We start from the raw sequence: 144,179 nt of genomic DNA, 5'->3' as shown, positions 1-144,179 counted from the left end.
TGGCAAAAGTGTAAAGTTGGGGAAATATTTGAGACCTGGGGAGGATGAGTGCTGATGTAAATTTTTTATAGCTCAGTTACTTTTTTGTTTTTAGCATTGCTGAATGAATGGTAGTGTTTTCTTCAGTGTTCCTGCACTTCCGTGGTCTAACCAGTGTGTGTGTGTGTGTTTGCCATAGGCCACCATTTATCTATGTTTTCCATGCCATGTGGCCAGGAGACATTTTGTGTAGTTAGTGTTCATAGGCTTGCATGTGTTCTTTACTTTCCATGCCTCCTTGCTTGCTGTTTGACCATGTGGCCGGTGGCCATTTTGTATAGCCAGCCAAAGTGATTTTGCCGTAGGCCTACATATGTTCTTTGTTATGGCCTGCCTTCTTGTTTGCTTTTGTTGTTTGGTCGTATGGCCATGTGGCAGTGGCCATTTTGTGTCCAGACAATGTGATTTTGCAATAAGTCTGCATGTGTTGTTTGTTTTGGTCATGTCTTCTTGCTTGCTGATGTTGGTTGACCGTGTGGGGGCTGCCATTTTGTGTAGCCAGCCAGTGTGCTTTTGCCATAGGTCTGCATGTGTTCTTTGCTGTGGCCATGCCTCCTTGCTTGCTGCTGTAGTTTGACCATGTGGACCGTGGCACATTTTGTGTAGCCAGCTAGTCTGCTTTTGCCATAGATCTGTATGTGTTCTTTGTTGTGGTCATGCCTCCTTGCATGATGTTGTTGTTTAACCATGTGGCTAGTAGCCATTTTGTGAAGCCAGCCAGTGTGTTTATGTCATATGCCTGCATGTGTTCTTTGTTGTGGTCATGCCTCCTTACTTGATGCTGTTGGTTGACTATCTGGCCGGCGGGCATTTTGTGAAGCCATTTTCCAGTTTTCAAAGCCAATTTCTATGAAGATTAAAAGATGAGGCCTATGCCTTTTTGTTTGTGTTACTTTTTTTTTACTTTTCCCTAATATCAGTTTAGTTATATGCTTGAGGATCATTGTAGTATAGGTATACTATTATTATTCACAGTGTTATATATGATATGCATTTCTTGGATTTTTCATCTGCAACTCATTGCCTCCCAATTGGGTTCTCAAATCCTCATAGTCCCCTAGTACACTAGTAATTCAAAAAACATATTTTGTTATTTATTATTTTTGCAATGTTAAAAAATGAATGACATTTCTTTCGACATTTTTTGTTGTTTTTTTAACTTCAAATTTTTTTTTCATTTGCCCACCATCCATCCATCCATCCATCCCCTTCCCCCATAGGCACACAGCCACACAACAGCATTCATTTTTTAAGTGTTACTCCATTTTCCCCTCGGCCCCCTGCCTGCCATAGGTGCACACACACCAGCATTTATTGTTTAAGGAATATTCCATTTCCTCCTGGACTCCTTTGCCTGCCATAGATGCACACCAGCATACATTTTTTAAGGACTATTCCATTTTCCCCTGTACTCGCTGACTGCCCCAGGTGCCTCCTTTGGATGCACATAAAGCAAATAGTTACATCTGTATGTTGCTATCCTGATTGGAAATGAAATATTGTCTTATGGTGATGTGGTTTGTCTTTAGAATGGATACACGGTAATGTTGTTAATCATTTAGGATAATTAAAACTTTAAAAAACACACTAAATTATATTGTGTTGATCGCTACTTATTCAAACTACAACAATGCTACATTTCACTAGGTGTTTTTCTTGCTTCTTTCCTTTTTAGATGCACAAGAGACATCACCCAGAGTACAGCCTATATAAAATCATGTGGCCACACAATCTCTTCCACTTGTGCAGCTAAGTGCCACTGCCAACTGAGAGCTTCAAAAGCAGCTTCCACCACCGGCGTGCCAATCACAACCTTTTCTCGGCAACTTGTGCCTGCCGCAGCGTCCTCCAGGTAGCAAGCTGGTACCAGCACTTCCACATGAATGGGACCACCTCAACCTAAGCTCAAGACCATGTCTATCAGCGAGGCAGCCACTGGAATCATGGTGACACAGATGAGCAGTGACATTAAATTGGATTTGTCTCTTTCGAAAAGTAGTACCCAATCATTGCTGTCAACTGAGAAAAGTGCAATGATTGAGGTGGTCTGCACACCGTAATTCACACATTGTAATCCATTTGATATAGTCCATATAACTTGACAAATTGTGTGCAAAACTGGGTTGTGTGAAGCCCTGGATGCACTTTACCTAGTACAAACATGTGGGGAGCGTGTTATACACGCTCCACTCCCAGATGCACTGAGTTTGAATGGATACCAGATCCAACCTATTTTTAACCATTTTTCCTTCTTCTAAGTTTATCCAATACTATTCATTAATGTTTGCCACAATTTCTTCATCTCATTTCTCCGATCCTCATGTATATCGTACTGCATTTTAGAAACTTCTCATTTTTTCGTGCGCCCATCTGGACTTCTTCGGAAAATAAGATCCAAATACACTGAGTAGTTCAGAGCAGCATTCATTTATTTAAAACCCAATGTATTTCGGGCTTAAGTCCAGCTCTTCGTCAGGGGTAACTGTAAATGGACAATTACACATAATGCATTATTTTTAGATAGTACCGAAATCTATTGAAAACTCATTTTATGCATATAACGTTTTGTGCTCAAACAATCTATTATTTAGTGCTAAACAACAATTAATTACATTTGTGAAATACGATATAATGGTCCAGACCCATGTATTACATTTTGGCAAACATTAATGAATAGTATTGGATAAACTTAGAAGAAGGAAAAATGGTTAAAAATAGGTTGGATCTGGAATCCATTCAAACGCAGTGCATCTGGGAGTGGAGCGTGTATAACGCTCTCTCCACGTGTTTGAACTGAGAAAATTGGGCAACAGTCGCAGCCAGCAACAGTAGATGTTTCTGAAGTAGGAGTAAAACAGGAAGTTGAACTTCCCGTTAAGGAAGAACCTCTTCTTTTAGAACCATTGGCTTCCAGATCTTCAGCAAGAAAAAGGCAGGGTACTCCACCATCTTCTCCAAGCTTCCCTTTTGGAGATCTGAACATGGATTGGGCCATGTCTGAGTCTGAAACATGCCAGGAGAGGCACGGGAAAAAGGACATTTCCTGAAAGTCTTACAATTATGGGGGATGAGGATGACGAGCCAGTCATAGTCATGGAAGCTGGCCCAGAGGAGATCAACATTACCCCTTCTATTCAACCTGCTCTGAGGGATATGGCACTGATAACACCACCACCAGCTCCCAAATGTGTAAGGCCCCTGCTGAGACCTGCATCCACCATTACCTCAGTAGGTCTGTCTATCGTGCTATGAAACTTCGGTCACATCATTTGCCTACTGTGCTTTATCTCCTGTGCCTCCAACTCATCCCTCCCACAAAACTGCTTTGGCTGCTTGGACAATAACAGTACTATAGTTAAGGCCATGGCAGATGGTAAATATTTCAGGGTCCTGCATTTAGCCCATTGCATCAACATCGTTGCGCTGGACCGTCTCTAAAAAAAAGACCTAATCAGCAACTTACTGACCCCCCTGCAGAAGAATCTGCACTAAATTCAGCCATCTTTTGAAGCCTGGAAGCAGTTGATGATGATTCAGTGTGCTAATAGAGTACCAGCCAAAACCCTCACAGGAGTTGACAACACTTTGGCACTCGGCCTATTATATGTTGCCATGTCTGCTTGAACAGTACAAACCGATCAATGAGTATGTTATGCAAAGAGGGGATGCAACTGTGAAAAACATGATCATTGAGATGGACAAATAGGGTCTAGTCAAATGCCTGAAAGAGATGCTACTTCCTTTTGAGGTTTTCACCCAGAAAGTCACAAAGGAGGATAGTACGATTGGCCAAGCTATGCCGTTGTTGCATCTGCTACAGCACTAGTTAGAATATGTGTCTGAAAGGTTCACACTCACAGATGTGAATGACAACAAAGCTTCATATGAGTTGGTTGTGGCCTTAATACTTCACTTGGCTGATAATAAAAGGCTGCAAAGAGACATTCTGTCATCAAAAGAGTACATCTGTGCCACAGTACTTGATCCACGGTACAAAACAATATTGGCCACTTTCATTCCTTTTTCAGTAGGGGATGTTTCACAATACAAGTCTTGGATTATTGAGCGAGTTAGAGACCTGAAATAGGAACGCTGGACATTGGAATTCAACTCCCGGGCAGAGTTTCTGGGATGCCGCCTTCAACTTCCAGAGAGGTCATTCCTGTTGTCTCACAGCAGCCAACACTAGCAACAAGAACACCAGCGGTAACACAAACAACAGGATTAGAAGAATTGGCTTGGTTTCAATTTTTAGCTCCTAAGTCCAGTGCAGAGGTGAAGGCAAAAGAGGTTGAGAAAATGGCAACACCACCAGTCAGAGAATGTTCCAGGACTATCTGGATGACCCAAAATATGTTTATGTGGATCAAAACCCATTGGTGTACTAGTATGGAAAGAGGTGCCAATGGCCTGTTCAGTATCTGGCTTGTCCGCTAACCAGTGTGTCTGCTGAGCATGCTGAGTGCAGCTGACATGTTTGTCTCAGTGAGAAGGACTAGTTACTCACCTCAAAATGTGAAGAGATTGACCATGATCAAAATGAGTCACCACTTCATACCACAACATTTCACCACTCCTGAAATACCACAGGAGAATGAGGGTGATTGGTCAGACTCAAGTATGATAGCTGACCAATTACTGGGTGAACCACCTGAGTTTGAGGTCGAACTCCACTTCTTTGACTGAAAGTAGGCCACCTTTGACCTTTTCAATTCTAATTTATCGTAGAACTGCTTTTCCCAATTATTTTGTGTGGATATAGCTAGGGGAACATTATATATTTAGTTTGTTTGTGTCTGACTGACTTATGCAGCCCACCATTTTAGGGACATGTATGGCTGGATTGGAGTTGGACCACTTTGCAGTGTAGAAACCTCCCATTCTATTCAAGGACATTAAAGACAATGCTTGTCTCTGTCCCAGGCCTATCCTTTTATCACCAGGTAGCAGGACTGCCCCAGATCATTTGATTTAGAGGACTACCTGATCTTTGTTGCTTGCATCAACGAGGAGATACAATTGTGCACCCCTGTGCTTGAATTGGAACAGGTAACTATTGCACCAATGAGTGATGCATTACTGAGAGATTGCGAGTGATGATTCATGTGATGGCAGAATGTGAGAGAGCATGTTATACTAATTTGCAAACCTGATTTTTATGATTTGCAATGTTTGAGGCCAGATGGTGTTACAGGGATTCTGTTTAGAAACAGAACTATGCCTGGGATCATAGAACATCAGTATGTAGGGACTTAGTCACCATACCACTTCAGTACCTATGGGCCCAAATCCAGACTAACTCATCGTGCTTTACCTGCCCTCCTAAACGTCCTAAGCGACAGGTAAGTTAGAATTCCAGAACACAACACTATGAATACTCCCAGGGGTCGTGGTAACAGGTCATCCCCTTTTGTTCTCTCATTCATTCATGTCCGACCAGAGAGAAAAGCAGGCCTCAATGTTGTTTAACCTGTTATGAAATGTTCAGACTAAATACCAGTAGAAGAGCTGAATAACAAAACATGTGCAGCCTATTTCGAAAATAAAAGTGTGGCAGAAAAGCAATCATGTTGCTTCGTAATGTGTGCAAAGTAAAAGCGGCCTACAAAGTGTGCAGTTAGGTGAACATAGGGGAGAAAGTACAGTGGGCCCTACAGAGAACTCACGACAATGGATGATCATTTTCCCTGAAGGTGATGCCCTTTCACACTTACTAGAACTACTAGCCGGGTCCTCTCCTTTTTTCTGGTTCTCAGGCTGCAGTCTTTGAAGACCAGACCAGTCCGTTTAGTTAACAAACATATATCTATACAAAGTTCATTCCTGTGCACAAGTGTTGGGGTGATTTGACAGTTTTATCCTAAATTACAATAAAAACCACTATGGTCCTTTTGTTAGAATTCTTTTTTTTATTCCGGAAAATACCACAAAGTCCAGCCAACACGTGTATTGTCGTTGGTACAATGACCCTCGGCTTCTTCAGGGCTGTAAGGCTATCCAACTGGTAATTCTATGCTTAGTTCCCGGTTATACTTCCAACCTGGCTAGGTCTTTCCAAATAAGTGTTGTTTGTCCAAGAGTGTAGAATTCATCAATCTTAAAAAGGTTATAATTCTTTTGATATGCAAATGAAGCAGTGTGTATGGTAAAATTAAGAAGCGATGTGTGTCTTGAAAGTCTATAGCGAGTGTGCTATCCCTGTCAAAAGAACAGGCGGGGTATGCCACGAGATCCGAAGCGAGTACGATGATCCTGTATCCACTACCGGGGAAGCGTTCTGAACCGGAATAATTTCTTTCTTCTTTTTCATCAACATCAGTGCACTACATGTCAATCTCTCTAATTTGGGTCAGGAGAGAGTTGAACTAATTTGTTGCTCATAGTCAGTATGATGGAAAGACTCAGGGTGGTACTCCCGTATCCTCAATAGCCTGAAGAAGGAAGTTATTGACTTTGGGAAAACTAACATGATGTTGACTTTAAGAGGCCCACTCAGCTCTGTGGACTGCAGAGAGGTGCGTTGATCTGGTAAATTCTGCTGAGTGTGTGTGCTGGCTCAAATGTGAAACTCCTCTGTCATGTGGGTATGGTTGGGTGGGGGATCCGCTGTTCTAACTGGAGAAAAACATGTGATGCATGCACTCGTCTAAATGTTATGACAGTTATGAGATTGATCAGCCCGGTACATGCACCTAGTGCTTGTCCATGATTGGTTGTAAAATTGCTCTCACTTCTCAGTTAATTGATTTCTCATGAGTCATAAATTGAAAGATTGCAGCACCCTATTCTCTTGCTCAGCCTCTTAGTCTAGGTACACTCCTCATGAAGCTTACCTTCGGTCCTTCTCTTTGACTCTACAACATCTTTTCTGTTTTATAATCTGCAGGCTTTAGTCTCCTCCTGCATTAAAGACAAAAGTTCCATAACACTCCTGCTTACCTTACCATACCATTTCGGCCAGGCACCCAAGAGTGACGGACATTCCTAGAAGAATGCAGATGCACTGCCCAATTTGGTAATACAGTATAATTTTTCTTTTAACAATCATAATTTTTAGAACTTTGTGGGTTCACTTCACTCCTCCATAATTCGTATCTGCTAGTTTTAAAACCTAGATGACAGAACATTTCGACATATAATAACTTGGGTCTCTGGGGCTTGAGGACTGTTTAACTAAAAAGTGTCATACTCATTCCTTCCTTTTCTTCCACAACAGATTGAAGATGATGTGCTGCTTATGGCCCTGATGAATATTGTTGTTGTGTAGTGTTTGTCTTTGGCACACCTTTCCCAATTCGTCTTTTCCATCTATTCATCAAACCCCTAACCCTCTTCCACCAGGTTGTGTGATTTATTGAGGTGTGACTTAATTTATACCATAATTGGATCACACATTTGGTGGAGCAGATGTGGTGAAAGTGACACCAACTCACTGCGGGGTCTTCTATTACCTGAGGAGTAGCCAACAACAGCCCCACCTGCCCATCCATGCATAAAAGTGGTCCCTGTTTTATATATAAAAGAACATTGTTTGTCAACATACTCCTTCATGGAGCAGCGCCTCTGGTGGAGTTGGTCGCTTGGTACCCTAGTCGGAGAGCACAGGGAGCTTGGCTACCTGTACCATGGAAGAGAGAGAGAGAGAGCGCAGTGGGCATCTGTGTTTGGAATCTGTTCTTCCCCGCATAATCGCCAACCTGGGGCTCGAGGGATCCGATGATGGGAGCAAGACCTGTGCTACCACAGCAGCGATGCTAGTGAAATGAACTCCCCTTGAGAGAGCCTGATGAAGAGAGGGAGCACTATGGCATAACAGCCCTGCACCCGGCAGGCAGAGGTGAGCCAGGTAGTACTCAGAGTGCACATGGCCTGTTTCTGTGGTAGAGCCTAATTTCCGAATTGGCAGGGGACCAATTCACCTGGCAGGTGAGCCTGAAGCAGTGAGGCTCTGGATGGCAGTGCCTTGACTACTGCACACTGGGGAGGGGGAGATAATTGAAGGAGAAGATTATTTAGAGATAGACTGCCTGCAATATTGGTGGCATTCGTTAACCGGGCCCCCTCATAGCTATTTACACTAACCGGCAGGATTGTGGCCTAAGTCCTGGGTGTGATGATCTGACCCTCACCTGATAGAGGTGCTTAACCTCTTCGAGTTTGGTCCCCATCTGAATCCCTGGAAACTTTGGAGGGGTGAGCATACAGGTGGACAGATGCTCTGATCACTGGAGATAGGCACCCCAGACATTGTCGGAACCTGTGGGGGGAATGTTTTTGGCTGGTCCTGACAGTTCTGTTTGTGAACCCCCACACTGGTGGACCACTGACAGGTGTAGAAAGTCCCCACTTGGGAGGCAAAGTTTGCTTGAAGATACTATGCACAGTAGACCCTATCATGGGAAAGGAAAGATGACAGAGAGCAGCCAAACAGACCAAGATGGACCGGTACACTGCCCAGGATTGAGTATGCTGGCAACCCCCCATTTCAGGGCTGTACAAACACCCAACAGGAGCCTCAGGGTCTCAGAGGGTCCCCGACACTCACCACAGTAGAGGCCTGGAGTCCAGCAGTACAGCCAAAAATTGCTAACTCCCAGTATGTTGGTCTATTAAGGGTGAATCTCTGCAAGTTGGTGGGGAGCACATTGGCTACGGAACAGGATGTCTCCAAACTTCAGGAGGTAGTTGCCTCCCTGTGAGCTAAACTGAGCACGTTGACGGCCAAACCAGATGCACTGGATGCTAGACCTGACGCTGAAGCCCACTATTGGGGCGCCCTTCCACACCATGATAACAAATGTGCTCAATTATAGAGACAGGGAAGCCATCCTGCATGTTGCCTTACAAACTTACATTCGAGTGGTGGCCAAGCAGAAGTGAGAGCTATGCGACTACACTATATGCTTCTTCTTTATTACCCTGGAAATGGTGTGAGACTGGTTGGAGACCTGAGGTGATGGTCGGATTCTAACGCCGGGCAGTCCCCCTCAGCTCAAAACACTGGACAGGGAGCTCATAACACTCCTGTGCTTTATAGTGAGGTCGACAATGTGGTGGCAATGCCACTAGATCTTACTCTCGTGTAGTGGTTCGCTGAAACGCTACCTTTGACTTGGAGCAACAGCAGTCAAAGAGGGAGGTGGCAAAGGCCCTGATGGAAGCAGTTACAGCCTCCAACTCTGATGACAGTATCGGACATGCAGTGGAAGAGAGTCCTGAGCTGGGGAATCCTGATTTGGTGGCTGGTTCCCTTGACATTGCTAACTTTGAGTGCTACTCCCTCTATATGGGTCTGCTCTTTGTGGCTCTCGGCCGTTGGCTTTCCCAGCAAAGTGCACAGCTGGGGGAATCCTACTTAGGTCTCATGAGGTGGACTGAGGACAACTGTTAAGTGATTCTGTGGGAAAGTCTGTGGATATGGGTTAGGGGTCAGCATTGTGGACAGCATGGGATAGGCTACTCCCTTCTCCCTTTCTGTTTAGCTAGCAGGGATTTTGATTGACTGGTAGTGAGTGCTAGTATGTGATTGTAGGCATTGTGTGTGGGAGAGTGTGAGTGAGTGTTGGGTGTTGGATGTGTGTACATGGGTTCAGATTGTTTTCCCCCAATAATGCAGATTTTGTGGTTTGACTGTAGATTACTTGGGGCAGAGGGGATAGATTTTTAGGGAAATTATTGGGTTGGTTTTCACTGGGTTGTATTTTTGGGAAGATACCTATTGTTTTTCAGTGTTTACCCAGTGTGAGGGTTCAGATGTTTGGGATTAGTTATGCTTTGTTTTCCAGCTGCAGTGGTGGGATGTATTGTGGGGCTATGCAGTGGAAGGGGGAAGATGTGGGAGATCATAAGTGCTTATGGATACCCAATTCAAGGTGGTGACGTGGATTGTGTGTGGGCTCAATTAGCATGTTAAGAGATATAGGCTCCACACCTACTGTTCTGCTACAGGAGGCACATCTGCTGAAGAGCGAGGTTCAGATGGTCATAGAAAATAGAAGGGGTAGTTATACTCAGCTACCTACTCTTCCTACACCCAGGTGGTTTTAATATGGGATGCTTCACAGGTACCTTTCAGTGTTCAGGGTGATAAAGCGAATGTCAAAGGTAGATACCTCTTGCTATATGGCACACTGGATGGACGTGAGGTGTACTTCTTGAGTGTGTATGCCCCTAATGCAGATTATGGAGTCCTCTAGCTTGCTATGGAGAGTGAGACCATCCCTTGTGTCAACTCAGGACCCCCGTGCTGTGGGCGGGGGACTTCAACTGTGTGATTGACAGTAATTGGGATTGTCATCCCTGACACAGGGTACCAAAGTTAATATGGTGGCCGTACTGCAAGGTGTGATGAAGCTTTTGGGTTGTCTGGAGGTTTAGCGCACAACCCATCCAGAGTCTTAGGAGTGCACCTGTTATGGCTTCGCACATGCTGTATACAGTTGCCTAGATAGGTTCTTGTTACCAAGGGGAGCTCCTCAAGGAAGCAGGTGCTGTCTACATTTTGGGTAGATTTCTCTCTGACAATGCGCCATTGCTTATGGAATGGGGAGTATGTGGGCATAGGCCCTGGGTGCCACTTTGGCACTTCCACCCTAGGATGCTCGATGACTCACAGACACATGAGGAACTTGGAACTTGAAGCAATGTCTGTGTGATATTTTGAAACCAATTAGACCACAACGTCGCTTAGAGGGGCGGAATGGAATGCCCTTAAGGGCCTGGAGTGCCTGTTTCATATTCGAGGCACCTGATGTCGTTCTGATGCTCAACTGGCTGCAGTTGGCAACCCTTCAGTGTGATGCCTCCACTATGGAGAGGTGGTGGGGGACACTATTGTCAGCCAAGATGATAATGGGGAGACTTGGGAGAGGCTGGATTGCCTGGTTTGGCGAGATTGCTGCCAGCTACTTCAAAGGAAGGGTGATGAGTCAGGAGACCTTCTGGCACGGCTGCTTAAGAGAGAACACACCCCTCCCCAGTGATCCCTTCACTGAGATGACTAAATGGCTCTGTTGCAGACTCACAGCCTACCATCAACCAGCTTCTGCGTGATCACCTTGCTACAGCTTATAGTGGACCCAGGGTGGAATGTCAGCAGACACTGGTAGCTTTTTGGATCGTCTTGAGCTCCCTCAACTCATGGCTGAACAGGTGGAGGGCCTAGCTCCTGGTGGAGGATTTAGAAGAGGTGGTCCAGGATATGACTGGATGCTAGGCACCGGGACCATACAGGCTCCCTCTGGAATACTACCAGACATACTCTACACTGCCCTTCTTGTTGGAGATGCTTTAGGAGGCACGGAACTGAAGGATACTGCCTCAAACTATCAGGGAGGCCAATATATTCATGCTCCCCAAGCCTTCTCCTAGAGACCCCTTTCAATGTTAGGCGTTAATACTAAAATAGTCACAAATGCCTTCATGACTAGATTGAGTGGTGTGGTGTCTGACTTAGTGCACAGTGTTCAATGTGGTTTCATGCCTGGTAGGAGAAGGATCCACATGATTCTGTGGAGACTGTCCCAAGTAATATACTCCATTGCTGGTGTGGGGTTGGAGGAAGTGCTAATCGTCTTGGACATCAAGAAGGCATTTGACACTCTCAATTGGGAGTATCTCTGGGATGTTCTCCAGAGGATGGGACTGGGACCAACTTTTATGTCCCGGGTATGACTGTTCTTCGCTGGGCTGGTTGGCCATGTGAGATATGGATGGGTGATATTGGAGAACATCCCTATTGGGATATGAATGAGGCAAGGTTGCCCCTTCTAGCCGCTTTGTTTCTCAATGGCGATGGAGCCCTTGGCGATTTGACTTTGCAGATACATGGCTAGGTGGGGCATTGAAGTAGGTGGGGTGATTCATGCCGTTTCGCCTTATGCAAACGATGCACTCATATCTCACACACTCAGAGAAATTGGTTGTGTCTCAGCTGCAAATCATTAAGGAATTCGGAAAGGTATCTGGCCTGTAGGTCAATAAACAAGAGACAGTGCTGTTCCCTCTGGCAGGGCAGGTGCTCTCGACATGGGCCGACCAGCCGAAGACTGGACTCTTGTGGGAAAGAGACAATTTACGCTACTTCAGGTAGCAAACACCTCAGAAGCAGCTACTTTCTTAACATTGGCACAGTCATAGAGGGCCTAGAGGAATCAATTAAATTCTGGGGTTGTCTTCCCCTGTTAGTTATGGGCAGAGTTGCACTGTGTAGAATGGTTTTATTGCCTAGGTGTTTATATATACTGCAGAATGTCATGTACACAGTCCCAAAGTCAATATTTGTTAAATTAAATAGCCTTCTGTTGTCTCTGGAGTGGGCTGGAAAGAGGAGTATGGATAAATTGGGCATTCTAATTAGATACCATTCTGGGGGTGTTGGTGTTACCTTATATCCAATTGTATTATTTTGTATTATTTAGTGGGCCTTCATCAATCTGCTGCTCAGTGGTGCGAAGACAACTGAATGCGGAACAGAGCCTTTTGGGAGCATTGGGAAGGTGCTGATATTCTATGGTGCCCCATGCAAGGGTCTGGTATTCTGGCTACACACTCCTTTATTGTCCGACGAGTGGCAGTAGCCTGGGAACATACAGTGGTACATGTGTTATATTGGGTGCCCTATGCTAGACTGTTGCTCTCAACTGGTTGCAGCCCTTTTGCGTGGTCTGAGCCATGATGGATATGTCACAGTGTTCCGAGGGAGGCTGCCACAGGTTTGGAGACCTCTATCTGAAAAGCACTTTTGTCACACTGGGGGAGATACAGAACCTGTTTGACCATCGATGCAGACAGTTTTTGCAGTACTTTAAGGTGTCTCGCATATGTCATGAGATTTGTACCAGTTTCCCTGTGGAGTCCATGGAGTCCCAGACGCTTCATCTGATTTTAGATTCTGGGTCGACTTGGGGGTTATATCTTGAATATACAAGACTCTTAAGGGAGATTGCCAAATAGACATGTCTGGGTTCTGCGACAGATTGATGCTCCACCTATGTCGCTTTCTGACGTCACCTGGAAAAGAGTACTTGCTCAGATGAGGGAGGTTGCGATAAACACTTGGTTCAAACTGACCCATGATTTTGCATCATGATTACATTGCCCTGCAGTGGTTGCACAGTATTAACAGGGTAGGTCAGATGCTGTGTGTTCACTAAGGGGGTAACTGTTCCTAAAGAAAAAAGAGAAAGCAACCTGTTGTGGTTGTCAAAAGGTGTCAGAGTGGTCTCTCTCAATAGAGGTGGGTTTTTATGACAGTGAGGGAATTGCTCCTTTTGCATATAGTGCCCTCACACACCCTTGAGAGTGTCATGCTTCATCATCTGGTATTGCTACTGATGGGGGGGCGCTGCTGCCCTCCACCTGCCCCGAGAGAAGGCTCTTTATCTGAGATTTGTTAAGGAGATGCCACAGTTGTGCATCTGGGTTTGTGGGCCTCTGAGAGTGAGTGCATTAAAATTGCCTTAATGGTACCCATAATCTAGTTTTATTCGAGGATCCGAAAGGTAAGGTTAAAAAACAAAAGTATGGGGAGTACCTCCTTGAAGAAAATACTGCTGCTTTCAAAATCCGTGTGAATGGGTCAATAGTGAGATTATGTCAACACGTTTCGCGCTTAAAGGTGGTCCCTAATGGATCCAGGAGCGCTTCGTCAGAACCGTGAAGTGAAAATAAAAAGAAAGATAGAATAGGAATCAGCAAAAAGAAACCCTGTATTCCTACTGTACCTAGAATTAGGTGTTGATGCCTCTGAGCACTATTAGGAACATCAGGTTTGAGTTCCTTTACCCAACCTAGTGATAAAAACAGGGATCAAAAAGAGAAAGAGACATGCAAACATACAGAACAGCATGTGAATCACATGTTAATGCTGGCAGTCACTGGGACTCGAATGCGCTCACAGACAGGCATTCAAATCCTCAGACATACTTGTGAGTATGCTTAGTGAAATATGTCCTGTCGACATACTGCCAGATAGTCATAAGTGTCAAATTTAGCGTACGGATGAGACCTGTGCTGTGATGCACACATAGGTCTGGTGTTGCCTAAGAATGGATGTCTATAGCCAGAGGCGGAGGGTGTATAGCCTGCACATATCTAGTTTGTAAACCTCATGGTTTACAGTGTGGTTGTAAGGCTGAATCATTGAAATCATTAAAATCCAGGCAACACTGCCATACTGCTCAGAGCAGTACGTGAAAGTTGTTGGTCAGATGCGGTGGGCATATTGCATGCAACTACCTCGTCCGTGAACCCAGCGGAAAACAAAGTGATGGCACAGTTAACTCTGTGAAAGCAACACGTCACTGCCTTCGTTCTCCAGGCAGTCGCACCGTTTTAACAAATGAGTGACATGACTGTCATAGATTTTGCGAAAATACGACATTATATTGGAGGACGTGGTGCCACAAACATACAACACTTGTGAACAAGCTTAACCGCATACCCTTTAATTCAAAATGGTTGACCTCATCGGCGCTCACTGCGGTTATGCGGGTGAGTCTCTATGGATGCATAAAAACACAAGATAAAGCAAAATCATAAGCACGTAGTACTCCCATTGCCGGTTATTGCCAAAAGAGTCTTTACCTCGGGTCTTTTGCAGAAACAGCAGGAAGACACTTACATTTACTCACCCCTGTAGACGCTCATTACCTGCCCCATCGTCAGTGACTCTCCAGTATTATCGGATGGTCCAGTTAGCCTAGTTATAGTGGTGAGACTGCGACTGGGCGGAACTGACGTTTCCAAGGAGCGTGGTGGGAAGGGGGTGTCATGCGTATAGACTTCATGAGTGTTACTATAGTCTATTGGAGAGGTGGCGGCCATATTGAAGTGGTGGCGGGCCGCTGAAAGAAGCATGTTCATGTCTCATATGACTAATAATTAGTGTATGGAACAAGATATCGAAGAAGAAAATAAGTCTTTTCTATTGATTGAAATAAGCCTGAATCTTCATCGTCAACGATAAAATTAAAAGTATTGGTTTGTGTTTATTTTATATAGCAACCGGCTGCCAAGTTGGAGTGTGGCTGTTATGGTCTAACCAACCTCCTCTTTGCTGGTGTACATTGCGTGTCACATACATATGTTGTAGGGAGAATCATGCGCTGTGAACAGTGTAGTTGATGGTGAGATCTACGATATGGATTTGGTGATTTAATGTTGATTCGAGTATATTGTGTTGCCACAGATCCTGGGTAATGTAGATGGGCTGTGTCATATATGACTGGTCCTTCAATGTTCCCAAACTACTAGTTCTGTTATAGGTCCCTTACCATCTGGACACTTAACGTCTGTCAGGGTCATCGTTGTGTGCACAGTGTATGCGGCAATACCCGCAGAGTATGGATAGGCAACGGAACATCTATCCAGGGTAAATGTCGGATGGCCATCCACTAGATACAGCCCACCACACCGGCGGTGCAGAGTTGGCTGCTAGACCTACAGGACTGGGTGTGGCAGAGGAGAGAAGACTGCAGAAAGTACACATTGATGAGTCTACTGAACAAGATTTAGAACTTTGGGCTAACATGTTGGATAGCTTAACACAGGCGAAGATGCCGACAGACGATATCCTGGTGGCCTCCCCAAATCTAGGTCCAGAGACCCTTCCCGGGAGGTTTTAAGGTTCAGCAGACAGAGTGAGGCTGGGATGATTGCATGTTACTGGCAGTCCATGTGTGCAGGGAGTGTCACAGGTCAGAGGTCGGGGTTGTTGCAATGGTTTGTGGCCCCTCTCTCCTTCTTCTCCCGTTCCCTTCAGTGTGGTTCCTCCTCCCATTCATTCTGCCATTCTTCTGTGCCCTATCCCCCCACCCACAATGGTTTCGGGGATGGGTATTTGTGGGTTTCTTTTGTTCGAAGATTGTTATAGCGCCCACCCACTGCCTGCTTTTCTTTAATACACCATTACTGTTTAATTGGGATGCAATATTGTATCCTGTGATGGGGTAGTGAATATTGTAACTACCTTGGTTTCGCACTGGAAATTGATTATTCCTGGACTTCACAAACTCTAACTATACTGTTTTGCTATGCCTTGATTATTGCATTGATCACAGTAACAAAATCTTTATAAAAATAAATAAATATATTATAACCCACAAACTCTGTGTTTCTTTCAATCTTGGTGCCTGTGATAGATAATCCTTTGGCTAATCCTACCATTGGAGTTTACCAAGGTGGGAGTGGGACCTAGCTTGTTATGCCTAACCTGTTAGGGCGCTAGCCTGCTACTACTACCACCACACCATTAACCGCTTCGCTGCTAGGCCTTTATACCCCCTGTGCTAAGCCTTTTTTTGGCTATTTGGGGTAGTGCCCGCTTAGGCCCCTGTAACTTTTTGATTGGGTATATATCAATTATTGTATACATTGAAAAATCGGTATGAAAGACACCTATGTATTTCTGAAATGGGAACAAAGTATAGAGTTTAGAACCAGCAGATATTTGCACATTTTCGAAATTGGGAATACTCATACTAGCATAAGAATTATCGGTGATTTTTCAAAAGGACTTCTTTTTTACACAATGTTTTTCATTTGGAAGGCAGAAATGCATCGAAAGTCAATAGGTAATAACAGTTGCTTTACAAATCTGAATTACCCTAAGTCTCCCAAGAAAATGGTACCTCACTTGTGTGGGTCGGCCTAATGCCCACGACAGGAAACGGCGCAAAACGCAACATGATCACACCTCAATTTCGCAGTGAAACATGACACTTTTTTGGGCAAAGTGCCTAGCTGTAGCTTTTGAACCCTAGGTCTGCTGACACCTAGCGAAACCTAGCAAGCCTATACATTTTTTAAAACTAGACATGCAGGGAAATCCAGCATGGGGTGACTTGACTGCCTCTCACCAGGATCTGTGACCCAGAATCCCTTGCAAACCAAAAACCTTGGTAAAAAAACAAATTTTCCCCACATTTCTGTGGTGGAAAGTTCTGGAATCTGCGTGGATCCACAAATTTCCATCTACCCCCGTTCCCAAAAGTCTTTCAAGAAAAATAGTACCTCACTTGTGTGGGTCGGCCTAGTGCCCGCGACAGAAAACAGCGCAAAACACAACGTGGTCACACCTCAATTTCGCAGTGAAAATGACCCTTTTTTGAACCATAGCTCTGCCGGCACCTAGGGAAAGCTAGTAAACCTATACATTTTTTAAAAGTAGATACCCAGGGTAATCCAGGATGGGGTGATGTGACTGCCTCCCACCACGTTCTGTGACCCAGAATCCCTTGCAAACCTAAAAAATTGGCAAATAAACACATTTTCTCCACATTTCTGTGGTGGAAAGTTTTAAAATCTGCGCGCATCCACAAATTTCCACCTACCCTGCGTCCCCCAAAGTCTGAGAAAAGTGGTACCTCACTTGTGTGGGTCGGTCTAGTGCTCACGACAGGAAACGGCGCAAAACGCAACGTGATCACACCTCAATTTCGCAGTGAAAAATTACCCTTTTTTGGCAAAGTGCCTAGCGGTAGTTTTTGAACCCTAGCTCTACTGACACCTAGGGAAACCTTGTTGCAACAATAGGGTTAACCCAAAGGAAGTCACTGGGGCCTGGGTATAAAGTTTTTGTGTAAGAGGGGTCCCTGAACGGGGGAACAGATAAAAGGAATTGTCAAAGGATTCAAAGAAATCTGAACATTTTGGAGTACAATGTTGTTTATTCACAGAGTACTCAACCATCTCTTTGGTGTACATTGCATGTAAAATATCCATTGATACAAACGTATGCCCAAAAAGAAGGAAGGGTGGGGTAGGGAGGAAGGGAGTGAAGTGAAAGGAAATGGTGTAGGATAGGGAGCTTGGTGCAAGTCAAAAGTACATTATTTACAAAACAAAATGATTTGATGGCTTCCCACAGGAGCCAGACATGGGTACCACAACTGGTTATATAGTGTTGTATCCAGGCTTCAAAGGTAAGCTGTATAGTTCTTGCTAGGGGTAGAAGCTGGTATGGGGGATGTTGTCTACATTTCGACCCTAATTGGTGTGGTGTAAGTTGATCCCTTACAGGCGGGTCTTCATCAGGACTAGAAGGGAGGATTGGGCAGTGTTCCTAGAGGTGGCATAAAAAAAGGGGGGAGATTAACAAGGGGTCTGGATAAGATCCCAGGAAGAACAGGGGATAAATTACACAGAGGATCATAAAAGGCGACCAAGTTATACATGACCACAGCCAAATTGGTAGTGATCTGCACATAAGGTTTAGTATGCGCATAAAATAAGTGCAGAAACATACTTATATAACAAAATTGATAATGTCATTGGACCGGCACGTTCGACTTAAAACCACGGAATAACATAAACATACTGCAAACAGATTTAGTTACGGAGTTCCTAACAGCGATAAATTTGTAGGGAAAACTGTTTGTAATCTAAATTCAAACAACTAATAAATCAGGACCTCGGGTGACACTGAAGGCTCATGAAGATTCACGAGGATTACTACCGTCAAGACCAACAGGGACGCTTCACCAACCGCGGACGCAGTGGATTTAGAGGAAGACAAAATTTTACAACTTTTTCTGACTCATCCTACAGCTCTGAGGGTGATATTGAACAAGCTGGTCCAAGCAAAGCTTACAATTACCAAGATTTCAACTATACCCCACAGCAACCCCTTTTTTTAGGACAAGGAACATGGAGACCACCACAGGGTCGTGGAAACAACTGGTCCAATGGCCCCCCCAGGGGACAGCAAGGCATGAACATGGATTGGGATGGAGGGAGAGGCCGAGCCCAGAAACAAATCTGTTTCACACCGGGGGAACACGGGGAGAGATCCACACGCCGCAAGAACTACAGGTGGTAAGAACAATACCCACCCCTGTGGTCAATATCTCCGGATACAGTCTCAAAGGGGAAAAAGTCAGGGTACTTAGCAGAGGTTTGTCATATGTACCCACAGCTATGCCTAACCAATTCACAACCATAACAGAACTCCACAAGTTTTTTCGTAAGATCAGACTCCGGTATTTCTTCAGAAATTCTACATCTCAGATCCGCCAATCACTAACAGGCCTCAGAGTCCCCTCTATTTTTGTCCCGCCGGCACACGCAATGATTCAAAACATCTTAGCCTACGAAAGCGTAGTGTTGCGCGATGTCAAAAAGATCTTAGCTGAGAAAAAATACACCATATTCAACATCAGTAGGACTGAAAAATTGGCACTACTAGCCTTGAAAGACAATAAAGAGTTTATCATTAAGCTGGCCTACAAAAGCGGCGCTATCGTGGTCCAAGACACCTCGAAATACAAAGAAGAGAATATGAAACAGTTGAATGATGGAGTCAGCTACAGAAAATTACCTGGGGATCCCTCTAAGGACCTGGCCGCTGAAATACAACGAGTGCCCCAAGATCGCCTTGACCAAGGTTTTCCGATCCGAACAAGAATACTAATACCTCAATCAAAAGAGTCCACGTTTACCGACTATTTATACCTTGCCAAAAATTCCCAAGGACATGACCAATCCTCCAGGACGCCCTGTAGTTTCCGGGTGTGGTTCAATACTTGAACCCCTCTGTCGCTATATAGATTTCTTCTTAAAACCAAACGCCGAGAGCACAGAAACCTACCTTCGGGATACAACCCACACTATTAACATCATAGATGGACATCCCTTCAACCCCGAGGAACAACTATACTTTCATTCTAAATAACGTAAATCTGTTCCGGTCCAACATTGAGCTATGGATGCGTTATATTGATGATATTCTTTTAATTTGGCCCGGTAGCGAACCACAACTGACAGCGTTCCATACATGGCTTAACATGAGATCTCGTGAAATCCAATTCACAGTCGAATCAAATACTAAAAAGATCAACTTTCTCGATCTATCGATTGTCTCAGAGGGTGCCGCTCTACACACCTCTTTGTACAGGAAACCAGCGAACGAAACTCACTAGTACAATACTCGAGCCATCACCCCAGAGAATTGAGGGACAATTTGCCATTTGGGCAGTTTTCACGCATCCGGCGTAACTGCTCCCATAAGGAAGACTATATGAAGGAGTCTGAGAACCTAACGCCTCATTCAGCGTGGCTAACCAAAAAGGCTAGTGAAAAGAGCAAGAAAACGGGCGTGGTTCATCCCCAAGTGAATCCCTTCTACAACCCAAGGAACGTATGAACCATGAGGAGCAGCATTTGATTTGTGTAACCAATGTTTCAACTAAGAGTAATGACATAAAAAAAAACATAAACAAACACTGGAATTTGATTTCTGACGATTTGGGCAGTAACATGCCACCCATGCATTCCTTCAAAAAGGCCAAGAACATCCGTGACCACGTGGTTCGATCATTCTTGGATCCACCAACAGCAACTACAATACTTTCACTTTGGAACCTTCCTCCTGTCCTCGGCCATCATAAATGTGGCAACTGCAAAGCCTGCGCAAACAGCATCCAAACCAAAGAGTTCCAGTTCAGACACCACAAAGTCCCACTCAAATCTCATACAAACTGCAACACATCTGATGTCATATACTGCATTATCTGTCCATGTGATTTTTTCTATGTTGATCAAACCCAACAGAAGATAAAAATGAGGATTCTACAGCACTATAGTCGCATTAGATGTGAAGTAGTGGGTGCACATATCGTGGAACATTTCATGGAAGTTGGACACCCCCCGGAGTGTTTTAAATGGATTGTCCTTGAACATGTGTAACTTGGCCCGAGGGGCAGCAACATTGGCCCACTACTCAAAATTCGAGAACTTTTTGACTCGGTCCGCAGTGGGTTAAATGAGTCAGACAGCAGCTACGCACAACTTGCAATACTATAATTCCATGTCTTTTCTTACTATGGCAATGCCAGGCACTTACATGTCTATACCTTTATGTTTGAAAGGTACACAAGCCAGAGTTTGGCCTTGTTTCTCCTCTTTTCTTTTGCCTCATTTCCACTCTGAATCATTACTAGAGCGCCTTTTACCACCTTGTGTGGCAGGTAAGCCCGCCCTAACAATGTATGATTATGTGTATAAACATGTGCTTGACACTTCAGCGCTGCAACCACCCTGTGTATTACAAAAGACAGTGGACCCTAGTATTTGAGAAATCAGGGTAAAAATGAACATATGCTAAATAGCCAATATGTACTTTGTCCAGCCGGACAGGAGTTTATTTTGGGGGGTTGCAAACAATAACAATGAATCAGAAGTAATGTCAAGGGGGCACAGCCTGTGACCCACAGGGAACAAGACAAAACAACAATTTTCATGCAAGTGCGAACAAGGCGGTCTGTGTACTAGTGTTCAGTGTACAGACTTGATTGCTTTAAGGTACCATTGTACAGAGCATTGAGAGCATTATAGGAACATATGGTACTAGTGTGTCAACGTTTCGATGCCAGAACTCAGATATATGGCATCATCTTCAGGAAAAATGTATAAACCATGTTTGTCTTGAAAAATATGTTCAGTTGCCTTTCATACTACAATCATTCACCAAAAAAATAGGAGCATTCTGACAAAAATGGAAGGAAAGGGGAAAAAAGGAGAGAGACAATGTGATTACATTTGCTAGGCATGTGGTGAGAGTTACCACTGTTGGTGACAAAAAGACAATTATTGTGGTCATATCGATTAGATCATCATTTAGACATCATAATAGCTGTAATATTCTAGACACAGTGAATAAAAGGAGCATGCCATGCCAAATGGTGCACACATAAGTGACATGGTAATTCTAGGTTAGATAGGGAAAAGCTTATTACAGCGCAGTGAATAACTGGTGTGGCTGCCGTGGTCGTGCCTAACTCAGAAATTAAAGGTTTCTTCGTGACGATAAAATTCTACCGCAGTAAACGTCTGCTATGATAATTTCAGTTTACTCAGTACCTATGCCTGGCAAAACATTTTTGAAAATTCGTAACCGTGTTTGATGGCACACTGGGCAACCGTAAACTCAGTGACTTACGATAACATACATAAGAAATCGGCGCAGTGTCTACTAAATGAAGGATGGCATAAATTAAAGAGACGGCCCAGTATCTAGACCATTGCATTTGTTACTCATTCTAAAGGGAGTGACATAGTTAAAAAGGCGACGCAGTGTGTGAAGATGGTTGCATTAGTTAATGGGGTGAGACGTGGCGGGTATAGCATGGAGAGCGGCGGAATTGCCTGTGACAAAATGAGGTGCAGACTAGTCAGAAGAGAACTAATGTTCAGTGACTTTCCAATTGACTGTGACATACAATTTAGCGTATGTTCATATTTACCCTGATTTCTCAAATACTAGGGTCCACTGTCTTTTGTAATAGTCTAATGCCCAAGGTCCCTAGTGTATTATCTTCGGGTTCCCTTGTTTCTCAAAATAGTATGTAGCGCAATCGCACGATTGCAAGGGATTGTGAATCCTCACGCCTTTCTCAAGTGGGTCCTCCTGCCTCCCCCTCTCACCTCTCCTTTCACATTTCTCCTAATCTCTCAATCACTGCTAGGCACGTCTGACCACCCACCACTTTACTCCATTGATTACATTAAAAAGATTCTAGAAGGTACATCACTTCTATCAGACTCCACAGAAACTCCGAATGAACCCAGTACCTCCCTAGGCGAGGAACTGGAAAAAAACAAGAAAAAAGAAACAAGATTGACACTAATGATTAAACTCCTGACAGATTATCTTAAAGCTAACACAATTCAAGTGGGACTGCAAGTTCGTAACATCCTTGGGGTCTAAACCGATAACCCCAAATATCTTACTGGCTTCAGCTACATCAGTACCACATGTTCCTGGAACTAGATGGTGCTTGGGATTGATATAGTGACTGAAGAACTACAAAAAGTAATTATAGAAATTCGCGAGCTTGAAAAACAAATCAAAGATAAAAACACTAACACCGAGGCCAAAACACTCCTTGACCAAATACAATAAAACATAGAAGATTTTCACAAGTTTGAACAAAATAAAAAAACAATCAAAGTCAAAAAGGATATCAAAAGTTTCTCCCAAGAGAGAACATATCCATACTTAAACAAGGACTACTACACTAATCGTTCCTATAGTGGCCCGCAGAATCAAAGACCCTGGGGTAGATTCAATCGACGTCAAAACCTTGTGGGCTTCTCTAATAGCTCAGTGGACTCATCGGAACACTCTGATCAAAGTGAAAGCCCAGGCCCCTCTAATAGGATTTTTTTAGGCAGGGGCAGAGGCCAACCGGACCCCTAGGAGGTGGGAGGGGGAAACAACCGCAAAGATGGCCCAACCCTCCGGGGAACGTTTCACTCGCAGAGAACACTTTCGGTGGTAACTCCTAGTGTTGACCCTGCCAACCTCTGTGATAACACACGGCAAGAAAATGCACTACTACCCATTTTTAACCTCACCCAACACGAACTTTCAAGTGGGGAATTGTCATTACTCAATAAAGGGCTCTCCTTTGTCCCTACCATCCGCCCAAACTATCTGGATGCACAAACTGAATTGCTGAGATTCTTCAGAAAGGTGCAGCTACATAGCTATTTCCTTCTGAATCCCTCACCCATTAAGCACTCTAACACCCCTTTCAAACCTCCTTCCATGTCTCTTCCACAGGGGGAATGATCCCACCTGAAATTCCAACCTTCGAGAAACTTGTTCTAAATGATCTCACAGCCATGGAGAATCAGAAAATATTTATACCCTACAACATCTCCATTACTGAAAAGAATGCCTTAACATCACTTAAAAACAACTCATCCCTTGTCATAAAACCGGCCGACAAAGGTGGTGGAATTGTGATTCAAGGAATAGATAATTACCGAAATGAAATCCTCCGACAGCTCAGTAACACTGACCATTATTGTAAACTTCCTTGCAATCCCACAAGAGAAATACAAAAATTGATCTTAGACGCCATCAATGATGCGCTCGAATCGGGGTACCTATCCAAAAAAGAACATGAATTCCTCAATACTAAGGCACCCAGAATACCAGTGATCTATTGCTTACAAAAGATCCACAAAAATTCTGAAACTCCCCAAGGTCGTCTGATTTTCTCGGGGTGCGGCTCCATACTAGAGCCCCTTGGACATTACATTGATTTCTTTATCAAAGAATTTGTTCCTGAAACCCGGTGCTTCATAAAAGACAGCATGTTCATGATAAACATGATAGAAGAACATCCCTTTGATCCCACATCCAGCACTATGTGCACGCTGGATATGGAATCACTTTCCACTAATATTCCACAACTAGAGTCATTACGTGTAATTGAGAGCGTCCTGAACACACAACCACGCCAACACAACGTCCCCACTTTGTTCATCCTTCAACTCCTGGAAATCTGCCTGACCAAAAATGTCTTCTTATTTGAGAACCAATTTTTTGGCCAGGTACGTGGGACATCCATTGGAGCTATTTTTGCTCCGAACTTAGCTATCCTTTACATGGATAAAATTGAAACCTGCATTATCCTCAATACCTCCAATCCTTTCCACAGTGGTATAGCCCTGTGGAAACGATATATTGATGACATCTACATGTTATGGACAGACTCTGCCGACTCCCTTACTCACTTACTGCACTGGCTCAATAACAATAGCAGGGAGCTCAAATATACCCTATCTATGAGTAAAGAGTCCATCCCCTTTCTTGATCTTGAAATTAAACACATTGATGGTCGTCTGACTACCAGTCTCCACAGAAAGCCTACAGAACGTAACACCCTGCTCAACTACAGCAGTCACCACCCTCGTGCCTTCAGAGGCTCCCTCCCATTCTCGCAGTTTCTCCGAAACTGCAATTTCAAGGAAGATTACTTTGCTGAAGCCAAGACACTCAGCAAATAATTCCACAACCGAGGCTACCCTCGAAAATTAGTACGCCGTTCACTTAGACGACGTGGTACTGCCCCCGTGAGGTTCTTTTGGAGCCCAAACATAAGAAACATCAAGACAGACTCATATGTGTAACAACCGTTTTCCCTTGTATCTAACGCCATAAGGAAGAGTATACTAAAACATTGGCCAGTACTCAATACAGGTGATCTAAACATAGAATGTCCCATGTTTGCTTTTAAAAGAGCAAAAACCATCAAAGATCACCTAGTAAGGGCAGCACTGCCTCAACCCGCAGCTAAAGTTACACTCAATGACGCGTGGGGCCTCCCCGCTCTTACTGGCCATGTGAAGTGTGGTGATTGTATAGCATGTGACTCAACAATTGAAGGGAAAACATTTTCATTCGGGACAATTAAGTTTGAGAGAAAACACCTCACCAATTGTAATTCATCGAATGTTGTGTATGCCATCTTTTGCCCATGCATGAAAATCTATGTAGGCCAAACCACCCAAAAAGTCAAGCTTCGCATCGGACAGCACAGAAGTAGGATAAGACGCAACACTGCAAACGCTCCTCTAGTTGAGTATTCAAGGACTTGGGACACAATGGGAAAGAATTCACATGGACAATTATCACTGTGTTCAAACCCCCACCACGAGGAGTGGATGTGTCTCAACTACTGAACAAAGAGGAATTGAATTGGATTTTGCAGACCAACAGTATCCGCAAGGAACTGAACAGCCTTGAAGACTGGACATCCCTCCTATAACTGAACACTTCTCCAATTCTCTGATCCATGCCACGTTTTATTTTTAGTGCTTGTTATCTCTATCTTTTCCAAAATGTTTTTCCTATTATGAAACATCACTATAATATATGTATATATGTACATAGGCAACTAGATGTTCAATGCACATCACTGTCTGTCACCACTCTCTTCCGACACTACACTTGTGTTAATTTCTGCACTCCCCAATTCAACTTGCCCCTCTGTTGTTTGCGCTAATACTACACCGTTCTGTACACTATCAGTACCTGCACTCCACTCCAAGATGGCCACAATAATCGGGGGGAAGTACCTCTTCCGACACCACTTCTGTGGTTACCCTCGCACTCCCTTTTCAAATTGCTCCACTGTGGCTTGCGTTAATATCAATTGTTTGTATTATACTCGGCAAGTAAGTACCTACTTGCTCTCCACCACACTGCCCCTTCTATACTCTATCAGTACCAGTGCTCCACTCCAAGATGGCTGCCACAACCAGGGTGGAAGTACCTCTTCCATTTCTCCCATCGCCGCTCCCACGTAACAGGTTCAAATCCTTTTTAGCCTGTTGGCCCCATTAGTATGGCAGCGATTCCGGCATTACACGCCAGACCAAGCGATCGTGCTTCCGGCTGTTTTCTAGTAAGTAGATCACCGACCCCACCTCCCTCGCCTCCCTCACCACCCCCATGATCAAGAACTATATTCCAGCTTGATCTCCCCTTCCTTTCTTTCCCTAGCGGGCCGCGATTTCGACGGCATCGTTACTTGAAGCGGTAATGATGCAGACCTGATATCACAGGGTAAACAGATCTTTTGTTTTCTAGCTATATGCCACCTTTTCTGCAACCACCTTGATCTAACAATCCCTCCCTATCCCCCTAGGTCTGCTTCCCGACAAATATATGAACACCAGACTGGATCCCAGGTCCCCTAAACACCGCGCTTCTGTAGATATCGCGCCTTCTGTAGACACTGCGCCGGTTCCTCTTGTATGTCACAGTCAATTGGAAAGTCACAGAACATTAGTTCTCTTCTGACCAGTCTGCACCTCATTTTGTCACAGGCAATTCCGCAGCTCTCCATGCTATACCCGCCACGTCTCACCCTATTAACTAATGCAACCATCTTCACACACTGCGTCGCTTTTTTAACTATGTCACTCCCTTTAGAATGAGTAACAAGTGCAACTCTCCAGATACTGCGCCGTCTCTTTAATTTACAATTTCAAAAAGGGGGGTGGTGATGGACAGAGTATCTGAGTTAATCAGAACACTCCTACCCAGACAACAGATCAGGGCTTGATCCATCACCGTTTTTTAGCTCACTGCACCATCCCAGTTCAGAACCTGGCTGCATGCAAATTAGTCTGTCCCTGGCCCAGTGCATCATGGGAACAGGGCAGACCACACTACCAAGCCGATTCTTTACTGGAAAGGAAACAAGCTTCCGGGGACCGGTTTCTGGCATTACAGCCGTCTTCGGCCCGGCTTGCTTGAATCCTGATGGTGCAGTGAGCAAGGGACTCACATCTGAGCATACCCTTCCACACTTATGGTGGCCAAAATAATTTCAAAAAGGGGGGTGGTCTCTTTAATTTACGTCATCCCTCATTTAGTAGACACTGCGCCGATTTCTTATGTATGTTATCGTAAGTCACTGAGTTCACGGTTGCCCAGTGTGCCATCAAACACGGTTACGAATGTTCAAAAATGTGATGCCAGGCGTAGTTACTGAGTAAACTGAAATTATTATAGCAGCCGTTTACTGCGCTGGAATTTTATCTTCACAAAGAAACCTTTAATTTCTGAGTTAGGCACGACCACGGCAGCCACACCAGTTATTCACTGCGCCGAAATAAGCTTTTCCCTATCTAACCTAGAATGACCATGTTACTTATGTGTGCACCATTTGGCATGGCATGCTCCTTTTATTCACTGTGTCTAGAATATTACAGCTATTATGATGTCTAAATGATAATCTAATCGATATGACCACAATAATTGCCTTTTTGTCACCAACAGTGGTAACTCTCACCACATGCCTAGCAAATGTAATCACATTGTTCTCTCCTTTTTTCCCCTTTCCTTCCATTTTTGTCAAAATGCTCTTAATCTTTTTGTTGAATGATTTTAGTATGAAACGCAACTGTACATATTTTTCAAGACAAACATGGTTTATAAATTTGCCCTGAAGATGATGCCATGTATCTGAGTTCTGGCATCGAAACGTCGACACACTAGTACCATATGTTCCTATAATGCTCTCAATGCTCTGTACAATGGTACCTTAAAGCAATCAAGTCTGTACACTGAATACTAGTACACAGACCGCCTTGTTCGCTCTTGCCTGAAAATTGTTGTTTTGTCTTGTTCCCTGTGGGTCACAGGCTGTGCCACCTTGACATTACTTCTGTTTCATTGTTATTGTTTGCAACCCCCCAAAATAAACTCCTGTCCGGCTGGACAAAGTACATATTGGCTATTTAGCGTATGTTCATGTTTACCCTGATTTCTCAAAAACTAGGGTCCACTGTCTTTTGTAATAGTCTAACGCCCAAGGTCCCTAGTGTATTACCTTCGGGTTCCCTTGTTTCTCAAAATAGCAACCACCCTGTGTGGCAGGTTCGCGTGATATTGAGTCAATTTAGTGAAATTATATGTATATAATATTTGTTTTTTCTAAGTCTGTAACTTGCCATTTTGAGCAATATCTCGGTGCCTGTACCACAATGCATGGCAGGTCCGCACCTCAAGCAATACCGGACCCTTGTTGAGTTCCTTCGGATCTTTGACCACCCACATGGGCGTTTCTACTGATCCACCTATCCTAGTAAGCATGAACTAGCCCTGTTGAATTATACGCCTTTTTTCCCAATAAATACATGAGTTTCTCGTCCCTTTTCGCTCGGTGGCTGATAATCCATTTTTGGATAACCAACTTGTACTGCCATTTTTGTGACCCGGCTCCTGAGTCTTTCCATTATTTCATCCATGACGTCATACGTTCCCTCGCAGCACGTATTTAACTCTTTGACAATTTCACTTTTCGGTGCCACTCATCGAGGCAACTTCAGGAGCCGTCAGACCGTTTCTCTGATACAATCAGCAATCTTGCCAGGTAACCTTGTGGCCCCTTACACTGTGACAATCCCCTTTTGCTGTAAGATAGGTTCTTCCTTTGGATGTGACCCCTTGTTTATTTTTCAGTCCCCGGCGGCAACATTATTTGACAAACCCGAGGTCACGCTACGGTGTATCGTCCAACCCGGCACTCCCGGGTGACATCTGCTCTTTCGCCAGGTAACCACGCTACCCGCAATCCCCTGAACTAGCCCATTAAAGTTAGTGGTTTTAACTTACACAGATCCCATATTTACATTTCAGCTACCAGCGGCATAACCAGCCCGTGGCCCACTTTTGAGGTGTTTTTCCGGGGCCTCATTTATTAGGAGGTACACTTACCATTTTTCAATTAATTAATTTTTAATTAGGTGTTTATGCAAAGGGTCATGTAGACAACGATTTTTAATTCTGTCCGCTGTCACCGATAACAAGGACCTTTATTATTACCCGCAGACGACAGCGCCCTTCCATGAGCCTACATTATTACCCAAGATCCTGAAATGTTGGTTGTTTGAAGTTCAATTACAAGCAGTGAGTTTTTGTCCTACAAATTTTGCTCTGCTAGGAACACCGTAATTAAATCTGTTTGCAATATTATTTTATTCCATGGTTTCAAATTTAATGACATTATCACTTTTGTTATATCAGTATGTTCCTGCACTTATTCGATGCGCCCGTCCATGAGCCTTCAGTGTCACCCGAGGTCCTGATTTATTAGTTGTTTGAATTTCTATTACAAGCAGTTTTCCCTACAAATTTATCTCTGTTAGGAACTCCGTAACGTAATCTGTTTGCAGTCTGGTTATGTTATTCTGTGGTTTTAAGTCGAACGTGCTGGTCAAATGACATTATCAATTTTGTTATATAAATATGTTTCTGCACTTATTTTATGCGTGTATTAAACCTTATGTGCAGCTCACTAACACTTTGGCTGCGGTCATGAATAATTTGATCTCCTTTTATGATCCTCTGTGTAATTTATCCCCTGTTCTTCCTGGGATCTTATCCAGACCCCTCTGTTGTGGTACTCATGTCTGGCTCCCGTGGGAAGCCATCAAATTATTTTGTTTTGTAAATAATGTACTTTTGACTTGCACCAAGCTCCCTCTCCTACACCATTTTCTTTCACTTCACTCACTTCCACCCTACCCCACCCTTCCTTCTTTTTGGGCATAAGTTTGTATCAATGGATATTTTACATGCAATGTACACCAAATAGATGGTTGAGTACTCTGTGAATAAACAACATTGTACTCCAAAATATTCAGGTTTCTTTGAATCCTTTGACAATTCCTTTTATCTGTTCTCCCGTTCTGGACCCCTCTTACTACAAAAACCTAGGGAAACCTAGCAAACATGCTTAGTACGTACTCCATCTTGTAGGCCCAGCAGTGCTAGCAGAGGGGACGGCTCTATCTGTTCCCCTAATATGTCAGACAGCCCTGCAAACACTTGTTTCCAATAGCTCAGGACTCTCGGGCAACACCACGCTAAGTGTATGAAATCCGCTCCCTCACTCCCACAGCGTTCGCACTTATTGTCCACTCTTAGGCGAAACCTATGCAGTTTAACTGGCGTATAGTATAGTCTATGAAGGAACTTATAGTGTATCAGTCTTAATCTGCTGTTACTGGTGACAGACTCCGTCTGTATGCAGCAGGCCTCCCATTGTTCATCAGTTAGATTTGTTTCTAGATCTTTATCTCATTCTGTCCTGGCCCACAGGGTCTGGGGAGGGGGGTTGTGCCTGACCTGCCTATACAGGTGAGAAATAAGTTAACATGTCTGGGTGTCTCAGATTGTAGCATTATGTGTAGCGGCGGGAAAGCGTCTGGCTCCTTAGGAAATGCAGGGGTGATGGCTTTCATAATCTGCCTGAGACAGGAAAGTTTCCATAAATGTAGGTGTGTCCTCCCCAAAGAATTGTTCCTTGTTAAGAAATATTCCCTTCTTCTACAGATCTCCCCAGGTGCCTATAGCTCATTTATAAAACATCCCGCGACACAGCCCTTCACTCGTGATTTGTAAGATAGGGTTTCGAGTCAATTTCATCCGCAGGGAATACATCATTGGCGCGTCTAATTTCCTGACCATCCATCTCCACGCTGCGACCGTGCAATCTACTGTTGACGGATCCCTCTCACTGCCCTTTACCCCTGTGAAGATATAATTCTCCGGGGGCACCGGGGCCATATATCCATCCTCCACTGCCAGGTGGGTCATAAAGGGGGGTGGATGGAACCAATACACAGTGAAGTGTGCTTGCGCACAATGGTAGTATTGCTCAAAATTGGGGACCTCGTAGCCACCTTGGTGGTACGGCAGCATTTGGGTGGCCAAGTTGAGCCGTGCCTCCCCCCCCCCCCATATAAGTCTAACTAACTGCACTCTGAGCATATTAAAAAAAACTCCCGAGGTGATAGGGTATGTTGATGAATAAATACAATAACTATGGCAGGATTGTCATCTTGATTAGGGATATCCTGCCCGCCATGGACAGAGGCAACTTTATCCACTTAGAGACTGTGTCTGTGATTTTATCAATGGCTACACCATAGTTGGTCCGCATCAATTCGTCTCTATCCTGGGTTATGTGAATCCCCAGATATTTGAAGGTCTCTGTCTCCCACATCAGGGAGTAATCGAGCTGGTGTCTGGCTGTCTCTCCCGTTAGGGGGAACACCGCCGACTTACTTAAATTAATTTACACTCCAGAATAGCCCCGTATTTGGTAGTTTCCCTCAGTATGGGATTTAGGTTATCTTGGGGCTTCTGTACATATAGGGTAATGTTGTCTGCATACAGCGAATTTAATACCTGCCGAGCTGGGAATATTAATGCCCGATGATTATGGTGCTGCCTCAGTTTCCCTGCCAGGGTTTCTATAGCTAGCGCCAGGATGGGGTGACTTGACTGCCTCCCTCCAGGTTCTGTTACACAGAATCCCTTGTAAACCTAAAAAATTGGCAAAAAAACCTGCATTTTCCCCACATTTCTGTGGTGGAAAGTTCTGGAATATGCGTGGATCCACAAATTTCCACCCACCCAGCGTTCCCCAAAGTCTTTCTAGAAAAATGGTACCTCTCTTGTGTTGGTCGGCCTAGTGCCTGCGACAGAAAACGTAGCAAAACGCAACGTGGACACAACTCGATTTCGCAGTGAAAAACGACCCTTTTTAGATCTAGCCTCAGACAATGCGCTTGGGCATTGCTGGCGAGATTTTAGTAAGGGGAAAAGAAAGTCTATCAAAGAGCTTTAAAAATGCGGTTTATGGCCAGTGCATGTGAGGCATGCAAACGCGAAGCTGGCATCTGGACTGCTTTCGCCAGCGCGCGCTCGTCCTCACTTCCTGCTCCCCCTCTTACTTTCGTTATCCCTCACACCCCATATGCTCGTTCCCTCTCAGCCTTCCTTTGATGCCAGAGGGCTTTGGAATGCGGATTATGGCCAGTGCATGTGCTTCACCATTTGCTCCCCCGCATCAAACTTCAAAGGAATGCTCTCCCCGCTATGTTGTTCTTTTAGCCCTACACTCGCCATGCATTAGCTAAAGCTCACCAGCGGGCCTTTTGCCCCTCACTAAAAGCTCCTCTCCTCACGTCTCTTTCTCGCTCTCGCACCCACGCTCTTTCTGTTACTCATTGCTCTCTTTATCTCCATTCCTCCCCTGTAGTTCTCTCTCATTCTCGTGCTCTCCCTCACTCTCCCTGTAACATCCCTCTCGCTAACCTACTTTCCCTTTCAATGCTGAATATTGAAAAATATAAGCAGTGGCCAGGTGTTTTTAACTCAATTTTTTTCACTTTCTACTTGTGCACCACTCGTGTGTTGTTTTTTTTCTCCTCCTACCCCTTCTCTCTATGTCTCTTTCTTGCTCTCGCACCCACGCTCTTTCCGTTACTCCTTGCTCCCCCTCCAACTCTACCCTCCAACTCCACCCTCCAAACTCCACTCTCCAAACTCCACCCTCCAAACTCCACCCTCCAAACTCCACCCTCCAAACTCCACCCTCCAACTCCACCCTCCAACTCCACCCTCCAACTCCACCCTCCAACTCCACCCTCCAACTCCACCCTCCAACTCCACCCTCCAACTCCACCCTCCAACTCCACCCTCCAACTCCACCCTCCAACTCCACCCTCCAACTCCACCCTCCAACTCCACCCTCCAACTCCACCCTCCAACTCCAACTCCACCCTCCAACTCCAACTCCACCCTTCCAATTCCACCCTCCATCACTCAGGGACACCACCACATCACTCAGGGACACCACCACATCACTCAGGGACACCACCACATCACTCAGGGGCACCACCACATCACTCAGGGGCACCACCACATCACTCAGGGGCACCACCACATCACTCAGGGGCACCACCACATCACTAAGGGGCACCACTCGGGGGCACTACCACATCACTCAGGGACACCAACAAATCACTCAGGGACACCAACAAATCACTCAGGGACACCAACAAATCACTCAGGGGCACCACCACATCACTAAGGGGCACCACTCAGGGACACTGCCACATCACTCAGGGACACCACTACATCACTCGGGGACACCACCACATCACTACCCCTCTCTCTATGTCTCTTTCTTGCTCTCGCACCCACGCTCTTTCTGTTACTCCTTGCTCTCCCTCCATCTCTACCCTCCAACTCCAACTCCACCCTCCAACCCCACCCTCCAACTCCAACTCCACCCTCCAACTCCAACCCCCACCCTCCAACCCCCACCCTCCAACTCCACCCTCCAACTCCACCCTCCAACTCCACCCTCCAACTCCACCCTCCAACTCCACCCTCCAACTCCACCCTCCAACTCCACCCTCCAACTCCACCCTCCAACTCCAACCCCCACCCTCCAACCCCCACCCTCCAACCCCCACCCTCCAACCCCCACCCTCCAACCCCCACCCTCCAACCCCCACCCTCCAACCCCCACCCTCCAACTCCACCCTCCAACTCCACCCTCCAACTCCACCCTCCAACTCCACCCTCCAACTCCACCCTCCAACTCCACCCTCCAACTCCACCCTCCAACTCCACCCTCCAACTCCACCCTCCAACTCCACCCTCCAACTCCACCCTCCAACTCCACCCTCCAACTCCACCCTCCAACTCCACCCTCCAACTCCACCCTCCAACTCCACCCTCCAACTCCACCCTCCAACTCCACCCTCCAACTCCACCCTCCAACTCCACCCTCCAACTCCACCCTCCAACTCCACCCTCCAACTCCAACTCCACCCTCCAACTCCACCCTCCATCACTCAGGGACACCACCACATCACTCAGGGACACCAACAAACCACTCGGGGACACCACCACATCACTCGGGGACACCACCACATCACTCGGGGACACCACCACATCACTACCCCTCTCTCTATGTCTCTTTCTTGCTCTCGCACCCACGCTCTTTCTGTTACTCCTTGCTCTCCCTCCATCTCTACCCTCCAACTCCAACCCCACCCTCCAACCCCACCCTCCAACCCCACCCTCCAACCCCACCCTCCAACCCCACCCTCCAACCCCACCCTCCAACCCCACCCTCCAACCCCACCCTCCAACTCTACCCTCCAACTCTACCCTCCAACTCCACCCTCCAACTCCACCCTCCAACTCCACCCTCTAACTCCAACCCCCACCCTCCAACCCCCACCCTCCAACCCCCACCCTCCAACTCCACCCTCCAACTCCACCCTCCAACTCCACCCTCCAACTCCACCCTCCAACTCCACCCTCCAACTCCACCCTCTAACTCCACCCTCTAACTCCACCCTCTAACTCCACCCTCTAACTCCACCCTCTAACTCCACCCTCTAACTCCACCCTCTAACTCCACCCTCTAACTCCACCCTCTAACTCCACCCTCCAACTCCACCCTCCAACTCCAACTCCACCCTCCAACTCCACCCTCCATCACTCAGGGACACCACCACATCACTCAGGGACACCAACAAACCACTCGGGGACACCACCACATCACTCGGGGACACCACCACATCACTCGGGGACACCACCACATCACTACCCCTCTCTCTATGTCTCTTTCTTGCTCTCGCACCCACGCTCTTTCTGTTACTCCTTGCTCTCCCTCCATCTCTACCCTCCAACTCCAACTCCAACCCCACCCTCCAACCCCACCCTCCAACCCCACCCTCCAACCCCACCCTCCAACCCCACCCTCCAACTCTACCCTCCAACTCTACCCTCCAACTCTACCCTCCAACTCTACCCTCCAACTCTACCCTCCAACCCCACCCTCCAACCCCACCCTCCAACTCTACCCTCCAAATCCAACTCCACCCTCCAACCCCACCCTGCAACTCTACCCTTCATCTCCACCCTCCAACTCCAACTCCACCCTCCACCCTCCAACTCCACCCTCCAACTCCAACTCCACCCTCCAACTCCACCCTCCAACTCCACCCTCCAACTCCACCCTCCAACTCCACCCTCCAACTCCACCCTCCAACTCCACCCTCCAACTCCACCCTCCAACTCCACCCTCCAACTCCACCCTCCAACTCCACCCTCCAACTCCACCCTCCAACTCCAACTCCACCCTCCAAATCCAACTCCACCCTCCAACTCCAACTCCACCCTCCAAATCCAACTCCACCCTCCAAATCCAACTCCACCCTCCAACTCCACCCTCCAACTCCACCCTCCAACTCCACCCTCCAACTCCACCCTCCAACTCCACCCTCCAACTCCACCCTCCAACTCCACCTCCACCCTCCAAATCCAACTCCACCCTCCAACCCCACCCTGCAACTCTACCCTCCAACTCCACCCTCCACCCTCCAACTCCACCCTCCAACTCCAACTCCAACTCCACCCTCCAACTCCACCCTCCAACTCCACCCTCCAACTCCAACTCCACCCTCCAACTCCACCCTCCAACTCCACCCTCCAACTCCACCCTCCAACTCCACCCTCCAACTCCAACTCCACCCTCCAACTCCAACTCCACCCTCCAACTCCAACTCCACCCTCCAACTCCAACTCCACACTCCAACTCCAACTCCACCCTCCAACTCCAACTCCACCCTCCAACTCCAACTCCACCCTCCAACTCCACCCTCCAACCCCACCCTGCAACTCTACCCTCCAACTCCACCCTCCAACTCCAACTCCACCCTCCAACTCCACCCTCCAACTCCACCCTCCAACTCCACCCTCCAACTCCACCCTCCAACTCCACCCTCCAACTCCACCCTCCAACTCCACCCTCCAACTCCACCCTCCAACTCCACCCTCCAACTCCACCCTCCAACTCCACCCTCCAACTCCACCCTCCAACTCCACCCTCCAACTCCACCCTCCAACTCCACCCTCCAACTCCACCCTCCAACTCCACCCTCCAACTCCACCCTCCAACTCCACCCTCCAACTCCACCCTCCAACTCCACCCTCCAACTCCACCCTCCAACTCCACCCTCCAACTCCACCCTCCAACTCCAAATCCAACTCCACCCTCCAACTCCACCCTCCAACTCTACCCTCCAACTCCACCCTCCAACTCCACCCTCCAACTCCACCCTCCAACTCCACCCTCCAACTCCACCCTCCAACTCCACCCTCCAACTCCACCCTCCAACTCCACCCTCCAACTCCACCCTCCAACTCCACCCTCCAACTCCACCCTCCAACTCCACCCTCCAACTCCACCCTCCAACTCCACCCTCCAACTCCACCCTCCAACTCCACCCTCCAACTCCACCCTCCAACTCCACCCTCCAACTCCACCCTCCAACTCCACCCTCCAACTCCACCTCCACCCTCCAAATCCAACTCCACCCTCCAACTCCACCCTCCAACTCCACCCTCCAAATCCAACTCCACCCTCCAACCCCACCCTGCATCTCCACCCTGCATCTCCACCCTGCATCTCCACCCTCCATCTCCACCCTCCAACTCCACCCTCCAACTCCACCCTCCAACTCCACCCTCCAACTCCACCCTCCAACTCCACCCTCCAACTCCACCCTCCAACTCCACCCTCCAACTCCACCCTCCAACTCCACCCTCCAACTCCACCCTCCAACTCTACCCTCCAACTCTACCCTCCAACTCTACCCTCCAACTCCACCCTCCAACTCCAACTCCAACCCCACCCTCCAACTCCAACTCCACCCTTCCAATTCCACCCTCCAACTCCACCCTCCATCACTCAGGGACACCACCACATCACTCAGGGGCACCACCACATCACTCAGGGGCACCACCACATCACTAAGGGGCACCACTCGGGGGCACTACCACATCACTCAGGGACACAACCACATCACTCAGGGACACAACCACATCACTCAGGGACACCAACAAATCACTCAGGGGCACCAACAAATCACTCGGGGGCACCAACAAATCACTCAGGGGCACCAACAAATCACTCAGGGGCACCAACAAATCACTCAGGGGCACCAACAAATCACTCAGGGGCACCACCACATCACTCAGGGGCACCACCACATCACTCAGGGGCACCACCACATCACTCAGGGGCACCACCACATCACTCAGGGGCACCACCACATCACTAAGGGGCACCACTCAGGGGCACTACCACATCACTCAGGGACACCAACAAATCACTCAGGGACACCAACAAATCACTCAGGGACACCAACAAATCACTCAGGGACACCAACAAATCACTCAGGGACACCAACAAATCACTCAGGGACACCACCACATCACTACCCCTCTCTCTATGTCTCTTTCTTGCTCTCGCACCCACGCTCTTTCTGTTACTCCTTGCTCTCCCTCCATCTCTACCCTCCAACTCCAACTCCACCCTCCAACCCCACCCTCCAACTCCAACTCCACCCTCCAACTCCACCCTCCAACTCCACCCTCCAACTCCAACCCCCACCCTCCAACCCCCACCCTCCAACCCCCACCCTCCAACCCCACCCTCCAACTCCACCCTCCAACTCCACCCTCCAACTCCACCCTCCAACTCTACCCTCCAACTCTACCCTCCAACTCTACCCTCCAACTCTACCCTCCAACTCTACCCTCCAACTCTACCCTCCAACTCCACCCTCCAACTCCACCCTCCAACTCCACCCTCCAACTCCACCCTCCAACTCCACCCTCCAACTCCACCCTCCAACTCCACCCTCCAACTCCACCCTCCAACTCCACCCTCCAACTCCACCCTCCAACTCCACCCTCCAACTCCACCCTCCAACTCCACCCTCCAACTCCACCCTCCAACTCCACCCTCCAACTCCACCCTCCAACTCCACCCTCCAACTCCACCCTCCAACTCCACCCTCTAACTCCACCCTCTAACTCCACCCCTACCCTCCAACTCTACCCTCCAACTCTACCCTCCAACTCTACCCTCCAACTCTACCCTCCAACTCTACCCTCCAACTCTACCCTCCAACTCTACCCTCCAACTCCACCCTCCAACTCCACCCTCCAACTCCACCCTCCAACTCCACCCTCCATCACTCAGGGACACCACCACATCACTCAGGGACACCACCACATCACTCAGGGGCACCACCACATCACTAAGGGGCACCATTTAGGGGCACCACCACATCACTCAGGGACACGACCACATCACTCGGGGACACCACCACATCACTCGGGGACACCACCACATCACTCGGGGACACCACCACATCACTCGGGGAGACCACCACATCACTACCCCTCTCTCTATGTCTCTTTCTTGCTCTCGCACCCACGCTCTTTCTGTTACTCCTGGCTCTCCCTCCATCTCTACCCGCCAACTCCAACTCCAACTCCACCCTCCAACCCCACCCTCCAACTCCAACTCTACCCTCCAACTCCACCCTCCAACTCCACCCTCCAACTCCACCCTCCAACTCCACCCTCCAACTCCACCCTCCAACTCCACCCTCCAACTCCACCCTCCAACTCCACCCTCCAACTCCACCCTCCAACTCCACCCTCCAACTCCACCCTCCAACTCCACCCTCCAACTCCACCCTCCAACTCCACCCTCCAACTCCACCCTCCAACTCCACCCTCCAACTCCACCCTCCAAATCCAACTCCACCCTCCAACTCCACCCTCCAACTCCACCCTCCAACTCCACCCTCCAACTCCACCCTCCAACTCCACCCTCCAACTCCACCCTCCAACTCCACCCTCCAACTCCACCCTCCAACTCCACCCTCCAACTCCACCCTCCAACTCCACCCTCCATCACTCAGGGACACCACCACATCACTCAGGGACACCACCACATCACTAAGGGGCACCATTTATGGGCACCACCACATCACTCAGGGACACGACCACATCACTCGGGGACACGACCACATCACTCGGGGACACGACCACATCACTCGGGGACACGACCACATCACTCGGGGACACCACCACATCACTCGGGGACACCACCACATCACTCGGGGACACCACCACATCACTACCCCTCTCTCTATGTCTCTTTCTTGCTCTCGCACCCACGCTCTTTCTGTTACTCCTTGCTCTCCCTCCATCTCTACCCTCCAACTCCAACTCCACCCTCCAACCCCACCCTCCAACTCCAACTCCACCCTCCAACCCCACCCTCCAACCCCACCCTCCAACCCCAACTCTACCCTCCAACTCTACCCTCCAACTCTACCCTCCAACTCTACCCTCCAACTCTACCCTCCAACTCCACCCTCCAACTCCACCCTCCAACTCCAACTCCACCCTCCAACTCCACCCTCCAACTCCACCCTCCAACTCCACCCTCCAACTCCACCCTCCAACTCCACCCTCCAACTCCACCCTCCAACTCCACCCTCCAACTCCACCCTCCAACTCCACCCTCCAACTCCACCCTCCACCTCCACCCTCCAAATCCAACTCCACCCTCCAAATCCAACTCCACCCTCCAACCCCACCCTGCAACTCTACCCTTCATCTCCACCCTCCAACTCCACCCTCCAACTCCACCCTCCAACTCCACCCTCCACCTCCACCCTCCAAATCCAACTCCACCCTCCAAATCCAACTCCACCCTCCAACCCCACCCTGCAACTCTACCCTTCATCTCCACCCTCCAACTCCACCCTCCAACTCCACCCTCCAAATCCAACTCCACCCTCCAACTCCACCCTCCAACTCCACCCTCCAACTCCACCCTCCAACTCCACCCTCCAACTCCACCCTCCAACTCCACCCTCCAACTCCACCCTCCAACTCCACCCTCCAACTCCACCCTCCAACTCCACCCTCCAACTCCACCCTCCAACTCCACCCTCCAACTCCACCCTCCAACTCCACCCTCCAACTCCACCCTCCAACTCCACCCTCCAACTCCACCCTCCAACTCCACCCTCCAACTCCACCCTCCAACTCCACCCTCCAACTCCACCCTCCAACTCCACCCTCCAACTCCACCCTCCAACTCCACCCTCCAACTCCACCCTCCAACTCTACCCTCCAACCCTACCCTCCAACTCTACCCTCCAACTCTACCCTCCAACTCTACCCTCCAACTCTACCCTCCAACTCTACCCTCCAACTCTACCCTCCAACTCTACCCTCCAACTCTACCCTCCAACTCTACCCTCCAACTCTACCCTCCAACTCCACCCTCCAACTCCAACTCCAACCCCACCCTCCAACTCCAACTCCACCCTTCCAATTCCACCCTCCAACTCCACCCTCCATCACTCAGGGACACCACCACATCACTCAGGGGCACCACCACATCACTCAGGGGCACCACCACATCACTAAGGGGCACCACTCGGGGGCACTACCACATCACTCAGGGACACAACCACATCACTCAGGGACACCACTCGGGGGCACTACCACATCACTCAGGGACACAACCACATCACTCAGGGACACAACCACATCACTCAGGGACACAACCACATCACTCAGGGACACAACCACATCACTCGGGGACACCAACAAATCACTCGGGGACACCAACAAATCACTCGGGGACACCAACAAATCACTCGGGGACACCAACAAATCACTCGGGGACACCAACAAATCACTCAGGGACACCAACAAATCACTCAGGGACACCAACAAATCACTCAGGGACACCAACAAATCACTCGGGGACACCACCACATCACTCGGGGACACCACCACATCACTACCCCTCTCTCTATGTCTCTTTCTTGCTCTCGCACCCACGCTCTTTCTGTTACTCCTTGCTCTCCCTCCATCTCTACCCTCCAACTCCAACTCCACCCTCCAACCCCACCCTCCAACTCCAACCCCCACCCTCCAACCCCCACCCTCCAACCCCCACCCTCCAACCCCCACCCTCCAACCCCCACCCTCCAACCCCCACCCTCCAACCCCCACCCTCCAACCCCCACCCTCCAACTCCACCCTCCAACTCCACCCTCCAACTCCACCCTCCAACTCCACCCTCCAACTCCACCCTCCAACTCCACCCTCCAACTCCACCCTCCAACTCCACCCTCCAACTCCACCCTCCAACTCCACCCTCCAACTCCACCCTCCAACTCCACCCTCCAACTCCACCCTCCAACTCCACCCTCCAACTCCACCCTCCAACTCCACCCTCCAACTCCACCCTCCAACTCCACCCTCCAACTCCACCCCTACCCTCCAACTCTACCCTCCAACTCTACCCTCCAACTCTACCCTCCAACTCCAACTCCAACTCCAACTCCACCCTCCAACTCCAACTCCACCCTCCAACTCCACCCTCCAACTCCACCCTCCAACTCCACCCTCCATCACTCAGGGACACCACCACATCACTCAGGGACACCACCACATCACTCAGGGGCACCACCACATCACTAAGGGGCACCATTTAGGGGCACCACCACATCACTCAGGGACACGACCACATCACTCGGGGACACCACCACATCACTCGGGGACACCACCACATCACTCGGGGACACCACCACATCACTCGGGGAGACCACCACATCACTACCCCTCTCTCTATGTCTCTTTCTTGCTCTCGCACCCACGCTCTTTCTGTTACTCCTGGCTCTCCCTCCATCTCTACCCGCCAACTCCAACTCCAACTCCACCCTCCAACCCCACCCTCCAACTCCAACTCTACCCTCCAACTCTACCCTCCAACTCCACCCTCCAACTCCACCCTCCAACTCCACCCTCCAACTCCACCCTCCAACTCCACCCTCCAACTCCACCCTCCAACTCCACCCTCCAACTCCACCCTCCAACTCCACCCTCCAACTCCACCCTCCAACTCCACCCTCCAACTCCACCCTCCAACTCCACCCTCCAACTCCACCCTCCAACTCCACCCTCCAAATCCAACTCCACCCTCCAAATCCAACTCCACCCTCCAAATCCAACTCCACCCTCCAACCCCACCCTGCAACTCTACCCTTCATCTCCACCCTCCAACTCCACCCTCCAAATCCAACTCCACCCTCCAACTCCACCCTCCAACTCCACCTCCACCCTCCAAATCCAACTCCACCCTCCAAATCCAACTCCACCCTCCAACTCCACCCTCCAACTCCACCCTCCAACTCCACCCTCCAACTCCACCCTCCAACTCCACCCTCCAACTCCACCCTCCAACTCCAACTCTACCCTCCAACTCTACCCTCCAACTCTACCCTCCAACTCTACCCTCCAACTCTACCCTCCAACTCTACCCTCCAACTCTACCCTCCAACTCTACCCTCCAACTCTACCCTCCAACTCTACCCTCCAACTCTACCCTCCAACTCTACCCTCCAACTCCACCCTCCAACTCCACCCTCCAACTCCACCCTCCAACTCCACCCTCCAACTCTACCCTCCAACTCCACCCTCCAACTCCACCCTCCATCACTCAGGGACACCACCACATCACTCAGGGGCACCACCACATCACTAAGGGGCACCATTTAGGGGCACCACCACATCACTCAGGGACACGACCACATCACTCGGGGACACGACCACATCACTCGGGGACACCACCACATCACTCGGGGACACCACCACATCACTCGGGGACACCACCACATCACTACCCCTCTCTCTATGTCTTTTTCTTGCTCTCGCACCCACGCTCTTTCTGTTACTCCTTGCTCTCCCTCCATCTCTACCCTCCAACTCCAACTCCACCCTCCAACCCCACCCTCCAACTCCAACTCCACCCTCCAACCCCACCCTCCAACCCCACCCTCCAACCCCAACTCTACCCTCCAACTCTACCCTCCAACTCTACCCTCCAACTCTACCCTCCAACTCTACCCTCCAACTCTACCCTCCAACTCTACCCTCCAACTCTACCCTCCAACTCTACCCTCCAACTCTACCCTCCAACTCCACCCTCCAACTCCACCCTCCAAATCCAACTCCACCCTCCAAATCCAACTCCACCCTCCAACTCCACCCTCCAACTCCACCCTCCAACTCCACCCTCCAACTCCACCCTCCAACTCCACCCTCCAACTCCACCCTCCAACTCCACCCTCCAACTCCACCCTCCAACTCCACCCTCCAACTCCACCCTCCACCTCCACCCTCCAAATCCAACTCCACCCTCCAAATCCAACTCCACCCTCCAACCCCACCCTGCAACTCTACCCTTCATCTCCACCCTCCAACTCCACCCTCCAAATCCAACTCCACCCTCCACCTCCACCCTCCAAATCCAACTCCACCCTCCAACCCCACCCTGCAACTCTACCCTTCATCTCCACCCTCCAACTCCACCCTCCAAATCCAACTCCACCCTCCAAATCCAACTCCACCCTCCAAATCCAACTCCACCCTCCAACTCCACCCTCCAACTCCACCCTCCAACTCCACCCTCCAACTCCACCCTCCAACTCCACCCTCCAACTCCACCCTCCAACTCCACCCTCCAACTCCACCCTCCAACTCCACCCTCCAACTCCACCCTCCAACTCCACCCTCCAACTCCACCCTCCAACTCCACCCTCCAACTCCACCCTCCAACTCCACCCTCCAACTCCACCCTCCAACTCCACCCTCCAACTCCACCCTCCAACTCCACCCTCCAACTCCACCCTCCAACTCCACCCTCCAACTCCACCCTCCAACTCCACCCTCCAACTCCACCCTCCAACTCCACCCTCCAACTCCACCCTCCAACTCCACCCTCCAACTCCACCCTCCAACTCCACCCTCCAACTCCACCCTCCAACTCTACCCTCCAACTCTACCCTCCAACTCCACCCTCCAACTCCACCCTCCAACTCTACCCTCCAACTCCACCCTCCAACCCCACCCTCCAACTCCACCCTCCAACTCCACCCTCCAACTCTACCCTCCAACTCCACCCTCCAACTCCACCCTCCAACTCTACCCTCCATCACTCAGGGACACCACCACATCACTCAGGGACACCAACAAACCACTCGGGGACACCACCACATCACTCGGGGACACCACCACATCACTCGGGGACACCACCACATCACTACCCCTCTCTCTATGTCTCTTTCTTGCTCTCGCACCCACGCTCTTTCTGTTACTCCTTGCTCTCCCTCCATCTCTACCCTCCAACTCCAACTCCAACCCCACCCTCCAACCCCACCCTCCAACCCCACCCTCCAACCCCACCCTCCAACCCCACCCTCCAACCCCACCCTCCAACTCTACCCTCCAACCCCACCCTCCAACCCCACCCTCCAACTCTACCCTCCAAATCCAACTCCACCCTCCAACCCCACCCTGCAACTCTACCCTTCAACTCCACCCTCCAACTCCAACTCCACCCTCCAACTCCACCCTCCAACTCCACCCTCCAACTCCACCCTCCAACTCCACCCTCCAACTCCACCCTCCAACTCCACCCTCCAACTCCACCCTCCAACTCCACCCTCCAACTCCACCCTCCAACTCCACCCTCCAACTCCACCCTCCAACTCCACCCTCCAACTCCACCCTCCAACTCCAACTCCACCCTCCAAATCCAACTCCACCCTCCAAATCCAACTCCACCCTCCAAATCCAACTCCACCCTCCAAATCCAACTCCACCCTCCAACTCCACCCTCCAACTCCACCCTCCAACTCCACCCTCCAACTCCACCCTCCAACTCCACCCTCCAACTCCACCCTCCAACTCCACCCTCCAACTCCACCCTCCAACTCCACCTCCACCCTCCAAATCCAACTCCACCCTCCAAATCCAACTCCACCCTCCAAATCCAACTCCACCCTCCAAATCCAACTCCACCCTCCAACTCCACCCTCCAACTCCACCCTCCAACTCCACCCTCCAACTCCACCCTCCAACTCCACCCTCCAACTCCACCTCCACCCTCCAAATCCAACTCCACCCTCCAACCCCACCCTGCAACTCTACCCTCCAACTCCACCCTCCACCCTCCAACTCCACCCTCCAACTCCACCCTCCAACTCCACCCTCCAACTCCAACTCCACCCTCCAACTCCACCCTCCAACTCCACCCTCCAACTCCAACTCCACCCTCCAACTCCACCCTCCAACTCCACCCTCCAACTCCACCCTCCAACTCCACCCTCCAACTCCACCCTCCAACTCCACCCTCCAACTCCACCCTCCAACTCCACCCTCCAACTCCACCCTCCAACTCCACCCTCCAACTCCACCCTCCAACTCCACCCTCCAACTCCACCCTCCAACTCCACCCTCCAACTCCACCCTCCAACTCCACCCTCCAACTCCACCCTCCAACTCCACCCTCCAACTCCACCCTCCAACTCCACCTCCACCCTCCAAATCCAACTCCACCCTCCAACCCCACCCTGCAACTCTACCCTCCAACTCCACCCTCCACCCTCCAACTCCACCCTCCAACTCCACCCTCCAACTCCACCCTCCAACTCCAACTCCACCCTCCAACTCCACCCTCCAACTCCACCCTCCAACTCCAACTCCACCCTCCAACTCCACCCTCCAACTCCACCCTCCAACTCCACCCTCCAACTCCACCCTCCAACTCCACCCTCCAACTCCACCCTCCAACTCCACCCTCCAACTCCACCCTCCAACTCCACCCTCCAACTCCACCCTCCAACTCCACCCTCCAACTCCACCCTCCAACTCCACCCTCCAACTCCACCCTCCAACTCCACCCTCCAACTCCACCCTCCAACTCCACCCTCCAACTCCAACTCCACCCTCCAAATCCAACTCCACCCTCCAACTCCACCCTCCAACTCCACCCTCCAACTCCACCCTCCAACTCCACCCTCCAACTCCACCCTCCAACTCCACCCTCCAACTCCACCCTCCAACTCCACCCTCCAACTCCACCCTCCAACTCCAACTCCACCCTCCAACTCCACCCTCCAACTCCACCCTCCAACTCCACCCTCCAACTCCACCCTCCAACTCCACCCTCCAACTCCACCCTCCAACTCCACCCTCCAACTCCACCCTCCAACTCCACCCTCCAACTCCACCCTCCAACTCCAACTCCACCCTCCAACTCCAACTCCACCCTCCAACTCCAACTCCACCCTCCAACTCCAACTCCACCCTCCAACTCCAACTCCACCCTCCAACTCCACCCTCCAACCCCACCCTGCAACTCTACCCTCCAACTCCACCCTCCACCCTCCAACTCCACCCTCCAACTCCACCCTCCAACTCCACCCTCCAACTCCACCCTCCAACTCCACCCTCCAACTCCACCCTCCAACTCCACCCTCCAACTCCACCCTCCAACTCCACCCTCCAACTCCACCCTCCAACTCCACCCTCCAACTCCAACTCCACCCTCCAACTCCAACTCCACCCTCCAACTCCAACTCCACCCTCCAACTCCAACTCCACCCTCCAACTCCAACTCCACCCTCCAACTCCACCCTCCAACTCCACCCTCCAACTCCACCCTCCAACTCCACCCTCCAACTCCACCCTCCAACTCCACCCTCCAACTCCACCCTCCAACTCCACCCTCCAACTCCACCCTCCAACTCCACCCTCCACCCTCCAAATCCAACTCCACCCTCCAAATCCAACTCCACCCTCCAACTCCACCCTCCAACTCCACCCTGCAACTCCACCCTCCAACTCCACCCTGCAACTCCACCCTGCAACTCCACCCTGCAACTCCACCCTGCAACTCCACCCTCCAACTCCACCCTCCAAATCCAACTCCACCCTCCAAATCCAACTCCACCCTCCAAATCCAACTCCACCCTCCAAATCCAACTCCACCCTCCAACCCCACCCTGCATCTCCACCCTGCATCTCCACCCTCCATCTCCACCCTCCAACTCCACCCTCCAACTCCACCCTCCAACTCCACCCTCCAACTCCACCCTCCAACTCCACCCTCCAACTCCACCCTCCAACTCCACCCTCCAACTCCACCCTCCAACTCCACCCTCCAACTCTACCCTCCAACTCCACCCTCCAACTCCACCCTCCAACTCTACCCTCCAACTCTACCCTCCAACTCTACCCTCCAACTCTACCCTCCAACTCCACCCTCCAACTCCAACCCCACCCTCCAACTCCAACTCCACCCTTCCAATTCCACCCTCCAACTCCACCCTCCATCACTCAGGGACACCACCACATCACTCAGGGGCACCACCACATCACTCAGGGGCACCACCACATCACTAAGGGGCACCACTCGGGGGCACTACCACATCACTCAGGGACACAACCACATCACTCAGGGACACAACCACATCACTCAGGGACACCAACAAATCACTCAGGGACACCAACAAATCACTCAGGGACACCAACAAATCACTCGGGGACACCAACAAATCACTCGGGGGCACCAACAAATCACTCAGGGGCACCAACAAATCACTCAGGGGCACCAACAAATCACTCAGGGGCACCACCACATCACTCAGGGGCACCACCACATCACTCAGGGGCACCACCACATCACTCAGGGGCACCACCACATCACTCAGGGGCACCACCACATCACTAAGGGGCACCACTCAGGGGCACTACCACATCACTCAGGGACACCAACAAATCACTCAGGGACACCAACAAATCACTCAGGGACACCAACAAATCACTCAGGGACACCAACAAATCACTCAGGGACACCAACAAATCACTCAGGGACACCAACAAATCACTCAGGGACACCACCACATCACTACCCCTCTCTCTATGTCTCTTTCTTGCTCTCGCACCCACGCTCTTTCTGTTACTCCTTGCTCTCCCTCCATCTCTACCCTCCAACTCCAACTCCACCCTCCAACCCCACCCTCCAACTCCAACTCCACCCTCCAACTCCACCCTCCAACTCCAACCCCCACCCTCCAACCCCCACCCTCCAACCCCCACCCTCCAACCCCACCCTCCAACTCCACCCTCCAACTCCACCCTCCAACTCCACCCTCCAACTCCACCCTCCAACTCCACCCTCCAACTCCACCCTCCAACTCCACCCTCCAACTCCACCCTCCAACTCCACCCTCCAACTCCACCCTCCAACTCCACCCTCCAACTCCACCCTCCAACTCCACCCTCCAACTCCACCCTCCAACTCCACCCTCCAACTCCACCCTCCAACTCCACCCTCCAACTCCACCCTCCAACTCCACCCTCCAACTCCACCCTCTAACTCCACCCTCTAACTCCACCCTCTAACTCCACCCTCTAACTCCACCCTCTAACTCCACCCTCTAACTCCACCCCTACCCTCCAACTCTACCCTCCAACTCTACCCTCCAACTCTACCCTCCAACTCTACCCTCCAACTCTACCCTCCAACTCTACCCTCCAACTCTACCCTCCAACTCTACCCTCCAACTCCAACTCCAACTCCACCCTCCAACTCCAACTCCACCCTCCAACTCCACCCTCCAACTCCACCCTCCATCACTCAGGGACACCACCACATCACTCAGGGGCACCACCACATCACTAAGGGGCACCATTTAGGGGCACCACCACATCACTCGGGGACACCACCACATCACTCGGGGACACCACCACATCACTCGGGGACACCACCACATCACTCGGGGAGACCACCACATCACTACCCCTCTCTCTATGTCTCTTTCTTGCTCTCGCACCCACGCTCTTTCTGTTACTCCTGGCTCTCCCTCCATCTCTACCCGCCAACTCCAACTCCAACTCCACCCTCCAACCCCACCCTCCAACTCCAACTCTACCCTCCAACTCCACCCTCCAACTCCACCCTCCAACTCCACCCTCCAACTCCACCCTCCAACTCCACCCTCCAACTCCACCCTCCAACTCCACCCTCCAACTCCACCCTCCAACTCCACCCTCCAACTCCACCCTCCAACTCCACCCTCCAACTCCACCCTCCAACTCCACCCTCCAACTCCACCCTCCAACTCCACCCTCCAACTCCACCCTCCAACTCCACCCTCCAACTCCACCCTCCAACTCCACCCTCCAACTCCACCCTCCAACTCCACCCTCCAACTCCACCCTCCAACTCCACCCTCCAACTCCACCCTCCAACTCCACCCTTCATCTCCACCCTCCAACTCCACCCTCCAAATCCAACTCCACCCTCCAACTCCACCCTCCAACTCCACCCTCCAACTCCACCCTCCAACTCCACCCTCCAACTCCACCCTCCAACTCCACCCTCCAACTCCACCCTCCAACTCCACCCTCCAACTCCACCCTCCAACTCCACCCTCCAACTCCACCCTCCAACTCCACCCTCCAACTCCAACTCCACCCTCCAACTCCACCCTCCAACTCCACCCTCCAACTCCACCCTCCAACTCCACCCTCCAACTCCACCCTCCAACTCCACCCTCCAACTCCACCCTCCAACTCCACCCTCCAACTCCACCCTCCAACTCCACCCTCCAACTCTACCCTTCATCTCCACCCTCCAAATCCAACTCCACCCTCCAACTCCACCCTCCAACTCCACCCTCCAACTCCACCCTCCAACTCCACCCTCCAACTCCACCCTCCAACTCCACCCTCCAACTCCACCCTCCAACTCCACCCTCCAACTCCACCCTCCAACTCCACCCTCCAACTCCACCCTCCAACTCCACCCTCCAACTCCACCCTCCAACTCTACCCTCCAACTCTACCCTCCAACTCTACCCTCCAACTCTACCCTCCAACTCCACCCTCCAACTCTACCCTCCAACTCCACCCTCCAACTCCACCCTCCAACTCCACCCTCCAACTCCACCCTCCAACTCCACCCTCCATCACTCAGGGACACCACCACATCACTCAGGGACACCACCACATCACTAAGGGGCACCATTTAGGGGCACCACCACATCACTCAGGGACACGACCACATCACTCGGGGACACGACCACATCACTCGGGGACACGACCACATCACTCGGGGACACCACCACATCACTCGGGGACACCACCACATCACTCGGGGACACCACCACATCACTACCCCTCTCTCTATGTCTCTTTCTTGCTCTCGCACCCACGCTCTTTCTGTTACTCCTTGCTCTCCCTCCATCTCTACCCTCCAACTCCAACTCCACCCTCCAACCCCACCCTCCAACTCCAACTCCACCCTCCAACCCCACCCTCCAACCCCACCCTCCAACCCCAACTCTACCCTCCAACTCTACCCTCCAACTCTACCCTCCAACTCTACCCTCCAACTCTACCCTCCAACTCTACCCTCCAACTCCACCCTCCAACTCCACCCTCCAAATCCAACTCCACCCTCCAACTCCACCCTCCAACTCCACCCTCCAACTCCACCCTCCAACTCCACCCTCCAACTCCACCCTCCAACTCCACCCTCCAACTCCAACTCCACCCTCCAAATCCAACTCCACCCTCCAACTCCACCCTCCAACTCCACCCTCCAACTCCACCCTCCAACTCCACCCTCCAACTCCACCCTCCAACTCCACCCTCCAACTCCACCTCCACCCTCCAAATCCAACTCCACCCTCCAACACCACCCTCCAACTCCAACTCCACCCTCCAACCCCACCCTCCAACCCCACCCTCCAACCCCAACTCCACCCTCCAACTCCACCCTCCAACTCCACCCTCCAACTCCACCCTCCAACTCCACCCTCCAACTCCACCCTCCAACTCCACCCTCCACCTCCACCCTCCAAATCCAACTCCACCCTCCAAATCCAACTCCACCCTCCAACCCCACCCTGCAACTCTACCCTTCATCTCCACCCTCCAACTCCACCCTCCAACTCCACCCTCCAACTCCACCCTCCACCTCCACCCTCCAAATCCAACTCCACCCTCCAAATCCAACTCCACCCTCCAACCCCACCCTGCAACTCTACCCTTCATCTCCACCCTCCAACTCCACCCTCCAACTCCACCCTCCAAATCCAACTCCACCCTCCAACTCCACCCTCCAACTCCACCCTCCAACTCCACCCTCCAACTCCACCCTCCAACTCCACCCTCCAACTCCACCCTCCAACTCCACCCTCCAACTCCACCCTCCAACCCCACCCTCCAACTCCACCCTCCAACTCCACCCTCCAACTCTACCCTCCAACTCTACCCTCCAACTCTACCCTCCAACTCTACCCTCCAACTCTACCCTCCAACTCTACCCTCCAACTCTACCCTCCAACTCTACCCTCCAACTCTACCCTCCAACTCTACCCTCCAACTCTACCCTCCAACTCTACCCTCCAACTCTACCCTCCAACTCTACCCTCCAACTCTACCCTCCAACTCTACCCTCCAACTCTACCCTCCAACTCTACCCTCCAACTCTACCCTCCAACTCTACCCTCCAACTCTACCCTCCAACTCCAACTCCACCCTTCCAATTCCACCCTCCAACTCCACCCTCCATCACTCAGGGACACCACCACATCACTCAGGGGCACCACCACATCACTCAGGGGCACCACCACATCACTAAGGGGCACCACTCGGGGGCACTACCACATCACTCAGGGACACAACCACATCACTCAGGGACACAACCACATCACTCAGGGACACAACCACATCACTCAGGGACACCAACAAATCACTCAGGGACACCAACAAATCACTCGGGGACACCAACAAATCACTCGGGGACACCAACAAATCACTCGGGGACACCAACAAATCACTCGGGGACACCAACAAATCACTCGGGGACACCAACAAATCACTCGGGGACACCAACAAATCACTCGGGGACACCAACAAATCACTCGGGGACACCACCACATCACTCGGGGACACCACCACATCACTACCCCTCTCTCTATGTCTCTTTCTTGCTCTCGCACCCACGCTCTTTCTGTTACTCCTTGCTCTCCCTCCATCTCTACCCTCCAACTCCAACTCCACCCTCCAACCCCACCCTCCAACTCCAACCCCCACCCTCCAACCCCCACCCTCCAACCCCCACCCTCCAACCCCCACCCTCCAACCCCCACCCTCCAACCCCCACCCTCCAACCCCCACCCTCCAACTCCACCCTCCAACTCCACCCTCCAACTCCACCCTCCAACTCCACCCTCCAACTCCACCCTCCAACTCCACCCTCCAACTCCACCCTCCAACTCCACCCTCCAACTCCACCCTCCAACTCCACCCTCCAACTCCACCCTCTAACTCCACCCTCTAACTCCACCCTCTAACTCCACCCTCTAACTCCACCCCTACCCTCCAACTCTACCCTCCACCCCTACCCTCCAACTCTACCCTCCAACTCTACCCTCCAACTCTACCCTCCAACTCCACCCTCCAACTCCAACTCCACCCTCCAACTCCAACTCCACCCTCCAACTCCACCCTCCAACTCCACCCTCCAACTCCACCCTCCATCACTCAGGGACACCACCACATCACTCAGGGACACCACCACATCACTCAGGGGCACCACCACATCACTAAGGGGCACCATTTAGGGGCACCACCACATCACTCAGGGACACCACCACATCACTCGGGGACACCACCACATCACTCGGGGACACCACCACATCACTCGGGGACACCACCACATCACTCGGGGAGACCACCACATCACTACCCCTCTCTCTATGTCTCTTTCTTGCTCTCGCACCCACGCTCTTTCTGTTACTCCTGGCTCTCCCTCCATCTCTACCCGCCAACTCCAACTCCAACTCCACCCTCCAACCCCACCCTCCAACTCTACCCTCCAACTCTACCCTCCAACTCTACCCTCCAACTCCACCCTCCAACTCCACCCTCCAACTCCACCCTCCAACTCCACCCTCCAACTCCACCCTCCAACTCCACCCTCCAACTCCACCCTCCAACTCCACCCTCCAACTCCACCCTCCAACTCCACCCTCCAACTCCACCCTCCAACTCCACCCTCCAAATCCAACTCCACCCTCCAAATCCAACTCCACCCTCCAAATCCAACCCCACCCTCCAACCCCACCCTCCAACTCTACCCTCCAACTCCACCCTCCAACTCTACCCTCCAACTCTACCCTCCAACTCCACCCTCCAACTCCACCCTCCAACTCCACCCTCCAACTCCACCCTCCAACTCCACCCTCCAACTCCACCCTCCAACTCCACCCTCCAAATCCAACTCCACCCTCCAAATCCAACTCCACCCTCCAAATCCAACTCCACCCTCCAAATCCAACTCCACCCTCCAACCCCACCCTGCAACTCTACCCTTCATCTCCACCCTCCAACTCCACCCTCCAAATCCAACTCCACCCTCCAACTCCACCCTCCAACTCCACCTCCACCCTCCAAATCCAACTCCACCCTCCAAATCCAACTCCACCCTCCAACTCCACCCTCCAACTCCACCCTCCAACTCCACCCTCCAACTCCACCCTCCAACTCCACCCTCCAACTCCACCCTCCAACTCTACCCTCCAACTCTACCCTCCAACTCTACCCTCCAACTCTACCCTCCAACTCTACCCTCCAACTCTACCCTCCAACTCTACCCTCCAACTCCACCCTCCAACTCCACCCTCCAACTCCACCCTCCAACTCCACCCTCCAACTCCACCCTCCAACTCCACCCTCCAACTCCACCCTCCAACTCCACCCTCCATCACTCAGGGACACCACCACATCACTCAGGGGCACCACCACATCACTAAGGGGCACCATTTAGGGGCACCACCACATCACTCGGGGACACGACCACATCACTCGGGGACACGACCACATCACTCGGGGACACCACCACATCACTCGGGGACACCACCACATCACTCGGGGACACCACCACATCACTACCCCTCTCTCTATGTCTTTTTCTTGCTCTCGCACCCACGCTCTTTCTGTTACTCCTTGCTCTCCCTCCATCTCTACCCTCCAACTCCAACTCCACCCTCCAACCCCACCCTCCAACCCCACCCTCCAACCCCAACTCTACCCTCCAACTCTACCCTCCAACTCTACCCTCCAACTCTACCCTCCAACTCTACCCTCCAACTCTACCCTCCAACTCTACCCTCCAACTCTACCCTCCAACTCTACCCTCCAACTCTACCCTCCAACTCTACCCTCCAACTCTACCCTCCAACTCCACCCTCCAACTCCACCCTCCAAATCCAACTCCACCCTCCAACTCCACCCTCCACCCTCCAACTCCACCCTCCACCTCCACCCTCCACCTCCACCCTCCAAATCCAACTCCACCCTCCAACCCCACCCTCCAAATCCAACTCCACCCTCCAACTCCACCCTCCACCCTCCAACTCCACCCTTCATCTCCACCCTCCAACTCCACCCTCCAAATCCAACTCCACCCTCCAAATCCAACTCCACCCTCCAAATCCAACTCCACCCTCCAAATCCAACTCCACCCTCCAACTCCACCCTCCAACTCCACCCTCCAACTCCACCCTCCAACTCCACCCTCCAACTCCACCCTCCAACTCCACCCTCCAACTCCACCCTCCAACTCCACCCTCCAACTCCACCCTCCAACTCCACCCTCCAACTCCACCCTCCAACTCCACCCTCCAACTCCACCCTCCAACTCCACCCTCCAACTCCACCCTCCAACTCCACCCTCCAACTCCACCCTCCAACTCCACCCTCCAACTCCACCCTCCAACTCCACCCTCCAACTCCACCCTCCAACTCCACCCTCCAACTCCACCCTCCAACTCCACCCTCCAACTCCACCCTCCAACTCCACCCTCCAACTCCACCCTCCAACTCCACCCTCCAACTCCACCCTCCAACTCCACCCTCCAACTCCACCCTCCAACTCCACCCTCCAACTCCACCCTCCAACCCCACCCTCCAACCCCACCCTCCAACTCCACCCTCCAACTCCACCCTCCAACTCCACCCTGCAACTCCACCCTGCAACTCTACCCTCCAACTCTACCCTCCAACTCTACCCTCCAACCCCACCCTCCAACCCCACCCTCCAACTCCACCCTCCAACTCCACCCTCCAACTCCACCCTCCAACTCCACCCTCCAACTCCACCCTCCAACTCCACCCTCCAACTCCACCCTCCAACTCCACCCTCCAACTCCACCCTCCAACTCCACCCTCCAACTCCACCCTCCAACTCCACCCTCCAACTCCACCCTGCAACTCCACCCTCCAACTCCACCCTGCAACTCCACCCTGCAACTCCACCCTGCAACTCCACCCTTCATCTCCAACTCCACCCTCCAACTCCACCCTCCAACTCCACCCTCCAACTCCACCCTCCAACTCCACCCTCCAACTCCACCCTCCAACTCCACCCTCCACCCTCCAACTCCACCCTCCAACTCCACCCTCCAACTCCAACTCTACCCTCCAACTCCACCCTCCAACTCCAACTCCACCCTCCAACTCCACCCTCCAACTCCACCCTCCAACTCCAACTCCACCCTCCAACTCCAACTCCACCCTCCAACTCCAACTCCACCCTCCAACTCCAACTCCACCCTCCAACTCCAACTCCACCCTCCAACTCCAACTCCACCCTCCAACTCCACCCTCCATCACTCAGGGACACCACCACATCACTCAGGGACACCACCACATCACTCAGGGGCACCACCACATCACTAAGGGGCACCATTTAGGGGCACCACCACATCACTCAGGGACACGACCACATCACTCAGGGACACGACCACATCACTCAGGGACACCAACAAACCACTCAGGGACACCAACAAACCACTCAGGGACACTACCACATCACTCGGGGACACCACCACATCACTCGGGGACACCACCACATCACTCGGGGACACCACCACATCACTCGGGGACACCACCACATCACTACCCCTCTCTCTATGTCTCTTTCTTGCTCTCGCACCCACGCTCTTTCTGTTACTCCTGGCTCTCCCTCCATCTCTACCCGCCAACTCCAACTCCACCCTCCAACCCCACCCTCCAACTCCAACTCTACCCTCCAACTCTACCCTCCAACTCCACCCTCCAACTCCACCCTCCAACTCCACCCTCCAAATCCAACTCCACCCTCCAACTCCACCCTCCAACTCCACCCTCCAACTCCACCCTCCAACTCCACCCTCCAACTCCAACTCCACCCTCCAAATCCAACTCCACCCTCCAAATCCAACTCCACCCTCCAACCCCACCCTGCAACTCTACCCTTCATCTCCACCCTCCAACTCCACCCTCCAACTCCACCCTCCAACTCCACCCTCCAACTCCACCCTCCAACTCCACCCTCCAACTCCACCCTCCAAATCCAACTCCACCCTCCAACCCCACCCTGCAACTCTACCCTTCATCTCCAACTCCACCCTCCAACTCTACCCTTCATCTCCAACTCCACCCTCCAACTCCACCCTCCAACCCCACCCTGCAACTCTACCCTCCAACCCCACCCTCCAACCCCACCCTCCAACTCCACCCTCCAACTCCACCCTCCAACTCCACCCTCCAACTCCACCCTCCAACTCCACCCTCCAACTCCACCCTCCAACTCCACCCTCCAACTCCACCCTCCAACTCCACCCTCCAACTCCACCCTCCAACTCCACCCTCCAACTCCACCCTCCAACTCCACCCTCCAACTCCACCCTCCAACACCACCCTCCAACACCACCCTCCAACACCACCCTCCAACACCACCCTCCAACACCACCCTCCAACACCACCCTCCAACACCACCCTCCAACTCCACCCTCCAACACCACCCTCCAACACCACCCTCCAACACCACCCTCCAACACCACCCTCCAACACCACCCTCCAACACCACCCTCCAACACCACCCTCCAACACCACCCTCCAACTCCACCCTCCAACTCCACCCTCCAACTCCACCCTCCAACTCCACCTCCACCCTCCATCACTCAGGGACACCACCACATCACTCAGGGGCACCACCACATCACTAAGGGGCACCATTTAGGGGCACCGCCACATCACTCAGGGACACGACCACATCACTCGGGGACACCAACAAACCACTCGGGGACACCACCACATCACTCGGGGACACCACCACATCACTCGGGGACACCACCACATCACTACCCCTCTCTCTGTCTCTTTCTTGCTCTCGCACCCACGCTCTTTCTGTTACTCCTTGCTCTCCCTCCATCTCTACCCTCCAACTCCAACTCCAACTCCACCCTCCAACCCCACCCTCCAACTCCAACTCCACCCTCTAACTCCACCCCCACCCTCCACCCTCCAAATCCACCCTCCAAATCCACCCTCCACCCTCCGACTCCTCCCTCCAACTCCACCCTTCAACTCCAACTCCACCCTTCAACTCCAACTCCACCCTTCAACTCCAACTCCACCCTTCAACTCCAACTCCACCCTCCAACTCCACCCTCCAACTCCACCCTCCAACTCCAACTCCACCCTCCAACTCCAACCCCACCCTCCAACCCCACCCTCCAACCCCACCCTCCAACTCCACCCTCCAACTCCAACTCCACCCTCCAACTCCACCCTCCAACCCCACCCTCCAACCCCACCCTCCAACCCCACCCTCCAACTCCACCCTCCAACTCCACCCTCCAACTCCACCCTCCAACTCCAACTCCAACTCCACCCTCCAACTCCACCTCCAACTCCAACTCCACCCTTCCAATTCCACCCTCCAACTCCACCCTCTATCACTCAGGGACACCGCCACATCACTCAGGGACACCGCCACATCACTCAGGGGCACCACCACATCACTCAGGGGCACCACCACATCACTAAGGGGCACCACTCAGGGGCACCACCACATCACTCAGGGACACGACCACATCTCTCAGGGACACGACCACATCACTCAGGGACACGACCACATCACTCAGGGACACCAACACATCAATCAGGGACACTACCACATCACTCGGGGACACCACCACATCACTCGGGGACACCACCACATCACTACCCCTCTCTCTATGTCTCTTTCTTGCTCTCGCACCCATGCTCTTTCTGTTACTCCTTGCTCTCCCTCCATCTCTACCCTCCAACTCCAACTCCACCCTCCAACTCCACCCTCCAACTCCACCCTCCACCCTCCAACTCCACCCTCCAACTCCACCCTCCAACTCCAACTCCACCCTTCCAACTCCACCCTTCCAACTCCACCCTTCCAACTCCACCCTTCCAACTCCACCCTTCCAATTCCACCCTCCAACTCCACCCTCCATCACTCAGAGACACCACCACATCACTCAGGGACACCACCACATCACTCAGGGACACCACCACATCACTCAGGGACACCACCACATCACTCAAGGGCACCACCACATCACTAAGGGGCACCATTTAGGGGCACCACCACATCACTCAGGGACACGACCACATCACTCAGGGACACGACCACATCACTCGGGGACACCACCACATCACTCGAGGACACCACCACATCACTCGGGGACACCACCACATCACTCGGGGACTCCACCACATCACTACCCCTCTCTCTATGTCTCTTTCTTGCTCTCGCACCCACGCTCTTTCTGTTACTCCTTGCTCTCCCTCCATCTCTACCCTCCACCCTCCGACTCCTCCCTCCAACTCCACCCTTCAACTCCAACTCCACCCTTCAACTCCAACTCCACCCTTCAACTCCAACTCCACCCTCCAACTCCACCCTCCAACTCCACCCTCCAACTCCACCCTCCAACTCCACCCTCCAACTCCACCCTCCAACTCCAACTCCACCCTCCAACTCCAACCCCACCCTCCAACTCCACCCTCCAACTCCACCCTCCAACTCCACCCTCCAACTCCACCCTCCAACTCCACCCTCCAACTCCACCCTCCAACTCCACCCTCCAACTCCACCCTCCAACTCCACCCTCCAACTCCACCCTCCAACTCCACCCTCCAACTCCACCCTCCAACTCCACCCTTCCAATTCCACCCTCCAACTCCACCCTCTATCACTCAGGGACACCGCCACATCACTCAGGGACACCGCCACATCACTCAGGGGCACCACCACATCACTCAGGGGCACCACCACATCACTAAGGGGCACCACTCAGGGGCACCACCACATCACTCAGGGACACGACCACATCACTCAGGGACACGACCACATCTCTCAGGGACACGACCACATCACTCAGGGACACGACCACATCTCTCAGGGACACGACCACATCTCTCAGGGACACGACCACATCACTCAGGGACACGACCACATCACTCAGGGACACCAACACATCAATCAGGGACACTACCACATCACTCGGGGACACCACCACATCACTCGGGGACACCACCACATCACTACCCCTCTCTCTATGTCTCTTTCTTGCTCTCGCACCCATGCTCTTTCTGTTACTCCTTGCTCTCCCTCCATCTCTACCCTCCAACTCCAACTCCACCCTCCAACTCCAACTCCACCCTCCAACTCCACCCTCCAACTCCACCCTCCACCCTCCAACTCCACCCTCCAACTCCACCCTCCAACTCCAACTCCACCCTTCCAACTCCACCCTTCCAATTCCACCCTCCAACTCCACCCTCCATCACTCAGGGACACCACCACATCACTCAGGGGCACCACCACATCACTCAGGGGCACCACCACATCACTCAAGGGCACCACCACATCACTAAGGGGCACCATTTAGGGGCACCACCACATCACTCAGGGACACGACCACATCACTCAGGGACACGACCACATCACTCGGGGACACCACCACATCACTCGGGGACACCACCACATCACTCGGGGACACCACCACATCACTCGAGGACACCACCACATCACTCGGGGACACCACCACATCACTCGGGGACTCCACCACATCACTACCCCTCTCTCTATGTCTCTTTCTTGCTCTCGCACCCACGCTCTTTCTGTTACTCCTTGCTCTCCCTCCATCTCTACCCTCCAACTCCAACTCCACCCTCCAACTCCACCCTCCAACTCCAACTCCAACTCCACCCTCCAACTCCACCCTCCAACTCCAACTCCACCCTCCAACTCCAACTCCACCCTCCAACTCCACCCTCCAACTCCACCCTCCAACTCCACCCTCCAACTCCACCCTCCAACTCCACCCTCCAACTCCACCCTCCAACTCCACCCTCCACCCCCACACTCCAACTCCACCCTCCAACTCCACCCTCCAACCTCCACCCTCCAACCTCCACCCTCCAACTCCACCCTCCAACTCCACCCTCCAACTCCACCCTCCAACTCCACCCTCCAACTCCACCCTCCAACTCCACCCTCCAACTCCACCCTCCAACTCCACCCTCCAACTCCACCCTCCAACTCCAACCCTCCAACTCCAACTCCAACCCTCCAACTCCAACTCCACCCTCCAACTCCAACTCCACCAACTCCAACTCCACCCTCCAACTCCACCCTCCAACTCCACCCTCCACCCTCCAACTCCACCCTCCAACCCCACCCTCCAACTCCACCCTCCAACTCCACCCTCCAACTCCACCCTCCAACCCCACCCTCCAACACTCCAACTCCACCCTCCAACTCCAACTCCACCCTCCAACTCCAACTCCACCCTCCAACTCCAACTCCACCCTCCAACTCCAACTCCACCCTCCAACTCCACCCTCCAACTCCACCCTACATCACTCAGGGACACCACCACATCACTCAGGGGCACCACCACATCACTCAGGGGCACCACCACATCACTCAGGGGCACCACCACATCACTCAGGGGCACCACCACATCACTAAGGGGCACCATTTAGGGGCACCACCACATCACTCAGGGACACGACCACATCACTCAGGGACACGACCACATCACTCAGGGACACGACCACATCACTCAGGGACACCAACAAACCACATCACTCGGGGACACCACCACATCACTCGGGGACACCACCACATCACTCGGGGACACCACCACATCACTCGGGGACACCACCACATCACTCGGGGACTCCACCACATCACTACCCCTCTCTCTATGTCTCTTTCTTGCTCTCGCACTCACGCTCTTTCTGTTACTCCTTGCTCTCCCTCCATCTCTACCCTCCAACTCCAACCCCACCCTCCAACTCCAACTCCACCCTCCACCTCCACCCTCCAACTCCACCCTCCAACTCCACCCTCCAACTCCACCCTCCAAATCCACCCTCCAAATCCACCCTCCAAATCCACCCTCCAACTCCACACTCCAACTCCACCCTGCAACTCCACCATCCAACTCCAACTCCACCATCCAACTCCACCCTCCAACTCCACCCTCCACCCTCCAACTCCACCCTCCAACTCCACCCTCCAAATCCAACTCCACCCTCCAAATCTACCCTCCACCCTCCAACTCCAACTCCACCCTCCAACTCCACCCTCCAACTCCAACTCCACCCTCCAACTCCACCCTCCAACTCCAACTCCACCCTCCAACTCCACCCTCCAACTCCAACTCCACCCTCCAACTCCAACTCCACCCTCCAACTCCACCCTCCAACTCCAACTCCACCCTCCAACCCCACTCTCCAACTCTACCCTTCAACCCCACTCTCCAACTCTACCCTTCAACTCCAACTCCACCCTCCAACTCCAACTCCACCCTTCCAATTCCACCCTCCAACTCCACCCTCCATCACTCAGGAACACCGCCACATCACTCAGGGGCACCGCCACATCACTCAGGGGCACCACCACATCACTCAGGGGCACCACCACATCACTCAGGGGCACCACCACATCACTAAGGGGCACCACTCAGGGGCACCACCACATCACTCAGGGACACCAACACATCACTCAGGGACACCAACACATCACTCAGGGACACCAACACATCACTCAGGGACACTTCCACATCACTCAGGGACACTACCACATCACTCGGGGACACCACCACATCACTCGGGGACACCACCACATCACTACCCCTCTCTCTATGTCTCTTTCTTGCTCTCTCACCCACGCTCTTTCTGTTACTCCTTGCTCTCCCTCCATCTCTACCCTCCAACTCCAACTCCACCCTCCAACTCCACCCTCCAACTCCACCCTCCAACTCCAACTCCACCCTCCAAATCTACCCTCCAACTCCAACCTTCAACTCCACCCTCCAACTCCACCTCCACCCTCCAAATCCAACTCCACCCTCCAACTCCACCCTCCAACTCCACCCTCCAACTCCACCCTTCAACTCCAACTCCACCCTCCAACTCCACCCTTCAACTCCAACTCCACCCCCCCCTTAAACTCAACCCTCCAACTCCGACTCCACCCTCCGACTCCACCCTCCGACTCCACCCTCCGACTCCACCCTCCGACTCCACCCTCCGACTCCACCCCCCAACTCCAACTCCACCCCCCAACTCCACCCCCCAACTCCACCCTCCACCCTCCAACTCCACCCTCCACCCTCCAACTCCACACTCCACACTCCACACTCCACACTCCACACTCCACACTCCACACTCCACACTCCACACTCCACACTCCACACTCCACACTCCACACTCCACACTCCACACTCCACACTCCAACTCCACCCTCCAACTCCAACTCCAACTCCACCCTCCAACTCCACCCTTCCAATTCCACCCTCCAACTCCACCCTCCAACACTCAGGGACACCACCATATCACTCAGGGGCACCACCACATCACTCAGGGGCACCACCACATCACTCAGGGGCACCACCACATCACTAAGGGGAACCACTCAGGGGCACCACCACATCACTCAGGGACACCACCACATCACTCAGGGACACCAACACATCAGTCGGGGACACCACCACATCACTTCGGAACGCCACCACATTACTCAGGGGCACCACCACTTCACTCAGGGACACCACCACTTCACTCAGGGACACCACCACATCACTCAGGGACACCAACACATCACTCAGGGACACCACCACATCAGTCGGGGACACCACCACATCACTTCGGAACACCACCACATGACTCAGGGGCACCACCACTTCACTCAGGGGCACCACCACATCACTCAGGGACACCACCACATCACTTCGGAACACCACCACATGACTCAGGGGCACCACCACATCACTCAGGGACACCACCACATCACTCAGGGACACCACCACATCACTCAGGGACACCAACACATCACTCAGGGACACCAACACATCACTCAGGGACACCACCACATCAGTCGGGGACACCACCACATCACTTCGGAACACCACCACATGACTCAGGGGCACCACCACTTCACTCAGGGGCACCACCACATCACTCAGGGACACCACCACATCACTCAGGGGCACCACCACATCACTCGGGGGCACCACCACATCACTCGGGGGCACCACCACATCACTCGGGGGCACCACCACATCACTCGGGGGCACCACCACATCACTCGGGGGCACCACCACATCCCTCGGGGGCACCACCACATCCCTCGGGGGCACCACCACATCCCTCGGGGGCACCACCACATCCCTCGGGGGCACCACCACATCCCTCGGGGGCATCACCACATCCCTCGGGGGCACCACCACATCCCTCGGGGGCACCACCACATCCCTCGGGGGCACCACCACATCCCTCGGGGGCACCACCACATCCCTCGGGAACACCACCACATCACTCAGGGGCACCACCACATCACTCAGGGGCACCACCACATCACTAAGGGGCACCACTCAGGGGCACCACCACATCACTCAGGGACACCAACACATCACTCAGGGACACTACCACATCACTCGGGGACACTACCACATCACTCGGGGACACCACCACATCACTCGGGGACACCACCACATCACTACCCCTCTCTCTATGTCTCTTTCTTGCTCTCTCACCCACGCTCTTTCTGTTACTCCTTGCTCTCCCTCCATCTCTACCCTCCAACTCCACCCTCCAACTCCACCCTCCAACTCCACCCTCCAACTCCACCCTCCAACTCCACCCTCCAACTCCACCCTCCAACTCCACCCTCCAAATCTACCCTCCAACTCCACCCTCCAACTCCACCCTCCAACTCCACCCTCCAACTCCACCCTCCAACTCCAACTCCACCCTCCAACTCCACCCTCCACCCCCCCCTTAAACTCCACCCTCCAACTCCACCCTCCAACTCCAACTCCACCCTCCAACTCCAACTCCACCCTCCGACTCCGACTCCACCCTCCGACTCCGACTCCACCCTCCGACTCCGACTCCACCCTCCGACTCCGACTCCACCCTCCGACTCCGACTCCACCCTCCGACTCCACCCTCCGACTCCACCCTCCGACTCCACCCTCCGACTCCAACTCCACCCCCCAACTCCAACTCCACCCCCCAACTCCAACTCCACCCCCCAACTCCAACTCCACCCCCCAACTCCAACTCCACCTCCACCCCCCAACTCCACCCCCCAACTCCACCCCCCAACTCCACCCCCCAACTCCACCCTCCAACTCCACCCCCCAACTCCACCCCCCAACTCCACACTCCACACTCCACACTCCACACTCCACACTCCACACTCCACACTCCACACTCCACACTCCACACTCCACACTCCACACTCCACACTCCACACTCCACACTCCACACTCCACACTCCACACTCCACACTCCACACTCCACCCTCCAACTCCACCCTCCGACTCCACCCTCCGACTCCAACTCCACCCCCCAACTCCAACTCCACCCCCCAACTCCAACTCCACCCCCCAACTCCAACTCCACCCCCCAACTCCAACTCCACCTCCACCCCCCAACTCCACCCCCCAACTCCACCCCCCAACTCCACCCTCCATCACTGAGGAACACCACCACATCACTCAGGGGCACCACCACTTCACTCAGGGACACCACCACATCACTCAGGGACACCAACACATCACTCGGGGACACCAACACATCACTCGGGGACACCACCACATCAGTCGGGGACACCACCACATCACTTCGGAACACCACCACATGACTCAGGGGCACCACCACTTCACTCAGGGGCACCACCACATCACTCAGGGGCACCACCACATCACTCAGGGGCACCACCACATCACTCAGGGGCACCACCACTTCACTCAGGGACACCACCACATCACTCAGGGACACCAACACATCACTCAGGGACACCAACACATCACTCAGGGACACCAACACATCACTCAGGGACACCAACACATCACTCAGGGACACCACCACATCAGTCGGGGACACCACCACATCAGTCGGGGACACCACCACATCACTTCGGAACACCACCACATGACTCAGGGGCACCACCACATCACTCAGGGACACCACCACATCACTTCGGAACACCACCACATGACTCAGGGGCACCACCACATCACTCAGGGACACCACCACATCACTCAGGGACACCAACACATCACTCAGGGACACCAACACATCACTCAGGGACACCACCACATCAGTCGGGGACACCACCACATCAGTCGGGGACACCACCACATCACTTCGGAACACCACCACATCACTCAGGGGCACCACCACATCACTCGGGGGCACCACCACATCACTCGGGGGCACCACCACATCACTCGGGGGCACCACCACATCACTCGGGGGCACCACCACATCACTCGGGGGCACCACCACATCCCTCGGGGGCACCACCACATCCCTCGGGGGCACCACCACATCCCTCGGGGGCACCACCACATCCCTCGGGGGCACCACCACATCCCTCGGGGGCACCACCACATCCCTCGGGGGCACCACCACATCCCTCGGGGGCACCACCACATCACTCGGGAACACCACCATGTCACTCAGGTACACCACCACATCACTCAGGGGCACCACCACATCACTCAGGGGCACCACCACATCACTAAGGGGCACCACTCAGGGGCACCACCACATCACTCAGGGACACCAACACATCACTCAGGGACACTACCACATCACTCAGGGACACTACCACATCACTACCCCTCTCTCTATGTCTCTTTCTTGCTCTCTCACCCACGCTCTTTCTGTTACTCCTTGCTCTCCCTCCATCTCTACCCTCCAACTCCAACTCCACCCTCCAACTCCACCCTCCAACTCCACCCTCCAACTCCACCCTCCAACTCCACCCTCCAACTCCAACTCCACCCTCCAACCCCACTCTCCAACTCTACCCTTCAACCCCACTCTCCAACTCTACCCTTCAACTCCAACTCCACCCTCCAACTCCAACTCCACCCTCCAACTCCACCCTCCAACTCCACCCTCCACCCCCCCCCTTAAACTCCACCCTCCAACTCCAACTCCACCCTCCGACTCCGACTCCACCCTCCGACTCCGACTCCACCCTCCGACTCCGACTCCACCCTCCAACTCCACCCTCCGACTCCACCCTCCGACTCCACCCTCCGACTCCACCCTCCGACTCCACCCTCCGACTCCAACTCCACCCTCCAACTCCACCCCCCAACTCCAACTCCACCCCCCAACTCCAACTCCACCTCCACCCCCCAACTCCACCCCCCAACTCCACCCCCCAACTCCACCCTCCAACTCCACCCTCCAACTCCACCCTCCAACTCCACCCTCCAACTCCACACTCCACACTCCACACTCCACACTCCACACTCCACACTCCACACTCCACACTCCACACTCCACACTCCACACTCCACACTCCACACTCCACACTCCACACTCCACACTCCACACTCCACACTCCACACTCCACACTCCACACTCCACACTCCATCACTGAGGAACACCACCACATCACTCAGGGACACCACCACATCACTCAGGGGCACCACCACATCACTCAGGGGCACCACCACATCACTCAGGGACACCACCACTTCACTCAGGGACACCACCACATCACTCAGGGACACCAACACATCACTCAGGGACACCAACACATCACTCAGGGACACCACCACATCAGTCGGGGACACCACCACATCACTTCGGAACACCACCACATGACTCAGGGGCACCACCACTTCACTCAGGGGCACCACCACATCACTCAGGGACACCACCACATCACTTCGGAACACCACCACATGACTCGGGGGCACCACCACATCACTCAGGGACACCAACACATCACTCAGGGACACCAACACATCACTCAGGGACACCACCACATCAGTCGGGGACACCACCACATCACTTCGGAACACCACCACATGACTCAGGGGCACCACCACTTCACTCAGGGGCACCACCACATCACTCAGGGACACCACCACATCACTCGGGGGCACCACCACATCACTCGGGGGCACCACCACATCACTCGGGGGCACCACCACATCACTCGGGGGCACCACCACATCACTCGGGGGCACCACCACATCCCTCGGGGGCACCACCACATCCCTCGGGGGCACCACCACATCCCTCGGGGGCACCACCACATCCCTCGGGGGCACCACCACATCACTCGGGAACACCACCACATCACTCGGGAACACCACCACATCACTCAGGGGCACCACCACATCACTCAGGGGCACCACCACATCACTAAGGGGCACCACTCAGGGGCACCACCACATCACTCAGGGACACTACCACATCACTCGGGGACACCACCACATCACTCGGGGACACCACCACATCACTCGGGGACACCACCACATCACTACCCCTCTCTCTATGTCTCTTTCTTGCTCTCTCACCCACGCTCTTTCTGTTACTCCTTGCTCTCCCTCCATCTCTACCCTCCAACTCCAACTCCACCCTCCAACTCCACCCTCCAACTCCACCCTCCAACTCCAACTCCACCCTACAACTCCACCCTTCAAATCTACCCTCCAACTCCAACCTTCAACTCCACCCTCCAACTCCACCTCCACCCTCCAAATCCAACTCCACCCTCCAACTCCACCCTCCAACTCCACCCTCCAACTCCAACTCCACCCTCCAACTCCACCCTCCACCCCCCCCCTTAAACTCCACCCTCCAACTCCAACTCCAACTCCACCCTCCGACTCCGACTCCACCCTCCGACTCCGACTCCACCCTCCGACTCCGACTCCACCCTCCGACTCCGACTCCACCCTCCGACTCCACCCTCCGACTCCACCCTCCGACTCCACCCTCCGACTCCACCCTCCGACTCCACCCTCCGACTCCAACTCCACCCCCCAACTCCAACTCCACCCCCCAACTCCAACTCCACCCCCCAACTCCAACTCCACCTCCACCCCCCAACTCCACCCCCCAACTCCACCCCCCAACTCCACCCTCCAACTCCACCCTCCACCCTCCACCCTCCACCCTCCACCCTCCACCCTCCACCCTCCACCCTCCACCCTCCACCTCCAACTCCACACTCCACACTCCACACTCCACACTCCACCCTCCAACTCCACCCTCCAACTCCACCCTCCATCACTGAGGAACACCACCACATCACTCAGGGACACCACCATATCACTCAGGGGCACCACCATATCACTCAGGGGCACCACCACATCACTCAGGGGCACCACCACTTCACTCAGGGACACCACCACTTCACTCAGGGACACCACCACATCACTCAGGGACACCAACACATCACTCAGGGACACCAACACATCACTCAGGGACACCACCACATCAGTCGGGGACACCACCACATCACTTCGGAACACCACCACATGACTCAGGGGCACCACCACATCACTCAGGGACACCACCACATCACTTCGGAACACCACCACATGACTCAGGGGCACCACCACATGACTCAGGGGCACCACCACATCACTCAGGGGCACCACCACATCACTCAGGGACACCACCACATCACTCAGGGACACCAACACATCACTCAGGGACACCAACACATCACTCAGGGACACCACCACATCAGTCGGGGACACCACCACATGACTCAGGGGCACCACCACTTCACTCAGGGGCACCACCACATCACTCAGGGACACCACCACATCACTCAGGGGCACCACCACATCACTCAGGGGCACCACCACATCACTCGGGGGCACCACCACATCACTCGGGGGCACCACCACATCACTCGGGGGCACCACCACATCACTCGGGGGCACCACCACATCCCTCGGGGGCACCACCACATCCCTCGGGGGCACCACCACATCCCTCGGGGGCACCACCACATCCCTCGGGGGCACCACCACATCCCTCGGGAACACCACCATGTCACTCAGGTACACCACCACATCACTCAGGGGCACCACCACATCCCTCGGGGGCACCACCACATCACTCGGGAACACCACCATGTCACTCAGGTACACCACCACATCACTCAGGGGCACCACCACATCACTCAGGGGCACCACCACATCACTAAGGGGCACCACTCAGGGGCACCACCACATCACTCAGGGACACCAACACATCACTCAGGGACACCAACACATCACTCAGGGACACTACCACATCACTCAGGGACACTACCACATCACTCGGGGACACCACCACATCACTCGGGGACACCACCACATCACTACCCCTCTCTCTATGTCTCTTTCTTGCTCTCTCACCCACGCTCTTTCTGTTACTCCTTGCTCTCCCTCCATCTCTACCCTCCAACTCCAACTCCACCCTCCAACTCCACCCTCCAACTCCACCCTCCAACTCCACCCTCCAACTCCAACTCCACCCTACAACTCCACCCTCCAAATCTACCCTCCAACTCCAACCTTCAACTCCACCCTCCAACTCCACCTCCACCCTCCAAATCCAACTCCACCCTCCAACTCCACCCTCTAACTCCAACTCCACCCTCCGACTCCGACTCCACCCTCCGACTCCGACTCCACCCTCCGACTCCGACTCCACCCTCCGACTCCACCCTCCGACTCCACCCTCCGACTCCACCCTCCGACTCCACCCTCCGACTCCACCCTCCGACTCCACCCTCCGACTCCACCCTCCGACTCCACCCTCCGACTCCACCCTCCGACTCCACCCTCCGACTCCACCCTCCGACTCCACCCTCCGACTCCAACTCCACCCCCCAACTCCAACTCCACCCCCCAACTCCAACTCCACCCCCCAACTCCAACTCCACCTCCACCCCCCAACTCCACCCCCCAACTCCACCCCCCAACTCCACCCCCCAACTCCACCCTCCAACTCCACCCTCCAACTCCACCCTCCAACTCCACCCTCCAACTCCACCCTCCAACTCCACCCTCCAACTCCACCCTCCACCCTCCACCCTCCACCCTCCACCCTCCACCCTCCACCCTCCACCCTCCACCCTCCACCCTCCACCTCCACACTCCACACTCCACCCTCCACCCTCCACCCTCCACCCTCCACCCTCCACCCTCCACCCTCCACCCTCCACACTCCACACTCCACACTCCACACTCCACACTCCACACTCCACACTCCACACTCCACACTCCACACTCCACCCTCCATCACTGAGGAACACCACCACATCACTCAGGGGCACCACCACATCACTCAGGGGCACCACCACTTCACTCAGGGACACCACCACATCACTCAGGGACACCAACACATCACTCAGGGACACCAACACATCACTCAGGGACACCACCACTTCACTCAGGGGCACCACCACATCACTCAGGGACACCACCACATCACTTCGGAACACCACCACATGACTCAGGGGCACCACCACATCACTCAGGGACACCACCACATCACTCAGGGACACCAACACATCACTCAGGGACACCAACACATCACTCAGGGACACCACCACATCAGTCGGGGACACCACCACATCACTTCGGAACACCACCACATGACTCAGGGGCACCACCACTTCACTCAGGGGCACCACCACATCACTCAGGGACACCACCACATCACTTCGGAACACCACCACATGACTCAGGGGCACCACCACATCACTCAGGGACACCACCACATCACTCAGGGACACCAACACATCACTCAGGGACACCAACACATCACTCAGGGACACCACCACATCAGTCGGGGACACCACCACATCACTTCGGAACACCACCACATGACTCAGGGGCACCACCACTTCACTCAGGGGCACCACCACATCACTCAGGGACACCACCACATCACTCGGGGGCACCACCACATCACTCGGGGGCACCACCACATCACTCGGGGGCACCACCACATCACTCGGGGGCACCACCACATCACTCGGGGGCACCACCACATCACTCGGGGGCACCACCACATCCCTCGGGGGCACCACCACATCCCTCGGGGGCACCACCACATCCCTCGGGGGCACCACCACATCACTCGGGAACACCACCATGTCACTCAGGTACACCACCATATCACTCAGGGGCACCACCACATCACTCAGGGGCACCACCACATCACTAAGGGGCACCACTCAGGGGCACCACCACATCACTCAGGGACACCAACACATCACTCAGGGACACCAACACATCACTCAGGGACACTACCACATCACTCGGGGACACCACCACATCACTCGGGGACACCACCACATCACTACCCCTCTCTCTATGTCTCTTTCTTGCTCTCTCACCCACGCTCTTTCTGTTACTCCTTGCTCTCCCTCCATCTCTACCCTCCAACTCCAACTCCACCCTCCAACTCCACCCTCCAACTCCACCCTCCAACTCCACCCTCCAACTCCACCCTCCAACTCCAACTCCACCCTACAACTCCACCCTCCAAATCTACCCTCCAACTCCAACCTTCAACTCCACCCTCCAACTCCACCTCCACCCTCCAAATCCAACTCCACCCTCCAACTCCACCCTCCAACTCCACCCTCCAACTCCACCCTCCAACTCCAACTCCACCCTCCAACTCCACCCTCCACCCCCCCCCTTAAACTCCACCCTCCAACTCCAACTCCACCCTCCGACTCCGACTCCACCCTCCGACTCCGACTCCACCCTCCGACTCCGACTCCACCCTCCGACTCCACCCTCCGACTCCACCCTCCGACTCCACCCTCCGACTCCACCCTCCGACTCCACCCTCCGACTCCACCCTCCGACTCCACACTCCAACTCCACCCCCCAACTCCAACTCCACCCCCCAACTCCAACTCCACCCCCCAACTCCAACTCCACCTCCACCCCCCAACTCCAACTCCACCTCCACCCCCCAACTCCACCCCCCAACTCCACCCCCCAACTCCACCCCCCAACTCCACCCTCCAACTCCACCCTCCAACTCCACCCTCCAACTCCACCCTCCAACTCCACCCTCCAACTCCACACTCCACACTCCACACTCCACACTCCACACTCCACACTCCACACTCCACACTCCACACTCCACACTCCACACTCCACACTCCACACTCCACACTCCACACTCCACACTCCACACTCCACACTCCACACTCCACCCTCCAACTCCACCCTCCAACTCCACCCTCCATCACTGAGGAACACCACCATATCACTCAGGGGCACCACCACATCACTCAGGGACACCACCACATCACTCAGGGACACCACCACATCACTCAGGGACACCAACACATCACTCAGGGACACCAACACATCACTCGGGGACACCACCACATCAGTCGGGGACACCACCACATCACTTCGGAACACCACCACATGACTCAGGGGCACCACCACTTCACTCAGGGGCACCACCACATCACTCAGGGACACCACCACATCACTCAGGGACACCACCACATCACTCAGGGACACCACCACATCACTTCGGAACACCACCACATGACTCAGGGGCACCACCACATCACTCAGGGACACCACCACATCACTCAGGGACACCAACACATCACTCAGGGACACCAACACATCACTCAGGGACACCACCACATCAGTCGGGGACACCACCACATCACTAAGGGGCACCACCACATCACTAAGGGGCACCACCACTTCACTCAGGGACACGACCACATCACTCAGGGACACGACCACATCACTCAGGGACACGACCACATCACTCAGGGACACGACCACATCACTCAGGGACACGACCACATCACTCAGGGACACCAACAAACCACATCACTCGGGGACACCACCACATCACTCGGGGACACCACCACATCACTCGGGGACACCACCACATCACTCGGGGACACCACCACATCACTCGGGGACTCCACCACATCACTACCCCTCTCTCTATGTCTCTTTCTTGCTCTCGCACTCACGCTCTTTCTGTTACTCCTTGCTCTCCCTCCATCTCTACCCTCCAACTCCAACCCCACCCTCCAACTCCAACTCCACCCTCCACCCTCCACCTCCACCCTCCACCCTCCAACTCCACCCTCCAACTCCACCCTCCAACTCCACCCTCCAACCTCCAAATCCACCCTCCAAATCCACCCTCCAAATCCACCCTCCAAATCCACCCTCCAACTCCACACTCCAACTCCACCCTGCAACTCCACCATCCACCATCCAACTCCACCATCCAACTCCACCCTCCAACTCCACCCTCCAACTCCACCCTCCAAATCCAACTCCACCCTCCAAATCTACCCTCCACCCTCCAACTCCAACTCCACCCTCCAACTCCAACTCCACCCTCCAACTCCAACTCCACCCTCCAACTCCAACTCCAACTCCACCCTCCAACTCCAACTCCACCCTCCAACTCCAACTCCACCCTCCAACTCCAACTCCAACTCCACCCTCCAACTCCACCCTCCAACTCCACCCTCCAACTCCACCCTCCAACCCCACTCTCCAACTCCAACTCCACCCTCCAACCCCACTCTCCAACTCTACCCTTCAACTCCAACTCCACCCTCCAACTCCAACTCCACCCTTCCAATTCCACCCTCCAACTCCACCCTCCATCACTCAGGAACACCGCCACATCACTCAGGGGCACCGCCACATCACTCAGGGGCACCACCACATCACTCAGGGGCACCACCACATCACTCAGGGGCACCACCACATCACTAAGGGGCACCACTCAGGGGCACCACCACATCACTCAGGGACACCAACACATCACTCAGGGACACCAACACATCACTCAGGGACACTACCACATCACTCAGGGACACTACCACATCACTCGGGGACACCACCACATCACTCGGGGACACCACCACATCACTACCCCTCTCTCTATGTCTCTTTCTTGCTCTCTCACCCACGCTCTTTCTGTTACTCCTTGCTCTCCCTCCATCTCTACCCTCCAACTCCAACTCCACCCTCCAACTCCACCCTCCAACTCCACCCTCCAACTCCAACTCCACCCTACAACTCCACCCTCCAAATCTACCCTCCAACTCCAACCTTCAACTCCACCCTCCAACTCCACCTCTACCCTCCAAATCCAACTCCACCCTCCAACTCCACCCTCCAACTCCACCCTCCAACTCCACCCTTCAACTCCAACTCCACCCTCCAACTCCACCCTCCACCCCCCCCTTAAACTCCACCCTCCAACTCCGACTCCACCCTCCGACTCCACCCTCCGACTCCACCCTCCGACTCCACCCTCCGACTCCACCCTCCGACTCCACCCTCCGACTCCACCCTCCGACTCCACCCTCCGACTCCACCCTCCGACTCCAACTCCACCCCCCAACTCCACCCTCCACCTCCAACTCCACCCTCCACCCTCCAACTCCACCCTCCACCCTCCAACTCCACCCTCCACCCTCCAACTCCACCCTCCACCCTCCACCCTCCAACTCCACACTCCACACTCCACACTCCACACTCCACACTCCACACTCCACACTCCACACTCCACACTCCACACTCCACACTCCACACTCCACACTCCACACTCCACACTCCACACTCCACACTCCACACTCCACACTCCACACTCCACCCTCCACCCTCCACCCTCCAACTCCAACTCCAACTCCACCCTCCAACTCCAACTCCACCCTCCAACTCCACCCTCCAACACTCAGGGACACCACCACATCACTCAGGGGCACCACCACATCACTCAGGGGCACCACCACATCACTCAGGGGCACCACCACATCACTAAGGGGAACCACTCAGGGGCACCACCACATCACTCAGGGGCACCACCACATCACTCAGGGACACCACCACATCACTCGGGGACACCACCACATCACTTCGGAACGCCACCACATGACTCAGGGGCACCACCACATCACTCAGGGACACCACCACATCACTCAGGGACACCAACACATCACTCAGGGACACCAACACATCACTCAGGGACACCACCACATCAGTCGGGGACACCACCACATCACTTCGCAACACCACCACATGACTCAGGGGCACCACCACTTCACTCAGGGGCACCACCACATCACTCAGGGACACCACCACATCACTTCGGAACACCACCACATGACTCAGGGGCACCACCACATCACTCAGGGACACCACCACATCACTCAGGGACACCAACACATCACTCAGGGACACCAACACATCACTCAGGGACACCACCACATCAGTCGGGGACACCACCACATCACTTCGGAACACCACCACATGACTCAGGGGCACCACCACTTCACTCAGGGGCACCACCACATCACTCGGGGGCACCACCACATCACTCGGGGGCACCACCACATCACTCGGGGGCACCACCACATCACTCGGGGGCACCACCACATCACTCGGGGGCACCACCACATCACTCGGGGGCACCACCACATCACTCGGGGGCACCACCACATCCCTCGGGGGCACCACCACATCCCTCGGGGGCACCACCACATCCCTCGGGGGCACCACCACATCCCTCGGGGGCACCACCACATCACTCGGGAACACCACCATGTCACTCAGGTACACCACCACATCACTCAGGGGCACCACCACATCACTCAGGGGCACCACCACATCACTAAGGGGCACCACTCAGGGGCACCACCACATCACTCAGGGACACCACCACATCACTCAGGGACACCAACACATCACTCAGGGACACTACCACATCACTCGGGGACACCACCACATCACTCGGGGACACCACCACATCACTACCCCTCTCTCTATGTCTCTTTCTTGCTCTCTCACCCACGCTCTTTCTGTTACTCCTTGCTCTCCCTCCATCTCTACCCTCCAACTCCAACTCCACCCTCCAACTCCAACTCCACCCTACAACTCCACCCTCCAAATCTACCCTCCAACTCCAACCTTCAACTCCACCCTCCAACTCCACCTCCACCCTCCAAATCCAACTCCACCCTCCAACTCCACCCTCCAACTCCACCCTCCAACTCCAACTCCACCCTCCAACTCCACCCTCCACCCCCCCCCTTAAACTCCACCCTCCGACTCCGACTCCACCCTCCGACTCCGACTCCACCCTCCGACTCCACCCTCCGACTCCACCCTCCGACTCCACCCTCCGACTCCACCCTCCGACTCCACCCTCCGACTCCACCCTCCGACTCCACCCTCCGACTCCACCCTCCGACTCCAACTCCACCCTCCGACTCCAACTCCACCCCCCAACTCCAACTCCACCCCCCAACTCCAACTCCACCTCCACCCCCCAACTCCACCCCCCAACTCCACCCCCCAACTCCACCCTCCAACTCCACCCTCCAACTCCACCCTCCAACTCCACCCTCCAACTCCACCCTCCAACTCCACCCTCCAACTCCACCCTCCAACTCCACCCTCCAACTCCACACTCCACACTCCACACTCCACACTCCACACTCCACACTCCACACTCCAACTCCACCCTCCATCACTGAGGAACACCACCATATCACTCAGGGGCACCACCATATCACTCAGGGGCACCACCACATCACTCAGGGGCACCACCACATCAATAAGGGGAACCACTCAGGGGCACCACCACATCACTCAGGGACACCACCACATCACTCAGGGACACCAACACATCACTCAGGGACACCAACACATCACTCAGGGACACCAACACATCACTCAGGGACACCACCACATCAGTCGGGGACACCACCACATCACTTCGGAACACCACCACATGACTCAGGGGCACCACCACTTCACTCAGGGGCACCACCACATGACTCAGGGGCACCACCACATGACTCAGGGGCACCACCACTTCACTCAGGGACACCACCACATCACTCAGGGACACCAACACATCACTCAGGGACACCACCACATCACTCAGGGACACCACCACATCAGTCGGGGACACCACCACATCACTTCGGAACACCACCACATGACTCAGGGGCACCACCACTTCACTCAGGGGCACCACCACATCACTCAGGGACACCACCACATCACTTCGGAACACCACCACATGACTCAGGGGCACCACCACTTCACTCAGGGACACCACCACATCACTCAGGGACACCACCACATCACTCAGGGACACCAACACATCACTCAGGGACACCAACACATCACTCAGGGACACCACCACATCACTCAGGGACACCACCACATCAGTCGGGGACACCACCACATCACTTCGGAACACCACCACATGACTCAGGGGCACCACCACTTCACTCAGGGGCACCACCACATCACTCAGGGACACCACCACATCACTCGGGGGCACCACCACATCACTCGGGGGCACCACCACATCACTTCGGAACACCACCACATGACTCAGGGGCACCACCACTTCACTCAGGGACACCACCACATCACTCAGGGACACCAACACATCACTCAGGGACACCAACACATCACTCAGGGACACCAACACATCACTCAGGGACACCACCACATCAGTCGGGGACACCACCACATCACTTCGGAACACCACCACATGACTCAGGGGCACCACCACTTCACTCAGGGGCACCACCACATCACTCAGGGACACCACCACATCACTCGGGGGCACCACCACATCACTCGGGGGCACCACCACATCACTCGGGGGCACCACCACATCACTCGGGGGCACCACCACATCACTCGGGGGCACCACCACATCACTCGGGGGCACCACCACATCACTCGGGGGCACCACCACATCACTCGGGGGCACCACCACATCACTCGGGGGCACCACCACATCACTCGGGGGCACCACCACATCACTCGGGGGCACCACCACATCACTCGGGGGCACCACCACATCACTCGGGGGCACCACCACATCACTCGGGGGCACCACCACATCACTCGGGGGCACCACCACATCACTCGGGGGCACCACCACATCACTCGGGGGCACCACCACATCACTCGGGGGCACCACCACATCACTCGGGGGCACCACCACGTCACTCGGGAACACCACCACGTCACTCGGGAACACCACCATGTCACTCGGGTACATCACCACATCACTCAGGGGCACTACCAAATCACTCAGGGGCACCGCTCAGGAGCACCACCACATCACTCATGGACACCACCACATCACTCGGGGACACCACCACATCACTCGGGGACACCAGCACATCACTCGGGGACACCACCACATCACTCGGGGACACCAGCACATCACTCGTGGACACCAGCACATCACTCGTGGACACCAGCACATCACTCGTGGACACCAGCACATCACTCGTGGACACCAGCACATCACTTGTGGACACCAGCACATCACTTGTGGACACCAGCACATCACTTGTGGACACCAGCACATCACTCGTGGACACCAGCACATCACTCGTGGACACCAGCACATCACTCGGGGACACCAGCACATCACTCGGGGACACCAGCACATCACTCGGGGACACCAGCACATCACTCGGGGACACCAGCACATCACTCGGGGACACCAGCACATCACTCGGGGACACCAGCACATCACTCGGGGACACCAGCACATCACTCGGTGACACCACCACATCACTCGGGGACACCACCACATCACTCGGGGACACCACCACATCACTCGGGGACACCACCACATCACTCGGGGACACCACCACATCACTCTAATACACCACCACATCACTCTAATACCCCACCACATCACTCAACCCAACCACATCATCTCTCAGCACCACAACAGCACTGTCCTTGCTTGCTACCAACACGCATTGCCGTAGCCAATAGGACTCGCATTAGGAAAGTGTAAGCTACTTTGTGAATAATAATGCTATTAATTTATATATTTTCAAAGCCAACAAATATTTAAAAAATGTGTTATTTACAATACCAATAGCTCACACTTTCCTAATGCGAGACCATTGCATTGTTGGTTTCTGAAAACTAGACACCCGGGGGGTTCCAGAAGTATAGCTTGCGTGGATCCTCCAAAGTTTCCTTACCCAGAATCCCCTGCAAACCTCAATTTTAGCTGAAAAATGTACTTTTTTCACACATTTTTGTGTGGGAAAGTTGTGGCATCCCCTGGCTGACACAAATTTCCTATCACCCAGCGTTCCTCTTGGTCTCACGATAAAAATGTTGCCTCACTCATGTGGGAGGCCCAACTACCCGCAACAGGCAAGGGCACAAAACGTAGTGAGACAACATCAAAATTGCCTATCACAAAACGACCTGGTTTTGCAAGGGGGGTACCCTCGGTTTTTGGCCCGGTGCTTGGCGGCCACCTAGGGAAACCTACCAAACCCACACATTTCTGAAAACTGGACACCTGGGGGATTCCAGGGAGGTCTGGCTTGCGTGGATCTTACAACATTTCCTTACCCAGAATCCCCTGCAAACCTCAATTTTAGCTCAAAAAAGCACTTTTTCACACATTTTTGTGTGGGAAAATGTGGGCATCACTTGGCTGACACAAATTTCTACCACCCAGCATTTTCCGGGGTCTCCTGATAAAAACGGTGCCTTACACGTGTGGAAGGCTCAACTACCCGCGACAGGCAAGGGCCCAAAACATAGTGAGGTCACATCAAAATTGCCTATCGCAAAACAACCTGGTTTGGCAAGGAGGTTACCCTGGGTTTTTGGCCCGGTGCTCAGCGGCCATCTAGGGAAACCTACCAAAGCCACACATTTCTGAAAACCAGACACCCAGGGGATTCCAGCGAGGTATGGCTTGTGTGGATCTCCCAACATTTCCTTACCTAGAATCTCCTTCAAACCTACATTTTAGCTGAGAAAATCACTTTGTTCACACATTTTTGTGTGGGAAAGTTGTGGCATCAGCGGTCTGACACAAATGTCCTACTACCCAGCCTTCCCTCTGGTCTCCTGACAAAAATGGTACCTCACACGTGTGGGAGGCACAAGAACCTGCGACAGGCAAGGGCCCAAAACGTAGTGAGGCGACATCAAAATTGCCTATCACAAAACGACCTGGTTTTGCAAAAGGGGTACCCTGGGTTTTTGACCTGGTGCTTGGCGGCCACCTAGGGAAACCTACCGAACCCAAATTTTTCTGAAAAATAGACACCTGAGGAATTCCATGGAGGTATGTCTTGCGTGGATTCCCCAATGTTTCCTTACCCAGAATCCCCTGCAAACATCAATTTTAGCTGAAAAAAATCACTTTTTTCACACATTTTTGTGTGGGACAGTTGTGGCTACACAGGGCTGACACAAATTTCACACCACCCAGCGTCCCCCCGGGTCTCCTGATAAAAATGGTGCCTCCCTCGTGTGGGAGGCCCAAGTACCTGTGACAGGCAAGGGCAAAAAATGTAGTGAGGCGACATCAAAATTGCCTATCCCAAAATGACCTGGGGCCATATGTATGAAGCAAATTTGCATTCGCAAATGCCGAAATTCACACAAAGGAAAATCTGGTGCAAAATAAGGAATCACAAAATTTGCGATTCCTTATTTTGCAATTGCATTTAAGGAATCGCAAAGTTTGCAATTCCTGAAATGCAATGTATGAAGCAGAAAAAAATTGCTAATTGTCCTTAACCCCTTGCGCGCTAGCGGTTTTCCCGCTGTGCGCTGACTTTTGCGGAAACCTGCGTTACATGACGAGCTCAGCTCGTCATGAGCGTACGACAGGCGTAACTCATGACGAGCTGAGCTCGTCATGAGCGTAGAAGGGGTTAAGGAATAGCAAATTACCACCAACTTCAAGTGCCGTGTGACGCACATACATGCCCTTAGGGCATGTATGTGCGTCACATGTGCACCCATGCTTATTTCAGGGGTGCAACAGGGTGTCCTTTGGACACCCCTGCACCCTTGAAATTATTCTCAATTTGCGATTTTCAAATTGCGAATCGCAAAATTGAGAATACCTTCCCATTCATTCCTATGGGCCTCCTGGCCCATAGAAATTAATTGGAAAGTATTCCTTAATTGGGATTCGCAATTTGCTGATCGCAATTAAGGAACACTAAGAATTCGCAAAAAAATTGCGAATTTATACATACATACCAATTTGCGATTCTGAAATATCGATTTCTTAAAAATCGCTATTTCAGAACCGCAAATGGGTACCTTGATACATATGGCCACTGGTTTTGCAAGGGGGGGTCATCTGGGTTTTTGGCCTAGTGCTCGGCGGCCACTTAGGGAAACATACTAAACCCACACATTTCTAAAAACTAGACATGCCGGGGATTCCAGGGAGGTATGGCTTGCATGGATCCTCCAACATTTCCTTACCCAGAATCCCCTGAAAACCTTAATTTTAGCTGGAAAAAAATCCCTTTTTCACACATTCTTGTGTGGGAAAGTAGTGGCATCATGGTGCTTCCACAAATTTCCTACCACCCAGCGTTCCCCCAGGTCTTCCGATAAAAAAGCTGCCTCACTCGTGTGGGAGGCCCAAGTACCCGCGACAGGCAAGGACACACAATGTAGTAAGGCAACATCAAAATGATGCGAGGCACCGTTTTTATCGGGAGACCTGGGGGAACGCTGGGTGGTAGGAAATCTTGTGTGAGCCCGATGATGCCACAATTTTCCCACACAAAAATGTGTGAAAATAGTGATTTTTTTTCAGCTAAAATTGAGGTTTGCAGGGGATTCTGGGTAAGAAAATGTTCGGAGATCGACGCAAGCCATACCTCCCGGGAATTTCCCTGGTGCCTACTTTTCAGAAATGTGTGGGTTTGGTAGGTTTCCCAAGCTGGCCGCAGAGCACGGGGCTAAAAAGCCAGGTGATACCCTTGTAGAACAAGGTTGTTTTGTGATCGGCAATTTTGATGCTGCCTCACTATGTTTTGGGCCCTTGCCTGCCGCGGGTGCTTGGGCCTCCCACACGTGTGAGGCACCATTTTTATCGTGAGTCCCGGGGGAACGCTGGGTGGTAGGAAATTTATGTCAGCCTCGTGATGCCACAACTTTCCCACACAAAATGTGTGAAAAAAGTGATTCTTTCAGCTAAAATGGAGGTTTACAGGGGATTCTGGGTAAGGAAACGCTGGGGGATCCAAGCAAGCCATACCTCCCTGGACTTCCCCGGGTGTCTAGCTTTAAAAAATGTATGGGTTTGGTAGGTTTCTCTAGATGGCTGCCAAGCTTGGGGCCAAAAAGTCATGGGACCCCCTTTGCATAACCAGGTTATTTTGTGATAGGTTATTTTGATGTCTCCTCAATAGAATTTTGGGTCCTTGCCTGCTGCGGGCACTAGGCCTACCCATGCAAGTGAGGTACAATTTTTCTCGGAAGACTTTGCGGAACGCGGGGTGGGTGGAATTTTGTGGACCCATGCAGGTTCCAGAACTTTCCACCACAGAAATGTGAGGAAAATGTGTTTTTTTGGACACATTTTTAATTTTGCAAGGAATTCTGGGTAACAGAACCAGGTGAGAGCCAATCAAGTCACCCTATCCTGGATTTCCCTGGGTGTCTAGTTTTAAAAAATGTATGGGTTTGCTAGGTTTCCCTAGGTGCCGGCAGAGCTACGGTTCAAAATCTACAGGTAGGTACATTTCTAAAAAAAAGTTAGAGCCTAGTGGGCTTTCTGCCGCCCTGGGGGGGAACCGGGGAAGCCCCCACCCCCACACATAAAAAAAGCATGCGTGCTCGCTGGCACCAAGATGGCTTTCTGCCCCACAAAGGGGCAGATCAGGGGCCTCTGCCACCTCTGCCCTCCCGGGGGGCAGAAAGACTGGAATTTCTCTGGGGGTGGGGTGGGGTATTCTCATGCCCATTTTGGGCAGCCCCTACCCCTACACTAATAGAACTAAAAAATCTATGGTTTCCAGTGGGCTTTTTGTGCCCCTGGGGGGCCAGATTGGGGGCTACAGCTCCCATCTGCCTCCGAGGGCGGCAGAAAGCGTGTCATTTTTGTGGGGGGTGGTCTGAGCATTGGCGTGCCCGTTTCGGGCAGCCCACACCTTAAAAACAATTGCTAAAAAAAATCCCTGGTGGATAGTGGGATTTCTGCCCCTCTGGGGGGCAGATGGCGGCTACTGCCCCCATCTGCCCCCGGGGGCAGGAAGGCTGTAATGGTGGCGGGGGTTGGGGCATTGGGGTGCCCATTTCGGGCAGCCCCCACCCTAAACACAAATGCGCAAAAAAAATCCCTGGCATCAAGTCGGCTTTTTGTCCTCCCCCGGGAGCAGATTGGGGGCTACTGTCCCTATCTGCTCCCCAGGGGTGGCAGAAAGGCTGTAATGGTGGCTGGGTGGGGTGGGAGGCATTGGCTTGCACATTTAGGGCAGCTCCCATTCTAAAATAAATTGTGCAAAATAAAATCCCTGGCATTTAGTGGGTTTTCTGCCCCCCGGGGGGGGAGATTGGGGAATACTGCCTCATCTGCCCACAGGGGGGAGAAAGGCTGTAATGGTGGCGGGGGGTGGGGGCTTTGGGTGCTCGTTTTGGGCAGCCACCACCCTAAATACAATTGCACAAAAAAAATCCCTGGCGTCAAATGGGCTTTCCGCCTCCCGAAGGGGCAGATTAGAGGCCAATGCCTCATCTGTCCCCCGGGGGGGGGGGGGCAGAAAGGCTGTAATGGTGGTGGGTGGGTGTGGGCATTGGTGTGCCCGTTTTGGGCAGCCCCAGTCCTAAAAAAACGTCAAAAAACAAATCCCTGGTGTTTAGTGGGCTTTCTGCGCCCCCCAAGGAGCAGATTAGGGGCCAAATCCCCATCGGACCCCAGCGGGGGTAGGAATACTATAATAATTGCGAGGGGTGGGGGCATGGGCATGCCCGTTTTGGGCAGCTCCCACCCTTATTTTGACTTTCTAAACAAATCCCTGGTGTCTAGTGGGCTTCCCCCCCCAGGGGGGGAACATTGGGGGCTACTGCCCCATCTGTCCCCCAGGGGGGGCAAAAAGACCTAATTGTGCCAAATTAAATTGGGGGAGCAAAGGCCCTTGCCCAAGGGGCCGCCCTGGTGCCTAGTGGGTGGATCCCTGCTTGGGTATCCCCCTCCTGTGGCGATCCCTAAGCGGGGATCTACTGAGGAGGGGTACCATTGGAAAGGGGTGATTCTTCCCTTTCTAACGATACCTCTCCCGTCTTACTACATGCTCAGGGGGCTCTTGGCTCATTTCAGTTTTGGTTTAACTGAAATGATGTCAGCGAGACGTGTGCGCCGATCGTCATTTCAGGAAAACCAGGGGGGGCTCGGAAGCTGGGGAAGCTCTTCCCCCGTTCCCGAAGATCTTTCAGCATAAATGGATTTCCAGGGTGATGGACTCATCATGAGCACACAACCACTGTGTGCCATGACGAGTTCAGCTCGTCATGAGCATCGAAGGGGTTAAGGGCACCTTGGGAAACCTTGAGACAAGTAGTAACCATTGCTTCATCTATTCAGGTAAGAGAATTGTGGAATGAAGTGAGCTAGTTTAGTTAGTAATTAGCTGTTCTGAAGAAGTTGTTTATCTAAGTTGAAGGCAATTCACTGCAGTGGCCAATATGGTTACAGAGGGTAGTAGGACAAGGATATACCTAAGTTGTATACAATTTCCTTTGCAAATTTAGAAAACACAGGCTGCGCTGAAAGGCAGCAGTGCAAAGTAGCACACCAAAAAAAGATTTGAGGCATAAAGTAAGATAACAATTTCCTTTTATTTTTTATCAATAAAGTATTAAACCTACCCTCTCCATCCAGACAACAGGCCCACCCCTCTCCCTAAACTTCACCTTGACCCCAACCAATGTCCAAAAGAAAGAAAGAATGTCCAAAAGTCCAACTTTCCCTTCCCAATTCACACACTCTCCAGCAACAACAAAAGTTTTTCCCACCAAAGTAAAAAATAAAAAAGGGCATCAAAGGGCATCAACTTTGGAGCTAAGGCTTCTCACCTTCTGTAGAAGCAGCGTCAACTCAAGACCATGTGGTATTGGAAGCGGTTTGCGTAGGAGGGGCGGCAGCAGTGGTGGATTGGGTCAAACAACCCAGCTGCAGGCAGCGCTGCTGATTTTGCAGCCGGGATGGAATCGCAATTGGCTGGCTGGAGGGACTGGGGCTCAGGCCAAAGCCACCAGCCAGTGATGTTTGGCCTGGATGGCTTCCACCCACTGCTGCAGCAACTGGGCTGCTATCTCCTGCCGAGATGGCCGACCAGCAGGAGTAGCTATATGAAGAAAGAAAATAGAACAATTGTAAAGAATGCTCTATGCAAACACTTGTTTATATAGTGGCTAGTTGCACAGTAGCAGTACATTGCTGCCTTAGTGCAATTGGAATGTTTGATATGTTTTGTCACAGGGCCAAGTTTTCCCCACACATGCCTCACATAAGAGAAGCACTGACTGGCTCCAAGGAATTAAGCCAAGATTAAAACTACATGTTTCTTTCCTTTTAAAGGCTTTCTGAGTAAAAAAAATAAAAATAACACTTTGTGTGTGAATAAACTCAAAAGAAAAATACATTTCCTTCGAATAATAAGTAAGGCACTTGGCATTCAGGGAACATACTCTAATGCAGGGTAAGTTAGAGAGATGTATGGTAGATAGAGGTTTTTCTACGGAATAGTTGGGTGTCATGAATCTGTGCTAAGCTTTGGCTTAGTCAGTCACGCAAGATAACAAAGGACGCAAGGGAAAAATGTGAACAGACAGAACAGTAAATATATATCTTCATAAATCATCTGACCAGAAAAATGAGGCACATGCCACAAATGCGTTTTTATATATTTTTTGTTAGGCTGGGACACATGCTTCACCTTCCAGCCACATTGCCTAATGTGGAGATGCCTATCATGCCTCACCATAGTAACCTGACAATTTCTGTGTCTCCTTCAGCCTGCCATCTTTCCTGAGGGGGGTTGCCCTAGACCACCTATGTTGCCATTCTACAAACCTTGTGGCCTTTTCCCGTGACTCCAGCAAAGCCCTGGTCAGTCTGGAAGCACATACTTGCATGTCTTGCCATATATTTAGTATATGTATATATCCCCTTCCATCAGAGAACATTCTAATCTTGTCTCCAGGCATCTTTTGGGGGCAAACCTCCATTCATTTATTGCTTGCAGCTGGTGGGTCCAACACTACACTCTAAGACCCGGCAGGGAGTTGCTACCTTTGTAGGTATTTATCTGCAATGTTTGCTGGGCTAATCGGGGGACGCCTACATCCCAGAGCAGAAGGTGCAGGGTAAGATGCGCTCTATCAAAGTACGTTTCAGGAACAGAGCAAGTGGTGTCCTGGAGAATATACAGGAACTTAGATAGGGTAATCATCTTGAATAAGGAAGCCCTACCCAAAACGAGAGTGGTGAATGCCTCCATCTATTCACATTGGCTTGAAACTCCCAGTAAACCACCTCTAACTTTTTCTGAGGAGGTGGGCTCTGCTAAGCGTGACTTCAATCCCCAAGTACCGGAATACCTCATTCAACACCTTGATGCTAACTGGGACCGCCGTGTCACTTTCCTATCCCTAATATAAACAGAGGTGATTAATCCTAGTTAATCCCACATCCTGTGTATTTTTGGAAGTTATGGAACACTGTAGTGACAGAGGTTTTGATACTGATTGGCTCGGTTATGACCGTTGCCCACCAACCTCTCAGTATATGCTGCTGTTACTCGAACATGTGTGATGCTCTTTTTGTTTCCGACTTTACCTCACCTATTGGCAGGTCTTGCCTACTTGCTTTGGCATGCTCTTATGCCTTCATATATGCCGTCTTTGCTCTTTTTTGGGCCTAAAGGCCTATGCTCGAGTGATGCCATGTTCTTTTCCGACACCATCTTGCTGAGCCTCTTCAGCTGAAAGGCAATGTTTTAGTTTCCATGTGTTGTTCGCTAGCAGTGAACCAGAGAGGACCAGTTCTTATCGGTGGAATGTGCTCTCTTCACGCTGGAGCCATAACAAATGCTTGGCCAGCTGCTGTGGTGTGCTTGGTACGAGATGGTTCAGGTATCCTATGAGACCGGTAGGCGGGGTTTTCCAGAATCTTCGAGAGAGGGCTACATTCTATATTAGTGAAAGTAGTTCCAAGTGAGGGTGAGATGCTGGTCTGGCGGTTTTGGCGGTCTGGTGAAACATCACGGTGTAGACGTGCAGTCGTGCTTGTGGAACAGAGAGTCCTGACCCAACCAGAGAGGGAAAGAGAGCCGGACCCTTCTTCAGATTACCGAAAATGCCTAAGAGTATGGTGGGGTGTTCCATGTATATCTAACTTTATCTAACTATGCTTTCATTTTCAGGCTTTATGTATATGTATGTGTTGGTGATTGTTATAAATGTTTATGGTGAGATTTAGTTATTTCTTCTTCCTTGTCATTCTGTTATCATGAAATAAAGACCCTTGGAATATATATATATAATTTGTCCTTATTCCTTGTGGAGGAAGGTCGGGCCCCTTTTTTACCAAGTGCTTACAGAGGGATGGGCTATTCCCCTCTAATGGGTAATTGTAGATACGGAAGGGAAACCGACTCCAAGCAGGAGTTTCCAAATTCCAGGTAGGCTATCACAACATAGTATAATCGGTATGTACTCATTTTGACCGGAAGGTGTAGCTCGCGCAGGTGTGCGTTGTTCGTCGGGAGACATTGCTATTCGTATTTAGATGCGTTGCTCGTGCAGATGTGTGTTGTTCGTCGGGAGACGTTGCTGATCGTCGGGAGGCGTTGCTATTCGTACTTAGGTGCATTGCTCGTGCAGATGCTCGTTGTTCGTCGGGAGATGTTGCTGTTCGTCGGGAGACGTTGCCGTTCATCGGGAGACGTTGTTATTTGTACTCAGGTGCGTTGCTCGCGTAGATGCGCGTTGTTCGTCGGAAGATGTTGTGGTGCTATACATATCCTCAGAGCTATGATCTGTAGTATCTTTAGCTATCAGTATTATCTCTTCCTCAGATAGGTATTCTAAAAGTGTGGTCTTTCTAGGCATTCTGAGAAGGGGCTGTGGTAAGTGATGACCGTATAGCTGACTGAGACACTTATTATAGAGAAAATAGTGGTCATTACAAACACCCACAAAACCATCTGTGGTGATGACTCTGGTTCATATTGATTTAACAGGATATCATCAGCATATAATGACACCTTTTCTGATTCATTCTGCACTTCCTGGTGAACTACCATGTTGCCTCTGATTTGCACCAAGGTTGCCAATGTCTCCATGCAGATAGCAAACAGCAGTGGGGATAGCAAACATCCCTACTGAGTCCCCCTGTTGGACTTGGCCCTTTTGGCAGGTTAACTCCGAAACTTTTTGCATTCTCCTAGACTTTTTCTGCAACCTGGTGTTGGTGATTTTAGGCCTCTGAGCACTTTAGCACTGTGGTCCAGTGTAAAGTGTGTGCACTCTCTGTGTATGTGTGGCATGATTGGCCTGCCCTCCCATAGGAAGATATGGGGGACAGTGTGTCCATGGTAATTCCTGGTATGAGAGGAGTGCAGGGGTGAGTTTAGTATGTATGAACTCGTGAGAATAAATGCTGCACAATGGTGTGCACAGATTTATGGTGACTGGGGAGAAATGCCACTTTTAGAAGTTGGCATTTCTGTGTTCTATGTGTCTGCCTGCCTGATGTGAATTGCATGTCTGGCGTGTGAGTGACAGGAGCTGAGAGGTGTGGGTGGCTCCAGGAGACAGGGTGAGTTAGCCCAGTGATGAATAGAGAGATTTGCATGCAGATGGGTGGGAGGAGTTGCACTTGGGACCTAAATAGGGTTGTGCCTTCCCTCCACAATGCTGGCTCCGCCCCCTGCGGTGTGTCTGACCACTGCGCCCCCAACTGACAGAAGGGGGAGAGGAGATGGGCAAAACAAAGTGCTCCAAATCCCCCTGAACCAGTTCTGACTGGTATCCCAAGCCCTGTGCTGTGACACAAAGGGATTTACTAGTATAAATAAAGGGGCTGTGACCCCATGAAAGGTGTTCAGTTCTGGTTTTTCAAGCCCATGGGGCTCTAACGAGAGCACAGTAGTTTTGGGGCAGATCGAGGCGCATTGTCAGCGCCTGGGCGGTCCCACCAGAGAGCGGGCCCCCCAACGATGGTGGCATATGTTGTCGTGCCACATGGGGTCCAGAGGGCACAGAGGTGCCGGGCCCCCTTTTTTGCAGAGTGTCACAGCTGCGCCACACCAGCACGGGCAGCTGCAACGAACTGGGCACGAGAAAGTCCCTAAGTGGGACCAGCGCCACAGAGGTGCAAGTGAGTTTCCCAGCTGCCTAGCAAGTAGTGGGCAGCTGCTACGTTAGGTTTGTGCAATGACGCAATTGGATTCAGCTGCTAGGCAGCAGCCCTGACATTCTGGACCCAGGGCGTTTGAGCCCCTTTTGAGATGGCCAGTTGGCCAGGGGGGTCAGTGATTTATGCAATATTAGGAAATGTGGTTTATCTACTGTGTTTTATCCCTCTAAATGTGGTTTTGATGATTATGAGGTTGTTTACATATCATGGTTTATGCTAGTGAGATTATGTTCCACTGAGATTATTTCCTAATGTGAGTTATGCTTAGGAGGTTAGGGGCTAATGCGTTTAGACTTATGAGATGATTGCATAAATGCTGATGAGGTTGGCGCAGAATGTAATTCGTGCCTAATGTGACTGGGCATAATGTAGCTTATGTTACAGGCTGATGCTAAGTACAGTGATTACCAGTGGTTACTGGTTGTACGCTTATGATATGTTTTACTTTGACTAGGTTTGCTTTGTGATGGTTCTGACAGTGGTCCAGTGGGCCCTGTCAGGTGTAAATAATCCCTTGTAGATATGACCTAGTGCCAGGTGGCATCATGTATATTATGTGAGTACTATTCTAATGTGTTATGAGAATACAATGACTATTTTTGATATAACCTTGTGTGGAGTTCCTTTTGTAGTGTGCCTGGGATGTTGTTGCTGTGTGTGTGACCAAATGCTTTACACATGGCCTCCGGGATAAGCCTGACTGCTCTTGCCAAGCTACCAAGGGGGTGAGCAAGGGTTATCTTCCTTGCCCTGACTAGAGCGGTGGTCTCTGCCTGGATTTGGCGCAAGCCTTAGCCAACCAGAGATCCCATTTCTAACACCCCCCCCTAGTAAAAATGTCTCTGAAAGCATGCCATTCACTTTCACCCTCACCAATGGCTTCCTGTATAATAACTCCACCCAGCATAATCCCGGGCCCTCAGCAGGTATTCTGCTGTGAAATTGTTGGAGACCCAGGTTTCCCTTTCTGTCATACGGTTGATCGCTTTTTACAAATCTTGGCTCAAGAGGGATACCTCCATACTCACTCCATTTATCCGCCCTGCCAGGGCTTCTCTTCATTCACGTATTTCAAGTAAACTAGTGGCTGAGGACACCAGGTCTCTCTTGCACTGCTGTTGGACCTTGGATGCCGAGACGTTTTAATGCATGGGCAAAGTGGGCGCCGGCCCTGGGCCCCATCCTTTCAGGGGGCCCCCTGACAGTGTCAGCTCCATTTTCCAGAGTTTTGCCCCAACGACCTTGAATATTTTTTTAAATACTGTTTTGCTTCAATTTATTTTTTATGTACCTGATGTGTGAGAGTCTAATACAGCCATTTTGCAGAACATGTTGTGTTTATGTTTCTTGCAATATACATTTTTTTTTTATTTTAGATCAAAATAAGGCCTAACATATAAGAAATGGGAGGGCGTATCAGAGATTATTTGAATAGTGAGCTGCTGCTGTTTTACAATATTGAAAACACACATAACTATCCCTGAATACTGGATGTAAACACATTTAGGGCCTTATTTATAAGAAGTGATGCATCGCTGTTTGAAAACAGGGATGCGTCACTTCTTAATCCGCCCTCCTTGGGACATGATAGATGCATCATATTTACTGAATGACACATCATGTTGCAAGGAGTTACAGATACGTCAGTATTTCTGACGTATCTGTATGCACAAAAGTGATGCATTTCTGGGGAGTGTCTGAAAATAGACGCAACTTCAGCAATGTGTCCTATCACATGGGGCAAGCCCCATGTGATAGGGCCTGCTGTGAGGAAGGTGTAAGATATTGACGCCATGGCGTCCTAGAAGTGGCGCACTGTTTTCTCATAGATTTCAATGCACCACTTCTATGAGGCTTTTTGCGGGGTAACACCCACCCTGCATACATTATACCTGGCACAGGTATAATGTGGTGCAGGGGTTTACAAAGTGACACATCTGCCTAGATGTATCACTTTGTAACTAGGGCGCAACATAGCACATTTTTTACGCTGCCTGTGCATCACAAAAAGTGACGCACTGGTGGCATAAAAGTGAAGCAAGGCCTCATAAATAAGGCCCTTAAAATTTGGACGGGAGTTCCTTTGCACTGTCAGGACGTAATGAAATGAAATGAAATAGTGTATTTAATAAAGCGTGCAGCTACTCAGACTAGAGTGTTCTGGTGCATGTCAGTTGGAGGAAAACATGTGTGAAAGACCCATCATTTATTAAAAAGCCAGGTTCTTAAGTTCTTCCTGAAAGAGAGTAGGTCTGTGGTTAGTCTCAGAGACTCAGGAGGTCTATTCCACCATTTTGCGCCTTGAAAGCCGAGGTATCTGCCTTCAGTTTTAGGCATGATGGCCAGGTTGGCATTGGAAGATCTTAGGGGGCTAGATGTTGTGTAGCGATTAATGTGCTTATTTAGGTAGCCTGCTCCTCAGTCGTGGAGAGCTTTAAATAAGATTTACATCACTTTGAAGTCGATCCATTCTTTTATGCGGAGCCAGTGTAGAGATTTAAGAATAGGGGTCATACTAGATCTGGGTTTAGGTCTCAGGATGGCTCTGGCCGGCACATTGTGTACCACTTGTAGGCGCTGGATAAGGATTTGGGAAGACAGAGGTACAAGATGTTGACATAGTCAAGCTTTGATGTCACCAGAGCCTGCACCGCGATCTATCTGCTCTCAAGAGGTAACAGTGGTATGATTTTATTTAGCATCCGGAGAATGCCAAAGCAAGCACCAGTTAGATTTTGGAGTTGAAAGTTCAGGGAGAGTGTCTTGGTTATTACAATTCCTAAGTTTTTCACTTCCTTCTTTTCTACGGGCAGGAGCGGCAGATCTTTTGGCCACCAAGAGCTCGAGTCAGCCATTTCTGGATTACCAAAGAAAACCTCTTCAGTTTTGTCAAGATTGCACTTCAGCTGATTGAGTTAAAAACCTTTGTGAGACAAGACCTAATCATTGCCCCGTCAAAGTCAGTTCCTTTTCTACATGTAAAAAACAGCAGAGTGTCATCAGCATAGGAAACAATTTTGGCACATTCTTCCTCTACCAGAAATGCAAGGGGGGATAGATATATATTAAAAAGGGTAGGACTGAGAATGGAGCCCTGAGAGACACCTACATTCATGGACGAAACCAGGGATGAGAAAGGGGGGAGCCAGATGTCCTGAGATCTATTTGCCAAGAAGGATGACATCCATGTTAAGGCGGTCCCCCCAGGCCAATGTTAGCAAGTCTCTCCCAGAGCCTCTCATGTGGGAATGTATCGAAGGCCCTCGACAGATCGAGCTTCCTCAGAACAGCCTTGCCTCACTTGGTCCAGCTTACCCTTGAAAAATTCAGTCACTTCCAGCAGAGCGAACTCCGTACTATAGTTAGCCCTAAAACTGGATTGGGACTCATGAAAGAGCTTTCCATCTTCAATGTGTTTTTGAAGGGCCTTGTTTACATGCTTCTCTAATACTTTGGAGAGGGCCGGAAGAAGGGAGATTGGCCTGTAGTTGGCAGGGTCCGTCAGTTTGGCAGTAGCTTTTTTTATCAGTGGAAGAATCTTAGCATTCTTCCATAATTTCGGCATGTTGCCTGAGGAAAGGGAAGCATTAAAGAGCTGGTTTACCATGGAGTTTATGATGACAGTTAATAGGTTCAGGATATTCTCTGGACATGGGTTGGTAGGAGAGCCAGACTTAATGCTTTGGAGGAGGGTTAGTGACTCTTCAAGCTGAAACTCAGGGAAAGCTAGTAAAGATGGAGGATCCAAGAGCTGAAATTTGCTATTAGAACTAAGGTAGAAGGTCAATTTCTTCCTCTGAGATGTTAGTGAAGGCTTGTTGGATCACAGAGATCTTTTTGAGGAAGAATTGAGCTTTATGCTTGGAGCACTCTTCCGTGCATTGCCCTTCCTTTGTGCTGGCTTTCGGGGCAGTAAAGGATTTAACTATGTTTAAGATTTCCTTACTCTCATTTTCTATCTTGGGTTGAAAGAAGTTTTTTTTGGTTGCCTTCACGAGAATTTAATGAGCTTTTAAAGTGTCTTTATGCACCTTCCTGTCCTCAGGAAGATAGGATTTACGCCATTTCCGTTGCATTTTTTTACAATTTCTTTTGCTAGATCTGAGGGAATTGTTAAACCATGGAGCTGGTAGGGCCGACCTCTTTGAGGAGCGGGAAACAACTGTCAGGACTGGACCTAAGAAACCCTCAGTTAGCCTAAAATACCTCCCAGTATTAGTTAAAATTCATAAGAACAACTGTTGCGGACCTGGTAGGTAGCTGCCTAACCGATGGTCTTCCCTGTTGTACACCACTCGAATGAACGCGTTGTGGCGGAATTCCAAGATGGCCGCCAACGCGATTCATTAGAGTAGTGGTCTAGTGTTTTGTGATTCTTCAGCAAGCACACCTGTGCTGAAGCATTTGCGCGCTGAGAAGTGCACACTTCATCTGAAGACCTGAGGCGAACGGTCGCTTTTCCCAAAGCTGCCGCTTCGATAGTCGTGTTTCTTGCGCAGTGAGTAAACCAACAAACTCCCTGCTGTAAATTTCATTCCGCGGCTGCGGTAAGTCTAATATTTCATTGTTAAAGGAGTTTGGAGAATTTCTGGAGTAGCAGAATATAGCGCTAGAGTATTGTGTTCGCGCTCGTTCCCGTTAAAGTATTATTTCTTGTTCCGAGTCAAGACGGAGGTAGAGAGAGTTATTCCTGAGAGTGTTTATTCAACAGCACTACAGAGCATACATAGTCTTTCCAGAGAGAGTTTATTTCAGCAGCATTGAAGTAAGACTATATTGCCAGAGACAGTAATTACTAGAGTCTTGCAACTAAAAACCTTTAAGGACAGTATTGGCAGCACCATGAATTTTCAAAATAATAAGAGACTTCCACCCGAAAGAGAACAGAAGATCTACTAGTAGGTCTAGTTATATATATGTATATAAAAATACTTACCAACATTGTCGAAGGACCTACTGGAACTATTTTCTTTTGGAACTTTGTCAAGGTGGTGTTATGGAAGTCCCTATTTGCTAAAAGACAAGTTTGACACCATATAAAGGTATCTATAGGTATAAGATCGTGGTAATAAATTAGAGAGTAATAGTGAGTAACCCATTTTATACTTAACAGTTCTATTCCATCTCTTCATTAGTGTCAACCTTTTTAAGAAACACAGTGTAGCTGTAATCAGGCAGACATCTCAAGAGAACAGATAGCCGCCAAGCTAGGTCAGGTAATCAAGGTTAGAGTCAGAGTAATTGTAAATTCTGGTTAAGGCTGAAATTGCTAAAGTTGCTCTTTCCACAGGAAGGTCAAGTAAGAAGAGTACCAGACCAGACCAGTCCAGTTGAAGTATAGTGTGGCGTTTTCTCTTTTCTTCCCATTCCCCTTTTCCCCCTCTTTGCTGCTTGGATGCTATATGCGCTGAGTAGTGGAGTTGGGGAGTTGAGGAAAAGGCATCTGCTCCTGCGGAAATACAGAGTTCTGGATCAGGGAGAGTTCTGGATCAGGGACTTGACAACAACAGTTACCGCTGCACCAATGTTGGTTTGGAGCCATGAATCTATAGAGAGGGCGTCCGAGCCGGGGCAGCCAGACAGCTTCACTGAGGAACGACCGAAGGCATCTGCTAACATCGGGATCGATATCTTATGGAATGTCCTGTAATTAGGGACCCTCTGCCCTGTGTTAGCCCGAGGGGCTGTGGCAGAGTTGGGAATGACACATTTTACTGGGAGCTGGTCAGACCAGGTAATGGGAAGCTGTAGGCTTACTGATATGTCAAAGTTGTGAAATATTTGGTCTAGGGTACGGCCCTTCTCATGGGTGGCCAAAGAAATAGATGGAAACATGTTGCAGGCTTGCAGCATCTCCAGCAAGGAAATTAATTGAGGGACTTTTCCATTGTCCATATGTATATTGAAATCTCTCAGAATAAGGCAGTTGTTGTATTTTAAGGCCAGGGAGGTGGTGGCTGTATTAAGTATAGTAATAAAATGTCCAAGTGCACCGGGAGGTCTGTAAATCAGAAAAACAGCTGTGCTATGATGGGGGGATAAGGTATAGCGGAAGCCTAAGGACCCTGCACCCTCAATGTTATCTATCGGGATGGGAGAGCAGCCTAGTTTTTGATTGTAAATTATGGCGACACCGCCCCCCTTCCCACTCAGTCGGTCCCTCCTAAGGATTTTATAACCCGTAGGCATGGGGGTCCATAGGGGGGGGCAAGCGGGGGCACTTGTCCCCCCCTGGATCGCCAGTGCGTCCGGTGTGGGCCCAGTCGGGGCTGGCCCTAGTCCACCATGCTTTTGAAATGGTGCCATTGTTCCAGGTGGCAGCCCCCTCCATTCGTTGGAAATAGTGCAAGGGGGTGGCCGAGAAGGTTGCAAGGCAGAGGGGTGAAGGGTGCAAGGCAGAGGGGAGAAGGGTGCAAGGCAGAGGGGAGAAGGGTGCAAGGCAGAGGGTAGAAGGGTGCAAGGCAGAGGGTAGAAGGGTGCAAGGCAGAGGGTAGAAGGGTGCAAGGCAGAGGGTAGAAGGGTGCAAGGCAGAGGGTAGAAGGGTGCAAGGCAGAGGGTAGAAGGGTGCAAGGCAGAGGGGAGAAGGGTGCAAGGCAGAGGGGAGAAGGGTGCAAGGCAGAGGGGAGAAGGGTGCAAGGCAGAGGGGAGAAGGGTGCAAGGCAGAGGGGAGAAGGGTGCAAGGCGGATGGGAGAAGGGTGCAAGGCGGATGGGAGAAGGGTGCAAGGCGGATGGGAGAAGGGTGCAAGGCGGAGGGGAGAAGGGTGCAAGGCGGAGGGGAGAAGGGTGCAAGGCGGAGGGGAGAAGGGTGCAAGGCGGAGGGGAGAAGGGTGCAAGGCGGAGGGGAGAAGGGTGCAAGGCGGAGGGGAGAAGGGTGCAAGGCGGAGGGGAGAAGGGTGCAAGGCGGAGGGGAGAAGGGTGCAAGGCGGAGGGGAGAAGGGTGCAAGGCGGAGGGGAGAAGGGTGCAAGGCGGAGGGGAGAAGGGTGCAAGGCGGAGGGGAGAAGGGTGCAAGGCAGAGGTGAGAAGGGTGCAAGGCAGAGGTGAGAAGGGTGCAAGGCAGAGGTGAGAAGGGTGCAAGGCAGAGGGGAGAAGGTTGCAAGGAGGTGGTCGAGAAGGGTGAAAGGCAGAGAGAAGGGTGCAAGGCAGAGAGGAGAAGGGTGCAAGGCAGAGGGGATAAGGGTGCAAGGCAGAGGGGATAAGGGTGCAAGGCAGAGAGGAGAACGGTGCAAGGCGGAGGGGAGAAGGGTGCAAGGCGGAGGGGAGAAGGGTGCAAGGCGGAGGGGAGAAGGGTGCAAGGCGGAGGGGAGAAGGGTGCAAGGCGGAGGGGAGAAGGGTGCAAGGCGGAGGGGAGGAGGGTGCTAGGCGGAGGGGAGAAGGGTGCAAGACAGAGGGGAGAAGGGTGCAAGACAGAGGGGAGAAGGGTGCAAGACAGAGGGGAGAAGGGTGCAAGGAGGAGGGGAGAAGGGTGCAAGGCAGAGGGGAGAAGGGTTCAAGGCAGAGAGGGGCAGGGTTCAAGGCAGAGAGGAGAAGGGTGCAAGGCAGAGAGGAGAAGGGTGCAAGGTAGAGGTGGATATGGGTTCAAGGTGGAGAAGGGTGCAAGGCAGAGGGGAGAAAGGTGCAAGGCAGAGAGGAGAAAGGTGCAAGGCAGAGGGGAGAAGGGTGCAAGGCAGAGGGGAGAATGATGCAAGGTAGAAGAGGGTGCAAGGCGGAGGTGGAATAGGGTACAAGGGGGAGAAGGGTGCAAGGGGAGAAGGGTGCAAGGTGGAGGGGAGAATGGTGCAAGGCAGAGGGGAGAATGGTGCAAGGCAGAGGGGAAAAGGGTGCACGACAGAGGGGAGAAGGGTGCAAGGCAGAGGGGAGAATGGTGCAAGGTAGAAACGGCTGCAAGGCAGAGGTGGAGTAGGGTACAAGGGGGAGGGGGAGAAGGGTGCAAGGAGAGGTGGAGTGGGGTACAAGGGGGAGGGGGAGAAGGGTGCAAAGGGGAGGGGGAGAAGGGTGCAAGGGGGAGGGCGAGAAGGGTGCAAGGCAGAGGGGAGAAGGGTGCAAGGCAGAGGGGAGAAGGGTGCAAGGCAGAGGGGAGAATGGTGCAAGGCAGAGGGGAAAAGGGTGCACGACAGAGGGGAGAAGGGTACAAGGCAGAGGGGAGAATGGTGCAAGGTAGAAAAGGCTGCAAGGCAGAGGTGGAGTAGGGTACAAGGGGGAGGGGGAGAAGGGTGCAAGGAGAGGTGGAGTAGGGTACAAGGGGGAGGGGGAGAAGGGTGAAAAGGGGAGGGGGAGAAGGGTGCAAGGGGGAGGGCGAGAAGGGTGCAAGGCAGAGGGGAGAAGGGTGCAAGGCGGAGGGGAGAAGGGTGCAAGGCGGAGGGGAGAGGGTGCTAGGTGGAGGGGAGAAGGGTGCAAGACAGAGGGGAGAAGCGTGCAAAGGGGAGGGGGAGAAGGGTGCAAGGGGGAGGGCGAGAAGGGTGCAAGGCAGAGGGGAGAAGGGTACAATGTGGATGGTGATGAAGTAAAAAATGTAAAGGAAGCATTTCATGCGGATGCCCATGCCCGTAGGGATGGCCAAGGTGATAGTAGGGTTGGAGGCTTCACACAGCCAGGTCTCAGTGAGAAATAAAAGATCAGGCTGTTCGGCTAAAAGTAGGTCATAAATGTGTGGTACATGCTTTTGCATAGAACACAATTTTAAAAGGGTGGCCTTTAAGTCCTCTGATTTCTTATAGTTTTTACACTTATTGTTGCTTGGGAGGACCTTGAGTGCGAGTTTCCTGGGCTGGAGGAGAGACCAGTTGCACTTATTGCATCGAAAGTTTACCTCCAAGCTCGGATCAGCCACTGTATACTGACAAAATGGTAGCCTCTCTATATAGTGGTTGAAAATCACCAGAGGGAAACTGGGCATCATGGCCAGCGCCAGACACCTCCGGCACGCTGACGGGCGCAGATGGGCTTGCCTTTGGTGCGCCTTCGGCCCGCCAGTGGCCGCGTCCACTGTGCACATCGTTTGCATGAGGAATATATATATGCTAATGCCTATGATTCAAACTGGATCAATAACACAGCTGAGGAAGCAAAAACTGCGTGGGTGGAAGTGAGGAGCCCAACAGTAGCCTCTGCCACAGCCCTCCGCACAATCATGTATCAGCGGCAGCGGACCAGGACTGGAGAAAAAGCGAGATGCGAATCGGAGCAGCTAAGGAGGTATAGGCAAGAAGAATCAAGTAAAGTGCAAGTGTCCGTAGATAGTATACAATTTAAAAAGTATTAAAAACCTAGTAGCAGGGCAGGAAACACTAAATCCTATCACTGTCCTCCACACACGTCTATTTACATTGGAATATATAGGCTAATGCCTATGATGCCAACTAATCGCTAAATGCAGGTTTGGAAGCAGAAACTGCGTGGGAAACAGGGGCTCAAATTGGAACATAAATTCAAAGCTGTTCTGAACAGGGGCTCCCAAAATATTTTTGGCCCAGGGCCCCCAAAATCCTTAAGATGTCCCTGCTTGGATGCTGTCTCCAGCTGGGGAATCAGCCATGCTCGATCCTGGTGTAGTAAACGGGGCACTATTTCCCTTTCACCATAATGATGGGTCTGTGTGGAACGTCACTTGAAGTATATATTGCTGCTTCCCCAGAATCACTTACCTCAGCTGAGCCTCTGTGCCTAGTGGCATTGCTGGTCTTAGTGCTCATCAGGGGGGAAAAATGGCAAGCTCCATAGTTTAAGGAGAAAAGGGCGATCCTCCTCAAGAGCACATCCTCCAAAAGGGCTGGTTATATCTCTCTGCCCCCCCCCAGCGCTCCCTCTATTGAGTGGGTAGAGTGCAGCACAGTCACCGGGGAAAACCTAGCGCCCAAAGGGCTTGTGTCTTCCATCACCACACAGTGAGTTGCACCGATGCAGCCTCCAACGGCTCTGCTTGGTTCATGCCATGCAATGTTTTTGTGCAGGGCCCAGGCAGCAGTCAATTGCAGGAAAGGACAGCACAGTCTCTAATCAATGTCACTGGTCTTGTCTCAAGGACCACAAGGGGTGAGGACCACTCTGGGAGACATGTGCCTCCATACCCCTAGGTTCCACCCAGACCAATGAATGTATCTACAGGGCCGCCGACAACCTCCTCCAGTTTATGTGTTCAGGAGGCCTCAGTTGACAGGGCCAAACAGTTGCGTGAGGGGATGTGGCCTGCGAGTCTATGCTGAGCTTTCCTGTGGGGCCAAGCACTGGTGGGCACACTGCTGGCCTAGTCATGATCCAATATCTCAGCATCAAGCTCCAGGCCTCCTCCCGACGCAAGGCATGTTTGACTCAATGTATGGGCCGCCTCACCCCCGTGAGTTGGGGGGACAGGAGAAGCCATATAGCGTCCACCTCTGAGGGCCATCCCCACACAGAAGCGTCACCTCCTGCCCAGGGCCAGTCACTGCTGATGTGTAGACTCTCCCCACTCTGGCCAATGCGGTCTCCGGAGATCATGTCGCCAACCCTTACGGGCCCGTGGTGGGTTGGCGCCAAAATGCGCTTGCCTTCGGTGCTTCGGCAGCCATGGCCAGGGCCGGACTGGGAACCAAAACCAGCCCTGGCAAAGTGCTCGGCCACCCCCCGCCCCACCTCCGGTGGTTGGGGGTGCCGCCGAGCTCTTTGCCAGGGCCGGTTTTCGGTCGATTTTGTTACAGGGCCGATTTCGCAGCTATGCTGCAAAAACGGCCCTGTAACAAAATCGGCCCCCAGGGGTCCAAAATCGGCCCCTACCCGTGCGGCGCACCGGGGGATTGCCCGGTGCCCGCTATGGCCAGTCCGGGCCTGGCCATGGCCCTGATCACATTAACAGGGCTGTGGATGGAGCCTCACAGTATTGCGACTACCATTCTTGCTCTACTGCCACACCACCCTTTTTGTGTAATTTTGTTTATGGTCTAAAATGCAATGCGTTCAAGGAAATGGCATTGTAGTTGGCAAATTTATACAGTCACATAGAAGCTGCACTACATTTGGTTGACTGTCCCTTGGAGGCTGCACTGGGATTGGTAAGCATCACAGTGAGATGTGCTGACCTTGGTCAGTTTCCCCATATGTTGTGCAGTGATTTGGTTAACCTTTCTCATAGCTGGACTGCGATAGGCTCGTTGTCATTTGTTTATTTTATTTTATGTGGAATGTGTATAATCGGTCAGAGGGAAAATAGGTGCCGTATTGAAAAAGTCAAAAGTTTTTAAGGTTCCTAATATTGAAGGAGAAAAGATGGTGATTCCCCTGCATATGAGATGGTGTTGAATGTGGCTTTTCATGCATGTATATGATTAATCGATTGGCATGAGATTACATCTGGTGACAAGTACATGAACATTCCATTAGAAGGTACTTTAAATATAAGAAACCTTAATCATTTGAGGAAAGTGATGTGTGAGAGAAAGTTACAATCTAGACCTGCACAATTTCAGGATTTGAATGAGTGGGATCAAGTGGCAAGTGAGCAGGAAAGAAATAGAATGAAGACTCAGGTTAGGAATACAGTGAGTCCATGGTTAGTGCCTTATTGGGACATGCAAAGAAAAGCATGGAGAAAGGATATGAACGAAGCTGGGTGTGGGTATGATCCCTGCAACAATTATTGAGATAGAAAACAATACGATTGAGAGCAAAATCAGTGAAACTAAAAATGGGAGAGAAAAGAGAGATATGGAAACTAATTGTGATGAGGAGGGTAATTTTCTAGATGATTTTTTAGATTTGAGACATCCTCCTTATACTAATGTTGAACTTATACCGAGACCTCCAGCACAAAATATGGGTGCAGGAGAACCAGGCATGATCACGCATCATTAACAGTACTAAGTGCACCACCTAAGAGTGAAGCAGATCCTATATACATCGAGTGATTATTATTGCACCTATTGTTGATACAGTTGTCTCGGATGTTAATGCAATTGTTACTACAGCAGAACTGATTGAACCCGAAAGGAGAGAAATTAGTATGGGTAATTTGAAAAATGAATTAGTATACATTTTACAGGGTACAATTGATATAGAGAGACTAACTGTGTGCAATGTTGACCAATTGAGATATTTAACCAGAGAAGCAGCCATGTGTGAATGGGAAGCGTATGATAGGCTTGAATAATAGCAGAAGAATGTGAAATTGATTTATACAAAAAGAAAAGCTTGCTCAAAAACTTTAGACACATTTTCCAAACTTTAGGAAAGAACTGGATAAGTGAAACTCAAAGGTTGAGAGATTAGTGGCTATTTTGAAGGTGCTTTGCAAAGATTGGAATATGTTATTTGAAATTATTGTGCCTGAAGATTTGTAAGATGAGTGCACATGGCCAGCAGAAGAGCCTCCAAGAGCGTATCCTAAACATGGTCTGGTTGCTCTTGTGATGGAGGAATACAAGAAAGTTGTAGTGCTTTAGAAACAAAAGCTGCTGGAGAAAGAGGTGAATTGGGCTACACAGGGGTCAAAACATTGAGTATATAAATAATATGAGAAGCTAATTCAGATCTATAGAAAATACAGCGGTGTTAAAGATCCAGTAAAAGAAGACGTTAGCAAATTTGTATAGGCTCTTTTTCGGTTTGCGCCTTGAGCTCCGATTTCATATTCAGCAGAGTCTCATAAGTTGGCAAAATAAGAGAATTGATGAACAAGGTACTGCCATGACAGCTTCAACCCTTAACAGAGAAAGTATAAAGACAAACTGATGGTTGTGCAGATAAAGTAATTACGAAAAAGGCGGTAGACATCAGATGGTGAATTTAGGTTCTGCTTTTGTTTTTGTTGATGTTGCCAATTCTGGTGCGAATTCTGTATACAAGGAGTACAAGGAGCTGGTGCGCAAGGAAATGGATGGTTTGTGATTAACCCGATTGAAAGAATAGAATTGTAACACGCTTAAAAAGAGTACACAGTGTCATTTCTGTGAGAAAATTAGGCACTACAAGAAAGAATGCAGACCGAATTCAGATCAAATGCAAACAATTTTATTCCACAGATGAAGCAAAATGTGAATCATATCACACAGTTAGGTGCCCCAGGAAAACAGACTTCTATAAGAGATGTGCAAAATCAAGAAATATTCGATACAAATGTGCCTGTCACTCTAGTGATGCAGCAAATCCAGAGAAACAACATGACCCACTTTAAACAGAGTTCAGGTGTTCAGCAAAACCATCTGATTATAAATGTTAAATTCTCATTCTTTCACCGAACATATCAATTTGCAATGACGGTCTCAGAGGGGGAGGAAGATTGCCTGCATGGTGCTGTCCTAGAGGTAGATCAGGGTGGCCCATTTGTAAATGAGGAAGTGTATGGCCACCTGGTATCATTCCTGATTGATACAAGTGCAACCCCTCCACGGTTTGTTCCAAGGAGGTTCCAAACATACCCCTCTCGGGAAAAGAAGTCCAAGCTGTATGTATCTCAAGAAAGCAGATATCTAATCAGGTTACAGCAAGCGTTCCTGTAAAAATTGGTTCTATTGAAACGCTCACAATCAGAAGGTGTGTTTGGAGTTTACCGGCAACAGGCAGCAGGCAGCTGAGGGAATAACGAACGGGGAAAGCCACGCTCCCCAGACAACGGAGAGACGCCTATCTGCCACGCCCCTTGCTCCAGGTGGATTTAATCAGCCTCTCATTCCTGTCCCGCGGGACGCGCGCGGGCGGGCGCCGGGCAAAGCCCGGGCCAAGGGCGAGCCCGTTCGAGGCGATGTGAGGACGGGACGGGGCCACCCCCTTTCAATTGCATTTCAAAGGAACAGGCCAAGGTTGGTGTGAATTATCTTTTATTACTTCTGCCTTACACCTCCGACAGAACACTGCAGTGCTAGCTATATTTTTCCTGCACATAAAAAAAAAGTTATTGTGGCTTTCAATCTTAATATGGTGGGTGCAAAAGTGGGAAAGGGAAGAAAGTCGATCCCTGGCGGGTCTTTTATTGGAACTCTCAACCAATTCCTTACTAGGGCATCGTCTATGCTGGCCCATCAAATAGACATTACTGATAAAAGGATATCTTTGGATCCTAATTTTGATATGCGGTCCTCTTTGGGCCGTTTGGCACAGGTTCCATCACCCAATAGGCGGGTTCCACCTGAAACACCCAACGGGGGGGGCGTTGGAGAGGGTCTTCTTCATCAGGTGCAATTGGAAATAAGACCCCCGGTATCCTTAGTTGGGGAGGACGCTGTGTCTCCTGTGCAGGAAACATCGGCTACCAGGAATGAAGCCCCGGGCCCCACCTGTAGGAAACTTCAAACTCTCTCCGCTACCAGTTTAAAGAGGTGCAGAGGCGGTGGTACCAGTAGCCAAAAGGAAGCGTGGTGGTGCACCTTTGAATAAGAGGAAGGCCAAAATTCAAAAATGTAATGGTGGGGGAAAGGACCAAATGTCACCAGACGTCGAGAGTCCAGTTACGGTCCAGCGGCCAGAACACGTGCCAAGGGCATCTTCTTATGATGCCTGTCACACGGAACTGGGTGAAGAGTTCTGGGCCAAAATGGAAAATATTTTTGTTAAGACTTGCGGCCCTTTGCACGACAGACTAAATGCCATTGTGTTTGTTTTTCCCTCCCAAACAGGGTGTGCCATTTTCGCTCCCACCCCCCTCCTGAGTTCTATGGGGCGTGGTTCATTTGTTTACAAGTGAGGATAACTTTTCCTTTCACGCTCATGTGTATGTGTGCTTGATCATAGCTACAAGTCACGGCCAGCAAGGTTACCGACACCCTCGGTAGCTCTGCCCCCACGCTCACCACTTCGGGGACCGATTCCTTGTCTCCCGACGATAGGTAGCCATGTAACAACGGGGAGCCACTTCTGGCCTCCCGCACGGATGGACTTAACACTGTAAGCCTCCTTTTGTGTCAGTCTGTTGCCCTAGATAAACGTGCATCAGAGCGCGCTGGACCACACTTCTCAGCGCTAGTTGAGGCCCACCACCCGGTTTGTGGCACAACTTCCCTTCGCATCCCATTCATCTCGGCCACGGCCTTTGATAGGAATGCCAGCACGTGTCACGCCATCAAGTTGCATTAATGCCGTCAAAATATGAACAATAATGATTGATTGTGTTCCTTGTTTGTTTTTCTGTTTGTCTGTCCCACTACTTTGCCCACAGACTTCTAGGTTCCTTGTAATAGAGGTAAAACCCCAAACTTACAAGTTTGTATGATTTTATTTTTCATGCACCTTTTTACACATAGTGCTATTTTTAACTTTCACTGCCTTTGCCAGGGTGGGCCTTAGCGTGCCCAGACCTGTCAAGGTGACACTCGCAAACTGGTCCTGAAGAAAGCCCTGTAAAGTCGCACATAACACGGGCAGAAACATGTTGACCTCTCTTTAAAAGGGAAACACCAGTATACTTTATTTGGCTAGTTTTTTCCCCACACATAGAAAGTTTTTAATATGTCAGGTTGACCAACCAATAAATGATTTTTTGGTACAACCCTGGACATGTTTAAATTCACTACTTTTTCACTCCCTACCCTCACGAAAACCTGCTCCGCAGTCTCCTGGCGTCGCAGCACACCGGGGAGGTATTCGATCTCTCCCGGTGGACCCGATGATGAAGCATGTCACCACTAGGGTGAGTGAGGGTTTCCTGAAAAAATCCTGTATTTTTTCTTGAATTTGGTCTTTCCATACGACCACTTACAACTGACCTCAATCTCACGTGCCATAATCATTCTGAACGCTTATTCTACGGACACTCTTCCTTTGTTTATTTGCTAAATGCCATTGAAAACAGACTGATATGCTTGGAACAATAGCACTCTGCTGCCCCAGGGGAGGGGGCAGTTTCCTGTCCATTAGTAACTAATGATATCTTAGGGAGGTCCCATGGGTATGATAATGTGTCTTATAATCCACCTGTTCTGCCAATAGACAAGCCCATAGACCCGCTACCCCAAAGACTCCTGGCGCGGAGTCATGGGGAATTAGCCGGAGAGGGTACTGATGGCCACACAGCGGGGTATAGACCCCTTGAGCAGGCGAGGGGTGGTGGGCAAGTCAATCCCCAAGTCCATTCTCCCAGGAGAGTAACCCTGAATCCCCCATCCATTGAAATAGAATCTAATTGCCAGAATCTTCTAGCTGAATCCGCCCCGTACGTGGTTGTCCTTGCTGGAGTGCCAGCCTTGGACCAAGAGAAAAGGGAGGACTACGGTGTTCTTAAGAACAAATGTATTCACTGGCTCCATTCAAATAGGCCATTGCCACTGCACGTATCGAGTGAAATTCTTTTTGCTCGGCGTGTAAGATGGGTAGAGCCGCGGGTGAAAAATATCGAAGGTGACTGCATAGTTATAAACTTCAGGGATAGTAGGGTGGTGGACTATATTTCCAACTGGGCCCCTGGGCGTTCCAGGTCACAAGTCCAATCTCTACCCTTGACTTACTTCTATCCCACTTTGAACAGGGTGAGAGGGTTACAGAACTGGGGTGTCCAGGACACTCTGGACTCCAGATTACATGATACCCAAATCCCCCGGAGGAGTAACATTACCAGCGGCCCTAGGAGGGATCTGCTCGCTTGATTGACGCCCGTCTAGGGGCCTAGGCCAGTCTCTATGGGTGGAGAGGAGGGCCTGTGTACGGCCGCCTCGGAGGCTTTCGCAGGGTACATAGAGATCGTGCCACTTAAGGCAGGGCAAACACTCCCTAGAAGCACACCGGTGGAGGGGCTTGCTTGGGGGGACAACTTGAACTCAGCGGATTCTGAAACCAGGCTGGGGATGGCTAAGGATTCTATTAAAATCCTCCCCTGGAACGTGGCTGGGATTAAAAACAAATTGTTGTGCCCAGATTGGGGAGCATTTGTGGAAAGTAATAATGTCTGCCTATTTCAAGAAGCTTGGGCACTGGCAGGTGTACAAAGGTGTGGGTACTCTACTTTTAGCGAACCGGCAATTAAGAAGGGGAGGGGTAGACCTTCTGGGGGACTTAGTATCTGGGTCGGTACACACCTGGGGACCCAGGCTGTACAGATTCCCACAGAGTCGCGAGACGTGCAGTGTGTGCTACTTACACTCCCTGGAAATAGGCAAACTGCGCTAATAAATATCTACTCGAGACCAACCGTGAGTGGGAAGGAGTCTGCAACCATTGACCAACCATTGACCAACTTGTGCAGTTCATTTCAACTCTGGATCCAGCAGTTACTTTAATTGTGGGGGGTGATTTTAATTGGCAGTTCGAGCCACTTACTGACCCATCCCATGATGGCCCAGATGATGAGGACCAGCACTGGCTCATCCCGGAACCGCAGATTCCGGTGGTGAGAGCCTGGACTCCTCTGGTCTTACAAATTAATTCCCTTACTCTTTTGACCTCTCTCAGAGCCTGTAATGGGAGGAAAAACTCTGATAGACCAGCCCAAATGACATTTAATAGAGAGGGCCAAAATTCCATCCTGGATTATATCCTGGTGGAAGCTAGAACCTGGGGTTTGGTCTCAGATTTAAAATCTATCCTAGGAAAGACAGTGACCATAACCCCTATGTCATGTCTTTGAAACCCAGGAGCCTGGGCCTGTTAAACCCAGGTTCTGACCCAAATTTAATTGGCCCTCCGCTCTCATTAACTAATAACAGGCGGAGAGTCAAGTGGACATATATATTGGGCTCTCCTAATAAACTGGCTGATGTTTACCAAAGGGCCCTGCCCTATCTTAGCGACATGGCGGAGGTGGAGGAAAATCCAGGGGTTAGCAATGAGCCCCTAAATATCCATCAGGGGCTCGTGCGGAACCTTGGTGATGTGTTCTACCCAGATGGGAAACCTAAGGTAAAAACAGACAATGTCCAATCTTGGTACAACGCCCAGTGCAGGAAAGCTAAATAAGAACTGGTTTGTGTGGTCAAGCTTCAGGATAAAACTAAGATCAAGTTCTACCGGCGTCTCTACAAGCTGGCCACCAAGAGGGCAAGGAAAGAGAGGGAGGCAGATAACTGGGAAGATTTAAGAATTGCACTAAAGACCAAAGACTCCAAATCTTTCTGGACAATTGTTAGCTGTGGGAGCAAGGAAGGAAAAATGACCAATGAACCCAATATAGCTGCTGCGGCTTGGGTGTTACATTATGGGGAGTTGTACTCCCTTCCGAGTAATGATGGCCTAGTGACCCCTCTCCCATGCCCCCCCAATGAGTATTGAGTAGATGGGGCCTGGGAGATCACACTTTCGGAGGTTTAGGCTGCCATTTTGAAACTGCCCCCAAATAAGGCCCCTGGCTTGGATAAGCTACCGGGTGACTAGTACCGTTCAGAGCCAAATATATGGGTCCCTTACCTTTGTGTTCTTTATAATGCTATTTTAAAAGGCATGGACCCCCGATTCATGGCGGGGCACCGTAATAGTCCCTATCTATAAAAAAGGATGCCCCCTGAAACCGTCCATAGACGTCACCCAAACATGGATGGGACGTATCATCCTGGGCAGAATACAGACTTGGATGGAGGAACATGAGATCCTGTCCACCCTCCAGGCTGGCTTCAGGCAGGGTATTTCAACTGTGGATCAGTTATTTAGACTCCAGGTTTTGTACTGGAGAACTGTGACTGTAGAGGGTGGCAGCCTCTACATGATCTTTGTTGACCTTCGGTCAGCGTTTGACCTGGTGCCCCTGAGATAAACTATGGAAGGTGTTACACGAGCTGGGTCTACCTTGTTACCTCCTCAATGTTCTAGTAAGGCTTCATACCGACAACTATGCCCAGGTGAGGTGCGGAAGGCATGGCAAATTGTCATCACGCTTCCCGGTCAAGCAAGGGGTTCGCCAGGGTTGTGTCCTGGCTCCCACCCTTTTTTGCCTGTACATTAACGGCTTGGTAGATCACCTTCTCGGGATCAGAAACATAGATGCCCAGGGGTAGTCACGGGTCGGGTGCCCGCTTTGATGTTCACGGATGACACTTTGTTGTTGTCTAAGACATCAACGGGCATTTAACGCATCCTGGACGGCTTAGCAGATTTCTGTGTCTCGAGGGGATTGGAGATAAACCTGGATAAAACCAAGTTTATGATCTTCAATCCCCCGAGGCAGACTCGCCCGAATCCGCTCCTGGGAGGAATTCCTCTCGAGCGAGTCAAAACCTTTGAATATTTGGGTATCACCTTGGGTGAACACTTTCAATGGGACCCGCAGTTGGCCAAAGCAACACTTAAATTAACAAGAGTGGTGGGGGGGATGTAGAAGCTGCACAGAGAGTCTGAGTTCAAACCTGCGGCCCCAGTTATTGAAATGTATAATGTGCAGGCCAGAGCAGCTGCACTATATGGGGCTGAACTTTGGGGGCACCAAAACTCCCCCAGCTTGGCGAAGGTTGAACGCACTTTTTTGAGGAACACATTGGGCCTCCCTGTGAGCTCTCCACTTGTACCATTGCATTTGGATTTAGGGCTCCTCCCCATTGAAGAGGTTATGTCATCAGGCCCCTTAACATTCTGGAAAAGACTGTGGTCTGTGCCTGAACTGGTGTCCTATAGAAATGAATTTAGGGAAATATGGGATGCCCTGAGAGGCAAGAACATTAGGTGGCTGTCACATATAAAGACCATTAGTAGTAGGATTGGCCTACCTGAGCTATGGGAGACCCCGGATGTTGCCTGCCCGGAGATAACCAAAGCTGAGGTGATCCGCCACTATAAGAACTATAACCTAGCCTCCCTGCAGGCGAGTTCAGAGGTGGGAATATTGACCACTGAGTTCCTTCAGGTCAAGGCAGAATACAAAAGGGAAGAATATTTGGATGTAGTATTCCCTGCACTAGCAAGAAAACTCTATTTGCAATTTAGATTGGGCACTTTGCCTCTTTGAGCTTTCTCTAGTAAATGGGACAAAAACGACCATAAAGAATGCCCTGTTTGTGGTTATTACTTGGAAAATGAAATTCATGTCTTTCTCTTTTGTCCTGGGTACCAGGGTGCACGCAAGTACTGGCTAATCCCAATCTGTATAAATCTAGGATTTTGCCAGTGCTCACATGCAATGAGAGTTTTAAAATATGATACGCACCCCCCTATCACTTTTGCTGTTTCTCGTTTCCTGAACGCAATGTGGCACCGGCGTAGGAAATCGACCAGTGCTTAGTATGTACTCCCCTCCCAATCTAATGTGATGTTCGATAATGAAATCCAGTTTAATTCTGTTTTATGACGTATTTCATTTTATTGCATATACAATGTATTTTAAAAATATTTCATATTTATTGTCTTAATATTTGTATTGTATGAATTTTTCTGAGCTTTTATGGTCCTCTGAGGCCGAAATAAAGTTATCGAACTGAAAATGATCACCAATTCACATTGTGTGATTCGAGTCCTGATTCGGTGAGGATCATTTGTTTACACAGGCGCGGATACCAGTGATAAGTGGGATGTGGTGTTTGAATGCAGGGCTTTTGATGTAATGACTGCTGCAGGCTATCACTTGTAGCAGTGACTTTGGCTGATTGTGTTGAGACAAGCGGTCACCTTTTATGTCGCAATGTTGACATACTCTTTCGCGAGCCTATACTCCATCGGCCAGGTGAGTCACTCATGTAATCTACCGCCGGTCCAGCCGCTTTGCGGTCCGTATCGCTGCCCATGTAATGGCTGGGCACTTGACTCCCCGAGGCCCGTCCTCCGGAAGAACTGTTCAGATTCTCACCACAGTAGAGGCTCTTTTACCTCTCTGCGGATTTTAAATCTGAATGTGAGATCGGCACTGAAACGCCATCAGAATATCTACGATCTTATCGAGGACGAAGCGCCCGACATTTTCGCCATTACTGAAACCTGGCTACAGGAAGCGGACGCTGCTATTGTCAAGCTTGCTTGCCCCCCCTGGCTACTCCATGTTTACCTTGAATAGATCTTCTAGAGGTGGGGGTATTGCTCTTATAGTCAGGTCCAGTTTTTCCTGTGTGTGGAGTGCCCTGAACATCCCCGGGTGTGAAAGTGCTTCCTTTAAGGTCGCTGTGAGCCCCGAGTTTACTTTCTCCGGGTTGGTCGTATATCGCCCACCTGGTAGTGAGGTGGCGTTTAGAAATGCTTTCCCCGATATTGTTGGCACTTTGGTCACCGATTGTGCCAACTTTTCCATCTTGGGGGACTTAAATCTGCATTTCGACGTCCCCTCAAACTTGACGGTGCGCAGCATTTCTTCTGACCTAGAGGCCTTTCAACTTTCCCAGCTGGTCTCCCAGTCTGCTCACATTGGGGGACACATTCTCGACCCCTTCTTTACCAATCTGTCGGAGACTAAAATCACATCTATTTCTCCGGTAGACTGGACTGACCATTTTTTGGTATCCATTTTCTGCCCCATACCGGCTACTGCCTCCATTCCACCAGCGAGGCAGGTACCTAGGAGGCTATGGAATAAACTCAGGTTAGAAGACCTCCATCGTCTTCTATCAGTAGAGCCGTTAGGTCCATTGAATGACGTAGAAGATGGATATGACCTCTTCTGCTCTTGGCTTACTAGGGCTCTGGACACTCTGATACCCATTGTATCGACTAAAATCAATACCAGAGAGTCGAGTCCCTGGTACAATGATGCCCTACGTGCCTTGAAGGGAGCCTGTAGACGGGCGGAGAGGGCGTGGCGGAAGACGTATGGGGCTGATTTAAAAGCTGCATACGCCATGTCCGTCAAGCTCTATCACCGGGCTATTTGCCAAGCCCGAGCGGCATTTTAAGCCGCTGAATTTCAAAACAGCGCTAACCCGTCGAAGGCCATCTTCAAGGCCGTGAAAGATCTTATGGCAAAACTGACTGTCTCTACAACCGTGAGTTCCATCTCTCAGTGCGAATCCCTGGCCTCCTATTTCTTGGGAAAAGTCCAAACAATCTATCGGACATTCCCTAGCATAGGGGTTGGTCTGGGAAGCTCTAACGGGGCACCTCATCAAATCACCCTGCTGTCATTCCCCACTCTCACGGTGGATGGATTTGACAAACTTGCGCTGCAAGTTAAATCTGGTTCTCCATCTGACCCAGTAAGATCTGATCTCTTTCGTGATCAGACCTTTGTGGGGCGCACTGCGGTGCGTGCCCTTGTCAACCTCTCCCTTGAGACGGGTGTAGTTCCATCTAAGTGGAAGCAGGCAGTGGTGTCCCCAATCATCAAAAAGCCTTCCCTGGACCCATCTAAGCCTGAAAGTTACCGCCCAATTTCACTGTTGCCCTGGCCGGCAAAGATCACAGAGGCCCACGTTAATCTGGCCCTGTCGGAACACCTATCCCGCACCAATGCCCTCGACCCCTCACAAAACGGTTTCCGTGCTGGACACAGCACGGAGACCGCGCTTCTTGTGATGGTGGAACATCTCCGTGCAAGGTTGGATGAGGGTCATACGGCGGCGCTGATATTGTTAGATCTCAGCGCCGCCTTTGACACGGTATCCCATAACATCCTCCTGCATCGGCTTGAAGAGATTGGCATAGGTGGCCAGGCATTACAGTGGTTCCGCTCCTTCCTTGGCGGTCGTTACTTCTGTGTTTCCATCCCTCCCTTCAAGTCTAAGTTTCAGCCTTTAGCCATGGGGGTTCCGCAGGGGTCCTCGCTGAGCCCCACGCTGTTTAATCTTTATGTGAGACCGCTGGCTGATGTCGCCAGGCAATGGGGCCTTACCCTGGTCTCATATGCCGACGACACACAGCTGGCGGTTACTCTCAGCGGGGACGCGGAACAAGATGCCCCCAGGTTTCAAGCTGGACTGAAGGAGGTGGCTAGCTGGTTGACAGGAAACTGTCTCCAGCTGAATGCCACTAAAACGGAGGTAATGATTGCCGGATGGGGAGTGGAGCTGTGGGGTGACCAATGGTGGCCTCCTGAGCTGGGACCCACTCCGACCCCGGTGTCGGAGGTAAAAAACCTGGGGGTCTGGTGGGACACGGGCCTTACTTTTGTAGGGCATACCAAGAAGACAGCAGCTTGTTGTTTCGGCCTGTTGAGAGGCCTAAGACCAGTACTCAAGTTTTTTCGATGCCCCAACCAGACAGCTGGTGATCCAGGCAACTATCATCTCCTGCCTGGACTACGCTAGCTCCTTGTTGGTTGGGGCTAACCAGGCCGAACTAACTCGCCTACAAAGGGTTCAGAATGCTGCGGCGAGAGCGATTGTCGGCCTCCCCAGATTCTGTTCTGTGTCTAATGTCCTTCGTTCTTTACACTGGCTACCAGTGAGGAAGCGCATTCTTTTTAAGGTCCTCTGTCTGACTTTTAAGATTCTGAGAGGCATAGGCCCAGATATCCTGTCCAGCTGCCTTTCCTTTTATGTACCCACTCGCACCCTCCGCTCTCAAGGCCAGGCCCTTGCCGTTGTCCCTAGGTTCAGGCTCTGCCGCATGGGGGGCCGCTCCTTTGGAGTAAAGGCTGCATCTACCTGGAACTCTCTTCCAGTTGAAATCCGTCTTTTAGAGGACCTCATGACTTTTCGGAGAGCAATAAAAACCTTCCTGTTTTAGCTGCCCCTAACTGGTTCTTTTTCCTGTTGTGTTATGTTACTCCTTGTCTATGCGCCGGGACGCTCCTTTGCTGGAGTAGCTGTGCGCACAATAAATTTTATTAACATAACATAACATAACATAAGAACCTGGACTGTGTTGTTAGTGTTATCAACAACGAAGTTCAGCCTGTTATCAGGCATTTAGTAACTCAAAATATGTGTTGATGGTCTTCCAGTAGTGTGATACAAACCTGGGCTATTGATCACATATATGAATGGGCTATTATATTATAGCTTGCAATATCTAAGAGGTGGCTAGAATGAACCACGCCAGAAAATTTGTGGTTTTTACACATAAGGCCAGGCTATGAGTAGGATCCTGTATGCTGAGTTGCGACACAGGATGACCCGTAACCAGTGACATAAGGGTCCCCATTAAATAGATGGTCAGTGTACATAGTGTTGGCATGCTCAACAGGGGGGCAGGGGAAGTTTTCCTCCTCAGCAGCGACCAGATTAAATGGATTGCAGCGCTAATTTGTGGTAAATAGAGTTGTCAAAGGATTGTGAAAGGATATACACCATTTTATTTTGGCCTGCAGGGGGGTCAAATATATGATGAAAGCCCAATCTCTCTTGCAGCAAGTTGATCATGGAATCACACCACCGAATTGAAATATATGATATTTACTTTGTCATTTGGCAAACAATTTCTATTTGCTAATATTTTAACACGTGTTTTATGTTCTATGATGATCTAAATGCATTTTGTAATAATTTTATACAATAAAAATTGACTTGCCTTGACACCATTTTATTTTAGGTGACCAAGCAGTTGTCAAAAGACGCTTCCTGCTCCTCCCGTGTGGCCTACTGGCAGGCATTCACTCGGTAGCCATATGGTAATTATCACCTACGTGCCCTTTGATATATGTAGTTGGGACAAGTACATATGAAATCTGAAGTAAACATGTCTTGTATCCTGTCTGTTTTGTCTTTTATTTCTTTTCACACACAGGTCCAGTGCACAATTGGGTAATGTGCATTCTCCATGCCCTGAAGAAATTGCAGAAGGAAAAAAGTGGCAATGAAACGTGTCCAGCCATTCTGCTTAAAATGGTCTGATATATGTTATGTTGAGTGCGGGCATAAACAATTACTACTCGCAACTCATTTTTAATAATATTTTTCTTCTCCCTCGACGGGGACCCTAGGGTTTTTTGAGATGTGTGCCACACACAAAACAGGGTGATATAGGAAATACACACATACAGCAGTCTTCTGAACTTATTCAGGAGTTGGCCCTTTGTATATAGGAAAGTTGTCGATGATGAAAAAGTGAGTAAATTGGTGAGAACCTGCCAATCACTCCTTTGGGTTTGCTTACATGAGGCACTTTATGTATTTTTATAATTTTTTCACATAACCTTTCACTTGTAGGAGTTTTCTTTTACCCGTAGGTACAGGACCTATATTTTTAATATAACACACATACTGGTGATGGTCCTAGATAAACACTAGAATCTTTCCTACTAGAAATATAGACTAGGGAGACCCCATGCGCTGAATACTAGATGTGTGTGATGTATCAAGGGCCTTTATTTTAAAGTGATGGTTTAAGTGGAGCACGCCCTTGATGCTGTTCCCTCTTGTTGTCTATAGAGCATAGAGATCTAACCAGTTCTGCTGTGCAAAAGGTTATTTTCCATTTCTCTTTGTAACAAATCTCTCTGCAAGATCATATTCCTGAAAAACATCTTATTTCGGTGTTAAATCCAACAAGGGTATACAGAAAGCTCCTCAATCTTTAGTCAGAGACAAAGAAAAGTTTGGAAATCCTACAGCTGCCCCGTAATTCAGTGCTGATGCAGTATACTGATGAGCAGATGTTACCTCTAAGACAAAAGAAGAATGCAAATTGGATACAGTTGCAACTCCTGAACCATCTCGTAGATGATCAGCATAAGGTGTCACACACACAAATGCAGTATTGAATAAGAAAAGTTATCTACTTGGGACACCTGTTAGAAATTGGGATTTTGGTTGACAGAGGTGTGTATCCTGTCCAAGCAGAAACCATAATCCTAGTCACGGTAAGGGGAACACACACTAAAGGTTTACCTATACTCACCCTCTGAGAGCTAGGCACAGAGAAGTCAGGCTAAACTAAACGTATAAAGTATTTGTGCACACACACAGTCACACAGTGAAAACATCACAAAAATACTCCACAACAGTTTAGAAACATAACCCATTTTTATTTCAGGAGAACAAGACCAAAGTGATACAAATCCAACATACACAAGTCAAGAGACAAATTATGCACGATTAATTCAAAATGTAGTACTTAGATATCAGTAGCTCCAACTGGTGCCTTGCTTGACCTGGGCAGATCTAAACGTTCATTCCAACCATGATAGAGTGCAGGCCAGTAGAGGAATCGTGCAGACCCGCTGACAGTACCTTGAATGCGCTGAAGCTCGAGGACAAGTCTAGTCATGTAGTTTATTTGCATAGTTAGTTAAAACCGTTGCAGTACAAAAAGTATGTTCAATTAAAAACTATCACGTACATATATAAAACTCTTATATCTAAAACCGTGCTAAAAGAGCTTTCTAATTTTGTGCAAATATAATAAAATAAATATCTAGTTAGTTTTGCCAACTTGAATTATTTGATCGAATTGTCCTCAGACCCCTGCACGTTTGCACATATTTTATCTGACTAGCCGCTATATGTATCAAGCTATTTAGCATTCGCAAAGGCCGAAATTCTGCGAATTTCGGCCTTTGCGAATGCTAATTAGACAAATGGAATGTATCAAACTAGTTTGATGCAAAATAAGGAATAGCAAAATTTGCTAATCCTTATTTTGCGATTGCACTTAAGGAATTGCAAATTTTGCGATTCCTTAAATGCAATGTATCAAACAAATAAAATGCAAAAAATGCCATTAAGGATTAGCAAATTACCACCAACTTCTAGTTGGTGGTAATTTGCGAATTCTTATCAAAAATCTTTTTTGATAAAAACCAAAGGTGCCATATGACGCCCATACATGCCCTTAGGGCATGTATGTGCGCCATATGCCCCCAAATGTCTTTTTCAGGGGTGCAGCAGGGTGTTCTTGAGACACCCCTGCACCCTTGGAAACATCCCTAATTTGCGATCAGCAAATTGCTAATTGCAAATTGCACTTTCATTCCTATGGGCCTCCTGGCCCATGGAAATGAAGGGGTAATTTGCGATTGACAATTTGCTAATCTCAAATTAAGGAATGCTAAGGAATCGCTATTGGAAAGCGATTTTGTACATACATACCGTTTTGCATTTCCTAAATAGCGATTCCTTACAATTCGCTATTTAGGAAATGCAAAATGGTTTGTTGATACATATAGCGGTAGGTTCCTATTGTCTGCATTTCTGACATTTTGTTACTGCATAATCTCAAATATTTTACTGTTCTGCAGTTCAGTTGTGGATCACTGGGTACAAAGCATGCCTGCAGAGCTTGCCTCCTGGTGCGGATCCCTTGTTGATTGAAAGGTTGTTTCAGAAATTTCTTTTGTGCTGTTGTGAGTTCTTTACAGGAACATGTCTTCTTGATCCGATCCATATAAGCGGCACACAGAGCCTGCTTTGTTGCGAAGCCAGGGAGGGAGATGCTGGGCACAGGGGAGCAATCCAAATCTATATTTCATATAAGCATTTTTTATGTTTTTATTGTATCCCAGGTTGAAGTAGGATTGAGCTCCCAGCTTCATATATGTGTTCAGGGTCATCCAACCGTGGGCTCTCTTTGAGAGTGCATCCTTATCCTCCAGCCATGAGAGGAGTGTCACTGTCTTCCACACTTATTTTTTGAGAGTTGGGGTAGTGGTTGGTGTTTCCCAAAGTTGGTTTAGCTGCCATTTGTGTAGACTGCTATATAGATATTCCGCAGCTGGTAGTGTGGGGTGCAATTCTAACTCCTTCCACAGCTGTTCATTTAGCGTACCCTGTTCGGCTTTTCACACTTTGTCCCATGCAAGGATAAAGGCCCCTTGTGTAGCAAGTGATTGTTTTAAAACGCCAAATTCAAGTCTGATTTGGGCAGGTGAAGTATATTTCGGCAGCCCAAAAATAACTCTATATGCTGCTGTTACTGTGGCATCGAGTGTGTTCGCATCTCTGCCTTTCTGTACCTCGCTACCATAGGTGGTTGTTGGCAAATGTTTTGCCCAAACCACCTCCATGAGCGGCAGGATCGATGGGCCAGTTAGTTTAGAGTTTAATGTTTTTAGGGAGATTGCTAGTGCTAGACCTTTGTGCCTTATGCTGTTCTTCTGTACCACAAAACGGCCTCCAGTGTCCAACTTCACACCTAAATATTTGTATTCAGTTGTGTCCTCTATTCTAGTTTCTCCCCAGAACCAGGCAGCGTTTTCCACCTTTTTTCCCCCAACTGTCATTGTTCTTGTTTTGTCGAAATTGATCATTAGGTCATTAGCTTGGGAGAAATCCCAAGTTGTGTTTAAAAGATGTTGTAGCCCTACTTTTGTTTTGCTAATCAGGCCTACGTCATCCACATAGAGGAGACAGGGAAGTAAGGTGACTCCTAGTTTGGGGGCGTGTAAGTTGCAGCTAGGTAGCAACTGGACTAGATCAGCAATATACAGATTAAAAAGAGTGGGTGCTAAGACACAACCCTATTTCAGCCCTTTTTCCGTGGGTATACGCCTCGACAGGTGCGTGCCGTTGCCCAGCTTCACCTGTAGCCACGTATTTGTGTGCAAATTTATTATTAGTTTGAGTAAGGACTGAGGCAGCCCCCAGCTGTGCAATTTAGACCAGCATCTGGTGCGATTTACATGGTCAAAGGCAGATTTATAATCAATAAAGCATAGATGTAAAGACGACCGGGTGGCCTCAGCCTTGTCCATAAGCATAGCCATGCTTAAAATGTTAGTCATTGTCCCGACCGATTTTGCGAAGCCAGTCTGTTGTAGGGGAATTGCAGATTACTCTTCCACCCATGCCTGAAGTTCCTCTAGTAACAGGCCGGCACAAAATGTAGCTTCGTTATCTAATAGTGCCACCAATCAGTAGTTTTTTGGTTCCGACTTCTCACCGGATTTATGGATTGATGAAATGATTGACCCTCTCCAAGAACTAGGCAGGGTATTCAATGTTCTAATTTCTCTGAAGAGTGGGTCCAGTGCTTCTGCCCAGAAGATTGCCTCCTGTTTGTATAGTACTGGAGGTATTCCATTTGGGCCAGGAGCGCCTTCTCTTCTCCCTTTTCCTACCTGCCGTTTGATGGCTCCTATATGATTAGTTCGGAAGTCCTCAGTTGGTAAGTCTGACCTCTGTTTCCCAGAGTCAGCAGGGTTGTTTTTGGCCCAGGGCTTAGGTGTCGTATGGCTGAGTGCTTCATTTTGGCATGCTTGGCTCTGCAGTCTGTGCCTTGGTGGAAATGAGACCTGAGGTGATTTAATAACGGTGCTCCATGCACACTAATCTTGTCGAGTTTGTTCAAATGAAACAATCTTTCAATTCAGTGCTGCTCCATTCGTTGCACTTGGTCAGAGTGCCTTGAACATATGAATACAACTGATCTGGTTAGGAAAACCCCGCCCTGTAGAATGTGCGCACTACTTACAGGGAATTTTTTGTTCCTTATCAATGTTTAAAAACCTTCATAATAACCATAAATCCTCTCAATGGTGAGTTTTAATCTTCTTTATTTCATTCATTTCATGAAATCTTCAATCTTCGAATCATTTTTTTTTAAATTTGTTTTATTCACACAGTATTCAACGTAGAGCAATACAGTTAGCAGAGCATCATTATGGCATATTTTTACATATTAAACACATCTATGTAACAAAAGACTGTGTTTTCTTTTCTAATACTGGTTGAAATATTCCCAACTAGTTGAAACGCATTTACATCCCCCCCCCCCCGGCACTCATGATACATGGAGTATTAAACAATTGCAGTTGGTGTCCATCGGGTAAAGTCTCTTGATCTGTAAAGTAAAGAAAGTGAATCTCTGTCATCCTCCCAGTAGACATAATACTATGATGTGCGGAATATTTCAAGGAATCTGCATCTTGGACCTTACAAGGTATTAGGGCATCATCAACCTATCCATAGATTATCAACCTTATGTTGCACGTTCACCCTTCAGTGTGCCGATGTTACAAGGGGTATAGTGGTTTCAGTCATCAAATTTTTCGGAGTGCGTTTCGAATTCTCCTATGATCGCGTGCCAGTCTATGGAAATGTGTGTTTTCCTCAGACCCCTACGTTCTTCCTTTTGTAATTCTGCACCTTCTGCTTTACCCCATCACAGTACTTCTCCACGCCAATTTTCTATGTCAGGCGCCCTGGCTGATTTCCACTTCATCGCTATTGCTCTTTTCGCCAGCAACATAGCCAGATCTGCGAATCTCGTACCCACACTCTTTTTCTTTTCGGTATGACCCAGACCCAGAACCCCATACATTAAGGATGAGTACGGCCTACCTGGCGCTACCACCATTAGTACGTCATGGACCTCCCCCCAGAACCGCAGGAGTCGGGGACAGTCCCAGAACATATGTATTAGACCCGCATCCTCCATCCCGCACCTGGGGCAATTGTCTGTCGCATCCGGGAACATCACTCGTATCCTGTGGGGGGTAAGGTAGGCCCTGTGTACTATCATTAATTGGATATATTTGAACTTAGGATTCCGTGCCACTGTTTTGGGATACTTTAGCACCCTTTCCCATTCTTTGTCCCTGAAGGCCCTACCTACGTCCTCTTCCCATCTGGCCCGGAGGGGTTGCAAGTGCATCTCTCTGCCTGACCTTATCCCATTTGTAAGCCATTTCGTTAGGTGACTACCCGTTCCCATGAGGTATTGCATTGTGAGTAGCAGGTTAGTGTCTGGTTCCATCCCGGCTCTTGCCCAATGTACTGTGATATAGTGTGCTGCCTGCGCGTGCAGTATAAACAGATCTCTCGGGGTATGGTGCAAGTCTGTGAAGTCCATGTAAGTCAGTAGTTTCCCTTCAGAGAAAAAATCTCCGATAATTTGCACTCCTGCAGCGTGCCTTTGTCCCAGTCTATGTTCCGACAGTGTACCCGTCCCCAGTGGTATTCCCAGTAGTGGAATCGTGGGCGCGTATGTGAATGTTCTGTTCGTGTATTTTACAGCCCTCTTCCAGTGTTGCAGTGCCAACCTCAGTAATGGCGGGGCAGTAGGCGGTATTTTGGCTTGCGGTAGAAGGAGACTGTGTATAGTTCCTCTGGCTCTGTCTTAGTCCGACATATCAAGTTCATGCAAGTTGCGTCCCGCTAACCAGTAGGCTAGCCATTGCAATTGGCAAGCATAGCTGTATGCTATCAGGTCAGGGACTCCCATACCTCCTCCGCCTGTCGGCAGCTGCAACTTAGCCAGACGTATACGACACCTACCCGTGCCCCATATCAGTTCTGTCAGGACTGTATTTAAAGTCTTAAAAAAGTGTGGGGGTATTAGTATCTGTAGGTTCGTGAAGAAATATAGAAGTCTGGGCAGCACCACCATCTTCGAGATTGTAACTCTGCCAGCCACCGAGAGTGGTAGTGTGGTCCAGAATCGTGTTTGTGTTTGTAATGTGCCCAGGGCCCGACCCAAGTTACCCTCTAAGAGGTCCTGCGGACACCTGTAAACCTGAATTCCCAGGTATTTAAAGGTCTCAGGGGCTGTCCGGAAGCTGTGTGGTGGGAAGTGTAGGCAATCATTTATAAGGGGCTTGTGGAAATAGTAGCCTTAGGATTTACTTTCTTTAATCATAAGACCCGATAGAGTCCGGAAGTCGTTGAATAATTCTGGGAGTGGCGTTAGGGGGCCCGATACGTCGTTCAGAAACAACAGTATGTCATCCGCATAGGCGGAGATTATATGTCTGGTATTGCGAGTGGTGATTCCTCTGTGTATCGCCTCCGCCCACACTTTCAACAGAAAGGGTTCCAACGCGATGATAAAAAGCAGAGGGGCACCCTTGTCTGGTTCCCTTCGCAATGGCAAACGGCTCCGAGACGCATGCGTCGGTACGTACTCTCGCTGTAGGGGCTTGATAGAGCAAGTGCACCCATACTACATATTCCACAGGAATGCCAAATGTGAGTAGCACTGCGAACAAGTAGTCCCACCTCAGAGAGTCAAAGGCTTGCCTAAGATCTAGTGAGATACACCCCTCGGTTGCTCCCTCATCTCCCTGCGTCATCATCAGCTGACTCAATCTACGTAAGTTTAATGCAGTGCTCCTCCCCGGCACGAATCCGTTTTGATCCGGATGTATGAGATCCGTAATGCAGTGTGAAAGCCTCGTCGCTAGTAACTTACTGAGGATCTTATAATCTGTATTCAGTAAGGATAGCGGTCTGTAATTTTCTAGTTTTAAGGCATCTCTGCCCGGCTTCAGTAATGAAACTATTACTGCCTGCAGAGTCGAAGCTGGTAGAGCACCACCCGCCATGGCTTCCCCATACAATAAATGCAATCGTGGGGCCAATGTGTCTATAAAAGTCATTTAAAATTCCGCTGGCAGGCCATCAGATCCGGGGGTTTTCTTACGCTGGAGGGTTTTAATAGCCTGCCGTATTTCCTGTAGGGATATTGGTTTCGATAGCTCGGTCTGTTGCGCCGGTGTTAGTTGTGGGAGGTGTAGGTCTGCAAGAAAGGCGTCCAGATTCCGGATGTTAAGTGGGGAATGTGGGCTGTACAATTCAGCGTAGTAACATTTAAACGTATTATTAATGTCTATTTGGGGGCGCACAAGCCTACCACTGCGGTCCTCCACTTCTAATATGGGGCTACTGTCCGGAGCATTACGTATTAAACGCGCTAGTAGGGGCCCAGCTATGTCTGCCTGCGCATGTTGCCTGCATGTGTATTCCCTATAGTCAATCAGTTGAAGTTCCTCTAACAGTTCCGCGTGCTGGATGTGTGCCTCTTGTAGTTAGGTGAGCTGGCCATCTGTGCCCGCTGCTTCTGCTTTGAGTAGCGCCAACCCGCCCTCCACTTTCTCGTGCCTATCCAACAATGAACTTTTAACACCCACTTTCGTGCCCATCGCTACTCCCCGCAATGTTACTTTGAAGGCATCCCATTCGATTTGTCTAGTACTAGCTGTGTTCTCATTGACTACAACGTAGTGGGTAGTGGCATCTAGCAAGGTGGAGCGGAAGACCGGGTCCTCTAGGAGACTGGGCGAAAGACGCCATGTTGGTATCGGGGTAGGGACCCTCCCCCAGCGCAGTGTGAGCTCCACAGGGTTATGGTCTGATAATGTCTTCCCCATGTGTGCGACTGACACTGTGGACCCAAGCAAGGAACGGGAACAAAATATTCGATCAATCCTTGTATGCAGTTTGTGTGGTGGGGAGTAAAACGTGTATTCTCTATTAGTAGTGTTCAGTGCCCGCCAGGTGTCTACCAGATCCCACCCAGATGTCCAGGACGCCAGTGCTTCAGCTTGTCTTCTGCTGTCTGTGGCATGCAAGGGGGGGGTGTGACCTATCCAGTGTGATGTCTAACACCGCATTGCAATCTCCCCCTATCACCCAGTCCTGGGCTACCCATCCTGTGAGTAGTCCGCTCACATTTGGAAGAAGCCAGATTGCTCCGAGTTAGGCGCATACACGCAGCCCAACACCACACTCGTACCATCTATTAACCCGTGCACGAATACAAATCGCCCTTCTTTGTCGATTTTGTGTTCTATTGCCTTAAAGGGGACGTTGTTCCTTATCCAAATGGCAGCGCCCCTGGAGAATGCCGAGTATTCCGTAGCAAACAACTGACCTTTCCATTTCCGTCTTAATTTATCCCCTTTATCCCTGTTTAGGTGAGTTTCTTGCAAATACACTATGGATACCTTGCGTCTATTCAGTTGTGCCAAAGTTCTGTGTCTTTTGTGTATGGAGCCCAACCCTCTTACGTTCCAAGTGCAGATTGTGTATTGATTAGGAGTTGACATAATACAGTGCTTCTTCAGTCCCGAACATCACCCAAAGGTCCAGTGCAATTGACAGTGTGTATAATAGCGTGAGTGCCCCTGTAACTACGAACATCCCAACAATAAGGTCCTTCCTATGAAACTTTGAGGGACCAAACCCTATCACCCAACAGGGGTGTAAACCAATCTTTATGGAGCCGTCGCCTGGGGGGGTGCGCCCAGTCAGTAATCAGCAACTAGTCCCTTCACAAAGTCTCTCCACTTAAACACCCCATCAAGTATAAGCAAATCGGCACCCCTCTCCCCCCTCCCCTTCGAGTGGCAGCTACATAGTGTACTTTACCAGTCTGTATGCATCGTGCCGCCTTTTCATAAATCCTCCGCCTGTTGCGCCGTGATGCGTGGGAATAATTGCACACTAGTGTCCGTATCCGATGCGGCCGTGCGTGAGCTAGTCTGGCTGTTAGTTACTCTGTCCATATCTGCATCGTGGGCTGCCAGCGCATCTGTCGTGAGAGCCGCACTAAGTGGACGAGTGCAATAAAGTTTTTACGTGAAAAAAGGCATAGTTACCGATATTTAACTGGAAAAGCAAGGAATTAGGAAGATTTGAAATCGTCAGCCCTATTCAACCATACATCATGATTATGCTTATCAGTGGACTCACACCAATTGCGATCAATATACATTAAAAGGTGGATGTCAGTGACCAAATCATATATGCAGAACATGATTATGAAAAACATATTAATTAAAAAAAAACATATTATTATAAAAAACATGATAATTCGATGCAGTCATTCAACCCCAATGGCTGGAGAGTATTCAATTTTTTGATCCAAAAGAATTCAGCTGACAATAGTTGTTTATGTGGATCGATGCCCGGGTCAATTCTTACTACTTCTAGTACAGTATATCTCAATTGTGACACATTGTGCACTGCTTCTAGCCAATGCATGGCCACCGTTGACTTTAAGTTCTTCAGTCTGATGTTGCTTTTGTGCTCCTTGATGCAGACTTTTATTTTCCTTTCAGTGATGCCAACATACATTTTGCCACACGGGCACTTAATGGCATATACCACGTTTTTGGAATCGCAGGTATTAGAGTGTTTCAAATCAATTGTAAAACCTTTTAAAGGATGAGTCAGTTCTTTTCCTTTGATGACTTTATTACAGTGCGTACAGTTCCCACAAAATTGCATCCCTTTAAATTTCATAGGGAGATCTTTAATGTCTTTTTTATAACAATTCTTTTATGTTTCTTGACCATTGAAAGGCAAAAATCACTTTCTATTTATTGATGCATTCTAAATTGGTCTAATTCTCGATCAGATGCCAATGTTTTTTAATGATGTTTTTTATTTTATTTGCTTCAGCAAAATGTTTTAAAATGCATATGTTGAAGTTCTTCTTATTTTTTTTGCTCTGCCTCAGAAGAGTTGATCTTTCAATCATCTGTACTTTCTGTACAGATGATTGTACTGTTGCTCTGGATGATGCCTCATGTCCGTATTACAGTGCCCTGTGGCTCCTCTCAGCACTGATGTAGTTGGTCTAAGGGCAGCCGTCTCAGGTCCCCTTGGGGGAGCCATGTTTAACAGATCTGGATATCCTAGTTTGAAAAACGGGGCGATGGTTATCCCCCAGGACTTTAGGATGTCGCTTTCTGGCTGTATTTTATATGCAGTTATTGAAGAGGTCCATGTTGCCCTTGTTTTTTCACCTGCCATTATATCACCGCAATTTATGAATTCTATTGACTCCAAGTCTGTTGTTTTTATGTCTCCCAATGATGTTATGTGAGATAATAGGCGCAGTATGTTGCCTTGGTTCAAGATGTCGTGCCTCCCTTTAGAGGTATATTCGGGTATGAACCATATCACATTTGTTTTCCTTGCCCCTGCCCGATTGGAGGCGTTTTTATGATTTTGTAAGACAGGCCGGCTGACCTCATTTTGTGGACATCCCTGTGCCATTTGGTTTCCTTCTGTGACCCTTAAATGTCCTTGCCATTTTGGGCTCTGGCTAGTTTGAATTTGTTTTTGAGGTAACTGAAAGTTTTTGGCAGTTGGTTGTGAGGCTGATATGTCTGTGAACGGGAGCTGGCTGTTCCGTGCATTCTCCTATTCCCTTTTGGCTGTGTGTACACTGAGTGGGGTGTCCAGATTCCCCTGGTTTGTGTTCCTCCCCACGGCGGTGTTGTCATGTGTAAGTGGAGCTAGAGGGTTGTCGAAGTGTCCGGAATCCTGGTTTGTCATTGTGGTTTGGGTTCTCATCCCTTTTTCTCCTTCAGTTCTGGTATTACTTTGGTTTACAATAGAGTTTCCAGCTAGGTTGGCTACAGCCTCCTCCCGTGCTACCTCAGGTGCACTGTTTTCTTGCTTTCTGTTAGGATTGTCCTGGGAACCACTAGACATATTTGAAGTGCTCTTAATGATAATAGCTTCTAATTTGGTATTATTCTGTTCCGTTGTCCTTTCATGCTCTGACGATGTCCCAGTGGGCTGTTTCTTTGTCCCTTTTTGCGCTGATGGTGCCCCAAAGGGTCGTAGGAAACCATTACTAATGGAGCTTTGTTTCTGAATTCGACCTTTCCATTTTTGTGCCGTCTGTGTTTTGCGTCTAATTTCAGTTCCCCTTTGGCTGCCTCTGCCTATTGTAGCGTGTAGCTATGTTTAGGAGACAGTGCTGCGATTCTTGTGCTGTTGTCTTTTGTAATGTTGATTTCCGGTTGTATAGTTAGAGTTGGTGTTCACTCATTGTTGGCATGCACAGGCTCGTAAGTTACTATGTCTTCCCAGTGTCCAGACAGAGTTTGCTCTTTAGTATGCTGTGTGTGTGCATTGGTTGATGCCTTTTTGACTTGGCCACAAAAATCTGTCAGCACTGCTGGAAGGGTTGCTAGTTTCTCCACAATTGGGCTGCACCCACAAGTTTGATGATTGACTGTCGTGCGATCCTGAGTGCTCTGCATCATCATATTCAGATTTCCCAGCTTGCCATCGATTGATACCACGTGGACAGCCAGGGTGTTGAAGAGGGTTATTTGCAAGTCCATTTTGTCTGTCTGATATTGGAGGGCCTCTACCAGGAGTTGCACAGTTTTAAGCAAGCTTGCCCAAGCGTCCCAATGGTCGGTTACTTGCATAGCCTCTTTGTGGTCAGCGGCCTCACTGCTAGATTTGCTAGTTTTGCTGCCAATGTCTGTTCTTAGGTTACCTCCTTTTAGGTTACCTCCTTAGTTGGCTCCAGGTTCCCCGGATCTGTGAGTGGGCGGCTCATGCTCCCCCGCTGCCCCCTTGCTCCAGTTCGTTTTTGGATTATCTGGGGGTTTGCTCCTGTGTATGTCCCCCCGCTAGGCTGCCAGGAGCGCCTCCCACTCATTCTTGTCTAGGTAAGAGTGTTGATCCGGATCTTCTAGTTTATCCAGCATGTTGGTTTGAGGCATCACCGGTTTGCATTGTGGGTGTGTTACAACAGAACGTACTTCATGTTCTGGGCCCAGCTTGCCCCTTGGGTTTATGGCTAATCCCCCTGTTGCCTTCAGGTCTCCTGTAGTAACTACCAAGTTACCCTCTGGAGGGTCGAAATTAGTTCCCAACCGAGGGTTTGCTGTTGGATTGTCTAACTCGCAGATGGTTAGTGACTCTAATAATAGGGAGTTTCCCCCGTCGTTTTTGTGTTGGTTAACAGACCTAGGCGTTGAAACCTTAACGATGTTATGTGCGTTTGCGGGTTTGTAGTTGCCTGAGGTTTCAGTGTAGTTTGCTCGTTCTTCCCTTGCACCATTGGTATCGGTCTTATTTCCCCCGTCTTGCGTGGCAGTTTGTGACGCCTCTGAGAGCAATTCAGTATGCTCTTTCTCCGGGGTCTTGAGATTCCAACTTGCGGTGACTACAGGGCCATGTGGGGTTGTTGTTGAACTGTCCAACCCTTGCTTTTCCCCCTTACCTCCTTGGGCAATAAACCATTCAATGCCCTCCTCCTTACATCTGTTCTCTTGGCGGGAGGGCAGGAGTGGTGTTAGAAGGCCCGCAAATGCCATAGGGCATGAAAGTAGGGTGTCGCCTGCATTTTTTAAAAAGCAGAATTTGAAATTGATTTTAGACTGAAATAGGCGACATTTTGCACAGTTTGGTCACCGACGTATTTTGTGATATTTCAATTATAGTACTGTCTTCCTGCAATGCCAGTCTGGACTTAACCTCTGTGCCTTCAGGTGTTTTTAGCTTCCTTTTCCGTTTTGTTGTATTGTTAGAGCCGCTGCTAGTGTTACTTGCTCTAGTTGCAGATTTGGGCCCCCCACGCACGCGCCCCGATCTCATGCTTCCGGTACTGTGAGGTCCTTTCAAGCTGTTTCAAGCTGTTTAAGTGATATACAGCCTGATTCATGTACGGGCCGTTTTGCGTGTCCCTAATAGCGATTAATAGCGACTCGCTATTGAGGAAACGCAAAACGGCATTCATGTACTTTTCGGGGAAAAAATAGCGACTCGCACGCGGGCGCTAAAGCAGTTAGCGACCGACAAAAAACGCAGAAAAATCGCTATTTCCGGCTACCTGCGATCGGGATAGCGACTCGCAATCCCGATCGCACGGGATAGCGACTCGCAATCCCGATCGCACGGGATAGCGACTCGCAATCCCGTGGGATCGGGAATGCGAGTCGCTATCTCGCGGGATCTGGAAAACGGGAAGACGCATTACGAGCACCGTGATGACATCACAACCAGGAAGCAGCCAAATCCCACCCCCAAACAACACAGTGACGCTATCAGTCGAGTGTTGAAGACCGAAAGCTGCCGCTAAACTGCCGTTAGCGACTCACAACCCCGTCGAAATAGCGACCGCCATGTCGGAGGAACCCCAGCCAGGCCCCAGCAACAGCGCTGCCCGCAAGCGCAAACTGAAATTCTCCGAACAGGAGCTGGAGAACCTCATCGAAGGGGTGGTGGCCAACCACGACCAGCTGTTTGGTGCCAACTCCCGGAGGGTCCCAGAGCAGGAGAAGAGGAGGATCTGGGTTGGGATTGCCTCCAGTGTGAACTCTGTGGGCGTTGCGGACAGGTCTCTGGAGGAACTCAAAAAGCGGTGGTACGACCTCCGAGGCCGTGCCAAGGAGAGGGTTGCGGAGCGCCTTGGTGAGGCATCAGGCACCGGAGGTGGTGGACCGACTGTCCCACCCAACACCCCCCTGGAGGACCAGGTAGAGGACACGTTGGAGAGGGAGGCGTGTGTTGGCGTGACCCCTCTGGACTCCTCCCGCCCCACCCAAGACACCCAAGGTAAGTGGCATGCGACTGCGACCCTGTCCCCTATGACCGCCCCTGACCAAATAGGCTCACTCATTGGCCCTTAGTCATGCCTATGTTGTGCATCAGGAAATGCCCTGAAGCATTGTGGGAGACGTAGTATGTCCACAATGTAGTAGTACCACAATGCGGCCAGAAAGGTTCCAAAGTGCGCAAATACACAGCCACCCAGGGAATGACACCCAGCATGCATGTAACATCTGCACGTCTGACAGTCACATGCACCTAATGAGTATCCACTTACCCTCACAGGTGCGGGAGACAGCAGTGACAGTGAGAGGCTGCTGATCGATGAGGAGGCCCAGGAGGAGGAATCCCTACCTGATACACAGCCACCAGCCCCTGCAGCAGCGGCAACACCAGCAGCCAGGCCCCCCGCCTCTGCTGCTTCAACACCTGCAGGCCCACCGTCTGCCAGAGCCAGGCCCCCCGCCTCTGCTGCTTCAACACCTGCAGGCCCACCGTCTGCCAGAGCCAGGCACCCCGCCTCTGCTGCTTCAACACCTACAGGCCCACCGTCTGCCAAGGCCAGGCCCCCCGCCTCTGCTGCTTCAACACCTGCAGGCCCACCGTCTGCCAGAGCCAGGCCCCCCGCCTCTGCTGCTTCAACACCTGCAGGCCCACCGTCTGCCAGAGCCAGGCACCCCACCAATGTGCCTCCAGTGGCTGCGGCACCTGCAACACCAGCTGCAACAACACCTGCAGCACGGACAATAAGATCTGGGCCAGCCACATCCGCTACACAGCGGCCCAACAGCAGGCGGGGCAATGGGCATCTCCATGCCTGCATGAGCGTGGAGCGGCGCATGCTCCGCATACACCAGCGGCAGTCCCAGCAGCAAGGAGCAATCCAGCTCCAGCTTCATAAGATAGGCCGCAATGTGGCTGGAGTCGGGGAGAGGATGGACCGCATGACGGCGGCCATGAACCGCATGACGGCGGCTATGGAAGACAACACTGCAGCGCTGGTGAAGCACCGCAGTGTTGCAAGCAGGCGCCACCACCAGTTGCTGAGCCGGCTGTCTACCTATAGCCGCTCCAATTATGTCTCGGCAAATGCCACCACCCTGCTTGCGCGGCGCTCCCTGACCCAGCAGCACCAACTGGTCCAGTGCTGCGAAGATATTACCCGGGTGCTGGAGCATTTGACCACCGCCGTCACCGCACTGCACGCACCTGTGCTACCGGCAATTGTGGGGGGTGATGATGCTAGTGAGGGTGCCTCCAGTGTCAGCAGCCACTCTGCCACGCAGGCCCCCCCACCTAGGCGCAGCACAAGGGCTACGCCTGCTCCAGCTGCCCAGGAGGAGGAAGAGCCTCCCAGGCGCCTGCAAATTGTGCGCCGGAGGCGCCAATGACTTTGTGTCAGGGACACAGGCGCAGGCTGAACTTAAGCCTGCCATGGACCGTGTCATGCAGTATGCATGAATACTGCATTTTGTAAATAGTTGTTTCCAAGACCCATTATTTTTTGTGATTATAACAAATACATTTATTTTGGTGCACACATACGCCTTGTGTAATCATTACAGTTTGCATGCAATTGTGATATGTGGGGTGGGGGAAGGGGGTGGGCTAGAAATTGTTAGCTGTGATGTGGTTGCGACGTCTGTGGCCTTCAGCTGGGTTCTCCCCGCGTGCATGGTGCGCATGTGCTGGTGGCCGGTCGTCCCCCTCAGATTCACTGCCTGAGATGTCAACTGGTATCCGGCGCTTGGTTGCAATGTTATGAAGCATTGCACAGACAGCCACAATGCGGCAGCACGCTGCAGGACTGTAATACATGGCCCCACCTGTCTTGTGCAGTATACGGAACCTGCTCTTGAGCAGGCCAAATGTCCTTTCAATACAGTTCCTTGTCCGGATGTGCGCAACATTGTAGCGGCGTTGCTGAGGTGTGGCAGGGTTGAGGTAAGGGGTCAGGAGGTATTCCCGTAGGGCGTAGCCACTGTCACCTGTATGAGAGGAGCAGATGTTGATTGCCTGTGCAGCGCAGTTACTTCATAGCAATGTGACATTGTCGACAAAGTGTACTTACCAAGTAGGTGTCCTTCCCCAAACTCTCCCCTGATCAGTCGTGTGTGGAGTCCGCTGTGCCTGAAGATGAAGGAGTCATGGGTACTCCCTGGGTACTGGGCCACAATGTCAGTGATGATGGTCTTGGCATTGCAGACCATCTGTATGTTGAGGGAGTGGTACGACTTCCTGTTGCGGTACATATACTCCGTGCCAGCTGGTGGGCAGATGGCTACGTGGGTACAGTCTATGCAGCCAAGGACATGGGGAAAATGTGCAACATTATAAAATTGTAGTTTTGTGAGGTCCAAATCCTGTTGGCTCGTGGGAAATGTGATGTGCCGGTGGAGCTGGGTGAGCATGGCGTCAACAAAAGTGTGGAGGCAGCGTGACATGGTGGGCTGGGATATCCCCCCAGCAGCGGCTACTATGCCCTGGAAACTGCCGGATGCCAGGAGGTGCAGGCTGCACAATACCTGCACATGTGTGGGCACAGAATTGTTTCGCCTTGTTGGGTGCTGCATGATGGGGTCGAGTTCTTGTATCAGCCAGGTGATCATTTCCCCATTCAGCCTGTATTTAGCATAAATCTGTTCTCTGGTTTGCCCCAGCAAGGTGACCCGCTGCCGGTAAATCCTTGCCTGCCTCATGCGTCTCCTCCGTGCTGCTCGCTGTAGCCTTCGCCGCCTCACCACCATGTACATCCCAGGCATTGTGGAACGCCTATTGCTGCTGCTGAATGTCCTTATGTGTGATTGCAAACAAGCAAGAATGTACACTGTTCCCCTGGGGTAAAACAGGTAATAAGGTCTCTCTCACAGTTAGCTGATAGTCAGCTAGAGGGTGTGGGGGTGCCGGGTGGTCAGCAAGTTCCTTGACGGAACTAAGGAAGCCTCACACAACTGATGAGCTGGATGACATGTCTCATTCAGCCTACTAGGGATGTTGTTTATATCATCGGCTTCCTGCTCCTGCGTCGGGCCGGCGCTGCAATGCCCGACGGGTAACAACAAGTGTCACTCTTTTGCGGAGGTCTTTTGTTCCTTGCCGTGATAAGTAGAAACTTGTGAGGCTTAAAAAGTGAGGTAGTGAGCAAAACAGTGAAAAATTGCTAAAAAAAGTTGGATAATCCACAGGGAAGTCTTTATTCAGGTGGTTAGCCACTTTATTAAAAGGTATAAGGAGGGGTACTGAGGACCAACGTGACTATTGGTGTGGCCTCATATCGACCCTCCATTTGGTCAACATGTTTCATGCCCAGCCGGGCAATTCGTCAGGACCGAAAAAAGTGCTCATATAAACCTAATGTGCCCCAGAGGGTGAGCTACAGGCTATTATTGATACAACCTGATAGGTCTAGGTCTAAGGAAGGCGAGGATCACTGCATCACCGTCAGACCCTTAGGAGCCAATTGGCAGTCTGCGCGGCTAGTTCCTGTGGAGACTGCGCTAGGGATATATAGCCCTTAGCGGCGTGAGATACTCGGCGGTATCACCTACCCCCACACACCGTCGGCGTGTAATGTCCGTGGAACAGCCGGGGATTGGTCAGGCCTGGACCTGTTGGTGATTGGCTAACAGTTTTTCAAATTTTGGTTAATCATGGCTTTCATGGTTACCACCTGCTTTGAGTTGTCCTTAAATTGCGCCGCGCAAATGTGCGATTTAGCGCTTTTTCGCTAATGTATTTCTTTCATGAATGCCGATTGAGACAATATTGCGTTTCGCTATTCAATTCGCAGATTCCGTGGTTGGTCGCTATTTCATTATCGCTAATGCTCGGCTTCCCGGAGTCTGCGACTTTTACAGCGTAATCGCTATTCCGCTCGCTATTATTTTTTTGCGATTTCGCTATTTCCTACTTGAATGCCGATTCCGTGTTTTGCACCCGCAATTGCGTTTTCGCAGCCATTGCGGGCGCTATTTCGCTTCATGAATCAGGCTGTGAGTGTTTAAGCTGTTTTTCCTTAGACCTTTTAGAGGCTTTTGTAGGCTGCTGCAGATTGCGCAGCTTATGCAGCTTATGCCGCTTACGCTGCGTGTGCTGATTATGCTAACCGTGTTGACAGTGCTGATAGTACTTGATTTGAGTGCTTTAAATGCTTACTTTAGTTGCTTGCCTTAGGTGTCCTTAGTAGCCTTGTCTGTGGCGTCGTCTTATTCCCTCACTCGGCTGCTCACAGTCGTGTGTGAAGGTCCCCCGGGGACAACGAGGCAGCAAGAGCAACCGGCAAGACAGCGGCAAACGGCAAATCAGCAAAGCCCATCCACCTCACTGCTCCTTCCTGCTCACATGGGCCCCATTTGGTGCACCGTGAGAGGACCAAGCACAGCCCCTTTGTTCCGGCACTCAACGCTTGAAGGCCCTTAAGGTGCTGGAAGCTGCCCCCTGCCACGGGGCGAGCTTAGCAAAGCATAGGGTGATGAGGAACTTTTGTGGGGGCCGCTGGCTGTCGGCGTGCAGATCGGGCCTTTTGCCCTTTTACTCCTTGCTCCTTTGCTTGCTCCTTTGCTTCCTTTGCTTCCTTTGCTTCCTCCTTCTTTTGATCTAGACTCCCAGTCTAGTCGTCTGTCCGTTCCACGCCACGCCAGCACCCGCCGGCGGTTCCGCAGATCCGCGCCACTGCACTGCACTTTGCCCCCACACTGCCGCTGCTATGGCACGGGGAAGCCTCGGCCGACGCTGGTGCACAGCCGCTGCTCGCCCTCCGCACAGTTCTTCACTTCTCGCCAGCCGGCTGTAGCAAAACACAGACTGGATTCACTGGATTCCTGTTCTCAAAGCACTGTTTCGCCTGACCCAACCGTAGTCATGAAGGTTTCCAGGATATTGCTGTGGGAGGATAGAGAGTGTTGCCGTCATTCGAGGACAAGGTATTGAGCAAAGGAGGGAATGCTTTGTTGTGTTGTTTCTGAAGCCGGGCAACTTTGTTAAGGCTGGGAATGCATCGGAGTTGAGGAGGGTGTGTCACAGACATCGGTGATGCAGTGTCTGAGACTCATACAGCAGCGGTGAAGGGGAGGCACTGCATCCACAAAGTCAGGACTGCGTTGAAGTCGAGTTTGCTGCATCGTACAGTTGGAGAGCGGTTGCTCGAGCTTTGGTGCAGATAGTTGCGATGCGTCGATATCTCAGGGAAATGTGCCAGTTCTGATTAAGCCTCGGTGTTGATGCATTGGTTTCTTGGATTGCAGCACCAAAGACCCACTAGCCCAGGACTGTATTTGGCGCCACTTGGCAGAGCAGGACCCACAGCAGAGGAGCCCAGGTGCTTATAGCAAGATGCAGGAGAAGTCTCTGACATCCCTGAGACTTCAGAAACAGGAGGCAAGCCTAACAAGCCCTTGGAGAACCTTTAGAGGTGCAGGATGTAGAGAGTCAAGTCCAATCTTCTCACTCCTAGACAAGAAACAGCAGGCAGCAGGCCTACACAGCAAAGCAAGCAGCAAAGTGGCAGTCTCCCCTGGCAGCACACCAGCTCTTCTTCCTAGGAGAATGTCCTCAGTTCCAGAAGCGTTCTGAGTATGTGGCATAAGAGGTCCACCCCTTATACCCATTTTAGCCTTTGAAGTAGGGAGACTTAAAAGAAAAGTCTTTGTAGTGCAGAAGACCCTGCCCTTTCCTGCCCAGCTCCAGACACACTTCTGAGCGGAATGCAACTCTTTTTGTAGGGACAGGCACAGCCCAATTTAGAGGCAAGTGTCAGCACCTCCCTCTCACTCTAGCTCAGGGAGACCCACCAGTCTTGGGAAGGGCCATCGGATATGTAGGGCACACTTCCACTCCATCTGTGTGTGACTGTCTAGAGGAAATGCACAGAGTCCAGCTGTCACCCAACCCAGACGTGTATTTCAGAGACCGGCAGAGGCACAGAATGGTTAGAGTAAGAAAAGGCTAACTTTCTGAAAGTGGCATTTTCAGACCTGCAATTGAAAAAGCAACTTCACAAAAAGATGTGTTTTTAAATTGTAAGTACAGGGATGCCAAATGTACTTTTCCTATCTTTTCCCAATTGGAAGTTACACATGTAAAGCGTTACAAGGCAGCTCCAATGCTCACCTATAGGAGAGATAGTCCTTGCTGTAGTGAAAAAAGAATGTAGCAGTTTATCACTACTCGGACATGTAAAACTCAAAAGTGCATGTCCTTCCTTTTAAATACAATGCACCCTGTCCATGGGGCTACCAAGGGCCTCCCTTAGGGGTGACTTATGTGTAATAAAAGGAAAGGTTTGGGCCTGGCACATAGGTGAACTTACCAGGCCAAAAGAGTAGTCTAGCTCTGTACAAACAAGCTCTGCAGTGGCAGACCTGAGACATTTTTTATGGATCAGTTATGTTTATTATAGAAAGCAGAAGCAAATCAGTCATGGTACACAGCTGTCCGCCTACAGCCCAGGTGCCATCACTGTCTTAAAATCAAATCGAACTACAAAACACAAGCAAAAAAAAAAAAAAATACGTATCCCTCACTCCTTCCAGATGTATAGCATATATGACTTACATCCTTTATTAGATGAGTTAAGCCATAGACTTGAACTTTCAGAAGTAGCTACCCAGATGTTTGGGGCGGACCGTCTTAGTGGGTATTTGCATTGAAGGGTTCACGTGTAGTAGGTTGAGATAAGTTGGGCATGTCAATTTAATGAATTTAGTGTATAGAATGGATATAAATCGTGCCCACAGCTTGGAGTAGGTGTCCTATTTCTATTCCACAGCTAAGGATAGCTTTTACATCCCCAAAATACACCATAGTTTATGTAACAAAGCTGTATAGTCCAAGATCATGTCAGAGCCCTAAACAGTAAGCATGGCCTGATGAGCTGTACAAAAGGGGGTGGTGATGGACGGAGCATCAGAACAAATCAAACGCTCACACCCAGTCAAAAGATCTGGGTTTGATCCATCACCATTCTTTAGCCCATTCTGCCACCCCAGTTCAGATATGGCTATATGCAAATCAGTCTGACCCTGTGCCTCATGGGAACAGTCCAGCCCGAACTGCCAAGCCATGCCTTCCCTGGACCAGAAACAAGCTTCCGAGGACCGGTTTCTGGCATTCCAGCCATCTTCAGCCCGGCTTGCTTGAATCTAGTGGCAAAGTGAGCAAGGGACTCACGTCTGAGCATACCCTGCCACACTTATGGCGGCCAAAGCGGTACAAAAGAGGGTGGTGATGGACGGAGCATCAGAACCAATCAATCACTCACACCCAGTCAAAAGATCTGCCTCCCTCTCATTGGGGGTATGTCACAGGGCTAGGAAGCCCTAATATAGTGTTAACAGGGAACATCAGGATTGTGGTGTTAAAGACCTTATCTATTTCATCTTGTATTTGGACCCCATACTGGACCAGTTTTAGGTATATATAGTAGGTGTACTAAGGTGCCTATCCCTTGGCAACCTCTCCAGCATTTCTTTGTGCATCCCAGGCATGAGGATTGGAGGCGGACGGGAGTTAGGTACCAATAGAAAACTATTTTATAAGCCATTTCTGTGCTTGCCATATTTTCTGCAGTGTGTCGGCCCTTGTAGTTGATATCTTCCCATTCTTTGGTGGTGAGTGCCCTGCCTTGATCTGCCTCCCACCACCGCTGCCCTGCTGTTTTTCCTGACCCCAGAAGCGCGTATATATATCCATCACCAGACTTCTGTAATCCTGCTTAAGAAAAAAAACATTTCTCAAAGGGAGTCAGTGGGCACTTTGCATACGTTCTGATGGATAGGTGCATCAACCAGTGCTGAATTTGTAAGTACTGGAGGTGGTTTGCCTCTAATAAGCCATACTCCGTCTTCAGGTGGTCAAATGGAATTAGCTCCTGGGTATCAAACATGCACCCTACGGTTTGCAGCCTCTTCCTTGCCATCGCAGAAATCACTCTTCTTGCATGTCTGGTCAAAAAATGCAGGGGTGGATAGTATGGGAGTCATGGGAGAAGGAAAGGAGGTCGGCTTGTCTTGAAGCACCATGGCATTTCAAACCCTGAAGGTAGAACCAGTCACTGGGAAAGAGTAAATATCCATGCCAGGGCACTTTCCAGATATTGGATCCTGCCACTGCTTGGTCCATCAAAGACTGGTATTTCTTGGAGGTTGGACAACTCTGCTCCACCAAAGAGCGAAAATGGGTAGCTTAGAAGTATCTAGCAAGGGGGCGTGGCTTAGCGCCCGATACGGACGGCGGCGCTGATGTGAGCGCTCCGACCCAACCGAGGGACTCACCCCTTCTCACCTGTGCCAGCAGCCTGCAAGAGGAGGTATTCCTCAACGGAATGTATGGGGAGCATTTCGCAACCAGCGGCAGCTGATTTCAGCCCGCGCAGGCTTTCTTTTTGGCATTTGCGAGCGGTCGCGGCTCCCTGTCGGCCGCGACCGCCATTTTGTTTTTCTCTCGCGCATCTGACGCGCTCACCATATCGACGAATGCTGCCTCCACTTGCTGCTTTGGACCCCTGAATGTGCTCCTGGTGAGCTTGTTTCTTCACATTTTGCCGCAATGGTGCTTTTGTTTTGCCTGCCATATCCTGCATGAACAGTGTTTACCAGTGCTGTGATTTCGACTGCCATTTTGTCTTTCCTGACTGCTTTCAACACAAGACTCCTTTTTCTTCTTGCCACTAACGCTTCCTTCTGGCTGCGCGTATTTTCCTGGCTGTTTTTCTCCGCCATGACGCTGGAGTTTTCTTGTTGGAAACCTTCTTCTTTTTCCTGAACAAATGCTAGCCTTTTATGTCTCAGTTTTTGGACTCTTTGCGCACCATTTTCTAGAATAAGGATTACCCCACCTACGCAAGTGGATATTGCCGTATGTTTTTATGTATAATCTCGCAGCTCTTGACATGGACTATATCAGGTTTTAGTCTCCCTATTGCTTTCTTCTTGCTGACGGCTTCCATCATATGGAGAGAGGCGTAATTGGATGTGTTTCCAAAACTCCACGGCGTGTTTTCATCAAAAACTCTAAAGTCTTCTCTGCATTGGCGCACTTGGAAGCGTCCCAAGCACTAGCCGTTCAAATGTCGCAGTCCAACACAGAGCGTCCTGCTCAAGCTTCGGGAAAAGTTACACCGAAACGCCTAAAAAAAAATCCCCCGTCGCCGTCAGGCTCCATCTCAGCTGTATCTATGGAGCTACTGTTGGAGGAGATCCGTGCTCTTCGACCTTTTATGGAAGAAACCAACTCGAAATTGCAGGTCTTGACCGACAACTGGTCACACATGGATGCGAGAGTGACGACTGTGGAACACGCTGTATCTTCTCTTCAGGAATCATCTTCTAAGGTGACGCATATGCAGTCGCAGATTTGCTCTCTCCAGAAGCAGGTCGAGGAGCTTGAGAATCGCAATCGGCGCAACAATCTTCGTATTTACGGCCTGGCGGAGAACTGTGAGGAGAATGACCCCGTTGCTTTTTTCAAATCTTTCCTGCCTAAGCTCCTCCATTTACCTGAAGGAACCACGCTTAACATCCAACGCGCACACAGGCTTGGCCGCATTTCTTCTTCTCCCTCTGCTTCCTCCAGACCACGAGCTGTTATCATGTACTTTCTGGAATATACTGATCTCCTTAAAGTATTGTCGGCGGCTCGAGCTTCTCCTCGCCTCACATGGTCAGGTTCCACCCTCTTCTTCGCGCAGGATTACGCTAAAGCCACAGCCAGCCGTCGCAAAGCTTTTCTGGATATGCGACCGGAGCTCCGATCCATTGGCGCCAGATATGGCCTTTTTCACCCTTGCCTTTTTAAAGTCACTTATAACAACAAAACGACCACTTATGAGGATTCTGTTCGCCTTCGGAGCTTCCTCAATTCCTGTCATACACCTGAAATGGACTTATCCAGCTCCTCGTCAGCCTTCCCTCCTTGACTTTCATGACCTGTTATTGTGATTCACTCACTTGTTCGCACTGTTTGTGTTGATTTTACATATGTTTGCTGTTATCATGTTGTTTCCACCCTTTTCCTCACTGAATCCTCTCCCTTTACATTTGTTCCCTTCTAATTCCATAATATGTTCATCCTCTCTCCCACTTATTTTTGTATCTCGCTTCTATCAGCAACCCTTTTGATGTCTTCCTCTCCTCAACTATCTTGTTTTCTTTTTTCTCCCACAGGTTTCACAGTTTACAGTATGTCCTTCCCTTGGTTTGATGGTTCGTTTGCATCGGTTGTGCCGCCTTCCCCAGTGGGCGCTCCCCCCTCGGCTTTCTCTTTCCGTCTTCCCCCCTTTGTGATCGCCCTTCCTCAGTCTCACCCTTCGTAAGTATATTTTCCTTCCTTCCCTTGTTCTTCGTTATTCCCTTTATGCTCTTCATCTTGTTTCCATTTCTAGTTCTTCTTTCTTCAAAGGTGTCTCCTATTCTTCTATCTCACTCACTTCTGTGTCTTTATATTTTTCATGTTTCTCTTTCTTGCATTTGTAATCCTCTACTTTATTTTTTCACTCCTATGACTCATCTGTCTTTCGCTATTACTTTATCAGTTTTCGCATTCGCTTCTGCTTCGCATTCACTCCTCTCTTTTTTCTCCTTTCTTCTTTTTTTTGATTCTTTCCTTGTAGTTCTTCAGTTGTTCTGGACCTTGCTCCTATTTCTACTGATTTTTGTTTCTTTATCTTTACTTATTTCCTCTTTATCTACTCTTTCCTTGTCTCTTTTCACTCTCCTAGCATTTCTTCTGCTTCCTCACATGTATTTCCTCCTCCCGGCTCTTCAACTTTACATTACTTCATTTCTTTTTGACTTTCGTCTCCTCTTTATTCATTTTATTATTCTGGGCTCTTATTACTCTCTTTTTTTTATCAATATTTTCTGTTTCATTTTAATGATATGTCGTTAAAAATAGTTACATGGAATGTTAAAGGAGTTAATTCTCCCATCAAGAGACAGAGAATTTTATCACACCTTGCACGCTTGAATGTTGATATTGCTTTTTTGCAAGAGACTCATTTATCTGCTGAAGAATCTGTTAAGTTGAAAAGAACTTGGGTGGGTGATGTATATTATTCTCCAGGGGATGGCAAGCGTAACGAAGTAGCCATCTTATGCCGTAAAAATCTCTCTCATTCCTTGCTTATTCAGGAGTCAGATGATGTTGGTCGTTGGACATTTGTTAAGCTTTCCATTAAGAATGTTCCAATTTCACTTCTAAATGTCTATGCCCCCACTGCTGGTGATCCCACTTTCTGGCATACCTTCTCCCATCATATTACCAGATTTATTGATAACAACTTTATTTTGGCGGGAGATTGCAACCAGCCTCTTGACCCCTTTTTGGATAGATACTCTAAGGCTCACTTTGTTCCTAATAAGTCACATAAACTCTTCTCTCAGGCTATCCACCAACATAAACTCACTGATGCCTGGCGTTTATGTAATCCAGAGCTCCGAGAATTCACTTTCTACTCCCCCTGTCACCATTCCCAGTCTCGAATTGATTATATTTTTGTTACTCGTGACATTGCCCAAACCCTTACTCATGCAGAGATTGGTCCGATACTACTTTCTGACCACGCCCCCACTTTAGTTCAACTTGATATTCTCCCTAAATCAGTTGGACCCAAGCGATGGCGCTTTAATAATTCCCCTCTCTTGGACCCCAAGTTTACTTCATCCTTTACTGAATTTTCTAATGAATTTTTTTTACTTAATGACACCCCCTCTTTGCCCAAGCACACCATTTGGGATGCCTTCAAAGCTGCAGCAAGGGATTTTATTATTGGCTTTGTAGCAAACAAACGGAAAGTTGCTCGTAACCTCACAGCTACTCTCCTTCTTGACATTAAGAAATCGGAGCATTCTTATTTTACCTCCCGTTCACAGGACAGCTTAACAGCTTTGATTAACGCCAAAATGAAATTTAACAAAAAGTCCACGGATGATGCTTCCTTATTCTTATTAAAATCGAGTGCTAAGTTCTACGGGGGTAAAAATAAGGCTGGGAAGATTCTTGCTAACTATTTGAAAGTAAAGCATAACAAATTAAATATTGAATCAATCTATGACGCACACTCTGTTCTCAAACATAAAGACACAGACATTCTTGCTGAATTTTCTGCCTTTTACAAAACCTTATACTCTTCTGAAACCCAACCCTCATCTCAATCCTTAGATCGCTTTTTCTCCAACATTCAAAAACCAGCTCACTTCCCGCTTGACCTCTCTCACTTGGAGCTTAATATCTCCAAAAAAGAATTACTCACAGCACTTCAGAATCTCCAGAAAGATAAAGCCCCTGGGCCGGATGGCTTTACTGTTGAATTTTTCCTTCACTTTTCAAACCTTCTCATCCCTAAACTTCACTCCCTCATTGATGCTTTCCTCACCTTGGGTTCTTCCTCAGGCTCTTTTTCTGATGCACATATCTGCCTCATACCCAAGGAAGGAAAAGATGCCCAACATTGTAAGAATTACAGGCCAATCTCCTTGGTCAATATTGATTATAAAATATTTGCGAAATCTCTTGCAGCACGTCTCGATCTTCTTCTTCCAGATCTTCTGGGTGAGGAACAGTCAGGCTTTGTCAAGGGACGCTTTATCACTGACAACACTAGACTACTATTTAATGTTTTATCTAAGTCCCGTCATTTGCCCCACTCCCTTGCTGCCATTGCTCTAGATGCTGAAAAGGCATTCGATAGAGTTGAATGGACCTATCTTTTTCACACCCTTCATTGGTTTGGTTTTGGTCCTAAATTCATCTCTCTGATCTCCCTACTTTACTCCAATCCACGTGCGGCAGTTTGTGCTAATGGTCAAATTTCCCCCTTTTTTAGTTTGGGGAGAGGTGTCCGTCAAGGGTGCCCCTTATCTCCTTTTCTTTTTAATTTGGCGTTAGAACCCTTTTTGTCTAGACTCCGTCAGAATCCTACCATCCAGGGTTTTCAAATATCAGATTCTCAAATTAAACTCGCCGCATACGCAGATGATATCCTTCTTTTTCTCTCTAACCCCACTGCTTCCATTCCTGCCTTTCTTGCTGAAGTGAATGAATACTCCCAAATATCTGGCTATAAACTCAATAATGATAAATGTGAGATCCTTCCTTTAACGAAATTCACATTTAAGCCTGATTTTACTGCCTCCAACTTCACTTGGAAATCCTCCCATATTAAGTACCTCGGCTTGTATATCACCCCTACCATTCCTGACACTGTTTCCCTCTGTCTCACCAAATGTACCCAGAAATTGGAGGACTTGACGTCCAGGTGGCATCCTCTTTACTTGTCCTGGTGGGGTCGCCTTGACACTATTAAAATGATGTTGTCTCCCATAATCCTTTACACTATTTCCAATATTCCTGTCCCCATCCCTTCCAAATGTAAAAAAAAAAATCAATTCCATTCTGATGTCTTTTCTTTGGAATAGGAAAAGACCTAGAATGTCTCTCGCCCGACTGACACGTCCTAAGGTGGAGGGTGGAGTTAACTTTCCAAACTTCCCAGCTTACCATAAGGCGTTCTCCTTGCGACAAGCTTCTTTCTGGCTGCAAGATCCCAGCATCCCCTGTCCTTTATGGGCCAAACTTGAACGCCTTCTTCTCTCTCCTTTCTCCTTTGCTGAATATCTTTCCTTCTCCCGCAAACCCTCTTCCATTTCCACTCCCATCCATAAATTCACCACTAAACTGCTCATATCTTCTTCCCATTCCCCTCCTGCAACCATGGCTGCTTTCCTTTCTTCCACCATTTCCCATAACACCGCCCTACTTATTCGTAACAAACCCTTCTTCTGGAAAACATGGCATTGCAAGGGGCTGATATGGATCTCCCAACTCTTTTCTCAATCCTCTTTCTTGTCTTTCGCTACTCTCCGTTCCCTCTATGATTTACCTACCTCCTTCACTCGTAATTATCATTTACTTAAGGAGGCTGCACTGACAACTTACAATCGACTCTCTCAGCTATCTCCATCTCCTGCTTCTCTCACTCCCATCTCCTCACTTCACTCATTTTTACGCAAGACTCCAAAAGCCTCCTCCATTTACAAATATCTTCACACTACTGACTCTCCTAGGCCTAAATCCAAAGTTGAGGAATGTTGGGAACATGACCTCTCCGCGTCTTGGCCAATTCTACTATGGGACAAAACTTGGATCAAGATACGTAAATCTTCAAGAGCGGCGACCTTAACGCAATCCCTGTTTTTTATTTATAACAGACTTCTCTATACACCTGCTGACCTCCATAAGCGTTTCCCAACCACTCCTCATACCTGCTGGTCTTGTTCCTCCCCACAAGCAACTTTGTTTCATATGTTGTTCTTATGTCCCTCTGTTCATGCTTTTTGGTTGCAGGTCTGGGCTCAAATCAACTTGATTTTTCACACAAATATCCCTTTCTCTCACATAAACATTTTCTTAGGTAGCCTTTCACCTTGTTGGGACAATGTTGAACTAAAGCCTCAGATTATTGCCTTACTACTGGTCGCTGCATTCCAGCAGATAACGGTAAATTGGAAAGACTCCACCAGTGTCTCCTTTAAGGCGTGGTGGTTTAATGTTTGCCATAACCACAGACTTGATACTGCTTTTGTTTTTCCCGCTCACATGGCAGCAAAGCGCTTGGACTTATGGCTCCCTATCACGCTTTATCTGGATACTTGTGCCAACCGTTCGTTCCGTCCACTGCCCTCGCAACAAGAGGTCCTTAAACCTCCTTAAATGCTCATTGCATTCCATTTTTCTTTTTCTCATTGTATTATTTTTACATTTCTTTCAGGTATTTTCTTGCTTTCATGATTAATGTTTATATGCCTTTTCCTGTTTTCCTCTCATTGCCCGGATTTTCCTTTTGACACTATTTACAACCTTATGCTTGGTTTATTTATCATAACTCTCAATGTTTTATACTTTCATTGTACTTTGTATTGACACCTTGTTTTTCTCTTTTTAATATCAAATAAAATTTTCTTGAACTTAGAAGTATCTAGCAACCATGGGGATGGCCAATCCACCCTCCAGGAACATACAGTAAAGTAACAGCTTGTGGAGTCACTGCTTTTTGCTTGTCCAAATAAAATCATTGATTCCCAGTCGTAAAGAACAAAAGGTGTAAGTAAGTAACATTTTGTTTGCATAGTTAATTAAAACCATTGCAGTACAAACATCAGAATTTAAAAGTAAATCTACATGCATTGATAAAACCTGCATATCATAATCACAATTTCTCATTTCATTTTAAAATAATATAAATGCATCCTTTTTGGATGACCTTAGAAATGGGAAGTTTTGTAAGGCATTTAAAATTAAAATTTTGACATTTTCTTTTCCACCGCCTTTATAAACTTCACAAACCTACAGTTCAACTGTGGATCCTGAGGTGCAAAGCAGGCGAGAACTGCTTGTCTTCGTGAATGAACCCCTCGCTGATTAAAATAGCATTTAAGCAGATGTTTTCGTTCATCCAACATTTTGTCACAGGAGCATAACAAATGTAGCATATCCTCCGGCGCTGAGCCACATAACCGGCAGAGGGAGCCCGCTTTGTCTTTTAGCCAATGTGGAAAGCCCAGCCTGTACTTTAAAAAATTCATTTTAGCAGTTTTGGGATAACCCAATCCAAGGTAACTCTGTGGTGCCTGTGTTGAATAAGAGTTCAGGGTCATCCAGCCGTGAGGCCTTTTTGTAAGGGCTGCCTTATCTTCAATCCACGAAAGATGTTTAATTGTTTTTTTTACCAAATGTTTGAGCGTTATATGATTTGTGGTGGTATCCGAAAGCTGTTTTAAGCCTGTTTTGCCAGGCTACTTTTAAGATACTTGGCAGCTGGTGAGGCAGGGTGTTGCTCTAACTCCATCCATACATATTCATTTAAAGATCCCTGTTTGGATTTTCACATTTTGTTCCAGATAGTTATGTATGCCCCCTGCCTTGCCAGGAGCTGTTTCTGGACAACCAAACTCAAGTCTAATTAGTGCCGGTGAGGTTCGTTTGGGCAGGCTAAAAATAATTCTGAATGCGGCTATGACTGTATTATCGAGGATTGATGCGTCTCTGCCTCTCTGTACTACGCTCCCATAAGTGATTGTTGGCAGGAGTTTAGCTCGTATTACTTGTACCAGAGGTAGAAGGGCGGGCCCAGTAAGTTTGCTGTTTAGTGCTTTT

The 144,179-nt window shown here is 50.5% G+C and overlaps 1 long non-coding RNA gene across 1 annotated transcript; it reads left to right on the top strand.

Annotated features, from left to right (window-relative positions):
* The first annotated feature begins 28,650 nt into the window (after positions 1–28,650).
* Positions 28,651–115,371, top strand: LOC144827392 (uncharacterized). Its single transcript, XR_013610167.1, has 6 exons — positions 28,651–28,715; positions 28,805–28,897; positions 28,982–29,049; positions 29,174–29,251; positions 113,599–113,677; positions 113,794–115,371. It is a non-coding gene; the product is annotated as an uncharacterized LOC144827392 (long non-coding RNA).
* The last annotated feature ends 28,808 nt before the right edge of the window (positions 115,372–144,179 follow it).

Source organism: Lissotriton helveticus, chromosome 4_1 (genome assembly GCF_964261635.1).
Source record: "Lissotriton helveticus chromosome 4_1, aLisHel1.1, whole genome shotgun sequence".
Taxonomy (NCBI): Eukaryota; Metazoa; Chordata; class Amphibia; order Caudata; family Salamandridae; genus Lissotriton; species Lissotriton helveticus.
The sequence above is the reverse complement of the archived record's forward strand: the minus strand, read 5'-3'. Positions and strand labels throughout refer to the sequence as shown.